We start from the raw sequence: 121,582 nt of genomic DNA, 5'->3' as shown, positions 1-121,582 counted from the left end.
GTTTATGATAAATAAATAAAAGATGCTTCAAAGACAATAGTGACAGTAATTGTAATGATACCAGTTGTTAGTGTTTTATATAATACTATAATATAATAATTGACATAGTGCTGCTGTTGGCAGACAGGTGTCAGTGTTCGGGTACCAGAGTTGATCCTGAGATGTGTATCAGGTGTTTTGGATGTGAGATTAAATGTTGTGCTGAGCTGCATGCTGGGAAAGAGAACCGTGTGAAGAGTTCTGAAAGAGTGAACTATAGAGAAATGTGACTTATCAATTGTAAAAAAACAAACAAACTGTTAGGTCTTAGTTACATTTAAAGAGGATCGTTTGTGATTTATTCTTTTCAATGAATTTATCCTGCAAAATTCAGCAGCAGTGCGTCACTGCCACCAAAAGGACATTTCCATTTATCAAGATTTATCAAATGTCTAAGGAACTGTGTGAATATGACAGACATGACTGTGTTTATTTATGTCATTTCTCACTGAAACTTACATACAGTAACCCAATAATACAGTTAAATATCCTCTACAGCAAACAAAATACACTAAAGTAATACAAACACCACTTTTTACAGTCTGTTCACAGGTTCGCAGTGTCACTGTTCATCTTTCAGGTACAGTATGCCCTTTATACAAAGTAACAACCTTATATGAAAAGTAACTGCATTGTAACACCAACAAAATAAAATGAAAGTACAGTAAAAACAAATGTTACATACATTTGTGTAAATTAGGAGCTATTTAGAAATGAAATCCCATCACCTAACTGGCTATCCAAACACTTCTGTCTGTCTGGACACTGCATTTAATCTGATATTTGCTCTTACGTAAAAAATATTTTGGCATGGTGCAACCCTCCCCATGTATCTGCTGTGATGCTCCCTCTGTCTCTGTATCCACCTCTCCCTTGGACCAAACACATCGCATGTAGTACACGTTCTCATCTTTTACATTTTATGTATGTGTGTGAGCTGTTAGCCCTCTCCGGTGTCTACCTTGTCCATACTCAGGAACTGTTGCTATGTAAAACTTAAAATTAGATTTTGACACACCCCTGTGTGTGTCTGAGTGATGGTAGTAGAGGAGTTGCAACTGTAAATTAAATTAGACAACATGCAATCAGTTGCACTCACATTTGAGGAAGAACGTGTTACTAATTAAATAACACCTGTGAAACATTTCTGTTTATGACTTATTCTTTATTGACTTTAATATTTTGCATGTGAGGATTTACACAATAAATGAAAATTAGATTGTGTAGTTCATTTTGACCACCAAGACTAAATGAATGCATTTGGATTCTGCGTGAAAGCAACAACAAATGCATTCACCGCTGTGAGAAAATGAACTACGGATTTGAGAATTTGATTTTGGATTTGAGAAAAGCTATTAACAGCTGCAGAGAGACATAGAGTTCTATAATAAACGCTCATTGTTCTTGAGTCTACGCGACATGCTGTTTCACTAAATGGTCCACCAGATGTCAGTGCTGTTCAACATGAAATCTACATGTAACTGCATGTTAACAGCACACTGAGGTCCCCCATTTTGTTCACCAGTCAGGAAGGTAGTGTGTGTCATGTGACTGCTTGGCCATGAATGCTGTGTGTCAGTGCACATGACATAGGCCTACAGTATACTTCAGTTTACTTACTCACAAGCACTGGTGTTACTGCACTGCAAGATCCATCATTTCTCTCTCTCATACACAAACACACACGTTTGTCTTTCTATACGTGAGATTCATTGACATAATGCATTCCCTAGCCCCTTACCCTAACTATAACCATCACAACTAAATGCCTAAGCCCAACTGTTAACCTAACCCTAACCTAAACTCAATTCCAACCTTAACCTTAAACTAAGTCTTAACCCTGAAACAGTCCATCCCAAAGTGAGGACAAAATGTGCTCAATCCCAAGGTCTAAAACTCAAATTGGTCCTCACAAAGATAGACGTACAAGAGCAAACGCACACACACACACACACACTGATTCGACAGAGTCATATTTGTCTATGATTCTTTATTTTTGTTTTTCATAGAGAACATTTAAAATGGTTCGTACCCCCACAATAACTGACATCACTTCTCTGGTTTATAACACTGACACAGGAACAGGGGAACATGTACACAAGTACACAAACACACAGTCACAAATTCGGCCCATCTACAGTGTTTTACTTCCCAAACCAAAAAATAAAAAAAACAAAAACATGAGACCCCGAGGACACACAGCCAAGGCCTGTCCCACTTTACAAAATGTTGCAGTAGCAAAGGAACGATCACATCTACAAAAGTAACAAAAATTACCATACAATCTATCGTTGTGGAAGTGCTTGTAATTTTGGAAGTTTTGTACTTTTTTAAAAGGATATCAATATCAATGCCTAGAAAATCACCAGTAAAAATAGCTCATCTCTGTAAAAATGTGCTAGCAGGACAACCCTTGGCTGTGGATTTTTTTTTCTATGTCACAAACTTTTTTTTTTTTTTTTTTACCATTTTCAACTTGTCTTCAATACAACAACAATAACACTGTTTCTTCTTAATACAAATATGTACAGAGACTTCCACTTGTTTTAAAATAATGCCCTGCACACTGATGCATTATCTAGGGATGATGATGATGATGTTCTTCAGATTCCTTCACAGAAACTGTCCATGCAGTTTGGTACCTGAATCGACAGAACGAGATCACAGTTTCTTTAGCCTAACAAAAGTTTGTTGTTTTGAATCTCTGTCACAAAATGGCCACCACCCGCATGTAAAAGACACATTTGTTTTATGTCCCTATACATAGTAACCCCCCCCCAGTATTGGTTAAAGATCTAGATCCAGACTGAATGTTTTCAACAGTATTTGAACCAGGTTTGCCAAGTGTAAACACACCATATCTTGAAATGAGTGGAGTGAGAAAGGCACACATGATAAGACCACACAGCTTGTAACTACATCGGGGGCTTTTGGTTTTGCTCAGCTTGATGAAAAGTGCCACTCAACTAGACACTTCTTTCTTATGAATCAGTTTCTACGCGGTGTGACCATTCTTCTCTTGACAAGCACGCGTCTGCTGTACCTAACGTGAAACCGGGATGCAAAGGTGTGCCGCCCCCCTCTTAAACACACAGCTGGATTTTGTTCTGGGCTGGTTTCCTTGAAAGTGTCATCATGTTAAATTCATTTTCATTCCAGGTGCTTTAGAGAAACTGGGCCCGGACCAGTTTGTTTTTTAATTTCCTTTGCTATTTAGAAGAATAAAACTCCTCACTCCATGACTCAATACTTTTATGTAAATAAGAAAACATACAGTGTGTGGGCGCAGAACCAACCGTAGGCTGCATTTGCTTTCTCAGCTGACATTTTTTGAAAATGCTATGCTTTCATGGCCTCAGTGTTATTCATTTACATACCTCAGTAGACAGTTTCATCAAGCAGTTTAAAAGGGGTCATGCCATATCAAATAAGTTAGGAGAATATTCACAGTCTTAACACTCTCGGGTAGTATTCTCGTGCATTTCAAGAGAGGAAGAATATGCTACTTTGTTAACTAAATGCATTAAAAATATCTTTCCTGAGGAAAGGTTACACAAGACATGAAGAAGGGAGTTTGGGGGGGGGGTTAAAAGTCATAAAAAGCTTTGACATTCTCTTGAGTGATGGACACATATTTATGCAACAAACGCCTCCTCCTTAAACAAGGGGAGATTGTGTAGCCTGGCAAATCAATTTCCCACTCCCACGCACTCATCTCATTTCACACGAGGCCTTGATCCAGCCGCTGCTATCGCCTCTAGCCTCAGCTGACTGGCTGACCTATGTCATTGCTCTGTTCTGCTTTAGCAGCTCTCCACGGTCACCTGAGAACCAAACTCTGCTTCCTGTCAATCTCTTTTGGTTTTTGTTTGGAAAAGAAAGTACTTCTTCCTTTTTATACATTTTCGAGCTTTGACAGCACGGGCTGAACCCCCTGAATCAAAGAGATGTCTCTATCTGATATAACGTACAGGTTGTTTTTGTATGTGAACAGCAACAAACAGGTGTGACAATGCTTTGTAATGCGCCCTCCAGTGGGGGGTGAATACTTGCTATTGCTCGTGATCTGTTGGGGTTCTTACAAGTCGAGACTCAAATGCTGGCATTTTCAACAATTATTCAGAAAGTGCACAAAGGAGTTTCATTCTACATTGGCTAAAAGCACATTTACAACATGCCTTTGACATCAGAGTTACATAAGGATATCATACTGTACACCACAGTAGCTGCAACAGATCACTCAAAGGCAGGTTACACTAAAGTCTCCTACTTGCTTGTTTCAACATTAGAGAGAATGGGCTCATAGCGAGCAGGCCTGACCAGTAACAATACAATAACTGCACAATGTCGCCAAACACTATGTGCAGAACATTATTCAGAGGCATCATCTTTTTTTTTTTTTTTTTACTATACATGAACTCACATGACACTTAGGAACAAAGAGCCAACCATCTAGTTTCAAATTGACAGTCATTTCTTAGATTCAGTAGCACAACATACAGTAGATGTTTTTGACATTTCTGGATCAAGGACAGACCAATATAGGAAAGAAAACAAAAGGAAACCTATGAAAACACTTCCAAAGTTTTGTACTGTATCATCAACAACGCCTACTTTGCCTTCAGCTTGACTGAATGGTATGTTTAAAGCCACAGTTGAGCAGGTCTTAGTGATATTACATAAGGTGTAACTGCATCCTATTGATAACGCCCCTCACATCTCTTCTAGACAGCTAGTGATCCTTTGATAAGGTAATACAAGAGAAGAAGAAGAGCAAGTCAACAATTACACTGGAAAAATATATGTATGTTTATATTCATATATATAGCATCTTTAAAATCTATTTATACAGAGTGTATATATAGTGTACTAACGGCCATCTTGGCAGAGAAATAAAGGCATCTGAAACAATCACCACTCTCTTGATGCCGTGGTCTTCCCGGGACCAGACATTGTTACATTGCAGAAATGCGAAAAATCAGGAAAGAAAGTGAGTTCTTTTTTTTCCTTTTTTTTTTTAGTGGCACTTTGTGCATCAAAAAATTAAAATCTAGAGTAAGGCTACAAGGGTGTGTATGTTTATCTGATAGAAGTTTGTCAAAGGAGGCCTTCCTACAGGATCCTCGAGGGTTGGATATGTCACTGTGTGTGTGTGTGTTTTAGACCCATACATCCAGCCTAAACCACTGCTGGAATAGAGCTCTATATATGTACCATTGTACTGATGAAAAGAATAAATAAGATAAAAAGAATCAAAAGCATTACTTAAGCATCTATGGTACATTACAGAGGTTTTGGGTGAGCCAGTGCTGGCCGCTACAAAGCGCATGGGAGAGGTAACATTTCTGAACTCTACGTTTTGTTTTTTTGAAACTTTTCTTGCTTTTCTTTTACCTGACAAAAGCAAACACACAGAGACCAGATAGCAACAGAACAGTGACTGCTTTTGTTGGGTTTTTTTTTTACTTTACAATCAGCTGCTGGTATGTCTACGTCGGTATAAGCCTAAGTAATCAAACAGTATTTGTGTCGATTTTCTTTATTTAAATATTAGCAGTGGATTTTTAAGACTACTCAGACTCAACCGTCACATCACGCACATAAATAACAAAATAAATATACAGCCATATCAGTCAATTTCTTTCATATTAAATAAATAATAAATACATACTTTCTTTTTTTTCCTCAGCAGTGGGTTTCTGAATGTAGCAGTAACAGAAAGAACATAAACAAAGAGGACAAAAACAAGAACCCAAAAAAATAACTTTTTTTGTAAAATTATCAAAAGATTTTTGTCAGTTATAAAACATCTTCACTTAAAAAGGTTTTTAAAAAGTACTCAAAACAAAATATCTATATAGATTTTTAAAATATTGACGTAAGACATCTGCAAATCGCTTTGACCATGATAATCAGTTGATGCATTTTTTTGTGTTACAAAACAAAGTTAATAAATAGATTGCTTCAAATAAATAAACCTCAATAACATAAATGACAATAAGTTACAATTTAAAAGTTCACAACTTTAAATAATTCATATATAACAATAATTATTGTACCACAAAACTATCAATTGAAATGAAGTGCAATTCCTATGTTGATAAATACTATTGATATGACTAACTGAATTTGAAATGTGTGCACACTATTACTATTATCATTTCAGTTTTTTTAAAAAAAGGAAAAAAAGGATTTATCTGCTGCCCCATGAAAAATAAACAACCTACACTGTTCCTGGATCTGTCTCATGACCTTGCTTGAAGAATTTTTCAACTGAGTCAACATTGCGCTGTTGACATCTTTGCCACGGTAACACCACAAAGCAAACACAAATTCAGTGTAGTGCATGCTTCATATTGCCGGGGTGTGTGTGGTCATGAATCAGAGAGCTTGTGGAGCCAGTGAACACACACACACTCGCCACAGCGTATGCTACAGGACAGCACTGAGAGTCTTCACGTTCGACTCGTCTGTGTCCTCCTCTTCACGTCGCCAAGCTCCTGTAAGCAATCCTGTGTACACGTTCCTCCACCTTTCAGTTGAAGCGCGAAAACGGATCAACCGCGCAACAGTGAAACCCTCTCCAACAACAGTTAAGGACACAAAAGAGACAACAGGTAAACATACAGCATATTAAAACCCCCAGATACAGTGTCTAGTAACATTATTCTTCTTTTCCATCCATTCTGACTGAAGGATCTGTTTCCTCCTCCCAATCCCAGCAGCAGCATGGTGTGGATTTTGGTCCGCGTCACTTTTCTTCTAACAGAGTGCTCCCTGGGTTGACTTTTTTAAGTTGCCGTTTATTTAAATAACCTGAATTCCCTTTTTGTTTTTGAATCATATTTCAATATATTGTAGAGTATTTCAACATCTCTCCATCTCCCCGTCCCTCTATCTCCACCTCTGTCACGCTCCTGCGCTTCAGGAGTGTGTGTGTGTGTGTGTGTGTGTGTGTGTGTCGAGCCTCAGACTTTGATGCCCTTCACAGCTTTGTTGATGCTCTCCAGCAGAGCCTTGTTCTCAGGGCTCTGGAAGCAGTCCTTGTTGGTGTACATGTCGGTCAGGGTGCTCACGTAGCTGTCGAAGTTCTGCTCGGTGATTGGCTCCTGCTGTGGTACAAACAACAACCAATCTCAACTGAGAAGAGCAGGGAAATGAACGGCTATGTGCTGGTCAACACACGAGATTCACCTCGAAACAAATACATTAAATCAAACAAAAAGGTGTGTGTGAGTGGGTCCAGCCCTCTGTGTGTACGTGAACAACAACTCACCATGTGTGGCAGGCGTATATTAGCAAGGCTGCGGATCAGGGCGCGGCTGAGACCAGACAGCTCCATGAACAGGGCCTCGTTCTGCTCCTCGATCACCTTGTTCTCGTGCTCAATGCTCTTCAGGTTCTTCTCCATGGAGGAGATCTGCAACACAGGATTGCTACAATTATCTACAAGCACCACCTTAGGCATCAGGTTGTAACTATTCTTTTCAATTAGAAATCAATATTTGTAGTAAGTCTGGTGATATTCTGTATTTTCCCTATTGTCAACAACTTCCATGAAAAGACCCAAACCAACAAGTAATTGATCATACTAATTAGGATTTTAAGAAACTATTAAAAACACATCAATGAGCCACACTGCTGCACTGGGTGACATGTTCCTTCATCACCATGAACAAACACTGTAGTTTATTTTGACTCAGTCCCACACACACCGTCCTGCCAGAAATACTCACTAGCTAAAAATAGTCCCCGACAAATGCACAAATGATTTCTTCCTCTTTGAGTTTTTGCTAAAAACTACAGCAGACAGTTGTTTTAGGAAATAATTTTGCCTTTTTTAACATGAAACAATATATTTGTGAGCCGTTCTTAAAGATTTACGTCTTCATGGCTTGGGGCTGAGAGCCACAGACAGTCTGGGGTATGAACATATGAAAGCATTGAGAATGCAATGTTGGTTCAGCTCTTGAGATTTCTTGACAATAACAAAATATAGAATATCAGCTGCCTTATCCTTTAAAGTAAGGCTGTAGCTGCAAAAACCTTGAGTTCACAACATTGAGCGAGAGTGTGTTCTATTGTTTTTTTAATTAAATTTTTCATTAGTAAGAGAAAGGTCGTGTTATTTCTTCTTTCAAAGGCTTCACAACTGGGCTGAATGACTTTTCCATCTGTGATTTTTCAGGAACAAAACAAAAGCTAAAGTTTTACAGCTTTGTCTGTGTAATATGTCAACAGTATGCTGCATCAAATGTTCCTTAACAGGCTCAAGTGACTGAATTGAGTACTTCAAGTCCCACATACGACTCTAAATGTGGTAAAACACATCAGCAACTCTGTCCTGAAAGAACCCATCACATGTTCAGCGATTTCTATGTTAAAATAAAACAAAAATAGAGACACACACCTGAGTCTGCAGGTTGACCATGTCAGCCTCCATTTCATTGTTGGATTCGTTGAGGTCGTTAATCTCTTTGTTGAGCTGCTTGATGTCCTCATCGTTGTCCAAAACTAAAGGAGAATTCAGATGCATTAGAATAGAAAAGAATATATGTTTCAGCTGCCCTATGCATTTTCCATTTTATATTTATCTTTGCTATTTTGGGATACAGAGTATATTAGTTTTGTTAAAATGATGTATTGAGTTGCAGGCTTAATCTGAATCCTAACCCTAAATGTACCTGGACTTGGTTCCATACCCGACTCAACATTCTCTGCTATAACAAAAGGATTTGTTCCTGTACTGACTGGTCACGTGTAAATTCACATTTTTTGTTTTTGTCTATTGTCTAAATTTTTTGTCTAAATACTTTAAAATGCACTCACCCTTTGGTTAAGCGTTCTAGAAAACAATGGGTATGGTTTTTGCACACACAAATATACACACTCACACACATGTATAGACACAGGCCCACATACAAATTGATTTATACTTTTTTTTTCACCACATCTTACCATCACTGGCTCTGAACTTGGTGTTCAGGTAGTCCTCTGTGGGGAACTTGGCCTTCTTCTTGGCGTACAAGGCTCTGGGGCATCCTGAGAGGCTGGAGACACACGGGGGGGGGGGTTACTGCACTATTCTTAATATCTCACATACAGTCACGTCTATTACACTGTGGCCTGAGCTATCAAATTATATCTAAACATATCAACATCAGTATGTGTACACGTACAAGGAATTTGATTTTCAGTTGCTCTAAATGTACTTACACACAGAACAATTTACAGGAAAATAGACATACAGTTAAAAACAAGGACAACTATAATGTACATACAAGTAAATGAAAAAAATAGGTTTATATATAAATATATATAAAAACCAGCAATGACCAACAAATCAAGTGTTTCTGTATATTGTAAACAAATACAAATAGCGCAAAGGAATAAATATACAGGACACTGGAACTTGCAGCGGACGATATGTTAATGTGTGTGTTAACTAGCTGATAATGTCATAATGAAAGGAAACATGTTTGTTAAAGAATCTGGATTTGTTTGAAGTAAGAGAGATATACGTTCAAACCCAACATCCAATTTCAAACAGAAATATGTCAAATTATGGAAACAAGAAGCCATAAGAATGATGTTTTCTTGTGCTTTAAAGAAATAGTTCAACATTTTGGGAAATCCGCCTATTCTATTTCTCGCCGAGTGTTAGATGAGAAGATCGATAACACTCTGATGTTTGTGCATTAACTATGAAGCTAGAGCCAGCAGGCTGTTAGGTTAGCCTAGCAAAATGACTGAAAACAGCTAGCCTGGCTCTGTCTTCCCCATCCTTGCGGTCTGAACTCTCAGGTTTTATATGTAGAATAACTTGTACCCATCCACTGCTGACGAATGTATGAGTGTCCAGAGAACGGTCATTTCTTCATTTTGGCAGCAGTGTAATTTCCTTTTTGATGACAAAAAATATGAATTAGCTTCTGTCATTTAAATTATGCCGAATAAGAAACTAAAAACAACTGTATTAATAACCAAAGCTTTCACACTGAGTGAGTTTGGTAAATAGTTAAATGGTGCTAGTGACAGTTACTACTGATGATAGCTATCTTGAGTGGGAGGCTGTTGGATTAAGTCATACAGTATAGCAGCATCAAACTGTCATCTCCAACTAAATCTCAGCCTAGCTTAGCTCAAACAGTAGCCAAACGATACCTGGCGATTCAATCAAATATGTATAGATGTCTGAATAAGCAATATCTGGCCACTGTGTTGGGTCATTGATCCACTTGGACGGGGGAAGACTGAAGGGGCATGACGGCTGACCGATCAACCTTAATTTATTAAGGTATTGCGAACGCTCAGGTTCAGGCAAGGTAGCAAAATAACTATTAGACATGCCTAAAAAACAAAGGCTTGTTTAACACAAAATTAATATATACAAAGTTGTCAAAACTGTAATCCAAACACAAGTCGAATTACATCGACATCTGTAGGATCTTCGGTTTTCTATCCCCCAAAAAGGGGCGTGGCCATGACATTTTATGACGTACATTTTAATACAAAAACATAGACATGGAAGTTCCTCAAACTTTCCAACACAGGGCTTTATTTGCATAAAGTTGTTCTCCTCTCAAATCAAGTCTAAATTCACTCTACTGTCTTTTCATCTGCAGACCCAAAAACACTCTTATATAGTTAGTTAAAAGAAAATAAATAACTGTCAGAATCAGAATCAGAAATACTTTATTGATCCCCGAGGGGAAACTCTTTTGCAACAGCAGCTCAGTATCACGTCAGTGCACACAGGAATAGAAGTACTAAGCAAAAAAAACCAAAAAAAAAAACACTATAATACAGGTCAGAAAATAAATTAAGTACCAAGTGGGTATTAGTATAAAATAAAATAAGTGTGAAGTACAAAGTGGGTTTACCGGTTGATGATAATAATATGGTATAAAGTAATAGTGCATGAACTGCCGAGTTAATTGTAGCTTATTTATAATGAGACGGAGGATGTCTGCATGCAGCTGACCTGCGGTGTGTGAGGAAGCTTCCGTTAGCGTGTCCAGAGCCGTCACAACCTGGGGTGGGACAAGTCGGCCCCTCTGTCTTGAAGGCCTTCCAGTTGAAGGGTGTGCCATTCAGGAGACCCTCCTTCTGTCTGCGGGCCGCCAGCGGACACCCGTAGGCGCTACGGTGCGTGGCGTACTTCCCACTGATGTGACCCAGGCTGTCGCAGCCTGGCACCGGGCATCTGCAGGAAGCAGAGGAAAGGAGGGAAACAAGAAAAAGACAAGAGGAGAGTTGTGTAGCAGGAGAGGGAGAAGAAGAAGAAGTGTTGAAGCCAGGCAGCAGGGAAAGAAATAAAGAGAGTGAGAAGGCACAACGGTTAGACAAGGAGAATCCAAAGATATAAACTGTAGAGAAAGTTGAGAATATTGTAATAAAGATTTAAGTTATATACTTTCTCTACTGGGCCAAATTCATTTGTGTTTGACATATTATTTATGCATGAATAATATTACTGATGCAAGAGCTATTAAGGTTTAGCACATGCTGTTATCAACATGCTGTTAAATTAACTGTTTTGTGTGCAAATGCAATATGAAGCCCATGTATTTCTTATGTATTGACAATCTACTCTACAATACTCTACCATGAACTACATTCAGAATCAGTATCTGCAGTTAGTGTACTTTCCCATCAGTAAGGGCCTGATTGTTTGATTCAATTACGGGGGCAGGTCGCTACCTCTGCATATGATTCACAGCGACTTTCCTCTCTCTCTCTCTCTCTCTTTCTTTTTTATTACATTTTACTTTTACCGTCAGTCTCGCTAAAAGCAGACATTATGGCTTTCTGAGCGGTACGAACTTTAAAAGCTCGGAGTCCTCCTGGTTGTCCTTGGTAGGAGTTTTAATTCCACTTTTCTTGGCACGCGGGCACCCAGAGATACTGAAAACAGAAAGTATGGAGTTGATAAAATAGGGTTGAAAAAAGGTCTGGTGAAGAGATTGCTTGATAAAGGGAGAGAACATTATAAGGAAGAAAAATTTTACAGAGGTTGTTCAACCAAATTACAAACCAAATCAACTCAAAACGCCTAATATGACCGAAAGTAGGATAATGGAAAGGTGTGGAAATGTATGAATATGTGATCGCTGTCTAATTCTACCATGAACTGTCACTAGGCCTCTCTGACTGACTGTGTGTATGTGTGTCCATGTGTGTGTGTGAGTGTGTGTGCATTTGTGTTTTTGTGTGTTACCTTCTGTGGGAGGCGTAGTTTCCTGTGATGTGACCTGAGCCGTCACATCCTGGAGTGGGGCATCTGGGAATGGACAGAGCAATGATTAATATTTAATACAAGGACAGCAGAAAAAATAACACTGTTGATGTTTCAAAGCGGAATGTCTTCAGGAAAATGGCATTATGCAGATGAGAGAAATGGTCGGCCTATTAATTTTGCTCATTTTCATTCTTGTCAGCAATGTTTGTTTTAAATTAATTCTTTTCAGGCTCTTTGCCATTTAAATACTCCTTGTATCAGTCTATAGTGGGCCGTGAAAAGCCTATTTTCTAGTAAAGAGCTACGTATACTGCAGAAATACAGTTTCATTTCACATTTACATGAACTGATTGAAGTGAAAGCATAGCCCAAGCCAGATGCAGAAAAAAAACACCATGACAGATGCAGCAGCAGCAGAGGCAGCAGCCAGCAACAAAAGATAAGTTACCGTCAGCAGAATAAAGCATTGTCAGTAGCAGTGCATTGAAGTGGCAGTGTTAAAGGCAGTGAAGGTGTAGAGCAGACATACTTGAGTTCAGGGGTGTGGGCCGCCATGAGGGACCGAAGGCTCTTATCAGCGAGAGGACACCCAGACAGACTGAGAGAAAGGAGAAAGAGCGAAGGACAGGCAGAAGAAGAGAAGGACGAAAAAAGGGGGCGAGGAAAGCGAGTGTAAGGGGATTGAAAGGAGAGAGGAGAGAGACGTGAGTGAAGGGAAATCAAGAATGCAAGGCATACCAAGGTCATTTAGGAAGAAGAGGACAGACGGCAAGAAGTAAATTACTGATGCATATCAAAGTCAATGACCGTCTTTGCTTCCCGGGCTCACGCTACATTATTGCCTCTGGCATGTCAGGATCAAATAAAATATTTGAATTAGTTGTGGTGCAGCCGCTTTGGACTCAGGTGCAGAGCGGGCAGCAGAAGAGTCTCAGTAGAGCTAACATTTCATATAAGAGTTTATATATATGGCAGCGGCGGATGGCCGCCCACCATTGAGTCTTTTTCTGCCAGAGGTTTCTGCCTCTTGAAAGGAAGCTTTTTTCTTGCCACTATCGCCAAGTGCTTGCTCATGGTGGGTTTTGTTGGGTCTCTGTAAATAATATTATAAAGAGTACGGCCTAGACCTGCTCTATAGGAAAAGTGCAATGAGATAACTTCTGTTATGAATTGGTGCTATATAAATAAAATTTAACTGAATTGAATATAGAGCACTAGCATACTGTATCACCCAAATAAGTCTGCAGTGGTGCATACCTGCGATGGGATGCATAGTTTCCAGTGATGTGACCACTGCCATCACAACCAGGTGTGGGGCACCTGGAGAGATACATGGAAGAGAAGAGAGAGACAGAGATTCAGAGTTAGAAAGGACAGAGCGACTGAATCAGAACATTTCTGACTAAATATGAGAAGATTATTTTCCATTCTCCTTTTTTGTTGTTTTTAGCCAGCTAGCGGTGTGGCTATATGGATGGCAATGTCGATCGGTCCAGACAGAAATACCTCAACTGTTAGATGGATTGCCATGGAAATGTGTAGAGACATTCAGGGTCCCCAGAGGATGAATTCTAATTACTTTGGTGGTCCCCTGACTTTTCACCAGCAGGTCAAAGTTATGACTTATCATGTGAAATATCTCAAGATTTACTGGATGAATTGGCACATTTTCTACAGACATTCAGGGTTCCCAGATGATGAATTCTGCTGACTTTGTTGATCCTCTGCCTTTTTTCTGTAGCACCAACATGAGAATGACATTTGTGTTTTTGAGGGAAATATCTCGACAACTACTGGATGGATTGCCATGAAATTTTATACAGACATTCATTTCCCCCTCAGGATCAATTGTAATAACGTTATTGATCCCTTAACTTTTCATCTAGCACCATCATGATGTCAAAATTTTAAGTTGTCCATTACTTTGGTTTATGACCAAATACCTGCAAAACTAATGACATCCCCATCATCCTCAGCTGTACTTTGTGTTTAGTGCTAATTAGAAAATGTTAGCATGCTAACACGCTAACCTAAGATGGTGAACATTACACCTTACACCAACATTATACCTGCTAAACATCAGCATGTTAGCACCGTCACTGTGAGCATGTTAGCATGCTGGCATTAGCATTTAGCTCAAAGCACAGCCTCACAGAGCTAGTGGCTCTGTGAGGCTGTGCTTTGAGCTGTGCTTTGGCTGTAGACTCTTTGCCTTGTTACTTACGAGAGCAGCTCTTTCTTGCTATCCTTGGGCTGGAACTTGACCTTGAAGCTTGGGGTTGTAACCTCTCCTGGGTACTTCCTCTCCTCCAGACAGTCCTGCATCATGTCACAGTCCTCAGGGTCGGACGAGACGAACGACTGGCCTGTGTGCTCCATCTGAAAAATGAATAAAAAAGAAAATTAGCACAAATGCGCTGGTAATTCCTCTGTGATCCTTTTACTATTCAAATTGTAATAATGCGTATTGACTTTTTTAGATTTTTTGAGTGATGGCTTTCTCGCCATAGTTTTTGTAAACAAGCAAAGAAACTTTCAAAAACACCATGTGCACACAAGACTCTACTCTAAACCCTTTTTTATTCTTTTGTAGACAAGTGATGCAGAGTGTCCTCATAAAAAATTTACACTCAAAGCTCTTTATATTTCTCTTGAAAAAGTTCAAAGGACTAAAAATTAGCATATGCCAAAGTCAGGATGGTGCAATGCACCTGACACACCACCTCTGTTACACAGTGCAATGTTTTAACAGTACAGTAACTCTCGCATTTCATTGAAATAAATGAATAATAGAAAGAGGAAAAGGGGACAGGAAATAAGGCAAGGGGCTTAGAGAAAGACAAAATGATGTAAACAAGTAAGAGTTTCTTATTCAAAAAGCTTAGGGGGAATTTTGTCCGTTGTTATTTATGTTGCAATACTTCCTCGGTGACTAATACCACAGGAAATACTGCGTGTTTGGAGCTTGTACTTTTGCTCAGTCTAATTGTACTGACCTCGTCCATTTCCTCCTCCCTTTGGCGGTTGGGTTTGGTGTAATCCAGAGGTCCCTCCCACTCCTCCTGCTTGTAGGCGTGTAAGTTTGGTGATGTCATCCCACTGCTTCCACCGTGATGGAGCGAGGAAGACGAGGAGGAAGAAGGGTCTGGGGACCGAACCCCGGGGCTGGTGCCAGACAGACTGCCCTCTCGTTTAATGGGCTTCTTCATACTCAGGTCCAGAGTGCCATTCTCATCCACCTCAATGTCCATTTCCTGGAGAGAACACATAAGATACTCAGGACTGAGGCCATATCACAACATCATTAGCTTTTCATACAACCAATGCACTAAAAAGTTACTTCTGAATGCTTTTATGAACTCCATAGTTATGGAGTCCCAAAGTGTTCAATATTAAATAAATAATATAATAAAATAAGACTTTATATATATATATACTTTATATTTATATATATATATAAATAACACTGTCGCTTCACTTTAATGCAGAAGACTACTGCAAGCTAACAAGTCAACCTAGCTAGTTAGCTGGCTAGGTAGTTAGCACGTGTAGCCTTGTTAAGCTAAAAAAAAAAAAAAAAAAAAAGCTGAGGTTAGTTATTGCGTCTGTTCATTGTACTGTTCATTTACTTGTCATCTGATAGCCACGCAGCACAAGTCCCAACCACCAGGCCACCAAGAGCTCCACTTTGCCATTGTTGTGTTGTTGCCTTAGCTCACAGTAGCAATTTGGCTAAACGTGTTAGCAGCTGTTGAGCCTTCTAAGAGAGGCAGGAGGCATGTGATGGTTGGCTGAAAGGTGAGGGGACGAGACTGGTGACAAAACATCAAATAAAACTAATCATTCTTATGAAAATAAAAATAATAAAATAACATTTCATTTACTGAGTTATTTCATAATTTATTAGAACATTTATATATTTCACTCAATTTATTAGTAATATTTATGTAATACTAAAAAAACTTTGGGGCTCCATACATAGTTGGTAACTGGGAGAACATTAATAGAGAAATATAGCTAACTAATACATCTAATTAAGTATTCTATATTAAATATAAATTAGGCTACTAATACAGTCTCCTCTGGTCCACTTCAGTGTATATGAGAGGCAGTCCTGTATGATGATGATTGTGATTAATTTAATTACCCCCTTGAGCAGATTCAGTTGTGGCGCTACACACACCTACATTTTCCTGAATCATAACTTCATTTAACTCACAGTCGCACTCACGGAGGGATTTAGATTCAGATCAAACTAAACTTACATCTGGTGAAATGATTGATTTCTTCTTTTTTCCACCCATCCACCTTCAACTGCAAAATTGCCCTCAAGCTTATACCAAACAAACATTTGCAGTCATACAGCAGTTTGATGCACGCTTTCAGAGTGCTAAATGTTCGAGTTCAGAACGCCACCTTCATCGCTTAAGCAGGTTAGTAATGATATCTAATGTACTCCGGTAATACTTTGCCAACAGCACCAACACCACGGTTCATCTCTCCGTGCTCTATTATAGTGCTGGCAGGTGAACAGAAACAGAGGGGTGAGATGAGCCATGTTTTCAGCATTCATCTAAAATGGCGCTCATATGGGCTGGTCAAGGGCCAGAAAAATCAAAGGGTTAGGAGAAGAGAGAAAACGGGAACAGTTCCCAGAACTGTCCCTGGTTGATGAGCTCAGTGTTCCAATGTTTCAATATTGGATTTCAACTGGCTCCGGCTCTGATTCCAGATCAGTCCCCGGTTGATCTGTGCTGTAATACCGCGCAGCTAAGGCCTGCTCCTGGATCGGTGCCTTGTTGAACAACACCTTGCTCTGCTGTGCTGCCAGAGTCATTAATCTTGACTTTTTATCTTCCTAAAACCATGTCAGGAAATCGAAAAATGATGAAGCAGTCACTTTCTTTCATCTGTGAGGCAAAAGGGCTTTTAAAAATCACAATATGGGGGAAAGTGGTGCTCCAATTACACCTCCTGTGCACAGAGAGGGGAGAGATGGAGTGAGTGAGAGATAGAGGTGTAGACACAGAGAGAGAGAGGGAGAGAAACAGTGAGACTTGCATAGGGAGGAAGAGAGGGAGATAAAAGAGAGTAAAAAGAGATGTGAAAAGAAAATGAAAGAAAGAGTGGCGGGGGTGGAGAAAGAGAGTGGGAGATCCGTCCGGCAGATAATGAAAAAAGGCTACCTGGTGGAAAAGTAATCCAGGGAACTGGCAGTCAGCCAAATTCAATAACAACATGAAAAGTGTGTGGGATGGAGGGATGAAAGGATGAAAGAGGACGGGAGAAGTGATGCAACTGCATCTCAACACCATCCTGTTGCTGTAAGCCAATGTCTCCTGATGATATATTCATGCAGAGTTGATGGGGAGAGAAAAAAATGAGCAAAAGAGAGGAGAGGCACACCCACTGCTAACCCCTCTCATCTCACCAGCTGTGGCCTGCAATGTTTCAATCTGCGCTACAATCTGCTAATAATCTCTTTAATCTAAGGAGAGAAGAACAGGGTAACAATAATGGCATCACCCATAAACAACTGATTCATTTCGTATTTGTTATTTTTTGATCAACTAAGTTGATTTTGTTTTGCCTGTCTTTAATTACAATCCCTAATAAGCGCTAATTAACATAAAAAAACACATATATTGATAATTGTGGTCTGTTTACCTTGTTTTGGGGTTTGGTGCTGAGGTTCTCAGGTTTCTCCCAGCAGCGTGTAGACAGATTCAAGATGGCCGTGGCAGCCATGTGAGCAGCCTCTGCATCATGGGAATAGTCGTAGGCCAAGGAGGAGGTCTTTCCGTAACCGTGGTGAGTGAGGCTGGGCGACGATGACTTGGGGAATGAGGGCTTAGCTGTGGGAGGACAAAACTTTACATCAGGTGATCATAAAAGTAGGATACAACAGAGGGGAGAATAGTATATACACAACAAAGGTATACTGTGCATATATTTTCTTGCTGGGAGCACAACCATAAATGATTAGTGTGGAAAAGTAAGAGAAAAGAGTGAAAATAATGAAAGAAAATGGGGAGAGAATCAGAAAAAAAAAGAGAGAAGTAATGTTTGTTGGGAGAGAGTATTGTGTATTACAAAAATCATAGCTGAACTTTAATGAAATAGCATTTTAGGAAATACGCTTATTATGTTTCCTGCTGAGAGTTAAGATGAGAAGATCAATACCACTCTCGTATCTGTACGCTAAATATGAAGCTAGAGCCAACAGCTGATTAGCTTGGCTTAGCATAAAGACTAGAAACAGGTGGCAGCAGCTAGTCTGCCTCTGTCCAAAGGTAATTAAATCCACCTACCAGCACCTCTAAAGCTCACTAACTAACACTTCATATCCATTTGTTTCATTTGTACAAAAACCAAAGTGTAAAAATGACAAGTTGCAGTTTTACAGGGAGTTATGTGCGGGGCTATTTCTTGGCCAGAAGCAGGTGTAAGTTTTTACACCTTGGTTTTTGCATTGATTAACCAAACAAGATATATTTAATTTCAACTATAATTCATTCATACGTCTTTATACGCAGTGTAGAATCCATACATGCTAACTGTCTCCTGGCTGTAGCTACATATTTAATGGACAGATATGAGAGAGGTATCAATCTTCTCATCTAACTTTCAGCAAGAAAGTGAGTAAGCATATTTCCTAAAATGTTAACTATTCCTTTAACACAATACCAACAGTAGAATATACTTTAAGAAAAATGTTTAAATATGAAAAAATGTGCACGATATGAAACTGAAAGGCCATCCTTAGCCGGCACATCACATCCCAACCAGAACCACACAAAAGAAACCAGGGTAGGAGGTAATCGAGGACCCCTTACTTTTGAAGGCTTTGGGTGAGGTTTCGCTGGTGGGCATCTTTGGAGCAAGCATGCGCCTCCCGAACACTTGAGCATCGAAGCTTGCATAATCAAAGGACACCTTGGAGTACTTCTCCAGCTCCTTGGCCAGGTTTGCACGAGGCGTGGCGGGTGCCATGTTGGGCCTGTAGCTGCCATACTGGGGCACCTCCAGCTGCTTCACAAAGCACATGGGCCTGTGAGGAGGAGAGGAAGAGGACGTCAGGGTGGTTTTGGGGGGGGGGGTTAAGACGAAATAAAGCAGAAAGTAGAATAGAATAGACGAGGAGAGATGGGATATAACAGGATTGATGCGAGAAAGAGTCACACAATCAACACAAGAAACAAATAGAGAGAGGAGAAAAAAGAGAATAAGAGAACGAGAGAATGAGAGAGGAAGGTACAGTGACACAGAGAGAGTAGAGATAGGGGCAACGGTGTACTTAGCAGGAGTGCAGCAGGATTAAAAGCTCTCTTATCAGCAGAGGGCACATTTGAATGTTGTACAGCATGGAATTTATGAGCTTTAAGCCCTCTCGTTTTCCTGGAGAGCCTGGGCTTTTGTCAGACCTGTTGGCGTAAATCCACTGATAGACCAGGGAGAGGCAGAAGGGCGGGGGAAGAGAGAAAGAAGAGAGGAACAGAAGAAGGGAAAGAAAGAAGGGGGAGTGGTGAAAGAGGCCGGCAAAGAGATAGAGGCAGGAGGAATGGAGTCACCTTCCTCATTTTTTTCACTGAAGCCCACATCACAGTCTCTGGTCCCCAACCATACGCTCATTAACAAGCTACATGACCTGGCCTGTAGTCACACTGCTGCCGGGGTGGCCTTCACACAGTGGCACACCAAAAATACATGCTCACAACCGAGGCAAGTCCACAGGAGGATTTTCATGAGAGTAAAAAACTTTCTACCGCTGATCACAGGGGATTTTTTCCTTTTTATTTATTCAACATGGATTCCATTAGAACATGGATTGCGTGAGGAATTCTTCAGCCCCATACGTAACAGACAACCGAGCTCATTTTAATAACAATCTGAGAAGGAAAAACAAAGCGAGCCTTATTATGTTTTAATCCGCTATGCTTTGTCCGACCACTGATGAGGTTTTCCTCAAGGAAAGCAATTATTTTTCCTATCCCCCCTCAATGCCCCTGTAACTTGCATAATTAGCTTATCGGCTGCATTATTAATTAAAATACCAATAAAGAAGAGCGTGGACTCAGCATAATACCAGTGTCTGGTATGTGTTAATTATCATTCTTCTGGCCATGATCACGGTGCCTGACCAGCTGGGGAGATGAATGGAGATAAAGAGATCTCAGTGTTTGAGGTGACAGTAATGATTGGACCGCCAGACTGAATGCTTCAAGACGTTCTCGTTAAATTGAGCCATTCACAGGCCGGCCTGACCTCTCGTGAGGGGCACAATAACCAAGGTCAGGATTGTCTCTGTGGTTTCCATGTGGGTCAGTAGTAAACTAGCTAACCTTGAGAAGGACTCAACTGTGTGGGGCTTGGATTGGAGGAAACTTTTATGCTTTTATGTAGGTGAAAGGTTCACTATTCCCAGTCTGCCTTGTCATTCATCATCTCATCTATGGAGCCTCGAAACCGACAAAAGGTATTAAAGGGTTTTCACGTGAGCCAAAAATATGACAGTATAATACATCAGTTGTTAAATAATTGCAGTGGAGTGTAAAAATAAATGTAAAAGCTTTATACTTTTCCTATGACCTCCAATCAGTTGGTAAAAAAGAGAAACGTTTTTTATATGTTCAATACATTTTTTTCTTCCTTTTTTGGTATTAGCACATGTTTAATTAATCATTTATTTATTCCCTACTTTCCCCACCAAACATTTCCCATTTTCCTCATGCTTATATTATATTGGGATGGGTGTCTCAGTGTATGTCCAGGGCAGGATGGGAGACAGTACAACAGACTACCAGAGGACTGCGTGGTTAGCTAGCTGAAAATACTACCTAGCTGAAGCTAACTTTAAAATATAACTACACCAGTATGGGTTATGTTAATCATCCATATACTGCTGAAGCTTTTCAGCCGAAAAAATAACGCTAACAATGTTCGCTGGCTAACACTAATTAGACGTTTTTGTTTGTTTATTTGACATAAAAAACTAAAAACTACAAAAAGAAGATCAGTCACACACATGTAAAAAATAAAAGAATAACACAGTAAAGTCCAAGACTTATTTCCATTGTGGTTCTTGCTGAAGAGAAGAGAATTACTTTCTGTTGTACCAAGGGTACCAATCAAAATTTCATCAAAACTGTTAACGCAGCACTGAAATTGATAAAGTTAGGTGATTGTTGGCTGACTGAAACACTGCAGGTAATGGAAGATAATCTTATGATGTATGGTGTTTGCAAATGGCTTATTAGCATGGAAGGAGGTTTTAAAAAGCCTTTCTCTTTTTTCTTTTTTATCTACTAAATGGAAGTGAGGTTAAAGGGCAAGTATAAAGCTTTATATTTCTTTTTACACTCCATTTTAATTATCAAATCAACAGTATAATTCATTAATGTATTCTATTTTTTATATATATTTTTTGTTATATTTTTGACTCGTCTGATAACCTTTTACTGCCTTTTGTCGGCATTGGGCATTCTTATCTAATGCAACAAGGCAGAAATGTAAAAAGAAAAATGTATATGACTGGATACTTTTTTTAACACCCACCTTAACACTCTGTCGTTGGGACTTCCTTTGAGGTGCTCGCTGCCTGTCTGAGAGAGTAGCTGCTTATCGTGGCCCTTGGACAGCTTCTCTGCAGCAGCAATGGGGCATCCAGAAAGACTGGAGGGATGGAGGAGGAGAAAGAGGATGAATATCAAAAGGAAAGCATGTTGCTGACCATGTAAATCTGCATCACACTGATGCTGGACTGACACATTCACTGTCCTGCATACATGAATATATGAGCTTTCAAATACACAATGGGAAATACACGCCCTGTGCATGACACTCTCATCTGCACAAATACACAAATACAGATCTACACAGATACTGTACTGTAATGTATGTATGAATACCTGCGGTGTGTGTTACGGTTGCTGTTAACATGGCCCTGACCGGTGCAGCCAGGAGTTGGACACTTCAGCACATTCTCATGCATGGCCAGAACTAAGGAGAAGACAAAGTATATAGACACACAATCGCACAGTCAGAGAAAATCCACGATCTAAATGAAACTATTTAAAACACTCTTTTCATGTAAGGGACTGTAGGAACATTATTGGGGTGGGGAGGGCGCACCCACCCAGCATTATAAATATTTTCCCTAGACCCTCCCCTCCAATTAGTGTCATTGGAAGAGTGAACCGGACACAGGGAGCAGCTCTGTGGCTGCCGATGAAGTTGAGCACCGCAATAATTTCATCCCATCCCCGGATTCCAAATGATAAAAATAAAGCTGAATTAGATCCGATGATGTTATAACCTACATTTAATGGACCCGTAGTCATGGCTACATTAAGATGGCCTCTTATATGTATGCAGGAAGTATCTTTCCAATCACATGGAGAGATGGGGCTAAGCAGGAAAAACACACTACCACTGCAGATTCTTATCTCAATATTTTTAGAGAACCAACTCAGTGAACCAAATCCAAACATCTATTTAGAATTCTGGTAGCCTGTTAACCTTTTTTACCTGTCAACTTTTACATATTTGACTGTATCCTCTATCAGCAGTATGTTAAAAGGTGAAGAGTGAAGAGCTTGGCTCTGGAAAACCTCATGAAATCATGATTAAACTGGTATTATAGTACTGCTGTGAATAGACTGTGATGTCGAACTCCACAGTAAGGAGAGGTAGTGGGTTTCTATCAATGTCAGACTGCCTTTTATTGTCACTTTTCTTCTCTCCGTGCTTATTTTCTAAGCAGCTGAAGAAAACTCACTCTCCGGGGGGATCCTGTCCTTGTGCGGACAGCCTGACAGGCTGCGGTGGTGGGGGTAAAGACCGGTCACGTGACCCGTCCCATCACACCCCGGGGTGGGACACTTGATCTCCCTCTTCTCTGGCCTACTGCTCTCTGGATAGAGGAGGACGGGAGGGAAGAAGGAGAAAGTAGGAGAAGAGGATGAGGAGAGGAGAGGAGAAACACAGTGATGAGGGGGACAGAGAGAAGGATGGAGAGATAAGAGGAGAGGGGAAGGTGGGATGAATAAGGAGGACAAAAGCAAGTGGTTAATGCCATCAGACAGTCTGCTTGGCGGAGCATGAAATCTAGACATATTTCAGACAACTGTACAAAAGCAACACCATCTGTATCTGCTCTTCATGTCTTATTTATCTCTGTAAATGCAGAAGGTGTTTCATGCATTAGTCTAAATGTGATTTGTGTGTTTCTGTAAATGCTTTCAAGGATGAAATATTATCAAATGTATGAAATATTACAGCTTTTTAAAGTTAACCCAAACAATGTCGACCTACTCATCCCGCACGCTTTGATGGTTTCCCACCCCCTCGTTACACTCATCTGACATTTTCAAGGATCTTGTTTGGATCTCGGACAAAACACCTGAAAATACATCAAGTGGAAATCACGCTACTATAATTTACACATAATTAAAGACGCCTACTCCTCCCTACTGCTATTGGAGGTAGGCCAACCAGTATCGGTGGCACTTGAGAGAGGGAAAAGGAGCAAGAGGACGGCATGATGCTCAACTGGCCTTTAAATTGAATGTTAATGAGGACATGCATCTCCTAATTAGCGTTGAGCAGAACAGGAACGCCACCACAGGAGGGAGTTGAGGCCAAGGAGAGGGCAACACTACCAGGCATGTAATCACACTACTGCTATACTGCGAGGAGCATGACAAGTGGGCAGCATGCCAACTGTGAAATACAAGGCCCGAACACATGCAGCATGTAAACAAACACTCCACCACTGACGGTGGAACAACCTGCACTCTTCCTTTTTCTCTCTTGTCTTTCTTTCTCTCTAACGTGTTGCCATCTCTCTTGTGTTCGCTGTTGTCCCTCGTCACTCTCTCGTCAAGCACTTCCTCTCCACTCTTCGTGGAAGTCTATTCAGCTGGCACCACTTCATCACAACGGAGAAGGGAGGATCTGAACAGAGCTCTGTGACTCATCACTGTTTATTTGGTACACTGTGTTTATTTGTACGCTCTGCTCCCAACATTAAGTTCAGCACATGACACCTTGTGCTGGTTTATAACATCATTTTCTGTACGCTCAACTATGTGTGAATCATTTCTGTGTAAAGAAACAAACAGATGGTTTTGCATGTTTACGCTGAGTGATTACTATTCACGATTTTCCAAGCTTACAATACACTTTTGGACAGATTTCTTACTTTTGATGGAGCCACCGCTTTCCATTCATGTCATTATGGTACAAAGATAAACGTTCAAACATTTTAAACTTTCTTAAGATCGGTAATCCATCACAGCGAACACTTTCTCACCTTCATTTTTGTCAGTGCTTGTAGCTTGTGAAAAAAAACTCTATCATCAGCAGGGAAATATCAAGTCTCCAAGGTGACGACCCTGCTTGTAGCACCACTACCATGTGATGCTAACGTAGCTTTTAAAAAAAAAAAAAAAAGTGGACTAAATGTTCCTAAAACTCAAGCAACTTTGACGTCTCAGTACATGTTGTAGCTCTGCCCTCCCCTCTTAGTTTCTTCGCTCAGCCCTACCTTTGCTGAAGTAGCTCTTGCGGATGATGTCCAGGTGCTTGGGCCTGTCGTCCATGGTGAAGTATCGCTGGTGGTGGATATCTGGGGCGCAAAGCAGCTCTCTGGGCCCGGCTGGTTTCACCTGCTCTGCCTTCAGGGCGATGGCTTGCTCCAGCAGGCCCAGGTTCCCTCGGGTTATGTCAAACATCTCTGACTCGTCCGTCACCGTGGAACGCTGCGACAGGCTGTCTTCGTCGTCGCGCTCGTCGTCCCCATCCACGTCATCAAAGTCTTTCTCGTCTGACTTATCTGATGTCACCTCTATAATGTCGGGAGAGGCTGAGGACGAGGCTTTGTGGATTTTATAGTTCTCACCTCTGATGTTAGGAAAGTAATCCTCAAGTGGACTGGCCCTGTGGGAGCTGTAGCTTAAAGGAGGACTGGCCTTGTAGTTTTGAAGCGGACTAGGATTACGAGAGTCATATTTGTCAAGTGTACTGGCTCTATTGGTGTTGTAGTTTTCGAGGGGACTCGCCCTGTGTGAGTTGTAGTCCTCCAGAGGACTGGCTCTGTGGTCTTCAGCCTTGATGTGTGTTCCCTGAGCTGCTGCGGTGCTGGTGATGGTACGGATGGCAGTTGGCACATCAGAAATAGGCAGGATGTGGTTCACCTCCCTGTGGTCCTCTTCATCTTTCTCCTCATCTTCATCTTCTTCTGCTGGAGTGCACTGCCTCTGCTGTGCTGGCGCTGCCATCTCTTCCTCCTCCTCCTCCTCCTCCTCCTCCTCCTCCTCCTCCCCACCTTTCATCTGTTCACGGTGGATATCTTCAGTCAGATATTGGTGGTTCTCCTGGCTCACGTGGTTGCTCCTGTCTGGGCACTCTTCTTGCTCATCCTCCTCCTCCAACTCCTCTTCCTCCACTTCAGCTGCCTCCTTCTGCACAATAGATGACTCTTCCAATACTTGAACTCTATGTGCCACCTCCTCCTCTTCCTCTTCCCCCTCATTCATGTCCCCCTCCTGCTCGTCCTTTACTACTTCACGCCGTTCGGCTGCCACGGTGACATCCTCCTCAGTCTCCATAGTAACGGGATGCTGAATGGCCACAGTTGGAGCACTGTTGTTGGAAAGTCGGCCGAGGTGGAGGAGAGAGTTGGCCACCTCCTCTGCGCTCTGAGAGGGAGACTGACACTCCTCGGCTGCAAGTGGCGCTGGTCCGAGCTCAGGCTCGATGATCACACACTCCTCCTCTGTGGAAACAGCGATGGAGAGGTCAGAGCTTTGACAGAGTGGGAAAAGTGAGTCATGCAGTGAGCTAAAGCTATTGTCAGCAATATCTTTATCATCACTGGCATCATGTTCCTGCCTGCTAAGTCATTCCCTGTGAACTCGCAATGAAATAAAAACACCTGCTGTGACAGAGTCTGTAGATGTAAAGCAGCTTGTCGAGGCAGAGAAACTCACTCACTAAGTCCTAGTGCCCCTAGTGGTCGCTAGGAGGCATGGCAACTCACCTCCTGTAATATTAGTGATCCACACAGGGACTTCTTGTATCTTTTTTGTTTTGTTGTCTATCTGTCAGGTGGATTAACATAAACCACTTCACTTCACTAAGAAGTTCATTTCACTTCATTTATTTTCTTTGCCTTCACATCTACCACTTGGCTGTGTTACTGCACACTCCCTAAGTCCCTGATGTGGCTCTGGGACTTTCTTGCCCTGGATTAGGACTCTCAGGCAACGTCCATTTCTAAGTTTTATACCACCAACAAAAAGTTTTACAAATGAGAAAGATTACGTAAAGTCATACACAATAAAGGTTCAGATTAAACTTAATCCTAATTGTTAATCGAAAGAAACATTAATCAAAGAACTACAAATACTGTGTATGTTTGTCACTGATTAAAGGGGCACTCCACTGATTTTACACGAGTACCACTCTCTAAAAATTGTTGCATGTCTGAATAAATGATGATGTCGTTGTGATGTCATCGGGGCTATCTTGGCTTGGGCTTAAGACTTGAAATTTTAACAGAAAGCCTGCATTACTAACTGGAGGAGTGAGGTTTGATCGAGGATCAATAAAGTATTTCTGATTCTGATTCTGAAAGAAGAGGGCATTTAGGAAGCAGAGAGGATCTAACGAGAGACGCTATTGAGTTGCATTATGGGAAATGTAGGATCCAGCATTTTTGGAGCTTGAACCATACAAAATATTTAAAGTCAGGATATCTCACTCCCTGCTGTTTCGATATTTTGACCTTTTTTTATCGTGTGAGTTCCTCAACTTTATGGAAGTACAATACTAAATCACTGGAGTACCCCTTTAAAATCTCAATTATTTTTTTGATCAATTAATTCATCATTTAATCAATAAAATGTCAGAAAATATCACTTATTGTTACCAGGAGCCCAAGGTGATGACTTTGAATGTCTTGTTTTGTCTGATTGACAGCCCGAAACCCACAGAAGTTCAATTTACAGTGGTATAGAATGGAGAAAAGCTGCAAATATTCATATGTGAGAAGCTGGAAACAGTGTATGTTTGGCATTTTTGCTCGTTGAATAAACTTCAATCAAAATTGATGTCAATTGACTAATTAATTAAATTACTAAATTACCCTCTTTTAAAATGATACAGACATAAAATATTGCCTGAAAAGCTGCAGTTTAGATGTAGTAGACTTTTCCTCAACAATGAAGAAGAGCGAGATGACTGTGGTTCATATTAGCTTGTCTGTTTGTCTCACGTAGAAAAAGCCTACCTTCATCAGCTGCAAATGTGTTCTCCTCCTTCTGATATGTCTGTTTTTCTATCCTCTCCTCCTCCTCCTCCTCCTTTCTGTGTCTCCTCCTGTCCATTTGTCTGTCCGTCCTGCGTCAGGTCTGTCATCTCCTCTCTCTCCTCCTCTACAGCTGCCTCCCTCTCCTCTTCCTCCTCCTCCACCTCCTTGGTCTCTCCTGCTTTCTCTCCATCCTTCTCTCCCTCGCCCTCAGCCTCGCTGCTGGCGTCGCTTTCTGCGCTGAAGCCCTCGTCCAGGGCCAGTTTCAGGGGGTGGGACTTCCTCTTGGAGGCAGGCCGCTCTGTTTCCTGCTCCTGCTCCTGCTCGGCCTCTGCTTCCTCTAGACGGCGCTTTCTGGCTATGGGGCAACCCAGAACACTAACGGAGGGAAAGAAAGACAGAGAAGGGGAAAGGGAAGAGAGAACAGAGAGAAAGGGATCATGGATGGGGGGGTTGTAACTGGAAATCACAAACACACTCTAACACGTCCAATAAAACCTCATGCACCTCATCGTGTCCATGAGTGACTTGAAGCAGCATGATGGAGGGTGTGTGTGTGTTTTGACATGAAGAAGGATGGAGCGTTTATTTCAGCAGAGTATGAGTCAACGCATGTGGCCGGAGGGAGGGGGGGCATGCTGGCTCACTCAGACATCACAACCAATCTCAGCCAATTGACTGGAACGTTTAATGAACAACTTGTCTGGAGAGGCGGGCGGGCGAGGCAGCAGAGGGTGAAATCCAATAAACTCCCTCTTACTCTCACCTGGGAGATGCCGAGGGAGATTGAGGGACGATCTATAAACAAAGTGCATCTGAAATTGCCTGCTGAACGAATACACATGTAAACAGATAGCTAATATCTGCCCCTCAATAAAGAGGAGTCACAAGCCAGTGAGCTGCCCCGAGTCTCGCAAGGTCTCTGAGGGCGAGCGACACAGAAGTGGAGGAAGGGAGAATGAAGCTGGAATAAAACCTGCAGGAATCACATGTCACTGGTGTCCACTGAAAACTTTATTACTTGGGTTTAGATTTAGAGGCTCTGGGAGTTTTGTGTAATCTCAAAAACAGCTATTCTGACCGGCATGTGATTATTCAAAATTCTATAATTAATGTGCTCTTTCTTTCCATCTGATTTTGGCCTTTAGGGTCATTCAGTATCCTTGAAAATATTATTATTTTTTGCTCAAGAAACTAAAGAATTTCAATTAAGGGACTGTAATGCTCGTCTAACTCAGTAATCCCCAACCTGGAGGTCGGGGCACAAGATAAACATTAGGGGTCGCAAGATGATTAACAGAAGAATAAAGCAGAAAAAACTATATTAAAATATATAAAATGTATAATATAAAATATTTCTGCTACACAAAGTTATGCTTATTTTTTTAGATTTAATGTAGCTTTTTTTTTAAACCTTTTTTCTTGTAAATCACTGTTTTTTTTTCTTATTTGGGAATTTAATAACTATTCTAGTAAAACAAAGGAAAAAATTACTCTTTTGTTGAACTGATCACAAATGGCGACTCAAGTCACAAGTAGAGTTTGTTTTGTTTTAAGGGTTCACAAGCCAAAAGGGTTGGGAACCACTGCTCTGACTTCTATGTATTGATTATCTGAATGTATAGTGAGGGGGTGGTGGACCGCCATTCATCTATTTTGCCATTTAAAGGATATTTAAAGTGTTTTTATGACTAGGACTCTGCTTTACTTTGGTCTCAGTCTTGACTTGAATTAAATTAATTAGCTCTCATCCATAATTAATATCACAGCATTTTGATATTAAAAGGTTGTTTACATGACAGCCGTGATATTTTCATATTTAATCAAGCTAAATCTGGACTGCACTGCACTAAGGAATATATATGAGCAGTACCACTCTCATGCTTGCACGTTAAATATGAAGCTACATTGAGCAGCCCCTTTTAGCATAAAGACTGGAAACAGCTAGCCTGGCTCTGTCCAAAGGTAACAAAATAAGCCTCCCAGCACCTCTGAAGCTCTCTAATTAACATGTTAGATCCCATTTGTTTAATCTGTATAAAGTGTGAAAAGGGAACGATAGGATCTTTACCAGGGGTTATGTGTGGGACAATTTCTAGGCCGGAAGCAGTGACTTCTTGGAGTCTAGTTGTCACTGTGAGTGACGTGGTGAGGGATGCCCGGGACTGTGGCCAGCCAAGAAATAGTACAGCACAAAACTCCCTGCAAAAACAACTTTTTTACACTTTGGTTTTTGTGTGGATTAAATAAATATAACATATGAGGCGATATAACAGCAGGTGCTGGTAGGTGGATTTTGTTACCTTTGGACAGAGCCAGAGACTGATTCCAGTTTGTATGCTAAGCTAAGCTAACTGGCTGCTGGCTGTAACTTCATAATTAGCTACAGACATGAGAGTGGTATTGATCTTCTCATCTAACTCATGGAAGCAAATAAGTGTATTTCCCATAATGTCAAACTATTCCTTTAAAAAAAAGTTCCCCACAAAGCAGATGCTGTGGGGCAGAGAAGACGAGGAGGACAGACAGACAGAGAAGAAGGACAGACAGACGGTGGGTTTTTAATCTGCCCTACCTTCTGTGTCGTGAATATCTCCCACTGATATGGCCAGAGCCATTGCATCCAGGGGTGGGGCAGCTGGATGGGATGGATGGAGGTTAGAGATATGATTAAGGCACGGTGCATTTTAGTCCCTATGCAGAAGCAATGATAACCACAGGCAATAAACAAAGCAAATTAAGATAAACAAAACAAAGCAAAGACATGCAAACTGAGCACACATGTCACACAAATGCACATGCACAAAGATATGTATCCCCCTCATCCGTCCGGCAGATACACATAATGCATGAATGCAGGTGGCATCAAGCCGGGGAGAACATAATATTGTATGTCGTACATCAACCCTGGCCTATATCCTGTTAGTATGAGCGATAAGGATCAGCCGAGACCTGCTGTAATTTCCCCTGCTCTCCTCACCAGTCATCATCATCATCAGGTCTCGCTCTCTCCCTCTGTCTCCCTCTGTCTCCCTCTGTCTCCCTCCTCTGATTCAGGTTGCTATGACCCCTCAGGACGGCTCATTTCAATTCTCATTAACTTCCCCCAGCAATTGCCCTTTATTACTCCAATTATCCTTATTATTAATTTCACTTATTAAAAAATGCTGCATTTGCATTTTAAATGAGGCGCTCTCTGGCCTCCCTACCGTATTTTCTTCTTAATCCAGAAACCGAAAGGGTTTTTTTTTTAGTGCTGAGCACAGATCAATGCTCGGAGGTGATGTGTGACAAAATGAGAGAGGATGAAAAAGTAATTCAGAAGGAGGGAGAGAAAGGAGGACAATGGGCTTCATGACCGGAGAGGCCCTGAAAGCTGCCGCGCAGGTGGGAAGAGGAGAACTAGGAAGACAACCCAAGACAAAAACGAAATCATGGCCCTTCACCATCCTCTCTCCTCATACTGTATTGATTGGATTGCAAAAAGATCATACTCCCCTTTCATTGCATCTACTGTATGTGTTCATAGCAGGAAATAGCAAAAGGCTGTGAAAAATCAATAGCAGCCAATTGGAGGCACTGACCACGAGCTGAGAAGGGCTGATGATAAGAAATTAATATATATATATATATATATATATATATATATATATATACAACTAAAGTCATCTAAAGAAGCACTGATAGTGAGTCTATGGTGCGGGGTGCTCTGCGGTGCACATAAAAGAACTTTATGAAAGGGATTTGCACAAAGATGAAGGTGTTTCCTTACCTCAGCTCTTGTCCTACGAGCTCAATAGGAACTGAGAGAAAGGGGGAGAGAAAGAGGGGGGAGGAGAAGAAAGACACAGGGAGGGAGAACAAAGGTGAGCGACTGCTCAGAAAGCTGCGCTGCTAAAAGAAACTCAGATCAATAAATCACAAATGCATATGAATCCCATGAGGCTCCCTCATAGAGGATTACACACTGCTGACTGCATGATCAGGAGCAAAAAAACACCTACACACTCCTGAGCTCACATACAAACACACACACACACACACACATCTACATACAAACATGCACACATACAAACACATTTTCACAAAGGCGGGCACAAAACAAACAGGAGCGCAAGTGCTGGCCTGCACAAACATACTGTATGAATAACACACACACAAAACATACACACAGAGGAGAAAGCCTAAATCAGCCAAACTGTGTCGTGCTGTTCCGAAAAAGTGACAATTATATGCAGACTTCAGCAATAAAACATGATTAATTGTTGCACTTTAGTTATCATAATTGGGAAAATGAAATTAAAAGGAAAACTGCCTTCATCAGTAGAAAACAGCACTTCTTTCAGGGACAACTTATAGTAATTGCCTTCAAAACATAAATCAAGCTCTGCTCACAAACAACACACACACACACACACACATCGCTCTCAGCTGGCTATAGGCATCGATTGGGAGTTGAGCGATAGAATGAGTTTGGAGAAATATCCTATTTTCATTTGGAGCAAACGAGAAAACAATATGATCCTGGAGAATTCAGTTTGGGCTCCGATATCACATGCATTAATCACATGTCAGAAAGACCCCGGGTATCGAGAAACACTAAGAGCAGAGAAAACACACACACTAACACACTCTAACACACACACTGTTGACACTGTCATCTCAGTTTCTCCGTCTTTCATCATGCAGTTGGAATGACTGGATGCCTTTCTGCGCTCTGAACGCCCTGTGAACTGTTGCTCTGCTGTCTCTCTTCCAAACATCAAACACACTTGTACACATACAAACACGCATCAATATGTATATATACACAAACACTGCACACACAAAATTCACTCAGTATATATTTACATTCAGACATGAGCATACACATAAAACACACACTGACACTGGCACTTTCTTTACTGTATATGCACATGCATGTCCATATTTTATTTCACAAAAATATCTGTACTTGGATTATACCAGAAGTGGGTGGGGACTGTGTTAAATTGTTTTTCTCCTTATGTGTATATCTATAAGTTTAGCTGCTCACAAAATATAAAATAGGTGCCTAAATTAATCAAACAATACAGCATAATTTGTACTGGAACCCCACCGGTCTAAACTGAGTCTAAATAAAAGCTGTAAAACTGTTAATGTTCAGGTAGAAATAGAACGGGAGGTTTTAATAAAAGTCAGAGCAGCTCATTGTGCCATATTGCATGATTTTTTAAAATTTTGGTTTGAAGTTTTTATGAGAAAAAAAGAGAATTTTGCCTCCACTTTTAAGACGGTCCCTAACTTGCCTTCAATAAAAGAGCATGAGGTAAAAATAACACATGCAGCATTAGTGAAGCGACATCCTGCACTGCCCATCAAATCTGATGAAAAGTGATGAAACATTATTCAGGATGAACTTTGCAGAATGTCTGAATATTGAACTTAAAACTATCTACACCTCCATGTGTTTAGCTTGGAGCCTCTTTGTTAATACTTTGGTAAATCTGAATCCTGGAAAGTCATACTGCTTTGGCTGCTAGCTGTTTCTGTTCACACAATCACCTGGATTACTTTGATTCTGAAGAAAAAGTCTGAATCTGATCACAAGCTAAGATCTGGAGTTATAAGGAGTGTGAATCTGAGAAGAAGTGGTGTGACGTTTGTGGCAAAAAGTGTGTGACAGAGAAAAACTGTACCTGCTCAGTTAGCTGTTCACATTCGAATAATGTATTGGTTGACATCCCCAGTATATTCACATTCACATGTGCACATATATATAAACACGCTGACAGAGACTTAATTTACAGTATATGCACACACATCTATATATACATAAACACCAGCATGCACACAGACACACAAACACGCATAATTGCTCATATACACATACATGAACACACACACTCCTGCTGACCAGCAGAACTGATGTTTGCACGTGACAGAGTGTGAGTGAATGTGTATTAAACTTTATGTTTGTGCATGTGTGTGTGTGTGTGTGTGTGTGTTGCAAGGAAGCACCTTTAACAGACAGGGCCTGACATGACGGAGAGAAATGACACACACTCACCTCTGATTCCCTTGGACCGAGTGCGAGTTCGCTTGTCATCACCCTCTACACTCATCTGGGAAAAAGAGAAAGCGAGAGAGGAAGAGAAAGTGAAGTGAGTAAAGGAGGAAAGAGAAAAGACAGTGTAGAGGAGAAAAGAGACCATCAGTGGTAATTTCTCAAAGCTCTCACTATATTCCACCACACATCCACAGTTAATTGTCCTTTCTCTGCTTCAAAAGAACTGCTATAATAACCCTCACTCAGGATGTTCCCACTGTAACACACCAAAGGTAACACTGACACAAAGAGACGATCGTATCTTTAATTCTCTCAAAACAGCGCTCCCTCATCCCTCCTCACCCATCGTTTTCTCTTAGCACCATCCTACCATCCTGCTCACTTCATCAAAAGAGAGACAGAAAAAACGGCTACTCAGTATGGAAGGAAAACAAACCCCCAACACACACCTCCCATCACTCTCCCTGTAATTTCCTGCACCTGAATGGTACACGATTGTACGCTGTGCAGAGGTAACAGGCAGTCCCTCTGCCTACAGGGGCCACGGCCCTGACAATGATAACTATGCCGAATATAATAATAAAGGAAAAACACAGGCCGCTAAAAAGCCACTATAATAACCCTTTTAAAAAGAGGACTAGTGTGTGTGTGTGTGTGTGTCGTGCCCGCTGCTTACTCTGGGCTCGGCTTTTAAGCCACAGAGGAGCAGGTGTTAACCCTGTTGCCTTGAACACACACACACACACACACACACACACACACACACACGCACACACACACGCATGCATATTGACCCTCGGCCACACCTCCTCAGCACCACCTCTCCACACTCAGCGCTGCTCTCAGTGCACTCTAAAGCTATCAGATGCTTTTTAGACACAATGGAGCCATTAGCTTTGATTACTGGACTCTGTTTTTTATGTATCACAGGTCTCCCCTCTTTCTCTCTTTCTGTCTCACACTTCCTCCCTCCTGTACACTCCCCACCTCCCTTCCAAACTCCCCCTTTATCCCCCCAGTTGCCTACACCCCCCTCTCCTTGCCCAGGCACTTAGCTGCTTTGTTGCTTCTCTATAGTCAAGTTGGCACCGCCACAGTGAGATTCAAACACGGGGGCCCTGTTTCTCTTCTTTTTTCCCTCTCCCTCCCTCTATTTGGCATTGCCCCTTTCCTGCTAATAGACTACTTATGAAAAGAAGGAGGGTAAAAGGGATGAGAGGAAGATGAAGCACGCTGTTGTTGTTGTTGTTAAGGCCTTTTTTTCACCGAGGAGGGTGCGCTTCATTCATTAGCGTCTAGTGTTTGGCTGGAGGTACAGGTGCAGGCACAAGCCCATCCCTTCCTGTTTGAGTCTCCACCGCCTTGGCCTGCTCCCCCCTCTCTCTCTCTCTCTCTCTCTCTCTCTCTCTCTCTCTCTCTCTCTCTCGCCACTCTTGCCCCAACTCTTTTGATCAAGCACTGCTAATGTAGAAGTCGTGCAACAAGCAGCAGCGTTGTGCCCTGCCTGAAGGGAGCAGTTGACTCCTGTGCTCCAGCGCTGTGAGGGAAGAGGGGCGGGCGAGTGTGCAGTAAAGACTTTTCTGTCAATGTGTATGTGTGCTCTCCTTTGTATGCCTTCAGTTGTTCAAAGTCCATTTCTTTACACTCGACTGCTCCGGTTTGTATGCATGTGTGAAAGGAGCAGTGGTGGAATATAAGTCCTGTAAAATTTTGAGGTGCTTGTACTTTACTTGACTGTTTCCATTTTATGCTACTTCATACTTCTACTCCACTACATTTCAGAGGGATAAATTGTATTTTTCACTCCACTACATTTAACTACACTTTCTAGTTACATTACAGATTATAATTTTGCGCACACAACTCATGATCACTTTATAAAATATTATGCGTTTGTAAAGATTAAACTGCCCAACATATGAAGCAGTAAACATTTGCTTCACCTCCATTAAAATGCTGCTATGGTAAGTGTAATAATAATCAAATAATATGATAAATGATAAAGGACAGTTTTTCTGCCTAACAAGTATTCGAGTACCCCAGGGGGTACTACTGCAGTAGCTTGTGTTTATGTGGACGGATTGTGGAGTAGCTCGTCTTATTTGAAAAAACTAAAGCAGAAATTACAATTCGAATAAAAAAATCCACAGAGTCAGCTGTAACACCATGTGTTGAGAATGCGTGAAAACTAGTCAGCAAGTAAGCAGTGAAGATGAAACAGTTGTGGTTGGAATAATAATATAAATGATGAAGGGTTACTTGAGCTCATCTAAATACATTTTTAATACATAAACACATTTTTACTACTAATGGAGTATTTCTACATTCAGGTATTGCTACTAGGGCTGCAACTAACAATTCTTTTCATTACTGACTAATCTGCCGATTGTTTTCTGGATTCATTGTTTTGTCTGTGAAATGTCATTAAATGACCATCTCAGTTTCCCAAAGCCCAAGTTGACACATTCAAGTTTTATCCGACCAACAGTTCAAACCCCAGTTAACGATCATATATGACAAAGAAAAGCTTTAAATACTCCCATTTGGCATTTTTGCTTGAAAATTGATTGACGTGATGAATCTATTAACAAAACAGCTGCCGATTAATTTTCAATCAACTACTTGATTAACCGATTGATTATTTCAACGCTAATTGCTACTTTTCCTTTAGTAAAAGATCTGATTACTTTGGATGACTCAATGTAACAAGGGAGGGAAGGAGAGCGAAGGAGAAGGTATGTTTATGAATATATGTGTGTGAGAGAGAAGTGTGTATGCGTGTGCATGTGAATGAGACTAAAGCGCACATTCCTCCTCATGAAAAGATTATATACTGTACTATTCTGTTACTCCTCTACTTTCTCATCCTCCTTCCTTTGCCTCCTCCTTACATTGATAGTCACTGGATGAATCAAAACCTGGACTGAAAAGGGCCTCTATTGCTTTCATGTTTGCGTAACCATAGTTACGCACATTTAAATAGGTAAGCGCATCTGAGTTCTCCTCTTTTTCCTGTCCTTTTTCTCAATTTCAGCTCATTAAATTTGTATGAACACAAAGTCACAGCGAGTGAATCCAGATGCAGCCAGGCAGGCATTCACCTGATCTCTTTCAAAGGGCCCTTTTTAATGTATGTTCCAAACTTGCCCTTGTTGTCTTTTAATTAGACTCCTTGAACGGTGGATGTAGGTGGGCCTACACGGCACCAGCAACCGCTTACGCAGGAAGAAAAAGGGAGAGAAATAAAACGAGAGAGACAAGAAAATGAGAGAATGAGGTAGTGTGTCCGGGCGTGTGTGCCTATGAACCGCTACTGCATGTGTGCCCACAGCAGCATGCGCATATGTGTGTGTGTCTTGAGGTTTAACTAGTGTGAAATGTGGTGTGGAGCAGCAGCAGAGGAAGAAGAAAAAGAAGGAGGAGGAAGACCCGGCTCATCCCTACAGGCTGTGTTGTACATTATCAATTATGTCCTTCTTTGTGTGCAACGGCCGGTGCAGGAGGGCCCCGGCTCTGCTCTGCATTCTGACAGCTCTATGTAAATGGCTGGCTGGGGGCAATGACTTCAGAGAGAAGGTCACCCTTCGTCCCCTGGTGCACATAAATGACTCTTTTATTCATTTTCAGGTTTACAAGAGTAGATGAGGAAAAGAAGGGGGTTAAGGTGGGGCGGGGGCTGAGAGAGACGAGCGTTCACAACTGTCGGTGAAGACTGACATCTCCAAAAATTACCTGCGGACAGCAGCTGCCAATTAGAGGCGCGGTGCACAGTTCCCTCGACAGGCGGACAACACTGTCGAGCCTCCATGTTGGATCACCGCAAGGTGAGCCCTTCCACAGTTTCACTTTAATAATTCACACAAGGCAGGGCGGAGTAGCGAGGAGGGAGGAGGGGAGACAGCGTGTTCCCCACTTCATATGCGAAAAGAGTGAGCATGCGTGACCGCATAATGGGTCAGATGTGAGGATGTGTGCTTTCAGAGGTTTGCCATTTACAGTCATCCCGATGTGATTTCAGCGTTCATAACTAAACATCCTTTTGGCTCTGATCCTCGGCCCGTTTCGTTCATCTCAGTTCACTACAAGTCTAAAAAGATAACAAGAAGGTCGTGTGACAGGTATCATAAGTGCCAGGCCAAACGGACGGGGGGGGCCGCTTCACATGATGTAGTGTTTGAAACCAACGCCTCTCTCTCCTCAGCTCCCTCAGCAGCAGAAATCAAACCAAATCAATAAAAGTCATCTCTTCAGATGAACCCGAGCCATCGGGGGGAAGCAAAACTACTTTTACTGGGCCCAGGGGAAAACAATCCCCCCACCTCACCACCCCCACTCCTCTCTCTTTCAATCTCCCCTCAATCCCTCTGTCCCTTTGTTGAGTGTCACAGTTGTGACGAACAGGGAAAAAAAGGCCCAGCTGTTTTCAGAATGGAGAAATAACCTTGAAATGGTGACAATTTGGGTCCGAAGTTTTAGACTGAAGTACAAGAAAGCGGAGAGACAGGTGTAGGACTGCAGAGAGGGTCAGAAGAGAAGAAAAGAGGTGGTAGAAGGGAGACTATTTTTCTACTCTGCTGATAAGGAGGAATATCATGGACAAAAAAAAGTATGAGCAGCTCAAGGACATCCTTTTGAGTTTCTTTTTTAAAATTGTGTTTCAGTAAAAAAAAAAAAAATCCTGTGAAGTGAAGTGAACTCAGCAGCGGGAAAATGCTGAGCTGTGCCATGCTGAGCTTAACTAAACTGAACTAAGCTGAGCGGGGCTGAGGCAAAGGATGGGCAGGGCCAAGTGGGAGATTTGATGTGCTGTTTGATTCATGTTTTTCTGTCCAGAGTGGCCATCAAACCAACCCCCCCTCGCCTTCCCACCAACACACACACAGCCTGCCTCTTTTCTCCATCCCCCCCTCCCTCTGCCTCCACCCTTTTTTACTTTCCCCGCTGAGTTAGGGATTGGGGAAATGCCCAGGAAGCAGAATCAGGTTAGAAGGGGTGTGGGGGTGTGGTGAGTGGTGAGGAGGGATGGTGAGGGGGAGGGGCTGCAGGGCCTTGTCACTCACCATGATTGGTCGACGGCTCTGCAGTCTCTGGGAGCCCTGACAGCGGCTGCTGGTCCTCTCGCCTCGTGTCCACCGCTGGTTCACCAGCTCGCCCCGAAACTCATTTTCTAAAACCAAAAAGAGAAGAAACAAGGAGGTCGGACGAGGGGGAGGGAAGGGGGAAGAGGGAAGAGGAGGGGGGTGTAAGATTTTGGGAGAAAGAAAGAGAAGGAAAAAAAAAAAGAGAGTTGTCATATGAAATCAACAGCATCAGCACCAATGGATGGGGCAGCGGTTTGGATAAAAGAAGGGTGGGGGTGCTACTTTGAGGGAAGGTTGGGGCACTCGAGCATACTGCAGACACTCCTTTATTACCTAAAGGAACAGTGTGTATGCCTTACACACACACACACACACATACACACACAGGCATGGTTAAGTGCCCCAGCTGGGGTCCCTGTCAGTCTGCTATTAGAATCAATCAAATGTGCGCATTTTTATCGAGCTTTCCCCCTGTGCCCTTATATGCGAATAGGGGGATGGGCCATGCAAGGGGAGAGGGGGTGAAGAATGGTCAGTAAATAATGAATCATACATAAATCAAGCCTCTGTTTTTCTCCTCCTCTTTCCCCTTTTTTTCATCAAGGTAATAGCTCTTCACTTCATCTTCCTGATAGGCCAGGAGAAACATACTAAATCTATTACATATCCCTTTTCCATTCTTCCTACTTTCAGAGAAGCTGGTGATGGTGAAGGTGTTAAATACAGAACAAAGAGTTGTCCTAACAGTCGAGGTGGTCACATTTTTTCGCCTCAGTTTCAAGTTCAGGAAGAGTGCGGAGAATTTTCTATGAATGCCCAAGGCTGAACTTTTCTGAACTAGTGTAGCTTTAAAACACTTCAGCTGTAAGGCTCCAAAACTAACGGCTGTCGCTCCCTCTCTCCCTCTCCACTCTCTCTTTTTATGCACCGCTGAGCTGGTATGGTGAAATCTGATTCTTTTTCAGATATATATACACATCTATACCCTTTAGCTTTCACCTTTATGTGGATTGTGCATCTTTGCAGCAGGCACCAGAACGTTTTGAAAGAGGAAGTGCCCTTGAGTTTCTAGTGTCTCCTCTTCCATATGGGCTATCTTTCTGTCTCCAAGAACATCTTAGAGAAAATAACACTGACAGTAGTCAATAACACAAACCAAGGTTTGGGTCAGTGCACGCTGAATCCACTCTATTAAAAATGTAGATTGAAGCAGAATTATTGTGGAAGAGTAATCATTCACAAATCACGATTTATACAGTAGAAGTTCAAGGAAAAATATTTTGATAAAAACCTGTATGGATCTCTGATTGCTGTGATATAGCTCTTTCAAAAAACCTGCCGTGGGCTTAAGAGGCAATAAAACATAAACCTCTTTACACTTGAACTTGAATATAAATCCCTGTCCTTTGTAGACCTCAAGATGCATCTGTCCATCTAATTTCCTCCTATCTATCCTACCTTTTCATCTCTCTTCTTGTTGCTTTCAAAGATACAGTGAGAGTTACTTTCTCTGCACATACTGTCCTGTGCGTGAACCCACAGTGCATGCAGAGTGCACACTAAAAGCAATGCCAATCTGAAAGCAAACAGTCGCTGAGACAACAAAAGGCTGTGTGTCCGTTTCCGAGGGGTCCCAAAGCAGACCAGCCCTACCCTCCGTCCCCCCTCCTCTTCCTCCTCCTCCTCCATCACCCCCCCACCCCCACCCCACGCCCGTCCCTACTTTTCCCATTACATGCAAACCTCGCCAAAGCCCAGCCAGCACTCTTTGCAAAATGCTTGTTTATCAACTTTCACTCCCCCCTCAGTGAAAAAGTGATTACAACAGCAGTACTGTTCGTCTGCATCTCTATCTCTGTCTCTCTGTCTCAGCTATCTGTCTCCACACACACAAGCGCAAACTCACTTATTTCTTTTTTTCTCTCTCTTTTTCTACTCCCCGTCTTTTAAAGTTAAGTGAAGTGAGCATCCGTCCTGTATTGTTAGTTTGGGGGCCAAGGAGCTGAGAGCCCTTCGTAAATGCCAAATATATCACAGCGCTCTATTAGGACACACTGCCTCAGGCCATGTGTCAGCGTCCCTGCTCACTTTGTTCAGTCCTGAGCCACTGTTCCTGCTACAGACAGAGAAAATACATCTGGACATTTTGAACCTGCGTGAGATATCTGATGACTGAGGTTTATAAAATCACGGAATTAATCACAGAAAAGGTGGCTAAATTGACCTGTCTATACTTTGATCTGTTTCTTTGCAGATGAAAAAACATAAAACTAATTTGAGCCTTGTCTGCTCAGGATATGTATCCTCTAATTCTTTGATCAGATGCTGCTCATTCCCACCTAAAAGACTCGCAGCTCGTTATTTTGCAGTGAAAATTGGAGGAGTACGAGACAATTAGCCGTTCACCAGGGAGGTTTGGTTAATCAGAAGTGAGGGGGGCCGGGGGGAGAAAGATGAATACAAAATGAATGGATTAAAACATCGGATTTTACTGCCAGGATTCTGTGTTTTTTTATCAAAGCTTGCATTTCTGAAGGGCAAAGTTTAGAAAATCTTTCCTGTTTTCTTCTGCACACACAAAAACAAAAACATAATAAATTCTAAAATCAACACATTTAGTCTATAAATTGTTACAAAAAAAACCAAAACATTTCACCAGAAAACAAAGTTTAGGCTTGAGTAATACCATTGTAGGCAGGCGGCTTACTGTACTGGGACAATGGAGCAAAGAGGGCTAAATCCATAGTTAGATTAAATACCAGGGTGAACTGTCTGTAACAGTATTAGTGTACATACAGGGCCGGGGCCAGCTGTACACCCCTGGTCCTGTTAAGCAGGATTTAGAGACAACTTAGTGTGATTACAGTGAGCCAGGCAGAAGAGACAGAGAAATCAAAAGTTGTGGAGCGGGACGGTCTCATATTACTCGCTGGTTTCTTTTTGTTACAGGACTAAAAAAAAACCTGAGTAACCAGATTATCTGGCAGATGTGAAAAATGGATTTGTGATGTATAGATAACCAGAAGAATACAACTCAGATAAGTCATTCTGTCAAAACCCTCATTTGAGTTTTCATGTCTCAGCCTGAAGGTCAAATAAAACAGAGCACAGTTTACTAGGAAAGGGCAGTATTTTGTCAGAAACGAGACAGAGCGTCTGTGAGGTGGTTGAGCAGTCTTATCAGTTATGGGATGGGAGTTTAGGGGCGGGGGTGTGGAAGAGAAGGCGGCGCCATGGTAACCAGCTTTTGGAGGAGCTCCCCTGAGGGCCACCCTGACCTCAGCATCTGAGAAACAACACAAATGTGTCACTGCTGCTTATAAAACATAATGCTAACTGCAGTGATCTGTGCACCTGAAAGTCCTCCGCCTAAGGCAGCAGTTTGTGATGTTCTAAACACTTTTGCATGTCATGCTTTTCTCTCCGCTCATCGGAGAATGTATGCATATTTGGCTTACTTTTTAATTAATTTTCATATTTTTTATTTATTTCTCTTTTAACACAGGGCATGAAAGTCATTATTTCCAGGCTTTCATTTTAAATGCCTCCTCTCCATTGAAAGCCTGGCCGACCCTGACCTTTGCTTGTATTGCTTAGATTTCTGATAGGCTTTGAATGGCGAGGGTGCAATTTGGCCCCAGCTGCTCCTCCAACATGTTTATTGCGCTCCCTCCTCCGGCACCTGCTGTCCTCACCATGGGCTATTCAACCCTTCATAAATAGAGAGGTTTCCTCCTATCACTGTAACTAAAAAAAAAACAGAAGCAACTTCATTTCAGGGCCTGTGCTACATGCAGCTCCATACTCTGCTGTTATAGCCTCCACTGACAGCATAAGGCACCAATAACCTAATTCTGTAATCCCCTGAAACTAGGCTGCATTTCACAGGAAAAGTAAACAGAAGAAAAACAATAGGTGTTTTATCATTTCTGCCTATGATGCATTCAATCTCGAGCTCAGTGTTCATTCTACATTAAGCCTAACAATAGACTGGCAGCTTTCCTCTGAGTAAACGCTCCTTCTGTGCATTTTCATGGGCTTCCTTAACTAAATAGCCTATAAGCTTTGAACACAACTACAGCTGCAGACTAAAAAAACTCTATTTTGAAGCTGCACTGCCAAACAGAGGCCTCTTCTTTAGATTCTAAAAGCAGGTACAGTCAGAAAAGCATTTATTCACCAATTAAAAGACTTTTTTCACTAAAAAGCCAAACTTGCATTATTTGATACTGTTTCTAAAGGTGGATGCTGTTCAAATAGAGACACAGGGAAGCCAAGTAAGTTTAGATGGTTTTAACTTAACCCCCCATCTGCTTCCAACCCTGAAAGGTTATCTCACATCGAACAACTAACAGCTAAAGTTTCGCAAAAGAGCAGCGCTGCCGCTGGTGTGCATGCGCTGCTGAGCGGTCTTACAGGCCACTACAGCGGGGACGGAGAGCAACTTAAAGAGCGGGTGACATAACACTCTGTGTATCATCATCCCTCATCTCTTTCCTCCATCTTAGGACGCAGGTGCTTTGACAGACCGTGAGGCGCACACACAGCACATTACGTGGCCATCTAAGCAAAGCGAGAAGGAGGGGGGACGGTGAAGAAAAACCCAGCGCTCAGGCTCACAGTCTGGGGCTTCGAAATCCGGGGAAACGTGCAGCTCCAGCCCGCCTCCCCGACGCCCGGGCTTTATTCCCAGCTCCCTTCAGAGGACTTGTTTTATCTGCGCACCACTAAAGGCGGCTGACATTTGAAGAGAGCATCTCTGTTTTTTTTTTTTTTTTTTTTTTTTGCTGCAGAGGATCAAATGGCCAACCCCTCCCTCTCCCTCTCTCTCTCTCAAACACACACTCACTCCATCCATCCATCTGTCCGAGCATCCACACACACACACACACACACACACACGGAGTCCTGCTCAACGCCCACTGTAACCTCGTATTAACACAATTTGGTGCTGAACTCTAGATAGATATCGCAATTTACTGTAACAACCGAGAAACGGCTCGGTGCGGTGCTGTGCGGTGTAGGCAGCGGTGTGACGAGTACAGTAAACGGGCTGATTTATTCCTGGAGCTACAGAAGGTGACATTAGAGGACAGAGTGGAGAATACACTTCAGGTGTGACTCAGTTCGCAAAGAGCGCCTTCAGAGGAATATAATCCAGTCAATTTGGAGACCGAGTGTGTTTTTCTCCGCCCCGCACACTGATGAACTGTCCGACAGTGACAGAGCAGTAAACACGCAGCACTGAGGTTCTGAGAAAGCGCCATAGTTGGCTTATTCCCACTTATTATTATGAGGCATCAGTTGACACATGAACAATATCTGAGGGCAGAAACAGCATCTTTTCTATTTCTAACACCTTCCGGAACTATCAGCAGTGCTGCGGTTTGAAAATGTAAAGACATCGAGTAAACAAATCTACACTTTGAAGGAAACAAGCGGGTCAAACTGTTGAGAGATCGATCTGTGAGGAAGTTTTAATGCATATTCGAGGAATCACAAAATACGAAAATGTGAAAACAACACAAAATCAGCTGTCGGTGATGCTTTCAAATACTACCAGGGTGCGCAGAAATGTCAAAGTTATGCAAAAAAAAAAAAGGCCTTAGATTTAGAGATTTATAATTATTAATCTATGTGTAGGTTATCATCAAAACATAAACACCGATCATTTCTGATTACCTGTATTCAGCGATATTTCCTTTGGGGTTTGGCGCCGCGTCCTTGCTGTGTTTTGAGAGTTGCAGGTCGCTGTCAGGTAGTTTGCTAAAAGATATCCCGAGTAAAGCTTTAAAAAACGATCTTCTATCCTGTTACAAATGTCCAGATGTGATAAATAACACGAGCGAAGGTTTTCTGGGCGGCCTCTCCGACACAGCGCACCGGCGCACGGCTCCGGATCGAGGCGTTAAGATGTTACTTGTTTGTAAGCAAAAACATGGCTTCATTTGCCTTTGTCAGCGAGAAAAAACGTAATATTGACTTACCTTTCCCTCATGAGCCATTGTACCCCCCCCCCTCTCCATCCATCCTCTCCACACCCCCATCTCCTCCCTCCGCCCTTTGCCATGACATCACGGAAGCTGTAGTAAAACCTCCAGCATCAGATGGGCAGGGCTTGAGGTCCCCCCTTACTACACGCTAACTCAATGGGCATATGTATACGCACACACTCCCTCTCTCTCCCTTTCTCCCTTCGTCTCTCTCTGTCTCAAACACATGCACCATCTGAACCAATAAAACTGACAACTTCAAACTATAAAACCTGGATTTTAGCATCGTCTCTGCCTGCAGTGCACACGATTCTCCAAATATGAAAATAAGTTCCCCATGCAGCTTCACTCCCCAAGCAGTTCTAACATCATAAGCAGCCAGTAAGAAAGCATCTCTGCGCCTCTGGGCTCTGCAGGCCGCAGCCAACACAATATTACACACCAGAATGAGCTCATGTTTTATACATTTCACTTGCTGACAAGTTCTTGATGTTCCGAAAATGCATTACGGGGTTTATAGCTACTGTAATCCCCACACACACACACACACACACACACACACACATCCTGAAAAGTGGTTCCGTCCAATAATTCATTCAGGGGACTTTTTTCTCTCTAGGACTGGGAATTGATGTAGTAGTTGTATGCAGAGTTCGTGCATGCGCACTGCACTGACAGCATCTGATAATACGGAAAGAGGGGTTTTAACGACATATAGGCAGAGAGGCAAGTCTCCAGGGGAGCTTTACTAAATATAATGTATGCTCTGGGGAGGGGAGGGGATATGGAAGTGCGATATCAATTTGAATTATCGCTGAAACGCGATGTGCTACAGAGAAAGTGTTTTGAAAAATATCAGGTCGAAATCGTGTGAGGTTTGTCTTGACGCCTGCAGGAGCTCTAAGAAGAGTGATCACTGTCAGTCACAGATGCGCTGATAGTTTTTAGGCTCGGAGAATAATGCCAACTGTCAGTGCAGCTCTAAACAACAAACAGCCAGTCTTAATAGTGCAACTTGGAGTCACTCCCAAATGTTGCTCACACCGTGGTTTTGCTTTGCTGTTTTGAAACCATTAGTGGAAATGACAACCATTCATTACAAGCCATTTGAGAATAGTCCCCACAAATGCCATCCTTTATCTGCTGTCTCCACGCCGCGTACGCAGGGAATATTCAAAAAGCCCAACCTTCAGCTTTCAGAAATTCTATTAAATTCTTATCTCTTTGCAGCAGGCTCTTTTTGTGCAATCCCATTGTTATGCATTGGAGCTGAAATCAATCACCGGCCGTGCACGCCGCATCAGTATGATTTCAGACTGTGGGTGCGGAGAGAGGGGATGCACACAACAACAGCATCGACAGTCGAATAAACAAAGGAGAGAACATATGAAAAAGCCCGGGCCCTGATCCAGCAGAGGGGACCATGTGGAAAGTTGGGCCTACATGTCAGGTGCGGGTGTGAGCTGAGGGGCCCGCAGCTGGGCGCGGGGGCCGCAGAGAAACTTCTTCTGAAGATTACAGAGAAGATAGAAAGACACAAAACCGGAATATTCACTCACATTGCTGTGATTTGTCCTGCGGTGAGAGTTCAGGACTCCGGACAGCTCCGACGTGTTGAGCGTGTGTGTGTGTGTGTGTGTGTGTGTGTGTGTGTGTGTGTGTGTGTGTGTGTGTGTGTGTGTGTGTGTGTGTGTGTGTGTGTGTGTGTGTTCAGAACTCTGGACAGCTCCGGCCCGCAGAGGCTCTCAGGCCTGCACAGTGTATCACATACTGGCGGTGTTGCGGTAACAAAGGCTTTTGTCTGCACGCTGTTCCCACCGCCTCACGAGGTTTAATGGCTTTACACAAAACTATTTTTGAAAGTGTTTTTATTTCACGTATTCATTCATATTCCCCACTTATTTTAATACTTTATTTCTTTATTTTAAGACTTTTCACTTCTTTTTTTTTTTTTACATTTTATTTTAATTGATAAGACTTATAATAAACTCACTTTATCCTCATTATAAGCTTAGAAATCTTGCTTGTTACTAAATTAAACTGAAATTTAAAAAATAAAATTCACCTTCATAAGGCTGAATGGTCACAACTAAACTAAATATAACTAAACTGAAAAAAATTAAATAAAATTAAATTATTGTTTTAAGTCATTTTGCTTTTTAACCTTTTATTTTTAAGGATGAGGCTCAAACTGTAGTTACCCAACAGCTGGTACAAAGTTTTTTTCCCTGTGTTGTTACAAAGTGTGTATTGTGTATGTGTGTATTAAACTAAAACCAGCTCAACTCAGATCTAATCAACTCTGTGTTTAAGTAACTGAGTAACCAGGAAACTAAACACAGCTACCACTAACTAAACTAAACTAACTGAAACCAAACTAAAACTATCAGAACTAAATCTCAGTATAAGCTTGAATAAATGTTTGTTACTAAACTAAACTGAAAGAAACGAAACAACATTGCCTTTATAAGCCTGAGGTGTCACTACAAACTAAATCAAACTAAACTGAAATAAACTAAACTTTCTGATTGCTTTTGTTTTTTACATGTTATTTTTTAAGATGAGTCTGAAGCTCAGTGGTTGGCCAGCAGCCGGTCCATCAGCTGGGAAACTTTTTCCTCTGTTGTCACAAAGTGTGTCTGCAGATGCAGATGGCACAGAGGCCTGCAGCACTTTAATGGTCACGTTACTCCAGACTATAGCACTTGTATGGTGGCTATATTGTGCGGAGCCAGGCCGTGCAGGCAGCCAGTATAAATATTACATGGGGCAGCAGCTGACTGAGCGCTGAGGTTGGGACCGGGGGAGGCCCCTATAGTCCCTCGACAGATGGAACAAGCCGACAGACTAACACAACAAAAAAGTTTTTAATAAGCCCGCAGCTTGGCATTGTCCCCACGGTACCGGGGCCACACGGTCCCCTAGGGGACCAACTGTCCTTTGTCTGGCCAGTTTTTACCACGGGTAAGTTTAGTTGCAGTTTTAGGCTGGGGAGAAGTTCACACGCTTATTTGGAGATGCTTGCATCTGATGAAGTCCGCCTGCAGCTTGTGGCTTGAAGTCCACAAGTTGTAAAGTTCCAGCTGGTGTGATCAGACAGAGCTATAAGCCTGCTTTAATCCTGCACAGCGACGGCTGCTATGTCTTTGAAAAGGGGGTTTATTTATTATTTATAGATAACAGAGCTGCAGACCAGAACTTTTTAAAACGTATTCCTGTGTAATATTCATCTATAGCATGTCTAATTATACTGAGAGACGGCAGCGCAAAAGCAGAGGCAGGATAAGACAAATACGCGCTTGGACCTTCTGCATTAGCACTGTCAGTCTAAACAGAGCCGCGGAGGCCGAAAGAGAAAGTTCATTATTTGCTGCTGTAAAGTCAGAACAAGTCAGTGATACGAACCTAGAAAAGTGCGACACAGCTTCATGTCTGCGGTCCTCCGTCTCTCTTCAGTTCCGCAGCGACCGCCACGAGCTGCCGGCAAGTTTACTTCTGCCGAACAAAGTTGCTCAAACTTTAGTTCAACTTCCCCGGCCGGGGAGGGGAGGGCTGCTGGGCGGGACGAGCAGCTGACCGACACTCCGGGGGAGCCAATAGGAAGGGGGTATGTCCTCCTGCTGCCGGGTGCTGGACCCAATCCCAGTCTCCCAGTCTCAGCTTTCAACAACAATGGCCTTAACAGCAACAAAGAGCATCTGCTGCGCCCGGCAACTTCTCACACTAAGCCCCCAGCAATCTGATTTAAACTATATAAACACCCAACGCTGTCTACCCGCTCATACAACTATTTTATACGTGCGCAATTCTTTTCATCTGGACTAATTAACCTCAAACCTGCTGATATACTATATAAACTCCAAAAGAACCACAGCAAGAATATCCTATAATGTGATACAATATAAATATCACAAAAAACCCAGAGTTTCCAAGAAAACCCCACAGTAATACTTTCAAAATCCACCATAAACTCACAGATGTTAGAAAACATGGGGACATCAGAATGACTGAGCAGTAGTACATCTTTAATACTTGTTTTGTTATTAGGTGTGTTATAATTTTCTCAGGTGATTGGTGTCTACACTGTAGGTTTCAAGCACTCTCCTTGTTAACATGTGACCAAATATACCAGCTGTACAGCTAATTTAGGTAAGTTAGAGGAACATTTTCACTGGAACTCCAGGCCCATTCAGAGTGTCTCTGTCTGGGACAGACAGACAGTTCCTCCCTCCCAATAGCAGATGGCCTGCCAGATAATGAGCTCTCCCATTGCTTGCTCCCATTACCCCCATCCCCACCTCTCCAAGATGTAATGGGGGGTAAAGCAACCTCAACACATTCTACTGCTTTTCTTCTTCATTGCATTTTATCTCAGGCACATTTTTAATTTATAATATGTTTTTTTATAAATGTGTGGTGTTAAACTAAAACCAACTCAACTTAAATCAGTTCAGACCATTTAGTTTAAATAACTGCATGATTGCGTGCTGTTAATCTACACTAAACTACATTACCATAAACTCAAACTGAACCCAAACTAAACTAATCTAAACTAAAATCACTTAACCCTCATTATAAGCTTGAAAAAATGTTTGCAACTAAACTAAACTGAAAGAAACAAAACTAAATTCACTTTTACACAAAACTAAACCAAACTATACTCAGCTGACCCATTGACCTATTATAATCCCAAACTTGCTATTAACTTAACTAAACTAAACTAAAATCCCCTTCACTGATCCTTTATTATAAGCCTAAGCTGAAAGAATATGTGCTACTAAACTAAACCTCCTTATAAGCTTGAATAATTGTGAGTTATTAAACTAAACCGAATCAAAGTAAACTGAATTAAACTAAACTAAAGACAACATCCATGTCCTTTATTATAAGCTTGAGTAGCGATACTAGTGTGCTACTGAAGTAAACTACTCTAAACTAAAACTAAACTAAAGCAAAAGAAACAAAACTAAACTAATTTCACATAACCCACTTATTCAAGCCTGAACTGTCCCAACTAAACTCAACTGAATTAAACTAAACTGTATTATGAGCACAAATTGTTGCCACTAAACACAACTAAACTCAACTTCCTTGACCATTTGTATGAATGAATAGATTAATAAATGTGTGCCACTAAACTAAAGCAAAATAAACACACCTAAATAAAATAAAACAAAATTAAACAAAACAAAATTCACTTTACCTGCTTATTCAAGCCTGAATTGTCACAACTAAACTCAACTAAATTAAACTAAACTCTGTATTATGAGCCCAAATTGTTGCTACTAAACTAAACTAAACAACTAAACTCAACTTCCTTGACCCTTTTGTATGAATTAATGGCAGAATGATTGTGTGCAACTAAAATGAACTAAACTAAATGGAAAGAAACAAAACAAAATCCAGTGAACCCACTTATTTAAGCCTGAATTGTCACAACTAAATTAAATAAAACTAAACTAAACTGAGCTGAAATAAACCAAGCAAAAAAAAAACTCAGTTGACCCACTATTATAAGTTCAAGGCTGCATCCACACCACTACGTTTTCGTTTTAAAACGCATACGTTTTGCTACGTTTGCACCACAGACTACATCCACAGAAACATTCTTTGAATGTACAAGCGCTGTGTGACTGCAAGTACGGTTTCACGGACGTTATCGTCAGTAATGGATTCGTTTGTGCTATTGACAATGTTTTAATAAAAACATTATCCAGGAGGATTTTGTGAAGAGCAGTCACGTTTTTCTGCCTCGTTATTTTTGTCCCGCTTCCTGTTTACACGCGCAAGCCCAGTGTACGTGATTAGTAATGTGATGTGCGTTTTGAGGCGTATTAGTACAGAGATTATTTCGGAAAAGGGGCTGAAACGCTTGACGGAGATCGAAGTAGTGTGGATGTAGCCCAAATTGTTGCTACTAAACTAAACTAAATACAACTTCCTGGAACAATAATTGAATAACTGAATAAATGCGTGCTACTAAACTAAACTAAACCAGCATGTAACTAAACTAGACTGACTCTGCATTAACATGTGCTACTAAACACAGTTAGACTAAATCCAGCTGACACATCTTAATTTGAATCATAGTTTACCAACCATTTACACCTGACTGTTTAACACATTTATTCTTATTATCTAGAGAACAACAATGCTGAACTTATCTAAACATTAGGCTGTTGAAACAGTGCTCTTAAAAATTTGAATGTGTTTCTCAAGTATACAAATGAGAGTAGCGCTTTGAGCAGTCAGAAAGACTAGAAAGGCGCTATATAAGTACAGTCCATTTACAAATCTCCTTTCCACGTCCCTTAACTCCCATTCCCGTCCCTGCTTCCGGGGCACAAAAAAGTGAAGTGAGAGAAACACACACATATAATGAATTCACTGCTTATTAAATTGGCTTTTGGTGTGCGTGGACAAAGAAGGTGTTGGTGTTAAGGAGGACTGCTGGGTCTCCACTAAAGCCATGGCAAGTTTTTATCTGAGGATGCCAGACAGCCTCTTGTATTCTTCCTGAGCACGGTGCTCTCATTAGCCTATTAACTTCAATATTCACCCCCACCCTTCTGTTCCACTACCCAGATAGGACCAAACACACACATATGCGTACTACACATTCACAGGCATATGCAAACGCACAGAAATGAATGCACACACACACACACAAATACGCACACACAACCCCCCTCTCCTCTCATTCTCTGCTCTGTATAACAAGCAGCTGAACTCTGACATAGCCTCCAGCTGTCCTGGAGACGGTGGTGACAATAAAGTTTAAACAAATACACACACACACACACACACACACACACACACCGCAGAGCAGGAAACAGGACCTTGTTGAGAAAATGACCCGCATGAGCTAATTAATGGAAATTTCACTCCGTCTTCATCATCATCATTATTTAAAAGTCCTCTTAAATGTTCACTCCTACGCTTTCATTATCATTATTCAGCATCTCGAATAGTAACAACTTTCAACTGAGCTGGTAGAGACACAAAAGGGTCACAGCTCCGCTGGAAGGGAAAGTTTTTCCCTTTAACAAATGTGCAGATTTGTGTTTGAAGTAAAAAAGAAAGTGGAGGTTGTGTATAATTTGGAGAGACCCTTTTGATCTGAGGATGTGTGCAGAGGAAAAAATAGGAACTTTTTTTTTCTTTTTGGCAACTTAGCTTGGTTTTGGACACACAGTCACTTCCACACTCACACATCCTGGGCTCGTGCACAGATGGACATTTGACATCAGCTCCTGGTCTCATGATAACAATCAGGTTCATAACAAGGCTTTATTAATTTATTAATTTAACATGGCTTTTTTATTATTATTTTATTGCCCCCCACCCTCCCCCACCCACCCACACAGACACACACACACACACACACACAATTAACCTCGCTCTCTCTTTCTCTCTAATATCCATGCAGCATGATCATACCCATATCTGTCAACTCCCATTAGACACAGCTAAGCCCTTCACCCACAAGTATATAGGGAAGGGATTTTTTAAGAAATCTATCTTGTACTACGTAGTTAATTTAAACACCCATCCAACATACCATGTTTGTTGAAGGACAGGTTCGCATTTTTTCTTTGTTCTGTCTTAAAACAATACTCACATGCTCATATGTACATGAGTAAACCGTTTTAGCTTGCTGTAATCATTCCACCTGCCCATCCTGGCCATTAAGAGATCCCTTCCTAACATGGTTCCAGTGGAAGCGATGGGGGACAAAATCCACACTCCTCGCTGTGTGCAAAAATATTTTCTAGGTTAAGTTTATCTGAAGTTAATATGAGGCTTCATCTGTCTTAGTCTGAGTTAATCAGATCAAGCATGTATCTTCCAAATAGCTGCAAATAATGTTTAATTTTATTATCAATTTTTTTTTGTAGTCTAGTGTATTAGTCGATGCATTGTCAAAAATTGTGAACGATGCCCATAAAAACATCCAAGGTGACAAAGATATAACTTTACGATGATATATGACAAAGAAAAGCAGCAAATCGATAATCAAAATACTTTTCGATTATATTTCTGTTGACTGACAAATCGTTTAATCCATGAATCATTTCAGCTCAGCTTCCAAAGTTACAGACTTTTTAAGTACAAAATTCCCTCTTTATGTTTCTTATTATTTTCCCTGCTGAGCTGCAGTGGAGGGATAGTAACACAAAGAGGGAAAAGATTGTAAATTTGGAAGATGTCTACTTACTCTTGCAAACTCAGACTGTTGATGCCTCATATTAACTTTGGCTAAACTTTGGAATGTATTTTTGCTCTGAACTAGGATTTTGTCCCCCATCACTTACACTGGAAGTGCATCAGGAAGGAATATCTTAATGGCCAGAATGAACAGGAGGAGGAGGAGGACTACAGCAAGCAAACAACATACTGTGTGGGCACCTATTGTCTTAAGACAGACTTGATAAATTGTGAACCTATCCTTTTAACATAATTAACTTTGGTAGTGTATATCAAATTATACCGCAGTTTTTTTTTTTAACATGATGAAGACACAAGCTGCCTCTGGCTCTTCATTACTCTCTTATTACACTTGTCCTTCCTCTCTCTTTTGTGTAGAATTTTTAACAGCCATGCGCACACACACACACACACACACTCAAAGTGAAAGGAAAAGGCCAAGAGACAGACAAAGTTTGGTCTGGGTGCCACTTTGGATGACCATCATCTCTAGAGACCCCCCTCTCTAACCTCCCCTGCTTACCCAACCCGATCCACAGCTTGGGCCTCCCCACGGGGGCGGAGGGGGGCTGACACGTGGAATGGGGTCAGCTCTGCCAAAAGGCATCACATCGCTCCACTCCTCTGCGTCATCTGCTCCTCTGTCTGTCCGCTGTACTTCTCTGTCACTTTGCCTGTCAGTGAGACTAATCTAGACTTACTGTGGGAGTTTTTTTTTTTTTTCTTTCTCTAACTTATCGTCAAGCATGGATTTCTTAATGTGCACGGCAAGGCCTCGAGCCACGCAGCATCTGAGAGAGTTGTAAATAAGCCCTCCCGCCAACCCCTCCTTTTCTACCCTGCGGTCCAGACTAGCACCATAGTGCTCACACACTCCTCCCCTGTGTCCCACACTCTGTCACCCCGCTGAGGTCGACTGCCTGACCCCCTGTCAACCCCCAAAGTCACGGAGTCAAATTCTTTGAGGCCTCCCCTCTGCTGATTTCTTCACTTCCCATTCTCCGTCCGGAGTCGCTGTACCTTCTCACTTTACCCTCCCATCCTTTCATCCTCTCTCTGTGCATGCCCGCTACTATTCCCATCTCCCCTCCTCTTTTTTCAGCTTTTTTCAACTCCATTTTTTCCCATCTTTTAGCCCTCTCCCCTCTTTCTATAGGTCTCTCTCCCCTCTCTCCCTCCTGCGCTCACCCATCAGCAGCAGGCTGGGCAAATATGCACCCTGAGCAGCGGTAAATACAGGCAGCACTTCACATACAAGGCCTGATTACAATAACAAAGGCTGCCACACTTTAGGGAGGAGCTTGGAGCAATTTGGAGGCTGTGGGGGCCATTGAGCGAGTGGCATACTTAATGGGCTTTGTGTGCCAGAAGAAAAGGTTCTGAGCTTCTGGGCCCAGCTGTCACTATGGAAAATATCAGACTGACACAGCACCCGACGCTCTTTGGCTTGCTCTCTTTTCTTCTATCAAACTCCCCCATCCCTCCCTCTTCTCTCTTCTTCTCTCGCCACTCTTTTTTCTCTAGTTAGCGAGCACAAAAAGTGAAAGCTGTTGGAAAGAAAGAAAAAACTAAATGAGAACTCCCTCTCTTGATCTCTCTCTCTCTCTCACACACACACACACAGAAAAAAGCAAGCATGCAGCCATGGTCACACACACACACACACACACACACACAAATATAATGCACAGTAGGCTGACTCTGCAGCAATTATTCAAACCCTAAACCCAGAGGGATAAATGACATTATTACATTTCACTACTTAATTACGTGTGTGGATAGTTACTAAGCATTAGCCATCATGCATGCATAATGCAGTAAGATATAGTCACTTTGCTTCATAAAGCACCTTTCCTTACCAAATGTATGGCAGAAGAAAAACAAATTAACACATGCCTTGTGGAGACAAATGCATATAGAGTAAGTGAGAAAAATAAATATAATAAATACATATTGAGTGCACATATTTGATTGTTAGGCCTCACGCGGCAAAAATAACTCCAACATTTAGTGGATTTCCAGCAGCGCCAAACGACAGTTTATTTTCTGGAAATGATTTTTCTCCAGTGATAATGGGCTTGGCTCAAAAACAAAGACTGAGAGATCCTCTGAAGCAGCTCTTTGGTTACGCTTTCTGAATCCTTGTACGCAAAGAAGCGCTCACACTCCAGATCCAACTGTATTACACCAGCTCTGTGACTTATGGCACTGTAACACCGAGCATAATACACACACCCACGCACATACGCAGCAAGCTTGTGCGCAGGCAAGCGCGCACTGGAGGCGAACAGGCACAAACACATGCACACAGTCGCACAACGCTGCATTATTGAAACACAGCACAAAGCCAGAGTTGGATGTTGTTTCACCTAATCTCTTTGATACCACTGTGGTGCTGCTAAGCTCCAGAAAATCAGCTTAGCAGATGTCCTAAAGTGTAGGTGGCTTGTTTCATGAGGCAAGAGAAGAAAACGCTACAAGGAGAAGAAGAAGTGAAAGGGAGGGTGGGGGCAGGGCCACAGATTTGGAACGGGGCCCTGACGAGTTCAACTCAATCCCCCTTTTATTTCTGTCTGCCAGGCATAGTTGTTCCAGCAAACTAGAAGGAGTCTTTTTTTCTCAATTCATCCATCACTCCATCCTTTCTCCCTGCCCCAACCTCTCACTTTTCAGAGTGCTCACATTACTGCGCGTGTGTGTGTGTGTGTTATTTTTCCAGGCCAAAGAAGTTGTCGTACTTGTAATAATGATGGTGATAGTGATCGTAATGAGGATTTTTTTTTCACAAGGTTGCACATGCTGCTTTACCTTGAAGCCCTAACCTATGCTCAGATGTCAGCTGATTACAGTCGCAGCCTATACACTCTCTCATACTCACACACAAACACACACACACACACACGTTGCATGCATTATCAGCACAAGTGAGACATCTGTATGCAAATGTCATTGTGTTGGTGGGGAGTGGGCTCAGAGTGGGCCGGGTGTGAGTGATGTTATGATAGTGAAGGAGGGACTGAAGAAGGTCGGGCTCTAAAGGAGTGTGTGTGTCAAGAGCTGGTGCATATATGTATGGTATCCATAGTAACCAACTAATCCAACTCAAGATGGCTCACTGACGCCGTCATCATTTATCTTTTTCTTCAGCCTCATGCATTGCACTTGTTTTACTCGCTCACATAGTTCATCTCTTGACATTGATGATACAGTGCAGAACACACAAGACTATGTTTTAGACATATTAATAAAACATCATATCCTTCATTGAGATACTTCACTTCCATGGTGAGACAAAAAAAATGTTAATAACCTCAGGTGTTGCACAGTGCGCTGCATCTATTGCCTCTCAAGTATCTGAAAAATGTAGTTCATCCCATGTATGACTGCATGTGTGGCCGTCTCCTCAGTTTTTTCTCAGTGAGCATGTGGTATGTAGCACTTCAGTGTCAAGCCTCTTATGTTCATGGTGACGGGAGGGAAAGAGGCAAAATTAAATGAAGAGTGATGGAGAGAGGGAAAAAAGCACAAAGGCTCAGAAGCTCTCGTGACTCTACAGACATACTATGGACATACCAAACAACACAGAATGTTCTTTTTCAGTGTGCACATACAGTATACCTGTGACAAACCATAAAACTGTGTTAGCTTCCAAAGCTTTTCTCTTCAAGATTCAAGATTCACAAAACTGTATTGTCACATAATGATAGAAAATTGTCTTAAAAACATAAAAAAATACACCCATGAAAGACTCACGTAAAATTGCATTAAAATGCAAATAAATAAGAGCAGGTGTGCAAAGCTGCGTGAAAAAATAGTGACAGTGTATTTGGCCTTGTTTAAAATGGATATTGCAGTGGGAATGAAAGAGTTTTTGTAAGTTCTCTCTTTGGCCAAAGGTGCTCTGCTGCCTGGTGGGAGTAGCTGAAAGGAGTGGTGAAGGTGGTGTGAAGGGTCCTCATGATGGAATCTGCGTTTTTTTTTTTTTTTACTGTGTGACTATAAAGGTCTGAGAGTTGGGTTTGAGTGGTGCCGGTGATGGTTGCATGCTTGAAGATTCTTGTGAGCTTTGTCTTGCTTTTCTCTATGAGGAAGTTTTACCAGGATGCAATGTCGAATGTAAGGATAATAATTATATTTTTTGTGTAAAGTATAATGTTTGGTTTTTTCTACAGTTTCAAAATTAATTTTAAAGTAAAGCTGCAAGCGGCGATGAACGGGCCCTCACACCTGAGTGAGTCACAGTCGCGGCGTTGTTGCCAGAGGTCAGTCGATGCGGCTCTGAATTTTCATGTGTTTTGGACACTGCCCCGAGGAGTTGAATGTCACTTCCTGTGTCCACTCTGTGGCGCTAGAGAACACCCACAAATTATACGTCGGTGTACCAGTATATCAAGTGCATACTACAACCTGAAATTTTCATGTAAATCAAATGATGATTGTCACGCAAGGATTACTTCCTGTTGCCAGTAGGTGGCGCAATGACTACAACTCCTAATTGGCATATAGACGTCGTCAGGACGGGACTCTTATCGAACATGTGACGTTTGGGGCAGACTGGACAATGTACAGTCAAGTTACAAAAACGTCCTGCTTCATGGCAAATGATGCGTGGCCAAGACAACGGCGTTTGATGGGAACTCACAATCTTCACAATGAAGCATCATCAAGATCTTAAGACTTTGCTGAACAAATTTGAGGTGGCTCTGGTTAATCTGCCAGGAGTTGTTTTTAAGAGTATACGGACTGTAACTTAATGTTGCCAGTGGGTGGCGCTATGACCTATGACTATGACAGACTTTTGGCATGTAGATGTCTTCAGGTCAGGACTGCTGTCAAACATGTGAAGTCTGGAGCAGATTTGACCATGTACACTGAAGTTACAGCAACTTCCTGTTTCTCTGCAAAACATCAAAATTCGGCGTCACGCCAACGAAAACTCACACTTAGCACAGCTTTTAATCGTGAAGGTCTTTAGATTGCACTGCGAAAATTTGAAGTCGATCCTATTAATTCTCAAGGAGGAGTTCTTTAAAGTACTGAGCCTGTAAATCGCAAAAGAAAGACCACTAAATTCAAAATGGCCGACTTCCTGTTGAGTTTTGGGTATGGGTCCAAGAAGCTTTTTTTTACGTCTGGAAATGATACATGTACCTCCAAAATTTCATAGATTTAGGTGAAACGTGCCACAAGAGCTGCTCTGTAGGGGGCACTAGCGATCCATTTTGCCACACCACGCCCAAGACCCATATCAGACGTACATTTTCACCACTTTTGAATTTTCATGAGTTTTCAAGCACATTTGGTCCTCAAAAATGCGATTCTTTTGGATAAATAATAATAATAATAATAATTATTATTTTTTGCATCGCTGCTCGGGCCCGAATTACTGTACATGTGCAGTAAAATGAAACAAAATGGGGAAAAAAAATCAGCCATAAGGATTGGAACAAAAAGCTGTCCACTACACTATGGTACAACATTTCCTGTTTGACTGAGAGAAGCTCAGCACTGTTTGGAGAAGAGTTTGAAGACTTGCCATGAAACATGTGAGACAGAATTAAGCCAACAACAGTTTTCCAGCCTCATGTCTTGGATTTGTGAGGAGCCACGCCAACTGAGATTTATGAGTAAATGTCAAAACATAGATAAAAATTATTTGAGGTAAGTTTCATTTTGTCACTGTTTTAATAGTAAGAAAGGTAGTTTCTACTTAAATTAACGTAAAGCTCCTGAAAACTGGGTTTCAATTCTTGAGAATTCTCTAATATATGAAATATTTGATTAATCGAAGACTCAACTTACGATTATTTTCAATATTGATTCATCTGCTGACTATTTTCCCGATTAATCGATTGATCGTTTTGTCTATAAAATGTCTTAAAATTGTGGAAAATGCGCATTATAATTTCCCAAAGCCCAAGGCCACACCATCAAATCTCTTGTTCTGTCCGACCAATAGTATAAACCAAAGTTATTTAGTTTTCTGTCAAATATTACAAAGAAAAGCAACAAAGCAGGAACCAGAGAATATTTGGACTAACCAAAACTGTTCCAACTTTGGAAGAAAGTATTGTGTTCGTCTAGGATCCCATCACTTAAAGTAAGAAGCTGATTGACCTATGTTTCCAGGGTCTTTAATGAGCTGCTGTTGCGGGTCCTACTCACACCCCCAACCAACACCCACTGGTAGTTTCAGCTGCTTCACAATAGAGAACAGTGCTGTGAGTGAGTCAAACCGTTTCCCTTACAAAACCTAATAACTCGTCATTTCAAGATATAAAGCAGATGACAAAACTGTGACATTATTTCAGTATCCTGCATGGTGATTTTCCTCCTCACTTCCTCAACTTTCTGTTGGCTCTCAGCTTTAATTTGCTGGTTTGCTTGTCTCTATGGTGAAAAGAGACTGGAAGGTGGGGGCTGGGCCAGGGACTGGTAAAGAATGAAATCAGATATATCACTGGTCTTCCACAGAGGTCAATAAAAGGCCAATATACCCATATGTAGGTTAACATTGTATTCCCCTCTGTCTCTGCAGAGACTGTGAACACGACCGCTCAGCTGGATGCAGCTTTAGTTAAAATGGGCCACAGGAATACAAGCCTTACACAACTTTTAATCCATTTCAACCATTAAATATTAGCATCAATTAGTTGAAAGTCTAAACAACGGTATGTTATCACCCTAGCTATCATTTACAACCGTTTTAGATTCTAAGTGGCTGAAACTGAAAGTAGCTCTTCCTTGATTATCTGAATTTGGAATTTCTGCCATTATATGATTACTGTCACTATCATTAGTACTATTGCCATAACTGTTATGTGGATCCATGTTCTGTTGGTGGGAAAATTGGACATTAGGGACTTCTAAGTCACATGACAAACATCATTACATTGCCATGCAGTTATTTCATACAGAAACCATTAGACAGTGATCGGTTATGGAAGCTGGAGAATCGTTCAACGCTGGCAGTGTATGCTCAACCAAGTCACTCTAAAAGTGTTCATAAAAAGTCAAATTTCAATGCATCACTCTTTGTGAATAGATTTCCTGCCATTGTCTAATCCCAACACCAGAACTGCACAACTCTGTTGTTTTGGTGGACAAAATGGCTGCAGTTGTATGTTTTGCCTAAAGTTAAAATCTGCCACAGGATAAAACAGAAAATAAATATTTTTTAATAGGTATTCCTCATGAAAATAAACATCAAAATGTCCTCTTTTTCTTCTTTTGCTGCTGAGCACTGAGATAGGAAACAAACCAGAATCACTGAGAGTTTACAGAGAGATCAACATGATGAGTTGTTTTTGTGCCGTAAACTGAATGAATCGCAAAAGTAATGCGTGGAAAATGTTCAATATCCCAAGAAGGCAACCTCCCTGTTAGCTACGAGTGCATAATTAGATATTAGCATCTAGTGATCTGGTCAGAGGCCTGGATTTTAATAAGGAGGTGGGTAGTTTCTTATGAAGAAACTGGTGAGGAAGCTCACACTGTTTGTGGCTGTTTAATGAAAAGGTTTGTCAGGCTCTGTGATCAATGCTTTGCTGATCAGTTTGATGTGTTTCAGTTTTTGACTAGGTGACAGCTGATAGAGGTCCAGACTGATGACTTCAGATGGAAAAGTAATTACATTGTTACGCTTGTAATATTTCAAAGAAAAAAAAAATCACAGACAGGTGTGCAGAATCTCTTTTCCTGATCCCCTGCAGCAGATAAATAATAATAAATCCTGTATTGACATACTTTCTTACGAGTTAAGCTTCTCCTGTATACACTGCATGCATCTAATATTAGATGTTTTTGCACTAACGTAAGACATTTGGCATATATCTAGTGTCTACTATACTTTGATGGTAAAGAGCAGGAATTTAATTTTCAGAATTTAATTTCACATGTTAACAATAGTAATATCCAGAATGAGGGAGCTTTTGAGCTCTTAACTTGTGCAGCAGGTAACCAGCAGGCTTAATGAAATTTAAAGGTTCCCTGTGAAGTTTTCCCAGAAAAAGTGGTGAATGCATTTCCTTCATTTGCAAAGCCGATTTTTTTCAAAGTAGTTTAAATCCAGCATTGTTTTCATCCATGTTTACTAGCTTGCAGTCTTCTTTCCTGCCTTTGCTGGCGTATTGCAGCGTTTCTTGGCACATTACCTGCTGATCAGGGGAATAGTGTGTTTCGCGTGCGTGTGCGTCCTCGTGCACGTGACAAACAAAACAGGGACCCACTCATAAAAAAACGGCTCCATAGCGCTACTAGAGGCCAGAAAATCCACAAGGATTCTGTGTTCTTAAACCGTGCTGCCACTCAGGTAATATCTCACTACCTGCAAGAGCTAGCTTTGTGTAGTCTGTGTTAGCGTTGTTACTGCTAGTAGCTGCCATGCCTGTCTGGAATTCCATGTGTCATGTTAGCTAGCTAGAGCCGACAGATGTCCATCATGGAGTTAAATAGGTTTGAAGAATGAGTGCTACAAATTCACCTCTAAAGAGGAATTGTACTCGTATTCAACAAGTTGCTGCATTTCTGAATACTGAAAATGTCCATATAAAAAAAGCTATAATGACATTGTGGCAATAAACTTTCCATCCCTTGCAGCCTGTGCATTGGTTTCTAAACAGGAAACCTGTCTAATCAAACAGTGTTGAGTACTGTGACATTTCTTTCTGCTCAGATTTACAGTTGAAGAAGTTTGACTTTTTGTATTTAGCGCTCTTTTTTTTTTTTTTGCTGCAGCTGGCAACATACCATTCAACACCTCCTGTGAATTTCCCAGGGTAGGCTGAACTGACAGCAGGTAGGTCTGTTCTGAGTTTGAGACAGAGAGTGTAAAAGCTTTCATGAATTAACTGAATCTCTGTTGTATCAGTGTGATAGCACATATGAAAAGAAGAGACTGGAGATAGAAGGTTTATGGAGGACACAATGATTCTGGATTTAAGTGCCTGTGAAATGGCAGATGAGAACACAAGTGCGCCCTCAAAAAAATGAGTGGAGAGCCGGGAAACATCGGTTTGCAAGAGATAAAAGACACAAGAATCAGGAATCATCCGTCCCTGTCTACAGCTAAACTCCCTCTCTCTCTGTGTCTCTCTCTCTGTCGGGCTGATGGGTAATTGAGGCACTCACAACACAGATCGGGACGCAGTGTCATGCTGTGCCCTAGGTCTGGCTCGCTGCCCCGGCCCTCTGGCAGCATGCTGCGACACGCTCTGGAGCGCGCACACACACACACACAGAACAAAAAAACAAATGGTTGTTTCACACACACACACACACACACACAAATAAGAACACATGCTCACTATGCCCGCGCACATATATACGGCCACATGCACGACACTCACAGACACACACTAGCTCTTCACAAATGCTCATTACCAGCGTACACAAATGCTAACAGGCTGTCTTTACACATGTGTGTACAGTCACACAGACAGACAAAGACAGAAGAGCCAGCAAGTGTAAGGGCGCACACACACAGAGATTACTTGAAGTCACACTTCCATCCTTTTTCCATCACACACACTACAGCATGCCCCAGCAAGTCACTCCTCTCCCCGTCGATCGTTTCCTCTCCTCAACTCCTATTTTTCGCCTCTTCTCTCCTCTCTTATCTCCTCCACTCCTATCTCCTCTCTCCTTTTTCCTCTCCTCTAGTCCTCTTTTCTCTCCTTCTCGTTTCCTTCCGTCTCCTTTCCTCCCCTCTCCCCTCCTCCTGTTTGTCAGACCTGAGGTAAATAGGCTTGGCCCTAGGCAACGCTGAAGCCTCTTCTGCTCCTCTTTACTCTGTTCCCTCCCTTGCTCCATCCCTCTCCATCCCTCTTTCCTGGCGATCCTCCAGTTTAAACAGAAGGCTGTGCTGGGGGAGAGAGTGGGATACAGGGAGAGAGAGGGAGAGAGAGGGAGAGAGAGGCCAGTTGCTCGTGTGAGTGCTGCATGATTCATGTTGCCCTGTAATGAAGCCGGTCCAGTCTTTTAAGTGTTTGGTGTATAATGGAGTTTCAGGGACAGGCCTATCATTTTCTCCTAATAGTGCTTTCTCCGCCGCACGCCATGACCCCTCTCTCCGAGCCCCCGCCCCACGCACCCCTACTGTGGTAACTGCACATTACTGCAGCCCGCGCACACACATACACACACGCAGCGATTACCGACAGCTGCGGGAGTTTCTGAACGGCAAAAGTGGCCAATTTTCTCTCCCTTCCATTTAAACAACAAACAGGGCGTCGTGTTAAAATGGGCAAGGGAAGAGAGAAGGGAAATTGGGCTGATAAGGGTTATTGTGAATCAGGAAGAGAGTGGGTTAGCTGCTGGAAGTAGCAGTGCGTGGCGAGCAGTGATTTTAATATTCTTGAGGTATACTTTGAGAGAGACAGCACTCACAACAAGAGACTGGGAAGAAATAATGTTCAGTGGATTTCAGCTTTTCGAGGAGAGGCTGCACAGATGCACTGAATTTAAATCTAAAACACGTGTGTGTTTATGTGTTATTTTAAATCTAATCCAAAAGACAGTACTTTTAAAACCTAGGCCTGACATTTTGGAAAGTGAGGGTCAACTGGTCCACTCTTCATTTTTTAAGAAGTTAATTTTGGGGCTTAACCTTGAACGTAGGATTAAGGTTGGAACCCTTCAGTAATGAATGTAGTCAATCAATGGTCCTCATAAGGATAGATGTGCAAGAGTGCATATATGTAAGTGTGTGCGTGTGTGTGTGTGTGTGTGTGTGTGTGTGTGTGTGTGTGCGGGTGGGTGGGTGGTTGGTTAGGGCCAGTTTTACCGGAGCAGATTGTGGAGTGTGTGTACAGACCAGACCTGAGATTACTGAACAGATTGCACAGCTGGCAAGCAGCCCTCTCTCCACACACAAACAAATGCACATACACACACACACACACACACACACACATTTGCAGAGCCAGAAAAACAAATATTGACAAAGTATTGATCCTGGGTGTATTGGTCCATATTGACAAGGCGCTAATGCCAGGAATATCATTCTGGTCCATGTGTTAAATCACGAGTGGTCAAATTTCCTAATTAGCCCAGATGCATTAGTAACAAAGCAAATTCCACAGTTCAAACAAGATCATACAAGTGCGGTCACCTAGCTAAACTGATATTTTACGGTTTTATGTTATGGTTAAAAGATTGAATACATTTGCAATCTGTAGTTAAGTTAGTTGTAAAAGTTCAAAGTGAAAAATAAGACACATTTATCAAGCATCTCACTCCTATTTACACCACCAAGTGTAGGAGTAACCTTTAAGAACTCTCAAGTGATCACATGATTAATCACATGTATGCTCAGAGCAGGAATAGCCAATCAGAGACAAGGATTTACCCTGCATCTGCCCCATTGTTGTGTGTTTTTCTGCAAAAACATACACAATTTTAATCTTTAATAAACACCATGCTAATTCTTAATATCTCCACTAGCAATTAAGATGTGACTTTAACAACAATCTAATACAGTATATCTATAATACTGTATAAAATCAGAGATTAATGACCCCTCCAGACATGTGTAAGGCATATAAAAATACTCTGAATAAGAATTTGTGTCAATGTTTTTTCCACAAAGAAGTTCAATTACCCTGATAAAACATCTGCTCCATCTCCCTCAATGAAAAATAAACAATCTATCAATATGCTAATATTTTCCATTTCAAAAGTTTAACTGCTGAACGCAAGATGTCTGTGTTCACTGTAAAGTCCATTCTCAGTGTAAGTGTACTGGAGGCTTCAAGTTTCCACATCACACATGATGTCACAAAACCCTGCTGGTACGTCCACGTATTAACTGAGATTTAAGGTGAAACACAGAGAAACTTTCCCCCTTCAGCAGATGAAGGTGAAAACAGCCTTCTAGTGTCAAACTTTGCACTTACAGTACATCAGTCGGCACAAACTTCCTCCGACAAGTGAAGCAAAAATAGAATTTTTTTATTTAAATAATAATAGCAAATTGGATAAAATGGAAACTAAAAGTAAACCAAACTGGAGCAGAAAAGAAATTCTGCCGGTACATGAGAGAAATCATATAAGGAGAATTTAGTACCACGCTGACGAAAGCAGACAGTGAAAATTTATAGAAATTGACTGCAAACAAAATCAATTCTCAACCAGATATATTCTTGAAAGAAAATAAAAGAAAGAAAAAAGTGGTGTAAAAATGGTATGAAATGCAAATAGGCTAAAACTACCTTGTTCTGAAGTATACATTTTGGTTCAGCTAACTTATTATTCATCATCACCAATGATATTTTGTACAATCACTCCAAAACATGTGTCAGAAGGTGTGTGCTCACCTTTGTCTCTGTACTGCAGCCATCCATCTACTCTTAACCAACTTAAGACATCTCCAGAAAATGCTTGTATTTTTAAGTCGTAAGAAATTAGTTAAACAGCTTTTATTCTTAAGTTTGCGAGCAGGAGTAAAAGTGAAGCATTTTTTCCTTTTATCGTTCACTTAAGCCCAAAATTTCACTTTCAGCAGTTTGATAATTCAAGCCCATGTTACACTTCATAAAAAAGTTTTGACCTCGCACCTTGGCAGGTGCCAAAAGTGATAGTTGTATGTGTGCATGCATCTGCACGTGCTTGCACATTTTTTGCCTTATCTATCAATGTGTGCTAGTTAATGGTTATACCTCTGCACTGACTGCCACTGTCCTTCGACTTAAAAAACGGGGGAAACAGGGGAGAAAAGTTGGCTTCCAGTTTTCCCGTCTATGGAACACCTGCCATTCCATGCCATGCCATCCCTGACATGTGTAGCTTTGTTGCTGCCAGGATGCAGGGGCAGTCCCGTCTTTGTGCGCCTGCTCTTTGTTTTCCCCGAGGGCTAAGAAAGAGGGGACTTCTGTACGAGTTGAACAAATAAACAGCAGAGAGCACGAGAGACAAAGCCAGGGAGGGAACACCTGCCAAGGGCTTTGTGTCTCTTAATAAGACACACTACTGTCTGTGAGCGCACAACCCCGCTGAACGCACACTGAGTGGAACTGCAGATACACATACATATATATATATATATATATAGTTTTAGATTACAGCCCGCATTTGACATTGTTTAACATTTTGTACATACAGGATACCAATGAAATACTCACTGTGTACTCTGGTAGGTACAAGGAAAGAGGCAGAGGGAATAAGGGGGTAACACATTTGCGTTAAAGAGGGAACTTGAAATCAATTACACTGAAAGCGTGAAAGTACTTTTTAAATTAGCCAGTACATATTAAATAATTACAAGGTACATCGAGGGGGCCAACAGCCTATATGGCCTTTCCCAATAGCTATATCATGAAAAGGAGCCAAACCCGTAGAACCTTCACTTAAAAACAATGTTATTTATAACTTTCATTGACTACACACTTGAAAGGGGCAGAACTATAACAGCTACAGAAATCTGTAATCTTCTCAGCATCCCAGAATGACCAAAATGCCACTCAAAAATACCATTACTTGATTTACGGTACGTGTAAGGGAGACTCTGGCCTGTTGCTTTAAAGGAATAGTTTAGCAATTTAGCAATTTTTAGCATTTAGGGAAAGTGTATTACATTTTTTTTTTGCTGAGAGTTAGATGAGAAAAATGATACCACTCTCATGTATGTAGGCTAAATATGAAGCTAAAGCCAGGAGACGGTTAGCTTAGCTTAGCATAAAGACTGGAAGCAGCTAACCTGGCTCCGTCCAAAGTTTAAAAAAATCTCTTAATTTTGCTAATTAACATTTTGTATCTTGTTTGTTTAAAGGATTGGTTCACATTTCTTCAAGTCTATCTTTACGTAATACTAACATGCAGTGAAAGCACTTGTTGTCACTATGATTGGTCCTAATGTCCATACATCAGAGAGATCCCTTCCTAAAGCCATTTCAGTGCAAAAGATGGGGGACAAAGTCCTCTTTCAGTGCAAAAATACTTCAGCCAAAGTTTGTATGAGACTTCAGCCATCTCAGCTAGTAAGTGTTTATCTTCCAATGTTACAGTGTTTTAGTGTCAAATTCCCTCTTTTGTATTATAAAAAGGCTGCAACTTTGGAAGATTTAGCCTCAAATTAACTTCAGATAAACTTTGGAATATATTTTGACACAGAACGAGGACCGTGGATTTTGTCCTCCATCACTTACATTGAAAGCATGTTAGGAAGGGATCTTTTAATGGCCAGTATAGGAGGAATGATTACAGCAACTGATTCAGTGTTCGTATGGGCTCCTGACTATTGTTTTAGGACTGACGTGAAAAATTGTGAACTTATCCATCAAAGACACACAGCATTTCCATCATGTATGTTTTCCACAAACTACAAAAAAGAAGGATCTCTAGAGAGTTTTAACCTTCAAGAAATGCATGCTGGGAAGTCAGCTAATACATGTCTCTTCATTTAATTTGATGTAGTGGTTTAGTGAACACACTTAGCAGTAGCATCATTTCAAGTCAAAAGACTTTAAGTGAAAAATAACTTTGCAAGTCTGAAAATGTAAACTAAAAATGTATTTAATTTAAAACTTAAAGTAAATTTACATTAAGTTAAAGATAAAAGATTAGTTGATTAACTAAAAACTATAGTTTTGTTTGTCACCACTAAATGACTGCAGGTTTGAACTTGTGATTGGATGCACTGTGTTGTCTTTTTGCTCTCTAAAGTGAGGCATTTTTTGTTCCAGTATTTTCTTTTCAGACGCCAGTATATGATTTTGATGAATATGTGACGAGTTTTGCATGTATTATCTGTTTTGCAAATGGAAGCAGTTTTGATGTTTGTGTCGCCTATTCTCAAAATCAGGCTTTTGTTTCTAAAAACGCATCAAAACAATGGAGGAAAACTGTGATGTTCATAAAAACATGCAGCAAAAAAGAAAAATGACTTCATGCTGTGGTGAACTTTATTACATTCATTGTTTGTGAGATGCAGCTAAGGGAAGTCACATGTTCATAAGTGTAGCCAGCATGCGTCTCTTTCTGCATGTATGTAGGTTTGAGTGTGTTTGAGTATGTGTGCGTTTCAACACATATGAAGGTAATATAGTTTTATGGTTGAATGGGACTGTCAGTTGTAAAAGTGTGGCAGCACTCACGTGAGACATATAAATGGAGATGGTCTCCTTCTCTGACATGTTCTTTATAGTGGCCCCCGAGGGCCAAGGCCAGGCAGACATGTGTTGTAACTGGAGAGGAGCAAGATGAGGAAAGGCTTTCTTCATCTGATCTCGTTCGAACAGTGAAACAAAAGATGGGAAGAAAGAAAGAAAGAAAGACATTTTAGTGAAAAGCAACAGAACAAAGTAGGACAGTGGCATATGTGTTCTTAACTTAAACTATGATTCTTCACACCTGAGCTGCAATTTTTCACACAACTTATCACAATAATCCTCCTGTGATATGAAGATGAAATTCACATGTCGCAGAGTGAGAGAACATACTTCTGGGAACTTCATTAAATACTGTAATGTGTGGCAGTGTATATATTTCCAAGTTATTCTCCAACAAGCAGCTCATAAGAGCCACACAGCTGAGATCAAATCTGTACAGCATGCATCATTTCCAAAAATGCGTTGGGAGCCTGTACAGAATGTGTACTTGTTATTTTTGTAGAGATCTTTCTGACACAATGCAGACGTTGTATCTGTAATCACATGACTCAGTGAGAAAGGACTGCACATGGTAATCTGTCTACACAACTGAGCCTGAATTGGCACTTCTCACCCTGCATGCAAACATTTGCGGTTGAAACACACAGCAAACCATGGGTAAAAGCATTCAACCCTCCCTGAATTTGACTTGAATTTCAAAAATACTGCCTGTGACGGACTGAGAAAGGTAGACACGAGGACGCAGGTTTTCAATTTAAAAAATGTGGGTTTTTAATATGCCCAAAAAATGTATAAAGTGAATATTACCTAAACTGGGCCCTTAAAAGAGGTCAATAATATGGAGCTGAACACAAAATACAGCAAACAGAACTGAGCAACTGATCGAAACAAACTGACCTAACTAAATGGCACATGTTTTAACAGAAACTAGTGTTGACATCAACATGACACATAAACTAAATGTGAGCACTACAAATAGAAAATAATGTATGTCAAAAATGCCAAATCTGTGACGGCTGGTTAATTATATGAAATTAAAGTGAAGATGTGAGAGGAAGTGGACGTATTATTACTAAATGTTTTTAGTCTGCTGGTGTGGTCTAAGCGTGATTTTTAAATTTTATTTACTTATTTACTGAATTTCAAATATAGCCTGAGCAAGGCTGATACCGGTATCGATATTTCAGAGCTTTAAAGTCTGACAACAATATAGTAGATTGACATTTTTTCTACATAAACACTTTACATTAACAAACATTTTGGATGAAGATGACTTAAATTTGGTTATTAAAGAATTGTGACCCTGTGCCTAAGGCACATACCATATAACCATGAGGACCGATTCCGGCCATGGACCTTTGCTGCATATCATAACCCTCGTTTTCCTCCCACATTTCCTGTCTGCCTACTGTCGACTATTCAATATAGGAGAAAATGTCCTAAAAAATCTTTCAAAAAAAACCCAACCAAAACTGTGTAATGAGTGGGACATCTTACAGTTAAAAAAGTTAACTTGCTCAATTTATCGATGGTCTCTCATTTCAAATGGGAGTCAATGGCAGTTGTGCACTTTGACTGGCAGATTGGGGTGCATTGCAGCCACAGTCTACAGTAACCCAGTAACCACTCAGCGTGTGTCACTTCTTGCAGCTGAGATCACCAGTTTCTCCAAAATCAGTCAGTGCAACACACCTCTGACTCCCATCCCAAACACTGCGACGCACTGCCTCATAACTTGTTGGCCCTTTAGGCCTCCATTCCTGTGAGGCTGCAAACTTGCAACACTGTATGAATTCTTTACAGGGGAAGCCAAGCCAGAAGCCACAGATTAATAATGCAATTTTCTATCTAAATTCTTATTTATGTGAAGCAAAAAGTTCCCCTGGGATTCTTGTATTATTCATAAGCATCAGAGAGGAGGAGGAGGAGGAAACAAATCATTTAGCACAATGTGTGTCTCTGTTTGTGTGGATGTGTTTGAACATCCAGTACAGTAACGCGTCGACAGCACCGCATGTGTCCCCTATTGCAAGGATGGGCTTAAATATGTGCATTTCTGTGTATGCTTTTGCCTCATGTTTGAATTGTTTACGTTTGTGATATCTGTATATCTGCCTTTGTGAGGTTGAAGAGGAATTTGCATCTGTTTAAGCGTGAATGTATGTATGTTTGTGCATTCAAGTAATTCAAGTGAGGAGAGGTATGTGTGAGCATGAATGTTAATATGTGTGTTTTTGAGTGACAAGCAGTGGGGTAATGGAATCAGGATGTATGTGCTTGTAAGTGTGTGATTGCGCTTAAGTGTTTGTGCATGATTTGCATGTGCGCACTCGCATGTGTGTGTGTGTGTGTGTGTGTGTGCATATACCCGGCTATACGTCGCGTGCTAATACAAACATGCAGAGCCACTTGGTATTCCATGCAGCTCATCTCCTGTCAGTCAAGTATGCACATGGGGATCACAACTGGAGAGACTGAAAGTTTGAGGAGCTGAAAGGCCTGCATGCAAATGCCACAAATATACTTGTTTTCTCCTTCAAAACCCTCCTCAGCCTTTTCTTCATTGTCAACCCAACCATCATCCTTTCCTTTCTTCTGCCCTGTTTCTTTCTCTTCAACCCTATTTTCCTCCTGAGCAGGTTTTAAACTGAAGCCTCGCTGCAAACTGAACATGTGTGCTGAGGAAAAAGTGAGAAGAGGAGCACTGGAACGAAAGCAGCGGTAGATTTTCTCTGTCATCAATAAAACTAGTTCTTCTGCTGCTCCTTTCTCCCTGGGAGTTGAATAAAAACACTCATCAAAATCTAAAAGCATCTGTGGGGTGAGAGGATGATTTCCATCTGTGATCTAGTATTAATGGAAGTGTTAATAGGGGTGGCGGCTGCGTGTGGAAGGACCGACAGAGAAACAGCCAGCAGCAGTGGATCCTCCTCTGAACCATCAACAAGACTGGCAAGATAAACAACAATGCAAAACACAGATATGGCTCTAAGCACGCACACAAATGCACACATGACACACAACACACGTGTGCATAAAGAGTCTGGTACACATATAACACACAAACATATACAGGTTATACACATACATGCAAACACACACATGTGAAGAAGTACACGCACAGGGTGAAAATCTAAACAGATCAAGCACACACGTGCATCTAAATTTCATGGACACATGGAAACTTCAGATGTCATAACATAATATGCACACAAACATACACACACACACACACACACATACAAAAAGCATATACTCACACATGACCATATACACACAAACAGCCACACCCCAAGGAGTGACAAGTAAACGATATTACATTCAGAGCAGGGAAACAGCTTTTACACACAAAGCATACACAGATGTACATACAGTACTAACATGCACAAATATAGACATGTGAGAGAATTATTGAGAAATTTGATAATTGCATACTAAGAGCACACCAAATTGACATGTTTTCACAATCTTGTGTGTGCAGCATCCAAAGCAAACACGTAAAGAGCAAACATATGATGCGTGTCAACATTTATACAACCACGCAGGGCACAGCAGAGAGGTATGAACAGAAAGAAATATGGCTTTCAGAGTGTGTGTGGGGGGGCTAGGTTTACACATTACACATTATAGGTGCCTCTGTGAATCAATATGTGGGCTCCCTGTATGGGTCGTCCAGAAGAGGCAAAGAACACAGAAAACATCAGCCGGGTTTTCTCAAAGTCCTCCTCAGTGGCCTGCAGATTTGCAGAAGGACAGCTGTGTTTTTTGGCTTTACAGCATCCCAACCTGGTTCTGAGGCAGTAAAGCACATCTTTCTGTGAAAAGCTCAGCGTGGAGTCATAGTACGACAGCGTCCCCTGTCATGTTACTTTCAAGATCCTTTTGACTGCTGTCATTATAAGACTACACAGTCAATATTCTATATTTGGCAATATTCTAATGAAAAACCAACAATGAGTCTGTTTCTCAATGCTTTCTGACTTCCCTACCCTGCCCCAGCGCGTTGGTTCCTACTGAAGACGTAAATCTTTTAAAAACAGGTCACAAATATATTATTTCATGTCCTAAAACAGCTGGACACTGTAGTTTTTAACAAACGCTGCCCAAAGAGGAGGAAATACTGCATTTGTTGGGGACTATTTTCAAACCTCAGATTAATACACATTAGTGAGTATACAGCAGCAGGACAGTGTATGTGGGATTGACTCAAAATAAACTACAGTGTGTGTGTGTTCATGGTAATGAAGGAACGTGTCACCCAGTGCAACAGTGTGACTCACTGGTGTGTTTTGAGTTTTTGGACAACAATGGAGCTCTATGATATACGATCTATATGCTCCCAAAAAAGTCATTGTAGTCCTTTAAACTGTAGACACATTTGAACTCTCAAGCTGGTTCACTGCCGTATGGTTGTTTGATGTGAGACAATCCAGCAGTTTGGATGGTGTATTATTGTTTCTTAGATAATAATATAATAATAATACATCCAAAGGAAGCTGAAGTTTCAGTTAAAGTGAAGTCTGACAGCTGTGATAAGGGAGAGATGTAGGATTATTTTCCACCGAGTGTTCGCTTCAAGAATTTCTCTTCATATATAATTACATACATACAACCAGCACGCTGCAGAGTAACCTGTTCACTAGCTTCAGGCTGATGGACGTTTATGCACAGCCTCCTCTTCGTGTTTTGCATTTGTTGCTCAAGAGATCACAAGAATATCATCAGCAGTTTGCATGTTGCAAAATGTCAGCCACGCTGAAGCTTTTATATCTCATCACTGTGAAGTGAGAATTGAATGAAAAATTGACTGAATGAACTGACTGACAGGATGAAAGACGGCAGAAGTGCAAGTGTGCTATGCATTCTCCACTGCCTGCTGCGCTCTGTGCGTGCACAACCCAATGACTGTGTCGGAGCCCTGCTCGGCCCTGAGCTACAGAGAAAATGTATGAAGATGGGTTGATGTTTTCATACACTCACAGTGAAAAACCATCAAATAAAGTCAGCAATTTAACCATAAAGTGTGAAGAAAAGGCAAGTTTTCTTTTTCTTTCATTTGAACTTTGGTGACTTTTATTGGTAGTGAAGGATTGCATCCTCCTCTGTGCCTTCAAAATACCACATTAGGTTGATGAAAGGTTTAAATATGCACAGTGGTCAAGCTCAAAGTAAGACAGAAAATATGACGAGATATGAGATTTTTATCCGACAACAGTGACGTGCAAATGTACTATTCCCATGATTACTGATGGTGATGATCCCGTTAATTCAGGCCTGACTTGGCGTGGCGTTCCTTAGTTAAACCAAGATCAACAGCAGATGCACCGTTGTGGCGGCAGAACATGGCACTGTGATATGACATCACACCCCCGCTAAGAGTGTGGCACAAACACAACCAGTCCACTGCCAAACAGAGGGAGAAGCATGGCACTAACACAAACACAAAGTAATGAGTAATGAGTGTTCCTGGCGATATGAGAGGGGCTGAGAACAGGCAGGATTCAGGATCTCTCTGTCGAGACCAGTCTTTGTCTCAACTAATATTTAATTTCCTGATATTTAAATGTGTGCAAAGTGTGAGATTAAGTAGAAAGACAAAGGAACAAGCAGGGTGCCCACTAGATCTCTAATATATAAATTCAAAATATAAACTTGTTTTGTATTATTTGCATTTTTTAGCACTTTGGTTTATTACCATGTCAGAGTGGGTCGTCTGACATGGGAATGGTCGTTGCTGTTTTTACAAAAGAATTTCATCTTTAAGCTACATAGATGTTGAAAAAATTTCCCTCCCGAAAAGAGGTAGTACTTTAGATATTCTGCTACTTAGCAGGGAATCGTATTGATCTACCGGCTGGGGAACTACATCGATTTTACACAGCAAAAGTGTGTTTCCAGGTGTTGGGGAGTAGGCTACTACTACTAGGGGTGTCGCGATATGCCGGTATTGACGATAATCGTGATATTTCATGTAAATAATCCAGCGCCTTTTAAATCATTTCCATTTCTTTCCAATCTTGCTTTGTCGTAGTAGGTGGCGGTATTGCACCTTAACGCTGGTTGCCACCTGCCATAAAACGGAAAAAAAAGAGGACGACGCAGTAACTATCTAGCGAGAGGAGAGGATAAATTAAGATAAGTCACTTACTGAGGCGCACCGGTAGCCTAATTAAGACACTCACCACATAACCGCAATGTCCTCAGATCCATTCCCAAAAAAATCTTAAAATTAATAAGTGACACTTTTGGACCACTTTCTGGAAAGCGTTCTACACACACACACACACACACACACGACACACACTAAGTGATGCATTTTTATTTTTCCACATAGTTTGGAATGAACAGAAGAAAAGGGGTAGTTAGTGATACGTCCATGGGTACAGACGGAGAACAGACGGCAGAATGCTTTCTGGGAAGATCTGCAGTGCTTTGCGGCAAACATACTACTACAACAGACAAAAATAAACAGATAAAAAAATCTGCTGAGAGTCTGATGGTAAACGTGTATCTGTAGTATCTTCCACTACTTCAAATGAAATGTAAAACATCTATGAGCTTTATAGTAGTAGTCACATTCTCTTGGATATATAGCGTGTAGTGATAATGTGTCACTACCTTAAAGACTCTTTGTCCCCCAGCCTCCTCCACTTACGCCCACACTCCCCCATGTCCAGGCCCATTATCCCGGGCAGCTGGGTTTGGGACCGTCTGTCTGGAGAGGAAGCTGAAAGTGGAGTCTAATTCACTTATTGATTCCTGTCCTGTGTTGCAGGATACTTCCCAGCTTTAATCAGTGGGTGGTTTTAGGCTGAAGACGGGGGTGAAAATAAGGGTACGAGGCCACCAGATGCAGTGTTTGCAGGTGGGTCAAAACGAGTTTGCATTGTTTTCTTTATTTATTCACATTCTGCGTTTAATGCTGCAGTGAAATTATTAAACTGGATCAGCTGGTTGTGTATTTTATGGCTAGAGGGTAAGAGGTGAAAGTAATGATTATTTGTGGGTGAAGAACAGAAAAATAAAATGCTCAAGGTTAGAAGATGAGGCCAGATGTTTCTTGGAATTCATCTCGTATTTCGACCCACAGAGGAAGGGAATAGCTCAGTGCAAGTGATGTAACACATTTCAAGACAGAGAGAAAAGTTAAAGAATAATGCTGGTGTTTTTTTTCAATTGTCCACAGATCGCATGAAAAGACCAAAACCAATAATGTGTTCAGGCTCGGTCACACCAGCATTTAAAATTGCGAAATTTTGCAGCAAAATGATTTCATTTCAATGAATTTGTCCTTATTTATGGATTCTCTCGCCGGGAGAAAGTAAACCTAGTTCAACTTTGGTGAACTTTTTAACTCCTTGACAGCGCTGAAGTTTGGGGGAACAGAGAGTCCAAAAGAAGGAAGCTATCGTAACTTATTAGGTGTGTTGCACCATTCAGTTTTATTGAACCTCCTCTGTTGGAGTATAACCTGCTCCACCAAAGGAGGAATGGTTTGACAGTTATGAGGCAGGAGTCCATTGTACAAATACATCTTTTGAATAAACTCTGTGAACTTAATGTCCCGTTATGCGACTGAGCTAATGACTGGGAGAGCTTCTTTCCCCACTTCAACAACTCTTTATTGAATGAAATTAAGTACAATCCTGATAACAAAATGCCAGGGGGGTGTAAACGGCACAGTGCAAAGAAAACAGATTGTGTGACTGACTAGCGTCACAACTAGCATGTCACCAAGCTTCCTGAACCAAATATTACATCAAGACATGCGGATGTATATTGGTGTGAGCAGGCCTTTAGTCCATCCCTCAGTACTTTCCCACTTTCCTGCCCTGTCTATGGCACTCAGCCCCTTAGCCCATTGTTTCCTACTGAAGATGTAAATCTTTAAAAATGGCCACAAATACATAATTTCATTTTTAAAATAAGCCTCAGTAATTTCCTAAAACAGCTGGTCACTGTAGTTTTTAGCAAACGTTAATAGTGAATTAGCTGCAGACTATTGTCAGCGGGGGATTAATCCACATTCGGGGCTCTGGTGAGTATTTGGGGTGGCAGGACGGTGTATGTGGGAAAAAATAAACTACAGTGTGTGTGTTCATGGCGATGAAGGAACATGTCACCCAGCGCAACAGCGTGGCTCACTGATGTGTTTTTAATAGTTTTTGAAAAACAATGGAGCACAGAGGAAGAAGATAAATGAGTAATAATACAAATATAGAATATCATCAGATGTATCCTTTAAGGCTTTTGCATTCACCTCAGGCCCAGGTTACAGTCCACTGACATGGATAGTGGACTGAGACTGATAAGAGATTACAAGTTACTGCTGAATATAAGCTATTTACTATTCACTCGACGCAGGACTCGCGGTTCTATTAATCTTCAATTACAATGCTGAGAGGGTGAAAGATAAAAAGAAGAGCAGGAAACAGAAAGGAACATGCTGTGCAGCTACTGGATAAGAGACACAGCTGGGGAAATCACCTGGGAACATCTACACGACAGCGCCTTCTGATTTTTTCCGATGTAACACTCCAGATTTAAAGGCTATGTGATGTGCTCTCTAATCGTAGCACTGTGACAAGAAAGGAGGCAAAACCTAAATCTCTGATATTTGTTCATATTTGATGCAACTTTACCTATAGATTTCTGGGTGTGTGTTCTGCATGTTTGCCTCTGAAATGAACATATTAGGTTATTAGGTTAGGTTATTAACACCCATGAAAATAAACACTCACAAATCTCCTTTCATCACACACACCCTCACCAGCCTCTCCTCACTGTCCTCAGCCTATTCTCATCTGGGATGAGGTGTTTGGAAAACAAACAGGAACAAGGAATATTTTACCCTTAGTGCCACTTATCTTTGAAACTGAAAATCTGAAATATGATGCAGTTTATTTAACATGCATATGTAATACATGTGTATACTGGCTCTACAGGGATCCTCAGGATGTGCAATATCACGTTTCCATGTTTGTCGACATGTTGTCATCGTTAGGATTACGTCTTTCTTTTCATTTCTTTTTATGTTCCTCAGGGGGTAAGTAAAGTTTTCTACTAAGGCAAAAAAGTACATTGATGGAACTGTGACAACTCCAAGAACTGAAATGAAAAAGTAGCTAATGAGATTTTACACCTGCCAAAACCCATTTGTCTGGACTGAGAACAAATGTGTAACAATAGTCCTAAAAAGAAACTGAGACTTGTTCCTACTTAGCAGTATAATCTCAGATTAGGTGACCCCCGCACACCGTCCACCACTTAATGACGCTTATGCTGTCTGTCTGTCTGTCTGCGCGGAGGCTTCAAATGAAGGTAGTGCATCCAGGTCGGCATCCAGCAGGACGAGGTCACGGCCTGGACACTCAGCACTCACACACACCCCATGACCTCTGAACCCTGTGGCCTCTCACCCGAGAGCCCAGCCCTTCAACAGTCATCAGATTATTGATCAAGCACGTGCCGAAAAGACAGATGAACAGGAAGAATAGAAAAGAATAGAACTGCTTAGAATAGAATAAACTTTAGAAATAATTGTATTTGTTGTTCGTCGTTTTTAATTATTATCCTGTTTCATTCCCCTTGACAGCAAATCTCTGTGGGATGAAAAAACAAAGTGACAGTTGGGTTAAAAAGGAAATCAACCACAAACAAAAGAGGAGAGAAGAATGAGGCAAATAACTGAAAAGAGAAAAAACAAGAGCAGAACAGAGGCAGGAAATTGGAACAGAGAAGTCAGTTAAATATGTATCTGAATGTGTACACATCTGCGCTCACAGAGACAGAAAAGTGGTGCAACGTATTCACATACATGAAATCACGATGCAAATCCTCCCCAGCAACACAACAATTTCCCGTACACCTCGCCCCTCCCGCTCACTTTAGTTTTTAGCATGCAAAGAATTTTGACCGTCCCTCAATCTTCACACCACTCCGACTGGCTCTCATTGATTTCCATGGTGTTAGATGGACTGGCAGGGCCTGAGTGGGCCAATGAAAAGAAGGTGCACATGTGAAAGACTCATTACGGCAAAGATTATCTCCCTGTGACACACGCACAGGCCATCCAACCCAGCTGAAGAGGAGCTTCGGCTCTAATGGCACCTGAACCCATATATGGATATACATGTATTAAGACACAAATGTACACCTGTGTCTCTCTCTGCAATAATTCCAGGTCTCACAAGATCACACACACACACACACACACAAATAAGTATGCAATCAGAGAAATGCAAATGATTGTGTGAAAGCTAACAGCTATATGCAGGTGCACAAATACCATCATATACTTGACAAAAAGTGACACACACACGCTGAAACACACTCACAGCACACATTTACAACACACACCAGCTACTGAACTAACAGGTTATAGCTTGCCCTGTGCATTTTAGTAAGTGTGTTATTTTATCGCCTCTTTTCATCCTCTCCCCTCCCATTCTGCTCGGTGACAGGGGGGATATGTGCACCCTACTTTGTTGCCATGGATACCACAAACACCCCACATAGAAAATTCTACACAGAATAATAAGTGGCCAATTGTGTCTGTTTGCTCTCCAACAAACCTCAGGATTAGAGGCATTTTCTTGTCAGAGGCATAAACTATTTTTATGTTTGCAGGGAAAGAGAAGGAGGGGGTGGGGGAGAGAGAGGAAAAAAAGAGGAAGGAAAAAATAGAGGCAAAGAGGCCCAGATATGAAAAGAGCATACTAATGCTGTGTGGTGACAGGTTCCTCCCTGCTTTGTGAGATGAGAGAGCTTGAGAACAGAGGAGGGAGAAAATAGGAGGGAAAAGATGCTCTTAAAAAGGAACTCAGGTGCTCAGGGCACCCTTAACAAATGAAGGAGAACATGACAGAGAAAGAAAGAGAAAGAGGGGGGCAGATCATTTCAAGTCCAGTTAACTGGGAGCGCTGACATTTGTAACAGCCAAACAGGAGAGGTGAAAAGCAGGGTGGTGCTTATAGGGCAAACTGAAGATGAATATTTTGAAAAGCTCACTGGGTTTCTATTTTTTTTTGTGTCTCTTTTAGATTAATTGACAAACACTCATCTGATGCCTCCTCCTAATTTCTTCCTCCTGCTCCGAGCCTCAGAGAACATAACCCCAGTGTGCAATGATGTCATTATGATACCATCTGTTTGCTGCAATGGCAGACGCAACGTACACACACACACACACACACACACACGCACAAGATAGCCGTGGATCAGATAACACATAGAGGGAGAGAACTTATGACATTTGCACAGTGCACTGTACGTCAGCCATACACACGTCAGATTCCTGCTGCATGTTTAATGTAGGCTTATTGTAAAGAGTAAAGGTGATTGTTGACACACTACAGCTTTGTATCTCAGATCCATGCGAATCAGTCCTGACTCCTGCTGTCTCTGTCTGTGCAGTCAGAGGACAGAACAGTTTCCTTTACTGTCCAAAGACCACATGCCGTAACTACCATACTATAACACCACGCCTGTCAAGGTCATGAGGGGAGATGCTTTATGCGGATGTCTGTCAATCCCATCCCCCATCTAGACAAGGACACCGCCTCCCCCTTCTACAGTTTTTACACCTTTATCATTTACTGTTGAGGCCGGCTTGGGCAATATATGACAGTCGAGGATGAAAGCTACAACCAGTCAGCTAAGATTAGTTGACATGTCCTGTACTCAGATTACAATCCGGTTTCATACAAGGCCGTAGGTTTGGTTTAAACACTGGTAGGGATGTTTTTTGTCGGACGTCCAATAGGCCCATTTGTGTGTATGCACTTGCTCACTCTCTTTTTTTACGCATACGCATACATACACACAAAGAGCTTGATTTGCAAATTGCTGCTTTATCTTTGTCTTTGCTTATAATACAGTAACCTGCCCAACACAGGACTTGTTTCATGTGGATCTTTTTTAGATTTTAAAGTGATATTTCATATTTTATTTTGTTAATGTAAATATGGGACTAAAATTTATATTCACACTGTTTTATGCTGTTTTACCGATTTTCTGCTCTTCTTAAAAAAAAAGACCTGCTGTCGTCCATCTTTCTTTTTTGGGGGGGGGGATTTTTGCTTGAAGGAAAAGTTCAACATTTTGGGAAATATGTTTATTCTCTTTCTTGCCAAGAGTTAGATGAGGAGATTGACACCACTCTCATGTATGCATGCTAAATATAAAGCTACCACCAGCAGCCTGTTAATTTAGCTTAGCACAAATACTAGAAACAGTCGGAAACAGGTGGAAACAGCTAGCCTGGCTCTGTCCAAAGGTAACAAAATCCACCCACCTCGAAAGGTCACTAACTAACACGTTACATCATGTTTAAAAAACAAAGGGTAAAAATGACAAATCGCTGTTTTTATGAGGCGTTATGTACTGGACTATTTCTATTTCAGGACACGTAACTTCCTGGAGTCTCCGTTGGGTATCTAGCAACTGGTCAAGACCAAAATATTGTCTGGTACATAGCGTAGCCCACTTTCCACAGACCTGGAAACTATGCCTTAACCCTATGTAATGGGTCAGTTCGTTAGGGCCATTACATAACCCTACCCGGTATATCCCTACCATCCATATCCAAAGCTACGCATGTAAAATCTATGTGCAGATAAGATACGTTACCTGTACGTACAGGTCATTAAAAAAGGTTATCTTGTTTCTGATTTAAATAACACTAAATGTTATAAGATCCAAGTGTGATTTAACATGTGTATTTCTGTTCCTACCCGTGTCAGACTAACCGTTTTGGCTTATGCATTAGATGTAGACTAACAGCAGGTACAAGTAAAGCCACATGGGCAGGGTGGCGTGCGGCGCATGCATGAGCAGGCAGAACCGACGTAGCAAATGAATTTGGAGGGGCGTAATGAGAGACGGCGCTGGGCTCCGGCCCGATTTCACAGCCACATCATTAGGGTGAGGCGGCCCCGGCCCCTGAATGAACACACACACACTCATACACACACACCGCTCAGCACAGCGGCCCTAGGAAAGACGAACAAGGTCAGTCGCCATGCCGCAGTCTAATGAGAGGTGACAGGTGAGAAGAGACGCTCCAGACTTTACCCATTAAACTTACATTTTTAGGGCGTGTTAGTGTGTCTCTGTGTGTGCGCACGCATGTGTCTTTGAATCATTACCAAATCCGTACATCAGATAGAGATACTGTACACACACACACACACACACAATACCCTCCCTGTGACCTTCATGTACTTCCTGGCAGGCAGGTGTTAAGGCTGTGGGGGCTGAGTTGAGTGGCCAACAGGAGATGGTCCTGTGTTATTTATCAGCATGTCCAGGCGTCATAAATGACTCTGTTCGCTGCAGGTAACTCAGCGCACACACACTGTTGCAGCTTTGGCTGTGTTTCTAGTACAGACCGTGGTAGTATGTGCCATGTGATTTGTTTAATGATTCAGTGAAGCCCAACTTAAATTGTGTGTAGTTGTCTCTTTTTGAGGTCAAAAATGTGTCAGAGTAGTCTTTAAATGTATTAATAGTTTTTTATTATGAAATGGAAGAAACAATGGTCTTTGGGGAAATATCAGAAGTGTTCCTTTTCTACTTTCTACCTCTGGAGGGGCGTGTCGGTGTCCGTGTTTGACTGACAGCGAGCCGACGGGACGTTTGCAGTGCACTTTTCACCGGTGAATGTTTGTTTGGTCGCTCCAGCTAAGGTGCAGGACAAGCTGTGTGTTCATGTTTGTACGTTAGATAAGAAGGAGACTTTAGTAGGAAAGCTAATGTGGGTTGTTGTTCAGTCTGTGGCTCTTGTGTTGTGTAGCAGGCTGCTGTCTGGCTGTCAGTCAGTGTGACCGCCTGCTCTGCCTATATAGAACGCAGACGTTACTGATTTATGCAAATATAGTTTAGAGTGAAGCGATTTGATTCGCTGTATGGAAACTTTTGATAGTTCTCCATCTGCGCAGACAGAGAACAAACGGCATTCTGACTGTTTAATGCAAAGATAGAGGGCGCTATCATAAACCAAAAAAATATAAAATGCATTTTTTTCAGATTTTTTTTCTCAAAGGAGAACACAACAGATGTGATTTACAGAGAAGATATGTATGCTGTAGCAATTTAATTTCAGTTGGACTTAACTGTTTTTGGTCACCGTTTTTATAGAAAGTTAGTTTAGCTAAGTTTTAGTTTATCATGTGAAGTGGCTGTTAAACAATGAAGAAAAAGCATCACAAACTCTCCAAATTTGTATTATCACAATCTAGAAGAGCTGTATCAGTGTATTTTCGTGTCATTCATGTGTGCAGGCAGCTGGTCGGCTCAGCCAGAGAAGGACTCCAGTGCGTAATGTGCTATGCGCCCAAAAACCCTTAAGCTTAAAGAAACTTTTCGGCATATACACCCAGTGAGCAACTTTCACTGAAATGAACGAGGCGCCTTCCTGCAACACCACAGTCGAAGATGGCGCCTTGGTCTCCGGTCCTCGAATGCATCCATGCTTTGCAGGGCCAATGCCCATGCATCAACAGAAAACAACTGCTGATTTTCATCTGATGTTAACAGGCATCCTCAGAAAACCTAATACATTTCAAAATTCTTGGACCCAAAATCAGACACAGTGCATTTCTGGTGGACAAGGCAAGAGTACTCAGACACTTTAATGAGCCCCGGGTGGATGCCAGGAAAGGATTTCTTTTTGGCTTCCCAGCTGAAAATGTTGAAGAATCCCTGGGGTAAATGAATAGGACTTGCATACAGTAAAGTTACATTTTCAGGTGCCTTTGGAAGTTTCATCTGATTATGATGGTAAGTTGTTTCACACACACATAAATGCATGAGCAGGCAGAGCGACTTGGTCTGTGTCCAGATGGCTAACCTTAAAGACAGCACTCCACAGCTGTCCTCTCTGCCGCAACTCTCCTGATGACTAGTAACACGGGACGCATCTGACATTTCTGGTGACAGCCTCGAGCTTGACGAAGAAGCGGGGATGCTTGATAATCGCCACGGTGACACCATTAAGGCGACGTTTAGGGACCTCCCTCAGACATATATCTGAAGATGAAAGAGATGAGTGAAAACCCACGTCATCGTTTCATCTCGACAGCTAACTGTCATTGGAAAGCTGAATCCATCGTGGTCACTTACAGTGTGCTTGTTACAGTAGAATCACTGTCTTCCCAAATAAGACACTTGTGATTGTCATTGTGCTATCTCTTTCTCAGCAGAACATTCTTGAACAACGTCATCCTCTCTTTAACTCATATCTTACTCATTTCAGATGTTTCTCTTCACCCACAAAGCACCATCCCAGAATAGACTTATTGTGGCTCCATGCTTCAGAGGTCTTTAAAGAGCTTTTGTTATATGACATTATCACTTTCAACTCTCTGAAAAAAAATTGTGTCCTAGAATAATGATACAATATGTGATGTCCTTGAGGCTCAGTAGGCTGTGTGAGCTAAAATTCTGCACAAAATCGTTTTTTTTTTTCTTCATCCTTCCTACCTTCCTCTTTTATAAGCAGTCTAGTAAAGCAGAAATGCCATAAAAATAATCTTTAAAAAAATAATGAGAAATCGTATGAAGGCTTTTAAAAGGGAAGAGCGAGGCAATTTTTATTTTTTTTTTTACCAGAGGTGCCCCTGAGTGACTTTCTTATCTTGTTAGCTGTTGTAACATCATGTTCCCTTACTAAATGAAATTAAATCAATCACAAAATGATCATCAGTTGCCTTAGTGTTTTCAGCCATCCACTTTTCTATTTCCAACCGAGCACCAAACTATATTAATAACTTATTAAATCGGATTATTACATTAGGTGCATGCGTGCATTTATATATGTGAACACATCATCTTCTCTCCGATGGATTTGCCCTGCAAATCAAGTTAATCACAGCATTGAAAGCAATAATGAGTGTGGAATGCTACTCAACAAACTAACAAACCCATTAGCTTGTCTGCCTGTCTCCAAATCCAAAACCTTACATTCATTAGACAGTAATTCAGAGCAGAAAATGAGATTGAGATCCTTGATGCTACAGAAGAACACATCCCCACCCAAAAAAAAACACAACACTGCGATGGCCGAGACAAGATCGAAAAACAAATTTCTAATTTTGTCCATGAAGTGAAATAGTTGATAATTAGTCTGGGATAAGAGGGAGATGTTACAGACACACACAGCAGAATCAGTTTTCAATCCATTCCTCTAGCAGTCCAATTTACTGCAGCTGCAGGAGCCTATAGTGCTGTGCAGTACTGTATGTGCTTATGTAACTGCAGGAAGCATGGGTGTGAAAAATGGTGTCATGAATCCATTTTGCAGGTTTCCACACTTTGCTTTGGGGATTTAGGGCACTTCTCCAGTGTAGTACATCATCATGATCCAATTCATACCGCTTCCTCCAGGTATGTGTGACAAAGGAGGCCATCTTAAAGCCACGATGGTGTCAAGTGTCTCTATAAATCTGTCTTTCTGTAAATGTTGTGTGTGTTTGGAAGGACACCTATATTCAACACATGACATGTGGTCCAATAGCTGTCCTCCTCTCCTCACAAATATCGCCAACCAGCGGCGCTCCAGACGTCCACAGAAATCAACAGCAGCCATCTCATCTCAACACGCCATCAGACTCCACAGCCAACCCCCACCCCACCAATATCTCCTCCACTCTGTCATTTTAACTGTCAATCCTTCTCTCCATCAACCCAGTCCTCTCTATCTCCATTAGTCTGTGTCTCCACTGGTAAACCTTTCAAGCCATCTTGTCATCTAGCTGTTCATGTACTACATTTCGACATCTTCTTACTCCATCTCTGTTAGCTATACCTCTGCTCTGCTTTACAGGCCAGCCTCGGCAGTGATGGAGGCTGGGGGAGGAGGTGGGGGAGACAGAGAGAGGGGTAAGCAGTTTGGGAGGAGAGGGGTGAAAGAAGAAGTGTGGTGGTGTGATGGTAGATTAGGAGAGGTTTCAATCCCCAAACCTCTCCGAGGGCCATTTCACCAAACTGTAATAAGTGTAATGGCCGCGGGTTATGGTAATTTTTCAATTAATCCAATTGAAATGTGGGAAATGTTATAGGAGCTGTGTAGGCAAGGCAAGGCAAGGCGCTCACTGAACGTAAAGGGAATTGAATCAAAGAAATAAATGTCAGTAATGGTAATAATCATCAGCATTAATGTCAGTGTAATGATTATCCTCATCATCATCAAATTACCTCTAGTTACAAGGTATATTGATGGAAAGCTGGAACGTAATTTGAACATATTTAACCATTGTTCCTGGCACTGCACAGTTCTCGATGCCTACTTTTATGAAAGCTAAGAAAAGTTATAATAATTTGAATTTTCTAAGCAAGTGAATTCTTAATTTTGACATTTAAATACTACTGAATTTATGGCACTGAAATACACTCAGTTGCCACTTTATTAGGTACACCTTTATAATCTATTGCAGTTCAATACAAAAGTTCTGTCATTAATTCTACCTTAAGAAGTTTATAATGATCAGTTCTTGGTGACATTGTCAGAAATGTGTAGTTTAATGTTTATTACTGAGATTATAGTTGAAGGTGGTGTTGTACTGGACTACATTATATTTCGAGGTCTTTGTCCTTCCCGTTTACATGAGGGAGGCAGAATGCATATAATTGAATCATCACCTCTATGGCAGTGTCAAACATAAACCTGAACATTTAGGCATCGTAAAAGTAGACTTTATGGCACAACTGTTGTACTGGATTGAATTAGAATGTACAGGTGTACCTAATAAAGTGGACAGCGAGTGTATTTCCCTGCCATCTGCCTGAGATTATGTGGTTTGAATGCCCATCTTTGAAATTTCAAAATGGTACTTTCAAGTTATACAATTTCCGAAACTTGATTTTTCAAGTATTTTTTTCAAGGGTTCACAAATTCAAGTGTCCAATATTCAAAAGACTTTATTCAAGTTGCTCAAATTCCAATAAAAAGGTTCTAATCAGGCCAAAAGTTCAGGTTGTGAAAAACTAGATTTGTTACATTCAGACACCAAATTTCAAGATGAAAAATTCTAACTTGAACATTTGGGCTACCGAGGACAATCGACCGAGCCTCAAGGAATCAGTCCGACCTCCCGCTTATCAGGTTACATCCTGTCAGTCACGTGATCCAAGAAAGAAAAGGTCAGATGAGTGAAAGGAAACCTCGGACACTCGAATTGTTGGTGATTTTTTTTACAATTTCTTTTTAAATCACACCACTTGAAAAAAAAACATAATTGAGATGTTAGATGGTTTTCAAAGTAAAATATTTTAATGCTATAAATTCAGTGGTATTTAATAATTAACATTCAGTGGTGGTCAAATTTCACAATACAGTTGATTATAAAAATCCTAATTATTATGGCCTTTCTTTGCTTCCGTATACTTTTTTCTTTCTCCGGTCAGAAGAAACTCCATCGTTATTGTACATTCACACTCTGCAATAACTCTGACATTCTGCTTGACATTCAGGTAGCATAGCAACATGACAACATGCCCCTACAGCCTGGTATGAGAATATAGATGCTTTTTGAAAAGGTTGACAAGAGAGAGAGAGAGAGAGAGAGAGAGAGAGAGATGGAGGAGGAGGAGGAGGGGGAGGTGGGGTGGAGAGTGGAGTGAAGCCCTCCACAGATTTGCTTCTTCTCCTTTTCAACCCCACTCTAGAATCCCATTTGAAATTTAAAGTACCTTTTTTGTGTCTGAAAATACCTTTACACTAACTGCAATAAATACTGCCCAAAGGGAGAAGGCTTCAGTTCCCCATTCCTATTTGCATGATTCAACAGGGATGAGCAACTATAATGGAAGACACACATGCATACATACTGCATGTGTACACAGTTGGTACATAACAACATATATAAATTACATAGAGAATATTTTATACACAGTACATAAAAGTATATATCAATTATACATGTAAGTTTTTGTTACTGTACTATGTTTCTGTTTCTATACAAACTCAGTGTCCACTCTTGTATGCATTGTATTGATTCTGTATGCATAAGGAGAGAAATGCACAGTAAATTAATGCTTGAAAAATGATTTCTGATGTCAAATGTGGTGAAGACAGAGAGAGAGAGAAAACAGAGCACACATAAAACATGTAACACTGGTCAGATGGGTTATGTAAATGCAAATTTTTTTTCCAGCACAAAATTCAATTCATAATTCATGAAGATTAAGATGAATTTCATATGAGGCTGTGCCCCGCTCGATTGGCCCTTCTCCACTTTAGAAATGCTATCGCCCAAAGAGCTTCTCCTTTCTCGATGATTACAGGGATCCTGTCCCTCCTGACCAAATCAATACATCTCCTGATTTGATCCTGCCTGTTAGTCTCCATTTGCTGGGAGGAAAATCAGCTCAGAATAGAATTTCACTGTCTCCGACAACACTCAACCTCACTATTCACTTGTAAGGGTCGGTGAGAAGCTTGTCACAACTACTCTATTATTATTATTATTACTATTTCATTTTCAGTAGGTAGAGGGTATTTTACATATTCATTATAATTTTTGTAATGTATGTCACTGTTGCCATGTGACAATCCTGTAACTCTAATAACTCAAAAAAGAAAATACACCTGCTCAAGCTGAACACAGGGTAGTTGTTATTGGTTTCGGAAAAGTGGACATTTTGGAGATACAGTGTGTTCCCAAACTATATTTGTATGTTGAAAAGTTATCTACTACAATATATATTCTGTAAAAAAAACAGCAACTAATGAATGAATTCCCCCACGTTCTCATCAAGTCAGAAACACAGCTATCAAATGCCCTAAGTTGTGTTTACTAGTTGGCGCTGCAGAATAACACAGTGGTGGACAGTAACTAAGAACATGTACTCATGTATTGTACTTAAATACAAACTTGAGGTACTTGTAATTTACTTGAGTATTACATACAAATCATATGGTGAGCTTATAACATATTTTGTATTGTTATAGATTATAATACCCAGCAGTATATAAAGTAGTTCAAACTAGCTCCACCAGTAAAATGCTGTTTACACATTATTGCATCAGAAGTAATAATCCAGTAATATAATATATAATGGTATAACACTCACAAGGGCCACTTTTCTGCATTATCAGTACTTTTACTAATGTTACGTACTTTTACTTAAAGGGGAACTCCAACAGTGTTACACATCAAAGTGTGTACAGTGTGGCATTGCTACTTTTACATTTTAAGTAAAGGATCTGAATACTTCCTCCGTCACTGACTTACTTTAAACTGTTACAGTTTTCCTCAGTTGCTGTGGCACAATCATCAAATGAAAGACACTACATTATATGCATTTCATGTTGTTTTCACACTGAATTTAAATGTACAAATATCTTCAGTTAACACAGTGATGCAGTCTAGTCCTGGTGATACAAATAGATTACACCGCTTCTCTCTTTAAATGTATAACTCTCACATGTGTCAATCAACACGCTCATTGTGTAAATCCTCAAATGTCACAACCTTTCAAGCATAAAAGACTTGTCAGCATGTGAATCTTAAGTAAAATTCAATTAGTGCAAATGATCACATGTTGTCAACTTCAGTGCAACGCATGTATCATATTTACGCAGGGGGTTACACTGACATTGATGCCACAGTTACTGAATATGGACCAGACAGCCCGCTCACACAGAGGGGAAGATGTGAAAGTTTACTGACAACATCCTGCCTGTGAGAACATCACAAGGGGGTGGTTGTGTATTGTGGGGGGGGGGGGGGGCTTTCTATAGGCGACATAGGCGGCCGCATAGGGCGTGACCCAGAGGGGGGTGCCAAAATTGTGCCCAGAAAAAAACAGTGATTTTTTATCATTTTTTATTAGCTCTTGTTCTTGTTTGTAATAAATAAACGTGCAGTACTTTTACCGTAGAACTGTTATGAAGTTTTGATTGTAATGTCTGAAATTTTAAAAAAAAAGTTTTGATTCCCCCCAAAAATCTTTCTTTTTTTTGGGGGGGGGGGGGTGTCTCTAGGAGACGCTTGCCTAGGGCACCGAATGTGCTAGGGCCAGCCCTTGTAATTGTAAGGGAAAATATTAGATATGAAATAGACAAATGATGTGGCCAGACAGGGACATTTCTAAAACAGTCCCTAACTGACATGAAATTGTTGTATGGAGACATTTGTCATCACTGTACACTGTTATGACAGCTTTATTTTTCTGTCTGAGGTGCCTGATGTGATTCGACAGTGAGAACCTGGGAATGTTGACTTTTTCTTTTTGTTTTGTTGAAGGAGTTTTGGCGGAGACAATTCAGTTGGTTGTAGAGGCTTTTTGATTATGCTAGTAGGTGACAAATGAAATACAAAAACACAACTTCATTTTCTTCTGTCATACTTACACTGTTGTTTAGACATTTGACTCAAGCAATGATAAAGCGACGTGTCATTTTGGTGGCAGTGACGGTTTATTATTGACATATTAGTTAAATGTTTTGAGAGTCTGACGTTCTTTTGCAGCACAAATAAAGTGTTCTCCTGCACAGTATAAAATGATGTGGTGAATACCCTTAAAGTTTTGAGAACTGTGATAGTGTTTCAGAAAATATGCTCAAGCAACTGCAGAACAACAAACAGAAGTGTTTTCTGATCCAACACCTTTATCAGAATCAGAATAGAAATACTTTATTGATCCCTTTTGTTACAGCAGCTCACTGTCACGTCAGTGCACACAGGAATAGAAATACTAAGCAAAAAATATAATACACTATAATAAAGGTAAGATAAATTAAGTACCAAGTGGGTATAAGTATAAAATTAAAATAAGTGTAAAGTACAGAGTGGATTACCGGTTGATGATGTGTGTACGGTATAATAATACAATGTAATAATATATCAACAGGAACAGCCATCACAGTTTTAAAAAACACAACTGTTTTATGATGTAACAATGCTATGGTTAAGGTTTGGTTAGGTTTAGGGAAACATCGTAGTTTGGGTTGAAATTACTACGTCCGTAAGGTTAGGGGACTTTCATGGTTATCATAATAACCACTTGGTTAAGGGTTCATGGTTAAAATAAACCCACGTTGACTGTCGGTAGGAAACAGGAAATGAACAGCGGCCTCCTGTGTCCGATGTTTTGTCGACCCATCCTTTGCTGACTTTGTGGCTGTATAATATTGTTACCTGATTTCTTCTACTGCTTTCAGTCAGAAATCCTACAGCCACTAGAGGGCTTTGTTACTTGAACGTAGACAAATGTTGTTTTGGGGCTTTTGCTGAAGTGACAGATGCTCTTGATTTTCTCGTGAGGACAGTTTCACAAAACAATGTTTTTTTTTCAGACTTTTCTTGAATTTTTGCTTCTTTCTTGTGAAATACTGGATATTTTCTCCAAAATGATTGGGAACCACTGGCTTAAGCAATAGAGAAAAACTGCAATAATCTTGCAGAATCACAAAGTCAATTTCTTCATTACAGCTGAACAGCTTGTGACACATTTGCTGTAAGCTAATGTGCATGTTTTATTCCGTTAACAGGCTTACTGTACTTACACTGTAACATGATGGATTTATACAAAGATCTTGACACAGATCATAGATATGGATGACGTAAAGAGATCATTTGACAATGACAAAGACACACCACCCGTTCCTCTTTACAAACCTGACTTGGACCTACATGTTGACTGTAAACCCATTAATGGCTTTCCCATCAAACTTTAAGATGAAAAAAATGAAAAAAAGCAAAAAGGCCATAAAAAGTGCCTCATCTTCCCAGAAAGGAACAGCAGGCCACTCCAGACTTTATCACTGACTCCATGATGCAATTAGCCATCACGGTGGTGCAGCTGTGGTTCTGCTGATTGTATTAGAGAATCAGTGATGTCTTTCTGGACAAAACCCCAGAGATTGAGAGAGGGACGCTCACACAGCCCTAAAACACAATAAAGACAAGTGGCAAAACCCACAACTCTCTGTGGGTCTGCTCTTGTTAGGGCTGGCCCTGAAAAATGAGAAGCAAAGTTTTTTTGTTGTTGTGGGTAGTTTTTTTTTTTCTTGCTGTGGTTTTACGGCCCAGGGGTCGTTATCTCTCAAACACAGGGACAAACCAAGAGTCGACGTCAAACAAAGCAGATACGCAAGCACCGGCGCACTCGCAAAACTTCCAGAAGGACGCAGGGGATTGCTGTGAGGAAGCCCCCCGGGGGTGAAGTGACTTTTGACATGAACAGCAACATATCATACCCCTGAACACACACACACACAGACACACACAGATCGAGCGTCACAATCACTATCCTCACCCAACCCTGGGGGACACAGAAAGAGAGGCAGGCAGGGGAGATAAGCGCCCCAGCCTTTACCCCCCACCACCATCTTTCTCCTCTTCATTCAATTCGGAACCCACCCACCCCTCCACTTCCCCTTGTTCCTTGTATGCCTGTCCTGTGTAGAGGGCCTCTGCCAAGTAGAGTGTGTGTGTGCTATCTGATCCATCTGTGGCAGTGACACAAACACACACACACACACACACACACACAGAGGTAAAAGCCATTTTGGCCCCTGAAAGCCACTCCATCCAGGGACAACAGACCCCCCTCAGTGAGGCCATGGCCAAAGTTTACAACAATAGGGTTAGAGTAATTAGAAAGGCACTTCCCTTCTGGAAGAAATGCTGGGAAGAGAAGTGAGCAGAGAGTAAGACAGAGGAGGAGATGGGGGGGTAGATAGATAGAAAGAATCTGAAGCAGAGAAAGAGAAAAAGAAAGAAAGAAAGAGAGAGAGAAGACGCCCCCAGAGTAAAGCTATAACCCTATCTATTCACTGCAGAGGTTGTAAAGATGGAGGAACAATCAAGGTGGAAATACAATGAAAAGATGGCTGGAGGGCAGGGAGAGATCACTCCGCGGTCATGACATGTGAGAGGAAAGGTTTACTGCTATGCAGCAGTAAGGCATTAGAATATTAGATCTGAGTGAGAGCTGATGAGGCTCGACAATGGGCCTCATCCATCAGTGCTCCCTGACAATGGAAGATGCTGCTGAAAAAAAATCTAATTTGACAGCGTCTTCAAATTTCACTTGAAACTGCACGTGCTAAATTGTAAACATGTTTTTGGACGCACTGGCTTTTGCTTTGCCAATTATCCAAAAGTGTGTCTTTGACTATAGTGTATTTCAAATCCACCTCCAGCCCAATTAGTTTTCTCTCAATGTGACCAGTAGCCCAAGATCAGATCTAATTACAGAAGTCAATCTCAGTGCTATCAGCAGGATGAGGCTCAGATTAGGGCCGGACCATATGGCTTGTTGGGGCAACTGTGGCTTATACATAGCACTGTGTGGAAGTTAAACGCATACACACACACACACACACACACTTACAGGAACTTTGGCTTACCCATACCACATGAGGAGAACAGAGTTAACCCATGCCGTCAGTCCAATATGTCCATGCGATGATGCCATCAGGAGGCATTTTAAATTGACATACTTTTAAGTTAGAGTTTATGTTCACACGAAGAGGTCAAAGACGAGTCGTTTAATGGGTTAAATATGAATAATCCTAAAAACATCATTTGGCATTTGACAAAGATCTTCTTCCATTATGTAAGTTTAAGTCACTTTCAGAAAATGCTCCTTTTTATGTAAATGCGATGGACATTAAACATGTCGGTCTCGTGTCTGAATAAGCACCTGAGTCACGATCTTACTAGGTCAAACCTGTAACATTTCCACATCACGTCCAACATGGCACACGTCTGAACTGAATGCCGTCAGATTAACGTAAAGACTGCAGCAGCACAAGTTTTAATACAGAGGGAGATTTCAAATACACGTCCTGTTAGCCTTATAAAAGCTGCTATAATCTATTTTTTATATTAACATCATATTTCTACATGTTTCTGCTTAACGTGTGTATAAGCTACAGTTTGCAAGCGCATTCGCCATAACAACTTTATAAGGTGATAATAATATGTCAATGTTGTTTACAGCTTGTTGCACTGCTCCCAAGTGGCTGAAAATGATCATGTTTGGTTAAAGGAAAATCAAATCACATTAATAAATAACAAATAAATGTGAATTGACTCATTCAAAGTTGTTGAAGAGATTCTTCTCATGTCAGAGCAGTGTTTGAAAAAAAAACAAACAGACCAGCTGTCTGCCTCCTTATACATGTATTTTCAGTTTTTTGGAATTAAATGAGGATCCCAACTTAAAGGCGCCCTGTGGAAATTTCTTGTAAACTTCTGTTTACATTCAGTGTCTCTCACCAAAACATGCAAAATGCATTTCCTCCCCCAAAAAACATTTGCAAAGCCAACTTATTAAAAATTGAATTAAATCCTGCATTGTTTACATCTGTGTTTGCTTACTAACAGTCTTCTTCACTGCCTTTGTTGGTGCATTGCTTGGCTTCTTTGTGTGTTACCACCACCAACTGCTGATCAGCGGGAATAGTGGGAATCCAACATTAGTAATGTGAATCATCATAATTATAACAGATAGCTGAAGCTAGCAATGTTGTGTATTCCATGTCTGAAAAGAAAGAGGATCCAACACCTCGAAAATCGACAATCAGCTGCTACATCAGGATTTAGGTGTCACTAAGGCCTGTGAGTCTAGACGGCCTTGAAAGTGTCTTACCGGATGTTTTTCTCCCTGCAGGTTCAAGTTGTTGTTGATTGTGTTTACACTTGCACTAGTACAGAACAAGAGTTTACTCATTTCAAACCACAACTGATAAACCATCTCCTTTGGCAAAAAGATATGGCAAGGCAGGAATATTGTTTGCAGCAAACGTTAGTGGCATAAATAATGAGTGAACCCTGGCTATGCCTGTTTGGCCCTGCAGTTACAACAAGGCTAATTAGACCTTAAGGGAGAAAATCACATTTTGAGAAGAAAATGAATAATCCCGCACTAATACAATGCAGTGATAACAGAGGGGGGAAAACTAGAGTGAAATGATCAAAACAACAAAAGACTGATGCAACAGCGGCTGAAGCACTTCAGAGAGAAAAAAAAACAAAAGAATCCAGTTATTTACAGTAAAGTCCTCTTCATTTGCTAGATGTGTTATTGACGGGCAGCGTTTACGTCAAAGAAAGAACAGATGCAAAGAGAAGCAGATGCAGAGAGACAAGATGACAAGATGAGGGAATCCAGATCAACAATGGGAGAGGGGTTACTGACTCCAAGACACACACACACACACACACACACACACACACACACACACACACACAAACACACACACAGAGTCCCATTAATAATGTCTTTAAGGCCTGGAAGAGAAATACTAAATCATGCTGTGGACTACTGGTGACAGCAAAAAGTGACTCAAACACAAGCAGGCACATTGGTAACAACTGTCACACAACTTATGCAAACAAATTTACTTGTTCACATTAGTAATTACGAATCACTTTGCTGATTCAAATAGTTTTGTGCAGTTCAGTTCAAAGATTCATAGTCACTGACATATGTAGTTCTTTCACTTTTTTTCTAAGCTAAGAGATTGCATCACCATTCTAATGCACTTTAGTACACACAACAGTAAGTGAACTCATTGCCGTTCAAATACACTTCAGTACGTACAACAGCAACGGCGTGTCTGCACTAGAGGCGTTTCAGGCGCATATTTCAGTCGTCCATCTCACAAATGTCTGACGGAACAGATGCACTTTTATTTTAATCAATCTAGCTGGAGCGACTTGCATTTCACTCCTGCTATACGTTCGTAAACACAGCCCGAAGCGTAACTACAGTAATTGTGTGCGTGTGTGTGTGAGCGCATCACCAATCAAATGCAGTTCATTACGTACAACAGTGAGTGAATGCGTTACCGTTCATACTGCCGTGCCGTTCAGCTCTGATTCTGTCTGTCTTCAGTTCAGTAGTACGTTCAGTCTCTTGCTGGTTCAAGCTGTTCCGTTCAGTACAAAAGGCCAATACAAGCACTGCTTATAATGTAAGGTTTATAGCTCAGCAGCCAACTCTTTGCGACAGAATGATCACATCCTGATAGTTTCTGTGGCTTTTGCAGTCTTTTAATAGGCTTTTAACAAGAAGTAACATACTGTGTATCACGGCCCGAGCTGACAACGGCGCTCTGTGTGAGGAGCTCCACTGCTGAAAGCTACTGATTCTCTCTGCGACAATGGTGATTTAGTGTGTTCAGTTCAGTTGGAAGATTCTGCGTTAAAGATTCGTTTGTACATGTACTGAACACCTCTAGTTCACACGAGTGTTTGTATGTTAGAAGGCTCTTGAGACATGAGATCAGTTTGGAGTGGACGCCAAGGCAACGCACCACTGTCACAATGAGAGCCTCGGGTCTGGATGCGCGCACACACAAATTTAAATGGATAAACAGTGCCACATATCTTGCACAGATTAACATGTAAACAAATGCATGCAACACAAACAAATGAACAAAAAGAAACCAAATAAGACCCTCAAAATGCTTCTGTAGGTTTGAAAACATGATCCAAGTTGGTTTATTTGGCTTATTGAGGCCTCTATGCATAAAGCCTGTTGCCTGGGCCCAGACCCTTGAATCTGCCCACTCCACCAAGGTTGACAGTTCTGTCTGATATCAGGCAATAAAGCCTTGTGCTCTAAGCCTTTTCGATATATGTGATAATAGGATTCATTGCTCTTCCCCTCCCCTTTCCCTTTTTGTCTTCTATCCCTCCCTCCTCCTGTCCTGCACGCCATCCATTTGAAAAGGAAGGCACCGCATTTAAATTACGCAGGCAGTTTACTGTAAGAGTCCACCAGGGAAATCGAAGGAGAGACAGAAAGAGAAAAGGGAAGGAGGAGGGGAGCAGGGCGGGGGGTGTAAAACAGAGTTATGGGAAATAGCATAGAATGAAAGGCAAAGTACGGAGAAAGATGGGGAAGATAGAGACGGGATGGTGGGAAGACGTGGAGTGGGCGAATGAGGGAGAGAGTGAGTGAGTGAGTGACATAGAGTAATAATGGAGGGAGTCAAGAGAAAATGAAGTGAGGGAAAGAAGGGCAAAGGGTCAAGGAAAGAATACAAATTTGAATTAAGAGGTGAGAGAGAGAGAGAGAGAGAGAGAGAGAGAGAGAGAGAGAGAGAGAGAGAGGTGTATAAACAGAGGCCAGGAAGTGAAAGTGAGTTCACTGTCTATCCTCTGTCCTTGATCTGTGTTTTGTAGTTCAAGATGGAGAGTCCATTTGCCAACAGTCTCTCTCTCTCTCTCTGTCTCTCTGTCTCTCTGTCTCTCTCTGTCTCTCTCTCTCTCTCTCTCTCTCTCGCTTCTTCTCTCTGTCCATTTTCTCTCTCATGTTGTTTCTGTTGACCACGCTGACCACTCTCCTCCTCTCCACTGATGGATGACAAACAAGCCCAGGCAATCCCAGAATGCTCTATGTCATGCCCACAGCGGAGAACTAGTGCCTTTGGCTATTTACATGCAAATGGAGCCACCCCCTCCCCCGTCCCCCCCACACACACACACACACACACACACACACAAACACTTACACACACCTTCTGTCACCCCCCTCTCTCTCATTCATTTTGTCCTGCATCGTGTTCACTTTATTTCAGAAGTGTACTTACTGGAGTGTGTGTGTGTGTGTGTGTGTATGTGCGTGTGTGTGTGTGTGTGTGTGTGTGAATGTGTGTGTGCGTGTGTGTGTGTACGTGCGTGTGTGTGTGTGTATGTGTGTGTGTGTGTGTGTGTGTGTGTGGGGGGGAGTATTAAGACTACAGCAACATATTATACTGCAAAATACTGGATGATGAAACAACCCACAGTGTGTAACAATGTGTATTATAATACTTAATACTTATAATACTGGATTTGGAAATTATTCAGACCCATGTGCTTTTTGCACACATTATTGTGTTATAGATTAAATTTTAAAATTTACTTTTTGGGCAATTAATTCTAAAGACTGCAACCCATAATGGCAAAACAATAATATGTTTTTGGAATTGCAAATTCTGTAGTCAAGTGGACTATAGACAGACCGAAAATAATCATTTTCTAACCATTTTAATCAAATTTCAAAAAGTATTTAGTCATTTAATAACATAAATTAACATAAACAACTGGCAACTGATTTCCTAAAATATTTTCTCCCACTGTGATTATGACGCAGCACCTCATCAGAGCTGATCAGAGTATCAGAGTACGCTTGGATCTGTTTGGATCCACTGGGGTATTAGATATACTGACACACAGACCGAGGCAGTAAAATGGGACCCTCCCCGACCCGATTACAGTATAGTTGGGACCCAGTCCAACTCGAGTCTTGTTCAAACCGAGAACAGGCCTGCCCTAAAAAAAAAATGCATGGAGCTGGTACTGGTGAGACATGAAATACAACACAGGAAGTCCAGTTTGAAGGTTTATCAGATGCCAGTACACTGCACAGTGGTTTATAATACTCTCATACAGGATTTTATAATTCTGGAAAGTCATCATGGTGACAATCGTTTTATCGTGAGGCAAACAGTAGAAATACACCATTCACGTTACAAAGTCTTTCCCCAGGAATGTGCACTTGCATGTATTTGAATGGCCCCCGCAGAGGCTTGCTGGATGACGTAGCGTTGCGACCCTGCGTTTTTTTTTTGCCAGATACCGCACTGTTTCACACAGGGCTGTTGTGTGTGTGAACGCAGCCTCGTCCCACAGCCACTGCAGCACTGGCTGTATGCTTCAGGTTGTTGTTGTGCTGAAAGTCTGCGGTCGTGTGCACTCTGGAGCACACGGTTTCTTCAAGGACCGCTCTGTATTTGGCTGCATTCATCCTTTGCTCAATTGTTGCTAGTCTGGCAGGTTGAGAAGCACCAACGTAGCCTGATGCTAACACCACCATGCTTCACTGTAGGGATGGTATTAGCCAGCTGATGAGAAATCTTTTTCGTTTTTTTTTGGGGGGGGGGGGTTTGGACTGGGTCTTGACTTTTAAGTGGTAAATAATATCCTCAAACCATCAGTATGTTGACATGTCATAATGAGGCTGTACTTAGGCACCGTTGTGTTTAAGTACAGCCTCACAGAGCCACTAGCACGGCTGTAGATTCTTTCTTTATCCATACAGCTAAAAACATTATGTGCATGTGTTTTTAAATAAGACAGCAGGGTTTGTTACTGTAGTCCTGACTGTGTTAGTGACAATATCTACCTGTCAAGATATACAGAAATTCCAACAGTGGATCATGGCTGTCGTAATCCATTACACTGGACTGGTATCAGTGCTGATACTGACTTTATTGAACAAATCAGCCAGATTCAATTCTGTTTCTTAGTCAAAGGTGTTACAAAACTCTAATAATAACATTTTGCTGGCACTTTATTTTAATTCCCATATTTAGCATTTATAAGAAGTATATAAACTCTTGAAATGGTAACTTATAACACACTATAATGTAGTTGTAAGAGGATATAAGAACATTTCTAAGTGTTAATTAACTATGACGCCTCCTGTAAGTATCTGAACTCTTCAGAATTTATATGAATATGAGATATTACTAAAACTATTTATTTATTTATAAATGCTTCTTCTTCACTCTCCATGACAACAGAGCAAACCCCATCTGCTGATGAAGGCCATGAGATGCGGCTGAAAGCACTGGGAGAGATTTAAGTAAGTGGACCTTGAGTTAATAATCTTTTGTCAAACTACTATTTCCGAGGTCAAGAATGAACCCTCATGCTCAACATGTCTTCATGAGTTTTGAACTCATTTATAAACAGTTTTAATAGGACTGATTTACATTTATATATTTTGATATTCGTTACAGCTTTGTTATACTGTTATCAGTCATTCATAAAGTGGTAATACACCAGTTATGGATGTTTCAAAGGAGAAGTTATAATTGTTGACAAATACATTAATAAACACATAAAAATGTTCTTCTAGCTTCTTACAACTACATTATAGTGTGTTATAAAACATTTAAGTGTTTATATACTGCTTATAAATGCTAAATAGAGGTTGTTAAAGTAAAGATTTCACCCAGAAGGTGGAGAAAAAGTGGAACTGGCGCACCCCCCTTGTGTCCAACACTGGTTTAAGTGCAAGCAAGCCAGAGGAAGGAGGAAGGTAGAAAGCTGCATTAATGGAAATCATAAATGATTCACACACAGGTGTGCATTTCTCCTCCAACAGTCCAGCCTTGGCCTCATAAAAGATACACTCAGCAGTTAAGTGAGTGAGCGGGTGTACAGTAAGTGTGTGTACAGCCTTCTTCGACATCTTTCCCTTAACATGCTCTGCACTGGAATTACTTATTACTTCTGTCAACTTGTGTACACTGTAATGTTACTGTGGCATAAAGAGGGTGTCTATTTCTTGCCAGGCCTCCATAATTGCAGCAGATATACATTATATATCTTGTTTCCCTTTAGATCATCAGATTGATAATCGGTGTTCTCACCAACAGAACTCAGTCAGTAGTTAGAAATGAGTCGAGCATCTGAATCCCTTTTCAGCTGGCTCACCACACGGCTATGCCCTTTCTCCTTTATTTTTTATCTCATACACAGATGAGTGTCGTAGTAAATATAAAAAGTACCATGCTGTAAGATTTGCTGATGACAGTGTTATTATGTCTCTTCTCCGTCACTCAGATAATGCAAGACTGGTCCGTTAGATTGTTTTTAAATTTAAATGTATCAGAAACTTAAACAACTGTCATTCATGGAGAAGTCTTCATCCAGTGAAATCATCCACACCTAAACATATTATAAATAAATATATACTATAAATAAATAACGATTTAGTGCAAATATAGACATCATTTTGAAAAAGCCTCAGCAGCGTCTCTGCTGCCTACATAAATTAAAACTCCTAAACTCGATTATCAATATTGTTGTGGATACATTTTCTGTTGATTGACAAATCTATTGATTCATTAACTGTTTCAGAACTACATCCAAACTATTACTGGAAAACAGAGAAGAAGAGGCACATGTTTTGCAAAATATGTGCAATTTAAAGAAATTGTTCGAAATTTTGGGAAATACGCTTATTCGCTTTCTTGCCAAGAGTTAGTTGAGAAGATTGATACTACTCTCGTATCTGTCCATTGAATATGAAGCTACAGCCAGCAGACAGTTAGCGTAGCTTAGCATAAAGACTGGAAACAGGGGGAAACAGCTAGCCTGGCTCTGCCAATGTAGACATTCACATAACCCCATAAAACCACAATTTGTCGCTTTCACACTTTGCTTTTTGTACGGATTCAACAAATGGGATATAACGTGTTAATCAGGGAGCTTTAGAGGTGCTGGTAGGTGGATTTAGTTACCTTTGGACAGAGCCAGGCTAGCTGTTTCCACATGATTCCAGTTTTGTGCTAAACAAACCGGCTGCTGGCTATAGCTTCATATTTACTGTACAGATATGAGAGTGGTATCAGTATCAATCTTCTCATCTAACTCTGAACAAGAAAGCGAATAAGTGCATTTCCCAAAATGTCAAACTATTCCTTTAAAATTGCTGAAAAAATGAATGCAGATACAAAAACAAGTAGGCAAGAGGTTTTTCTTCACTTAGGACCTCTGTTGCTCCGTCCTTGCCTGCGTCTCCTCCTTCTCCTCCTTCCTTCAAACCATTACTGAGGCACAAACAGGCCATTATGCCAGACAGGCAGACATGATTCCTCTCTATTTCTCTCCCCCTCTCTCATACACACAGAGCACACTGCTTCCTCTCCCTGTGAATGAAAGAGGAAGTGCAGAGGAGACTGAAGTGTAAAGAGTCCTCTGTCTCCTCCGTCTCTCTCAGACAGGAGTGACACCACAGCCGACAACAACAACAACAACAACGACAGTGACAAGCGGTGCTGCCGAATTATTCATGAGGGCTGAAGAACGCAACCGCAAAGGAGCTCAGTGTCTACAAAACTCACTCACTCAGCAGCCTGTGTGTTTTCAAAGCCGTCCCGTTCATGAGTTACAACCCCAAACTTACACCCTCCAAGAAGAGATTTCCCTCTCAATGGCGCCCACCTGGTCTGAGAAAGGAAAGCGCCCAACTAAAGATTCAAGTATCAAAGTGCCTCTTCTCTAACTTGGTTGAAAAGTTTGCAGTTTGTCACAAGTGGCGCTCTGTTGCAAAACAAGACAACTTTGTGTGACACCTGAGCTCATACAAAGCGGCTGTTAAAACACTATGTGCTGGTGGGAGATACGTTCCACATCCATAATGAGGAGATAAACAAACTTTGTCTCAAGTCACTTTTGACTTTGGGAAAGTTTGAAAACAATACTTTTTCCCAGAAACAGCATTTCATAAAGAGAAGACTCTGCTCCCACAAAAACACCTATTATCTCTCATCTTTGAAAGGCAACTGAGAATCCCACTGAGAATATCGTAAAACTGCATTTAAATGACCTGTTATTGCTCTCATCATGCTTCAGTGGTTTATTTGTTTGTTGAAGAAAGGTTTCTGTGTTTTGCTGACAGGGCCTTAAAAAGCTACAGGCCTCAGTGCAGTCAGAAGTGCAGGCTCTTTGTTGCTGACATGTTAGGAAAATAAATTTGTATTGTTCTTTTTATCTCACAGCACGTTAATGTTAAGAAAGCTCATATCATGAACACCCTTCCACCCAAACTCTCTTCACTGTAAACTATCTAATGAAGGTTTAAAAAATCCCAAAAGAATCTTTAAAAAAATATAATCCTTATATAATTTCACTGCAAAACTACTGACATTCCCATCTGCCTCAGCAGAAACTAAGTGGTGAACATGATGAATATTATACGTACCTGCTAAACATCAGCATGATACTGATGTTAGCGTTAAGCTTAAAGCACCGCTGTGCCTAAGTAGGCAACAACCTCACAGAGCCGCTAGCATAGCTCTAGACTCTTTGTCATGTTATATATACGTAGATTTGCCTTTACTGTTACTGAGTTTCATCAGCTCAGCACTCAGTGTGACGATCTCGTCAAGATAAACTAAAGATACACCAGCACCCTGCATGATATTGGAATTTGTACTAAAAAGACTTTAGAGGATATCCACTTGATTTGCCTCACTCAGATTGCTGGAACCTCGTGTTAACTCTGGCTGAACTTGGAACAGTGGATTTTGTCCCCCATCTCTTATATTGGACTCACGTTAAGAAGAGATCTCTTAATGGCCAACATGGGCAGGAGGAACAATTACAGCGAGTATTGTATTAGGATAGACTTGAAAAAATTTGAACCTTTTCCATTAAGAGTGAGTTCAGAGCTCAAACTGAGCAAGATCCCCTGGATGGAAGCGCTGGGGTTCAGGGGCTGCATATCTCAGAGTCAAGGCCCTGCCACGGTGCACCATGCTGGGGGCACGACTCCCCTGAAGCTCCCTGGAGGCCCCACAGGGTTGGATCTGATGAATGTGGGTCACAGGGAGCTCCTTCTGTGTGTGTGTGTGTGTGTGTGTGTGTGTGTGTGTGTGTGTGTGTGTGTTTGTGTGTGTGTTTGAGACAGTCCACAGTCAGACAGCCTTTGGGGTAATAATGAGGAATAGACCTATTTCTCAAACTAGGCAGTGGAGCGTAAAGAGGACACATACAAACACATGAACACCCAAACACACACACAAGCACATGTGTAATAGTGTATAAAGACACATTCATACAAAAAAAGAGAAAACAGAATCTGAATTCTCAAATATAAAAATGATTTACACTTTGGGAAAGGAAGCCGTTCCTCTTCACAGATCACGCAGCAAACACAAAAACACAGAGTGGATCTACGATGCATATTGTGCAACACTAACAGTGCCCTGCTGAGCTGCTTGCAGCGCACTTCCACCGTGTTTGCTGTTACTACCATCCTGCCTCGCGGATCCCCGTGACTGAGCCCTGAATACTGCATGGCGTTCCTGACAGCACAGGGCCCTGTGGAACTAGCAGGCAAAGTGTGCGGGTTCCTCTGCAGGTCACTGTGCCACAGTGTCTCCGCTCTATATTTACTCTACATGAACCTGACTGTGAGTGTGCATCTTTGTGTGTGTGTGTGTGGGAGGATGGGTGGGCTGGGATGAGAAAAAGGTGAAAGAGCATTTATGTTTGTATGCAGGAAGGTGATGTTTGTGTGTATGAACGTGTGTATGCGCATATTTATGTGTTCATGTGAGAATCTAGACATTTGTGTGTGTTTGTGTGTGTATGGGGTGTGAAGGCGCACATGCATGGAGAGTGTTTGTGTTTGTGTGCACATGAAGGTGAACGTGTATCTATGTATGCATGCACTTATAGGTGTGTTTATTGTGTGTTTTATTAACCTGGGGATTCAAGTGTGTGTTTATGTGTTGGAGGTGAAATAATACTCTTTTCCTGGTAATGTCACATGTTTGCCTGCATGGACCAATGCTCAGACAGCATAGAGAATGTATTCAGTGTACCAGAAGAATCATGATGTCTCACACTGAGCAGGGGTGGGGGAAGGGTGTGTGGTGTGTGTGTGTGTGTGTGTGTGTGTGCGTACATGTGAGTGAGACAAAGATGACCAAACACTAGCTACAGACAATATGTGCGCCCCATTTCCCATTTCCATGTTGTTAAGGGGGCTGCAGCTCTTTCAGTGATAATAGCAGAGAATGCAGACAATGGCGAAGGTGATTCAATAAACAACCCAGATGTTTCATTCTGAAACAAAACACACACACACATTTACATGTACACACACACACACACACAATATAAGTGCACAATGAAAACCTTTGCAGAACTTGACATATGGCGCACACAATTTCCCTCTCAATTTCAGATCCAACTCCCACAGACGTCCCCACATGCCGGCAAATTGCCACACCTCCCCCTCCTCCCTCCCTCCCTCCCTCCTCCTGCTCCTCTTTCCTCATCTCCCCATCTCTTCATCCCTCCCTCCCAATTCACTGCTCTTTCTGAAAGTCATCTGCTCGCTAAGCAGTAAGCAACATCGCGGGCCGCTCGCAGAAATGAGAGTATACAAATGATTTGTGGCACAGGCGTCCCACTGGCGCCAGCCTAGATGGCTGTGAGGAGGAGGAGGGGGGGTCCAGGGTGGGGGGATAATGTCACTTTCACCTTGTGTTTCTCTAGCAGGCCCATGATGATCATTTTTCCCCATTTTCATCGCAAATTTGTTTCGGGTAAGGGCTAGCGAGGGAAGAGAGAGCAAGAGAGCATGAGGGAGAGATGTGGGTGAAAGCAAGTCCCCTATGCTTTGCTGAGTAGAAGCAGAGAGAGAGAGAGAGAGAGAGAGAGAGAGAGAGAGAGAGAGAGAGAGAGAGAGAGGGGGTAAACAGCAGAGATGGAGCAAAGAGGAGAGAGGTGGGGGCGCATCTGCACAGTGACCTTTTTCTGATCCAATCTCACTGATGAATCCTAATGAAGGATTTAATAAAATCACAGTTTACAATCTGTCTCTGCATCAAAGCGTGCAAACCAATTCAAAACACAGGCCCATCTACATTTCCAATATTGTTGCAAACCCATCAACCCCACCAAGCCCTTCCCTGAAAAATAAGTGAGCCGTGTTTGTGTGTGAGTGTGAGAGAGAGAGAAACAGAGAGATAGAAATTGGCCAGGCTGGAGAGTGAGCGGCTGGCACATTTGTTCCAGCTGTAGTCTAATGTCACAACTCGTCATATTCATTTGGCCTTCTAATGAGGCTAAAGTCAACAAGGTGCAGCATACATGAGTAGAATTGCTGCTGCAGCTCACCGCTAAATGAACAGAGAGAAGTAGTCGAGAGAGTAAAAGACACAAAGGACACGATACTGAGAGAGAGCATAACATGGGAAATCATTTCAAACTTGATCATGTACAAGTCTGCCATGAGTTCTCGCACACACACACACACTCTTCATACACATCGTCATAAGATTGCACTGACATTTCTCGGAAATCAAAAGGGCACAGATGTTACGCTGTCAGTAAGCTCTGGGTCTGCAGAGTAAACAAGACAGATGGATAGATCAATGCAACCGTTTGAATGTCTATAAGTTGATGCAGTGAAGTGAAGAGTTGAGGGCCGACACTGAAAAAACTGTGGACTCCAAACCTGTACAACTCAGTAAACACTTTGCAACAGGGACATCTGCTGGTGGGAACTTATAATAACAATACTCCATCACAGCCTTTAGCAGGGCCGCACTAGAGAACCAAACTAACAATTCTAACAAACGTGTAAAAAATACTCATAATTTAGCTGATGTAAAATAGGTTTGAACATTCCCCTATAAAAACATAGTCATAAAGTTCTCAGCAAAAAGAATTTAAAGGGGCACTCCAGTGATTTTACACATGAAGTTCACTTTTCTTGTCACAAGGAGTATCATACGGCCTGTGAAAACAGTTGTATAATGTCTTCTGTGCTTCTGGAGGAGCTTTCTCAAGTCTGAAAAAATAACCCTGATGATGTCATAGGGGTTATCTCGGTTTGGGCTTGACACAGTATAATTTTAAACAGAAAGCCGGCGTTTGGCGTGAAGGTGTGAGGTTTGACAGGAGTGGGCATTTTGTGGCAGAGAGGATATAATAAATGATGCTACTGAGTTGCATCGTGGGATCCTTCGTGTTCAGCTGCATACTAGATACTGAAAGTCGGGATATCTTGGCATCTGCTGCTTCGATTTTGACAATCCTTTTTTAAAGAGTAACTTATCCAGTCTAATACTAATACACTCTGTGCAGCAGTGATGTACCGTGGCACTATAGTACCACACTGTATCACAGCTGGGTATGGCCAACATTTAAAATAGACCATAGCTGACCACACCCGGCTCAACCCATTGAAGCCAGTGCAGCTATGTTTTTCCTCCTCTTAAATCTACATATCTCTTGTTAGTTCCCCAATTTGATGGGAGTGCAATACTAAATTGCTGGAGAAAGCCTTTAAAACAGAAAAGTAGGTTAATAAAATAAATCTAGAAGTAAAGGTAAAACTGCTTACGGTAAAGGAGGGCCTAAAACAAAACAAGTACAACTTGAAAAGCTAACACAGTTCAATAGTGTGTTTAAAAGTTATTTAAAACCAACAGACAGAAAAAAAGCTCCATCACCAAAAGCAAAATACACATGCATGATGATCGCATCTAAACTTCGTCTGTTGAATAATATTGTGCCAGGCTGGACTGCCCTCCCCGCAGCAGAAGTCCTTGGCAGTCCACGTTGAAGAAGACTGGGGCTTGAAATGTTATCATACATATCACTACTGTCAGCTCTAATGTACTTTTCAGCTGAGCTGTTTTTTTTAAAGTTCTTCATTAGCCAAACAGGCCCTCTCTTACATGGGAAACTAAACCTGCACCAGACCCTTTCCCTCCAGTCAAATTGTTTTTCCATTGCCCCCCCCCCTCGACAGACTCCCTGGTTTGGTTGAAGAGGAACTCACAACACCACCCTGCTGCCCCAACCAGAGCCCCCCTGCTACATCTGCACAGTGTGTTAATGAATAACATAACTCCATCTGCACTGTATCCACAAAAATAGGATCTAAGCCGCACTACCAATACCACGTCATAGATCAGTGGTATCTCTGAGGAATAGGTGCATTGATTGGATATGAGATCTAATGTCTGACTGCTGCCTGCATCTGAACAGCTGTAATTTCTCTCTGATTAGACTTCAGATGGCAATTACTTTCTGTATCGACAACACATGTTAATGAGGCTGTTTGTGCCAGAATCCCAATCTACACGAACTGCACAGTGAGCATGTATGGTTTAATACGGATGTTTAGGTGTGGGGTATGCGCTGAATATTTGCTAATTCTGTGTGTGTGTGTGTGTTGTGTGCGTGTTTGTCTCCAGAAGGCCCAAGTTGATCAGTGCGGAGCGACAGCTGTGCTACAAATCAGAGTCCATTTACTGGTGACAGAGTCATTAAAGCCTGCTCATCTCATAAAACACAATGCACATGGTCAAATACCATTCACTCCGTTCACGCTCATAACTCAGTCTACTGGGCGCACACACACAGTCACACTCGCTAACACACACAGAGGGGTACATGCAAACACACACTCACAGATGCACATACAAACACACAATCTCTCGCAAAGCTAAACCGAGTGTGTCAATTGGAATGACTATAGGGGGCAGTTTCCTATATGTGTGTGTGTGTGTGTGAATGTGTGTGTTGTTTGTGAATCCATAATAAGCAGGGTGATAACAACACAGAGGTAAAGATGGATATTTGCTAAAAGCACTGCAGCAGTAAACACAATCACACTCTGCCTAAGAGTTGTTTTACGATAAGTGCACACCACAGAACACATACTATATCCTCTCGTCTTCTTCTCTCCCTCGGTATAGCACGAATACACAAAATATACAAAATACATGTAGATTCATGCAAATATACTGCATGGATAAAATACATATACATAAACTCTTGGTTTTTCCTTTCATACACACCCCTCTGCTACATTTCTTCACAGCCACACAATGATTTCTCCTGCAACTGCCGGACAACCTCTCTCCTCTGTTTAACGGTCTTGCACAGACTTCATCTATGAAAACACCATAGCGTTGTAAAGACGCTGAAATATATAATACAATGTATAATATAATTGAAGAAGCAGAAATAGAATCCATATCAACTCAATGCAATGTAAAATATATTTATACCATTGCTGAATACAGAATTAATGAATTACTTAATATTTGATTGCTTCTACAAAGGCAACATTAAAGAAATTAAGGAAAAAAAAGTTTTCACACTCAAACACTGAGGACTGAGTTCCACCTGGTGTTGAAGGAGAGCGAGGGTCAGCCTTCCCCTTCACAGATTTATACAGCGCTCTCTGAGGATTAATGTGCCATAGGCAGGCACTGGGGTGTAAAATACCACTAACCTCAATCTGATCTGGGGTCAGCTGCTGGACACCCAGAAGGTCATCACGTGTGCAGCACCTGTGCTCAGTCAGTGCAGCAGTATGGAGAGATGTTTATGTCCAATGTGTGTTTCGTGATCCACAAATAAAAATAACATTTTAAAATGCGTGTGACTATTTGGGAATAAATTTGAGTATTCATATCCACAAACAAAAACCAGCAGAAGTATTTTACAAATAAATACAACCCAACTTAAATAAATGTCCGTATTGTACATATCTATTCCAAACTTCAGGTTCATTAATCTAATAACATTTGCTTTTGAAATGCTTCCTGAGGACACATGTGGATTGGGTTACATTTGAGGGGTTTTTTTTTACCCTTTTCACGTCCTCCTATCCACAAATGCATGTTGCATTTAGGTGCTGATGGACAATTGGGACGTCTGGCTATTCATTCATATGGAATTTCCGTGTGGGAAAGTATTTTTTCTTGAAAACATACACTAGCTTATCAGCATCTATCACATATAGAACACCGACATTTATTCCGGTTTGGTTGTGTTTGTTTGTGAATAGGAAAATCCATCTGTGAACACCGTCATTTATTCACACATTCTCGTTGCCATCCACGTTTTTAAAGGCCCGGTCACACCAGCATCTAAAACAGCGAAATTTCACTGGAAAATCAATTCACTTCAATGGAATTGCCATGACTATTAGATTCACTCGCGGGGCAAGGTTAATCCACACACATTTTTGACCTTGAGTTCAACTTTGCTGAAATTTGAAATGAGAATGCACGCCATTGACCGATAGCAAGTCATCTTCTTGACATTGCTGACTTTTGTGGGAACGCAGAGCTGAAGAGTCCAAAATGGAGGAAATTATTGTGGCTTATTAGTTACACCATCCACTTTTATTTAACCCTCCTCTGTCGGAGAATAAACTGCTCCACAAAAGATGCATGGTTTGAAGAGAGTTATGAGACAAGAGTCGATGGTATACGTCGAATAAACTGTGTGAACAATAGCGAGAGCTTATTTTTCCCCCTCCAGTAACTCTTTATTGAATGAAATGATGTACAGCCCTGAGAACAATCCTGTAAACAGCCCGGTGGAGAGAAAATAGAAAGAAGCTCGGGGAGCTTACGTGACTGACTAGACTGTTCCCGGCGGCTACCGTGTTAGCAGTTAGCTCGCCAGCTACAGCAGTTCACCAACTAGCTGAGTGAGTAGTCACTATGTCAGCAAGCTTCTAGGACCAAATATTTCGCAAAGACATGCAGGTGAATTTCACTGTGCCACCTTGAGGTGTGGCCGGGCCTTGAATCTTGTTTTTATTTGTGGATCATGAAACACGTATTTGGCACTACCATTGACTCTAATTCCTCTCCATACATACATTGAGACTACTGTATGTGAGTTCATATACAGTACATACAGACGCAGCCTTTATTGAAGTATAAATCTTGAAAGCACGCAACAGTGAATTAGTGTGCACTCTCAGAAAATTGGTCTTTTTCTGGTAAATAAGTTGATTTACAGGCAGTTTTCTGTTACCGTAAAGCTCATTACACTTTCTAGTGTATTTATGCCAGGTGACTAATCTGTACATTGTAGTTTGACAATAAAACAGCACTGCATAAAGGTCAGAAGCAAAGAAGAGGGAAGCGTAAACCTCGTATGATCACATGCAATTCACATTTGGAAAGTGCACAAACACACAAGCCCTCAAACGCGCACACTCAGACTTCCTCACAGTCTTACCTTTCTCAGAGAATTCACAATCCTTCATGGCCTGGCCACAGTCAGAGTGTGTGAGCACGGCTATCGATGACCCGTTGACCTTGAGATGAAGAATATACATCACCATGAGCCTGAAGAGGAAACTCAAAAAAATCAGGCTTTCTTTTACTGTCTGCCGTTGTTTCTTGACAAATTAAATTACATTCGACTAAAAGTTGTGTCATTATACACATAATCCCTTAGGGTGGTAAAAAATCTATTATTCATTGAATCAATACAATGTTCTCATGTGACTAATGTAGTTGAACAAAGTTTCAATGCACAAAGTGTAAAAATGTACATGACTAATAAATAATTATCGGCAACCCTTTACTTTAAGTCCCCCTATTTAGCATTTATGAGAAGCATATAAACATTGAATAAATGGTTTATAACACACTATAATGTAATTGTAAGTAACTGTTGACAAATAGTTTCCATTTATAAACACTTAAAATGCCTGCTTACAACTATATAGTGTGTTAAAATGATTTATATATAATTTATTAAATATTTATATAGCACTTTAAAATCCTAAATAGGGGGACTCAAGGTAATGTGTTACCAAATTATCTTGAGTAAAGTTTTTACGTAAGTGACATGAAGAAAAAAAACCTTACCTCTTCTGACAAAAGCTGAAAAAACTCCCGCTTAAAAGTTAGAATCTGACTTGAAAAACTTCTCAAAAAGTTCTGGGCAGCTTTTCTCCAGACACTTTAAGCTGTAAAGTTCTCCCAAACGTTCTCTAAACTTTGCAACTAGCTGCAGAGCTGAACACAGTGACAGGACAACAAAAGAAAAAAGTTCCTCTTTTTTAAAGAATGCTGTCGATGTGGTTTTGTTGCCACTTAAGCATTCAGGAAGAGAAAAAGTCACAATGCTATCCTTTCAGGGTTGAAAGGGAGAGCAAAACAAGGGGGTCACACAAACCACAATATAGCTGGGGGCTTAAACTCCACAGAGCATGTGCCATGAAAAAGCACATCATACATTTATTTTTGAAAAAACAATTATCTTGTCCTATAGTGTACTCTGCAGGAACAGACACAGAATTGAAATGATCGTTTTAGGGTTTGAAGTTAAAAATCACATGTGCATTTTCAGCAGCGACTTAGAGAAGACATGTGTAACTTCTAAAGAAATTAAATAAGCCATGGTGGTCTGGCAGAAAAAAGTTCAAAGTAAATGTAAAGTGTCGTTTAGCCAACTGTTGTGCCCCAGGCAACTCCGGTAGTCCCACACACAGTTCCCCATTGTCCTGCCTTGTGACTCTATTAGTGTCTCTCCTCTCGGCCTGCTCCTTTCACACCACTGTTTTCCTCAGCGAGCTGACCACACCAAAAGCAACGCAGTGGCAAAAAGTCACAAGACCCGCTTGAGGCAAGGCTCAAAATCTCTCAAATTAAAGTTGTCACAAATGGATAATCCCGGAAAATGCGTGAATGGAGCTATTCTCCACTCGAAATGACACAAGATCCACAACACACATTTGTTCCCAGCCTGTAAAAATAATACAGTAGCACAACAAGTAACCCAAATATAAACTCTCACCTGGATTTTGTCAGTTGAAGTTCGTTGGACGCTGGAGGAGGTGAAGACAGGTGGGGCGCTGCAGTGATTTCCCTAAACAAACAGACACAGGAGAGCACCTGCAATTCAAATACAGGCCCGCATGTCAAATTAAACTCAGTCGTGTCTCCAAAAGCTCCATTTGCCTGCATTTGAATAGGGCAAAATGCTCTGTGTAAGTCACCGGGGTCACTGAATCAAATAAACAACGATTAAAATAATTTGACTTAATTCATCAACAAATGTCGAGTCAGTTGACTTCATTTCACTGACTAGGCATCATTCGGTCAAAACATGGCCTTCTGTGCAGTCAGCTTTCCGATGTTGATATGTAACAAGCAGCGTAAATAGAGCACTCACTTTTAAAACATTTACAGTAAACAGGAGGTGGTTCAGCTGGTTTCAGTTCGACCAAGGCTCTCTCTCACTGTAGCAGAAAATGCCTGCCCTCATGTGGACAGAGGATCTAGATGCAGCATCTGGGGAAAAAGAGAAGTATTACTCAGCATCAAATAAGATGCGAGGGTCACAACGCAGAGGAAGTATTTTGATTTGTGTGTCGGTTTGTTGTTTGTACGGCTTGTAATAGCTATAGAACAGCTACTAAAGAGCTTAAAGAACATGGTCACTGGGTGACAGCCTGGTGTACATCTGTACATTCTTCAGTTAATGCAATGCACGATTGTGATTCTTCCCTCCACCTCTATAGGGAAGTGTTTTTTTTTCTTTTCTCTTTCACTTGCACCCTCCAGTAAGGTCAGAGGTCAGCCAGACGAGAGCACAGGTTAGGTGTGTGTATGACATGTCAGATTCTGTGAGGATGTGGTCTACTGTATACACTACAGTTCTGCTATCAAATGTGTGGCCCTATATAAATACTATGTAGGCACAAGTTTTGGTAATATAGCTATCAAAATGCAGCTAACAATTATTTTCATTAACGATTAAGTTGTTGATTATTTGCTCAATTAATCGTTTGTATATCAAATGTTAGAAAGGAGGGGAAATGTCCAAACTTTCCAGAGCACGAGCAGAAACCTTTAAAAAAAAAAAAAAGAAAGAAAGAAATCTGTTGATTGACTAATTAGTCGACTAATCGTTTCAGCTCTGAATGATGAAAACGTTGCAATGGAGCTAAAATGCCTGAACAGGTCAGGTCACAGAATGTCATGGGTCACAGAATTTGGTGCAACACCTGTCTCTCGGATGGTTGACGGCTGCTAACGCCGGAGTTTGAACCCGTGTCCTCCTGTGGTAGGAAGCCCTCTCCAACAACGGCAAACTTTCCCCCACCAGCAGCAAGTTTCCTCTTTGTTATGCGTTTATCAGCGAGCATCTCTGACCTTCTCATCCTATTGGCCGCTTTCACTGCACCTGTTCGACCCACCCGCCAATCACACGCTTCGCTCGGTGTGCTCCAAGATGGCGGCTTCCAGTGCGCCTTATCAGACATCATCGCATTTGGTAGCTGAATAATACCGTCTCCGTGTCGTTTAAACCGATGAGGAGGCAGACCAGAAGAAGCCGAGCGGGGCTGAGTCGTCGCCAGTGAAACGCGGAAACAGTTTCCCCCATGGTTTGTTCGTGCGAGGAGCCGGTCTCGGTCTGAAGGGGGCTGTGTGATCCGAGTATGGCCACCGAGAACAGGATCAATTTTTGGAGGAGAAACGCTAAGGTTCCCGGAAGGTGGGTTTTTAAATTACTGTCTTTTTCTAAACGAAGCTGGACTGCATTCCTTCAGTCGTGCTGTTAAATATTATTGAAAATATCAGTACAGAAGCATGTTAGTAATACACTATTGTTGCCTAAATCAACTCATAATGAGGAGTGTGTATAAAGAAATACTAACGTTAGCTTAAAACTCAGCTCTGTAGCTCACTTTAACGTTTACAATGTCACTGTAAGTACCTCAAGAATAGGCTTTAATTGGCCATATTGTAGTTGTGGGTTTTAATTCATTCACTTTTACGACTTTTCAACCCATTTCCCACCGTCTTGTTTGATGTTGTGTATCTTTATAGTAGCCTCCAGCTGAGAGAGACGGACCTCCATCTCTTTTCGTCTCTGCGGTTTTTAGCGCTCAGGGTGGAGGAGGTGTCAGCTGTCACAGTCACAGTGCACCGCCCGCCATATGTTTGCTCAGTGTGTGCTGCTGAGAGGTGGCTCATCGTAGGCTTGCTATTGAGAGAGAGATGACAGTGATGAAGACTGCGCTGCCCTGATGAGGGTCACTGCAGGAATCTCAGATGTGTTGTTTTGTAATCTCTTAGTGGGTGTTGTTGGATGAAGTTAAATTAAATACATCCGCCTTTTTGTGGCAGTTCTATTGATGGCCAAGAGGACCAACAGCACACACATAGTTTGTCTTTGGTTTGCAGGGGGAACGCAAATTGGAGACTATATGATTGGTTATGGAAAAAATAGTATTATGTTCCTGAAGTGGGAGGAATCATGTGGAGCATCACTTTTAGTTTAGGCAAGAGCACTCGGCTAGTCCTAGCCCCAGTTTGCTCTGTGTGTACCCGATCAGTACAGTCACAGTGTCAGGAAGCATTCGTTTCTCTGAATAATAAATCCATAAGGCCATTTAAGACGACTGTTCTGAAGGTATTTCCAAAATCCTCCGAGACTCTTCTAAACATCTGGATGAAAAAAATATTCCATCCTCCACCCAAAAGACATTTTTAACCCGCTTCTCAGGTGGCGACTCTATTTCCTAACCCAGGTAGCCAGAGTTGACATGTGTCTTTGTTTTTTGTACAACACAAGAAAAATATGCATGTGTTGTTTTGTATGAAAATCTAAAATAATACAAGGTAACATCAGTACAGGCAAAAATAATTCATAACTTTTTTTAAATTTTTTATTTTGGTTCACGTTAATTTATAAATTTAGCACATGTCAACGTGTCTAATTTCCGGCTGCCGTCTTTGTTTGGATTAGACCACAGAGTCACAACTTGCCAAACGGGTTAAAAATCTCTGTTGTTGTGCGGCAAACAGAATATTTCTTTGATCCAGATGGTTAGAAGAGTCTTTAAGATTAAGCAAGTGTTGTTAAACTATCCCCTTGGTTTTTCAAACATTGCCAGGTAATTATTTTTCAGACAAACAGATGCCTTCGACCGTGACTTGAATGTAATAGTAATATACAGTATGAGAGGCACAAACTGGGGCTAGGCTAGTCCCAACATGTAGAGCTTGCTCAATGAGCATCATGGTAATGGGTTATAATGGGCACCTGAGGACCTGCAGGTATTCTCATACTCTCTTCTCTTTATGACTACGGAGAGTCTGAGTGGGTGTCCTGCCCTGGCTCCACTGCCTGGCAGAGAGGAGGGGGGGGGTCCAGTGTGTTTGGGAAATCTGAGAAGAGAGGATCTCTAAGGAGAGGGCGTTGCTGTCTTTGTCGCACACGCTGATCTTTCTCAAACTGGTGGGTGGAAGGCTGGAAACACAAACACAAACATATGTTTGAACAGGAAAGCGAGCAGCTAGTCTTGCTGCCTGTCCTTGAGCCGCTCCTGATAAAACAAGTCTGAGGCTGATAAACAAGAGACTGGCACTGTCAGATAATCAGCAGGCCCAGTTCTCAGCCACCAGGCTTACTGTCAGTTTATTCATGCAAATGACATGAATTAGGCTGACGTCTTTCAGCCTCGGGCGTGAGAAGCCACGGTTTGACAAATTCCACATACTGGTAGTGATATTTGTTGCTTTGCGATATTCACAAAAAAGCCTCTCAGCTGTTTTGAATGAAGTAGCTTAGTGAAATTTCTGCCAAACTGAACCGACAACATTTTGGTTAAACAGTGATATCAGATTTAGCATTAGACCACCGCTGTGGTGTGGAAAAAACGAATAATCATTAGAGAATCCCTTTGTTCCCAATCTGTAAACAGAATCCTTATCAAAAAGAGCACTCTTCAACGAAAGACCTCAGGCAACGTTCAGTCTCCCAACAACTTTTTACCAAAAGATGCCCTCTAGTGACTCTAGTCTGAAACGTCAATTTATGGTTTATAGGCAAATTATTTGTTTACAAGACTGTAACTAATATCTGATTTGTGCTGTTAACACAGACTCAGATATGCATACTTTCCCCAATTCCCACGCTGTGTAACCACAATTATAACTGCAGTTTGACTGTTGAGCATGCATGGCTAAATCCAGTAAATCTTTTTATTTATTTTTTGTTTTTATTTTAGAAAAGCCTAAAAGTTTGAATGGGGTGGAGGAGGCTGCTGCCCATGGCTTTCTTTGCATTGTTGGCAATTGTGGGTCTGGCCCAAATCACATCCTACGACTCTCGACTGTGTCTGCTTTGGGTCACCGCAGAGTTGGAAAGAAGCTCAGCATTAAGATTCTCGCATCCGCTGAACATAATGCCCACCACAGGGTGGGGAAGAACACAGGGGCTGTGCAAGCTGTCCCCTAGTTCTGCTCACTACACACTAAACACAGCACAATCTAAATAAGACAGGGTTAGGGGTTATTTAAAAGGAGGGAGGAACTGAGCTGTCATCTGTCATAGGGAGCCAGAATGTGAGGCTGTATTTGCTGGCTCTGTGCTTCACAAAATACTTCCCTCTGGGGTTCAAGCTTTGCAAAATCATTCAAAACATTGGCACTTCATTGAGGCAGATCCCAAATGAAAGCACATTTTCAGGGATCTTTAAACAGTGCACGAATCCCAGGGATCTTCTGTTAAAAGCTGATCTGTCCTCGAAGATATGTCGAAGTGTCCTTGAGCAAGACACTGAACCACAAATTGCTCCCGAGGGCGGTGCCTTCGGCGTGTGAATGGTTAGTTACTTCTTTGAACTGATGAGCAGATAGCACCTGCCATCAGTGTATGAATGTGGGTAAATGTGATATTTTGTGTGAAGCGCTTCGGAAAGACTCGAAAGGCGCTATACAAATACAGTCCATTTACATTCAATATACAGTTGGTTTTTTTTGGGTGGGGGTTGAATTTGAGCCAAAGGGTGCTTTCTCTTCTGTGATCCCTCATTGTTCGTTGTGTAATAAGTGAACTGATTTGAATTTAGCAACGTACTGCAACTAGGAAACAAGGGAAAATATGTGTAGAAAGAGCAACACATACAGGACAGGACGTGTGTCTGTCTGTATCCTCTGACTAATAATTGATGAGTGGATTTGCTGACTGTTAGCACTAGCTAGGTCAAAGACTGGGAAGCTGCATGTGTTTTTCTGCTCAGAGGTGACAGCATTTCACATGTCATCTTCTACAGTGTGCAACCAGTTTATGGAGCACAGCATCCACCTCTAGACCCACGATTGCGACGGACGTAAGTGCTAAACCCAACTGGACTGCATGGTGTCATGTTACCCACATGAATACATTTTATTTGCATCACTCCCATTTTCAACCTTGTTTTGCAGCACATTGTTCCATGCTTTGAGTACTTGAACATGTGTGGATTGCATGCACCAGTACTGTACAAGTGTGACCCAATGTTGACATTTACATTGTCAACAAGAGACTTTCAGTATTTTATTGCCCTTTTTTGTTGGACTTGCAGTTTTGTTTTGTTTTCTTCCTTATGGCGATATCATCTCCTAAAGTTCAGTGTATATAAACTACCAGTGCTGCCATGAGTGAGAGCATAAACTTCTTCATTTTCTCTTTCTCTTGTCTGTTTGATCTCTCGATCCGTCCCTCTGCAGGTATCCCAAAGACACAAAGCCCAAGTTCAACAATCTCAAGTCTAAAAAGGCCTCTAGCTTCCACGAGTTCGCCCGCAGCACCAACGATGCTTGGGACATCGATGATGAGGAGGACGAGGATTTCCTCAGGACCCCCGCCCCGACTTCATCCCTGCCATCAGGCCTGCACTCTACGTCCACGCAGAACCAGGTATCTACGTGACATCATTTTTATTTTTATCACTGAGCAGTTAGGGGCATTGAGTTGGTCTGAAATGAAAGGAGATATTCTGATATGTTTCCACTCAACAGCAGCAGAATCAGGCCGGTGACACAGAAACTGGGGTGTCACACAGACTGGCACCTCCCAGGACAGAAGCTCAAAACCTCCATAATGTGCAGGTGGAGGACACAGAGTGCGAGCGTGTCAATGGCAAGGTTGTCAAGTCTAGTAGTGACGCCCACCTCAACACGTCCTCAGGTATGTGGGTAATATGCTGCAGCTGTTCATTTGGCATTAAGAACTACTGAGCAGCTTATCGGGTGATTCATAGTGAAGCTAATTACAGACCTTGTCGGGGGGGGGGGGGCTAACACTGCAGGCAAGGCTGGTGGGATTACATCAGGCCTTTAGCATGTGGACATTTTGCAGTCCTGAAAATGTGTTTTCAGTAATACAGACGAATGACTGGTCAAACTACCAGTGAGTTTATTAGCATGAACACAGTAGTAATGCGCACTAATAGTGGATCTCATCACAATTAAGGAATGTAAGTTGTCCTTGTGAAAAAAAGAGTAATTGAAGCTTAACCTTGCACATGAATCAGAAATGAATCATTCTGTATGCCCAGCATCTTTGCTGGTGGTCAACAGTACAAGACTGTGTTTGGACTGGGCATTTCCCATCTGCACCTGTATGAAACAATGTGATCGTGAGGTAGGATGTTCCTAAAAAACATCACAATGATCTCCCGATATGGGATATAGTACTGGTGCATGAGCTGCAAGCATGCAGCCGATAATTGGAAGAACATTTGAATGTTTTATAATGCTGAAATATAAATGTAAGCAGGTTTCGATAGTCCTCAATTACGTTGGCCCAAGCCCTTATGTGTTGCCTCAGATCCTCAGGCAGGGTTTGTGGCTGTTCATCAGTCCAGCTGACTTGCTGTGAGTAGTCAGGGTTTTCACTGGTCATCTGGACCTCTCAGAAGTCACCTGGCTTCTGAATATTCAGGCTGTTCACAAGTCACCCACTGAGCCTGTGCCATCAAGGCCATCAGGCTTCGAAATTACTTCTATTAAAAAATGTGTAGATACCATGTTATGTACTGTTCTATTGTTATAGGGCGTTGTCCTATTTCAGAAGCCAAGAGGAACAACATAATAAATTAAACGCTGTACAAAAAGAATGCATACACGCTTAAAAAAGAACAACATTTTAAAGAATATTAAAAATGTAGGGGGTGGTCTATCTTCATTAAAAGAAAACAATAATTAAATGGATCTATGATAAATGGATATTTTAAAATGGGTTCAGTAGTTAAGGAAATGCACCCAAACATCCAAAACACTTTTCTGAGTTAAATAAGCATTGCTGTTCTATTTGAATTGTAAAAAGGGTTTTGTGTAACCATGTTTAAAATATGATGATTTCCAGTCTGAAAGCATCATTCTTTTGGCTGTAACCATTCCCCAAATGAATGCTTGTTGGTGGCAATAGGAAAAACTCCTTGTCGTCTCAGAATAACCAAAGATTGCTAAGAATGAATCCGGTTGGATCTCTTGTGTACCATCAGAATAAGTTTAGGACAAGGTCAAACCAAAATAAACGACTGTGACCCATCAGCTAATTTATACCCGTCACATAATGATGATACTGATGAATAGAATTTACTCAGTTTAGTTTTGGAAAAGTGGAGTCTATGGATAACTTTAAGCTGCATTCATTGGTATATACAGTTTACAATGCACCTCTGTGGATAGTACCTTATTCCAAATCTCGTCTGGTACCTCGACATTTGAATGGGAAGCCCAAGTATCTCTAAGATAACAAGTAACTGTAGAAGTAAAGGTGGCAACAAAACAGGAAATTAAAAGTCTAGATTGAGGGGATGAATGAAAAAAATCATACAGTACACATAATACACACCTTTTTGGCTTAACTTTGTAACGAGGGGTGTTAAGTTTGACGTTATGTCTCAATTTCTGGGGTTTTGAAGGTTTTACTGTTGTTTAATATTGTGTTTCCTTCTTGTTCTCGTAAAACACTTTGTAAAGTCTACGCAAAGTTTTTATGGCTATATTATTAGATTTTCTAATTGTGGCCCTCTCCAGTTCGCTCCACGCTGCAGAAGCAGCAGTCTCTCCCAGTTCGTCCCATTATCCCACTGGTGGCTCGCATCTCAGACCAGAACTCGTCAGGGGCGCCACCCATGACGGTGCGGGAGAAGAGCCGACTGGACAAATTCAAGCAGCTGCTGGCTAGTCCCAACACTGACCTGGGTAGGAGAGCAACACAGCCACACACTTTCATAGTGTAGATATGGAGGACTTAATGGTTCCAGGCTAACGCTACGCTCTGGGTTACAGCCAGCTGAATATGCCGTCTGTCTCTGCGTGTTGATCTCTGCTGTGAGTGTTGATAATGTGTGTTTATATCTTGCTCTGTGCCGTTACAGAGGAACTCCGGAAGCACAGCTGGTCGGGTATGCCAAGAGAAGTCCGGCCAATCACATGGAGACTTCTCTCTGTAAGTCTCATGACCTTCAGTTTTGTAACATCACATGTTCTGCTGTGAATTTTGGCTTGTTGCACAGCATTTGGTCTCAAATCCTGTTACAAAGTCCAAGCTACATTTTTTAGTTTCTGTGTTGCCAGTGGCATGCCTTTTTTTTTTTTAAGAAAATGCTCACATAATATCAAAAGCCTTATCCTTACAGGCAACCTTATCTCCTCTCTTTTCTCTCCTCTGAAATGGCTGGCCTGTTCTGTTCCTCTGAAATTGTTCGCGTAATCAAAAAAAGCTTCTCCTCACTGGCACTTTGTCTTCTGTATTTTCTCTCCTCTCCTCGCTCTCTGACAGGGCTACCTGCCGGCCAACAAGGAGCGCAGAGAGCTGGTGCTGAAAAGGAAGCGAGAAGAATACTTTGGCTTCATAGAGCAGTATTACCACTCCAGAACAGACGAGCACTATAAAGACACATACAGACAGGTAATACCACAGTTCAAGTTAACAAACGGAGATAAGCCTTTATCCTGCTACTACTCATCAGCCAAAAAATTCAGTAAACACCACGTTATTATATTAAAGGAAACATGCACAAACCTGCTTATCCTGAGTAATATATATCTCAATAATCTTTTTTCCTGTTAGATCCACATCGACATTCCAAGAACCAATCCACTGATTCCCTTGTTTCAGCAGCCCGTAGTACAAGAGGTAAGGTACTTCTTAATCCTATATGGGTTCTGTGTTATTTGTGACTGAGAGATTTATCACCGGAAAGGGAATTTGCTCATGGTGTGGAAGGTGGAAAACCCAGCGTCAAGTGAGCAAGTTGAAAACCAGCTTTCTGATACCTGTTATCTAGGATCACCGACGTTAAGCTCAGTGAAGCCTGGTAACCTAGAGAGAGCCAGACAAAGTTGAGCTTGTACCATGATACAGGCCCCAGGACTCATTTAAAAAAATCACAACTAGGCCTTAACTCGTGTCAAATAGAGACAAATAAGTTTAGAAACACCCCTGGTTGGTATCAACCACCTTAAATACACTTAGATGTTAACTACCTTAGAGAACTCATGACCCTGTAAATGATATTGTGTTGTAACTGTGGCCGACTATGTGCCAGCCATTGAGGAAGAACCTGATCACTACATCAGATCGCTGCACTATAGAGGAACTTTGCTGTAAAAAGGAACTTTACTGAGCATGGCTTGTTCCTCAAATGTGGTGATTTTATGTGGGTTTCCAAAACACCAAAGATTTGTGTCCAGATTTACCAGAAACCTGTGATCGGGTTTAATTAGAGCTGGACAACAGCTCTTTATTAATATCCAGAATTATGACTTATGATCAGTTTTATTTATGTATTTGCATATTACAGTTATTCATATTAATGACAGGACTGATTGATTTCCACCATATTGGCCAATATGCCAAGCCTTAATGATAATACTTATGTTATTACACTCTAGCTAATGCATGCAGCACACGTTGTTACAGTATTTTACAGTTGCTTTGGCTCAATTTTCACAACAGAGTTTCAGTATGAACGATGTACTCAGAATCTCACTTGTATAAAAACCACTCTTTCAATTTAGGTAATACATCACACACTTTGTCAGACCATCACAACATTGCATATGTTTATCGCAAAACTTTAATTGAAAATGATGAGTGTGCCTGTTCTTCACTGCATCTGTTATAACACACCAAACTTTAGATATTTACATCACCTGTAAGTTTAAAGGAGCACTGCACTGATTTTACTAATAATCAACCATTTTGTTGTTGTCTTTCTTTCCTTTAGGTGTTTGAGCGTATTCTCTTTATCTGGGCCATCCGTCACCCAGCCAGCGGTTACGTCCAGGGAATCAATGATCTGGTCACACCCTTCTTTGTCGTCTTCCTGTCTGAGTTTGTCAGTAAGTTACTATTGGGAAAATTTGTTATATTCACACTGGACCATCATGTCAGCCTTTGTTTCTGGTTTGCACTATTTGGCTTTTTTTGCCTGGTGATGGTCTCTTTTGTGTACC

General features: G+C 41.4%; 2 protein-coding genes across 3 annotated transcripts in view; one reads left to right on the top strand and one right to left on the bottom strand.

Annotated features, from left to right (window-relative positions):
* Positions 1–2,014: 2,014 nt before the first annotated feature.
* myt1b (myelin transcription factor 1b) lies at positions 2,015–109,619 on the bottom strand. The gene is given in 24 exon segments (XM_044211114.1): positions 2,015–7,151; positions 7,316–7,459; positions 8,450–8,553; positions 8,998–9,089; positions 11,024–11,245; positions 11,866–11,946; positions 12,260–12,322; positions 12,810–12,878; positions 13,538–13,600; positions 14,505–14,659; positions 15,277–15,534; positions 17,948–18,135; positions 19,117–19,331; positions 21,836–21,952; positions 22,189–22,279; positions 23,058–23,192; positions 24,828–26,057; positions 27,573–27,658; positions 27,660–27,968; positions 30,166–30,228; positions 31,363–31,393; positions 33,640–33,694; positions 38,700–38,806; positions 109,563–109,619. Coding segments are annotated over 24 exon segments (4,050 nt in total). The 5' UTR covers positions 109,591–109,619; the 3' UTR covers positions 2,015–7,007.
* A 2,726-nt stretch (positions 109,620–112,345) lies between these two features.
* Positions 112,346–121,582, top strand: part of tbc1d22b (TBC1 domain family, member 22B) — a 14,462-nt gene continuing 5,225 nt past the window's right edge. Inside the window, exons 1-9 of one of the 2 annotated variants that reach the window (XM_044211129.1) lie at positions 112,346–112,835; positions 116,404–116,460; positions 116,840–117,029; positions 117,131–117,299; positions 119,156–119,323; positions 119,500–119,570; positions 119,904–120,032; positions 120,195–120,260; positions 121,354–121,468. In XM_044211129.1, coding sequence (XP_044067064.1) covers positions 112,780–112,835; positions 116,404–116,460; positions 116,840–117,029; positions 117,131–117,299; positions 119,156–119,323; positions 119,500–119,570; positions 119,904–120,032; positions 120,195–120,260; positions 121,354–121,468 — 1,021 coding nt within the window. In that variant the 5' untranslated portion in view covers positions 112,346–112,779. The remainder of the gene's footprint in view (positions 112,836–116,403; positions 116,461–116,839; positions 117,030–117,130; positions 117,300–119,155; positions 119,324–119,499; positions 119,571–119,903; positions 120,033–120,194; positions 120,261–121,353; positions 121,469–121,582) is intronic. The other variant, XM_044211130.1, reaches the window with a different exon arrangement.

This window comes from Siniperca chuatsi, linkage group LG10, assembly GCF_020085105.1.
Source record: "Siniperca chuatsi isolate FFG_IHB_CAS linkage group LG10, ASM2008510v1, whole genome shotgun sequence".
Lineage (NCBI taxonomy): Eukaryota > Metazoa > Chordata > Actinopteri > Centrarchiformes > Sinipercidae > Siniperca > Siniperca chuatsi.
Note: the sequence above shows the minus strand (reverse complement) of the source record. Positions and strands in the feature narration are given on the sequence as shown.